The 142298-nt window shown below is 46.9% G+C and overlaps 4 protein-coding genes across 7 annotated transcripts in view; 3 read left to right on the forward strand and 1 right to left on the reverse strand.

Annotated features, from left to right (window-relative positions):
- Window positions 1-7613: 7613 nt before the first annotated feature.
- On the reverse strand, window positions 7614-12713 carry SNU13 (small nuclear ribonucleoprotein 13). The gene is made up of 3 exons (XM_077830840.1): window positions 12600-12713; window positions 9858-9978; window positions 7614-8625 (listed from the first exon to the last, which is right to left on the reverse strand). Exons 1-3 carry the CDS (start codon window positions 12600-12602, stop codon window positions 8363-8365), a joined length of 387 nt encoding a protein of 128 aa, XP_077686966.1. The 5' UTR covers window positions 12603-12713; the 3' UTR covers window positions 7614-8362.
- A 5323-nt stretch (window positions 12714-18036) lies between these two features.
- Window positions 18037-85354, forward strand: MEI1 (meiotic double-stranded break formation protein 1). Its single transcript, XM_077807596.1, has 30 exons — window positions 18037-18174; window positions 18722-18845; window positions 24742-24792; window positions 27784-27857; window positions 28513-28618; window positions 33375-33578; window positions 35314-35444; window positions 35984-36098; window positions 39830-39946; window positions 40795-40894; window positions 43922-44056; window positions 44404-44518; window positions 47684-47775; window positions 48954-49095; window positions 50522-50633; window positions 51299-51359; window positions 53367-53464; window positions 54279-54453; window positions 54557-54704; window positions 55209-55493; window positions 59186-59351; window positions 61218-61322; window positions 64208-64318; window positions 64938-65119; window positions 71532-71613; window positions 72584-72774; window positions 73225-73306; window positions 82229-82335; window positions 83070-83201; window positions 83631-85354. Exons 1-30 carry the CDS (start codon window positions 18037-18039, stop codon window positions 83976-83978), a joined length of 4029 nt encoding a protein of 1342 aa, XP_077663722.1. The 3' UTR covers window positions 83979-85354.
- Window positions 85355-88696: 3342 nt separating this feature from the next.
- On the forward strand, window positions 88697-107748 carry CCDC134 (coiled-coil domain containing 134). 3 transcript variants are annotated; one of them, XM_077830863.1, is made up of 8 exons: window positions 88769-88830; window positions 90304-90354; window positions 99285-99397; window positions 101523-101644; window positions 102094-102178; window positions 103806-103987; window positions 104230-104301; window positions 105347-107748. In XM_077830863.1, exons 3-8 carry the CDS (start codon window positions 99295-99297, stop codon window positions 105470-105472), a joined length of 690 nt encoding a protein of 229 aa, XP_077686989.1. In that variant the 5' UTR covers window positions 88769-88830; window positions 90304-90354; window positions 99285-99294; the 3' UTR covers window positions 105473-107748. The 3 variants fall into 3 exon arrangements, with proteins under 3 accessions (XP_077686979.1, XP_077686989.1, XP_077686998.1); XM_077830853.1 differs by lacking the exon at window positions 90304-90354 and having other exon boundaries at window positions 88697-88830; XM_077830872.1 differs by lacking the exons at window positions 88769-88830; window positions 90304-90354 and adding an exon at window positions 88989-89152.
- A 6900-nt stretch (window positions 107749-114648) lies between these two features.
- The window catches only part of SREBF2 (sterol regulatory element binding transcription factor 2), a 37747-nt gene continuing 10097 nt past the window's right edge, over window positions 114649-142298 (forward strand). Inside the window, exons 1-13 of one of the 2 annotated variants that reach the window (XM_077830885.1) lie at window positions 114649-114819; window positions 120182-120565; window positions 121657-121838; window positions 127009-127155; window positions 128098-128319; window positions 129681-129795; window positions 129994-130175; window positions 131061-131253; window positions 132385-132566; window positions 136071-136344; window positions 137884-138053; window positions 139570-139738; window positions 140356-140482. In XM_077830885.1, coding sequence (XP_077687011.1) covers window positions 114738-114819; window positions 120182-120565; window positions 121657-121838; window positions 127009-127155; window positions 128098-128319; window positions 129681-129795; window positions 129994-130175; window positions 131061-131253; window positions 132385-132566; window positions 136071-136344; window positions 137884-138053; window positions 139570-139738; window positions 140356-140482 — 2429 coding nt within the window. In that variant the 5' untranslated portion in view covers window positions 114649-114737. The remainder of the gene's footprint in view (window positions 114820-120181; window positions 120566-121656; window positions 121839-127008; window positions 127156-128097; window positions 128320-129680; window positions 129796-129993; window positions 130176-131060; window positions 131254-132384; window positions 132567-136070; window positions 136345-137883; window positions 138054-139569; window positions 139739-140355; window positions 140483-142298) is intronic. The other variant, XM_077830894.1, reaches the window with a different exon arrangement.

Below are 142298 nucleotides of genomic sequence, written 5' to 3' on the forward strand. Positions count from 1 at the left end.
AAAAAAATCTTTTCTCTTTTGAAAGCTAAATTGCCAAAGGAAAAAAAGGCTAAGGATAACTAGTTTCTTCTTAAACACTAAATATCAGGTCGTGTATTCTCTTTGAGGAGAGAAGAGGGATGACATCATCCCATTAGGCTAGTGGTTTTCAAACTTTTTTTCTGGGGACCCAGTTGAAGAAAATTGTTGGTGCCCCTGACCCAACGGAGCTGGGGATGAGGGGTGTGGGAGGGGCTCAGGGCTGGGGCAGAGGTTTGGGGTGTGGGAGTGAGGGTTGCAGGGTGGGGCTGGGAATGAGGGGTTCAGGGTGTGGGAGGGGGCTCTGGGCTGGGGTTGGGGTGCAGGAGGGGGTCAGGGCTCTGGGCTGGGGCTGAGGGGTTTGGGGTACAGGAGGAGCTCTGGATTTGGTGGGGGGCTCAGGGCTGGGGCTTGGTGTGCAGGAGAGTATCAAGGCTCTGGGCTGGGGATGAGGGGTTTGGGGTACAGGAGGGACTCTGGGTTTGGGGGGCTCAGGGGTGGGGGCTTTGGGGTGTAGGAAGAGCTCCAGGTTGGGGGGGTGGGCTCAGGGTTGGGGCACAGGCACAGACTTGTCTCCGGTGGCTCAGTGACGCAGCCGGCGTGCCCCGCAGACCGCGCTGTGCCCCGGAAACGGCCAGCAGCCGGTCCGCCTCCTAGGGGGAGGCGCACAAGTGGCTCAGCGTGACTCTTCCCTGCAGGCACTGCCCCTTCCTCCCCCCCAGTTCCTAGTGGCCCATGCAGGGCCTGTGGCAGAGCCAGGGGTTGAGCAGTGAGTATTCCCCGGCACATTGGAAAGTGGGCACCTGTAGCTCCAGCCCCGGAGTTGGCGCCTAGACAAGGAGCCGCATATTAACTTCTGAGGAGCCGCGTGTGGCTCTGGAGCCACAGGTTGGCCCCCCCTGTTCTAGTTTGTAGGTGCTGATTAGGTAAGTAACATCATAGCACTCAAGTGGACTTCATGGGCTATTTCACTTTTAGCCTTTCCTCAGTCCTGTTTTTTAACAGACCCTTTTCTTGTGTAAGAATTTAGCAAATAGGCAGTGAAAATTGGGTTAGTTTAATTGCCTCTGCTTGCATTGTTAACTAGCAAACTCTCCCTTCACTCAAGAATCCTTTATTCCTGGTGCTCTTGTGCAGTGTGTTAAAGGAGACAATTGTCTTGGCGTGTTGTGAATTGTCTAGGTCCTTTACGTAGTTGTGGTTTTGAATATGTTCAGCTATCATAGTTGAGATAAACTCCCTTATAAGGAAATGACAGTTCTACTGTAGTTAAGGTTGAGAGGTTTACTGTTTAAAAGAGAACTATTCAAAGGGCTCTAAAATCCCCCTGGTAACACAATTGCCTTGTAGTAGTGTGGGATAGGGTTAGTAGTCCAAATTTGGGATCATTTGAGCCTCAGATCCAGTATCCCTAAAAATCAGCCATTTACAAATGGCTTTTAATGTGTTCTTGTGTACAGCTGGGGCTCAGGCAAATCCCAAACAGCTGAGATCAATCTCACCTATGGCAAGCTTACAATTCCAGGGTGGTGCATCATCAGCTTGAGCCAAAGCAAATGAAACATGCATGCAGCTAGAGTAGGGCTTTGCTAACAGCTGTAGGGCTTGTATGCCATCTCTTGCCACAGTAACTGGGTGACTCAAGGTGACATGCTGTGGTCAGTGAATCTGACTATGCCCAGTGTAAATTTGAGCCCTACTCTTGGCAGTTTTCAGAGACGGTGGCCTTGTCTACACTTGCAAGTTGGAGAACATTAAATCAGCCCTGGGTGCCCTAACTCCTGAGGTGTCCTCACTGGCCAGGCAAGGTAGAGTGCCCAGACTCCATGGCTGGAGTGCCCCTGGTAATCCACCTTCACGAGAAGTATAGAGCTTTCTGCACCCGAGCTGGAGTGCCACAGTGCCAGTGTGGATGCCCTGGTCTATTAATGTGCTCTGATCGGCCTCCAAGAAATGTCCCACAATACCTGTTCTAGCCACTCTGGTCATCACTTTGAAGTCTACCACCCTGCCCTCAGGTGACCAATTGTCAGATCGCCCTTTAAATTCTCTGGGAATTTTGAAAGTCCCCTTCCTGTTTGCCCAGCAAGGCGTGGAGTGCTCTCAGTGCATCTTTCCCTGTGACCATGCCTCCATGCGCCAAGTGATCCCCAGTATGGAGCAATGGCGAGGTGCTGGATCTCATCAGTGTTTTGGGTGAGAAGCTGTCCATTCCCAACTACGCTCCAGCCTTAGGAATTACGATACCTACAGGCAGATATCAAGAGCCATGAGCAGGATCCAGTGCAGAGTTAAAGTGAAGGAGCTACAGAACGCCTACCACAAACCGCTGCTCCAGTGCTGCCCCCATGACCTGCTGGTTCTACAAAGAGCTGGATGAGATACTTGGGGGTGACCCCACCTCCACTCTAAACAGCACCATGGACACTTGAGAGGCCATGGCAGCCCAGAGTGCAACAAGGCAGGAAGAGGAAAGCGGGAGCGAGGGTGCTGAGGAGGAGGGGGGCCCCAGAGACAGCGGATGGCCCGAAATCCCTAGATGCATGGAGGCAGGAGCTATTTTCAAGCAAGGAGGAAGGTAGCCAGTCACAGCAGAGGGTGCTTGGGGAAGAACAAACAGCAGAGGTGCCTAGTAAGCGGCTTTTATTTTGAGAAGGGAGTTGTTGGGGCGAGGAGGGTTGCAGAAAGAAGGGTTAGGGCTGCATGCATGCCTTGATGCGGAATAGGGCGTTGATGTGCTCTCTCTCACATTGTGATAATCGGCCTCAGTGATCTCATCAAAGGTCTCATGCAGAAGCTAGGCAATCCGCCTGCGCAGGTTCCTTGGCAGAGCTACTGTGCTCCTTGTCCCAGTCAGGCTAACATGTCCGCACCACTTCGCAATGAGGGGGCAGGGGGGACTATTGCTGCACACAGGCATAAGGGCCAGAGTGGAAGCTGCATTGTTGCAGAAGACCCTCCCTTGCTTCCCAGGTCACCCTCAGCAGCAAGATATCTTCCAGGATGAACCCATCCTGTGGAAACTTTGGGGACAAGTGTTGAGTATAGGGGCCCCCTGTAACTTTTGGCTCTCCCCAAGGCATAGGACCCCAGAGGACAGTATGGCCTCAGAACAATCAGTCCCCCCCTGCCCCTCTGGTTACTCACCATTTTGGGGCTCTTGTGGGTTGTGTGCGCTCATCTTGGGACAGGCAGTTTGTACTATTGTGTGCACTGGGCTTGTCTTTAAGTTCATCAGAATCATTGCTCTGGCTAGTGTTAACAATGCTGCCTCTGTTAAATGTTGAATTTTGGCTTTATAGATGCACCCTTGAGATCCCAGCCATCCTTGTTATCAATGGCCAAAAGGCTGCACAAACTCAGGAAGTGGCCGTGAAGAAGCAAGGAGGACCTTCTGCATGAAGTCATGCAGCAGTCCCTTACTGAGACCAAAAGGAGGGTCTGCCTGGAGAATGTGGATCGCCAGCAACAAACCACAGCGTGGCTCCTAAGCATTATGGAGCGCTAAGCAGACTCAATGCAGGCACTCATAGCACTGCATAGGGAGCAGATTCACACCTCTTTCCCTTGCACCCCCATGTCACAGCCAACCCACTTTTCCCAACATCCAGTTTATCGCCAGCAGGTGCCTCCAACACCCTCACTACCCAGCCCTGCAACTATGACCCCTTCACTCAACCCCCATCACATGCATTTTAGCCAGCCTGAAGTGCAGCACTCATTGCACAGTACTCCAGGGAGAAAGGCTGAATATGAAAACAGGACATGCAAATCTTACAGTCCTGTTCCCTCCTCCCCCACAGCACAGATAGGTCATGCTATGTGTTTCTCTCCAGCAGTTGTTTCTTTTCAATACATCGATTTTTTGGTTTTGGAAACGTTCTTTATTGCATTAAGTAAAAGAGAGCATAGCCCAGAAAAGTAATAGGCACTGCTAGTCAGTGCATCGTAGTCAGATGCCTACTAGCAGTGGAACAACTGCACTTCACTCTCATGCAGGGCCCCAAACATTACTGGTGGCTTTCAGCACCAAATTACTTCTCAAGGCATCCCTAATCCTTATGTCCCCACAGTAGGCCCCTCTAATAGTCCTGGTCTCTGGCTGTTCAAATTCAGCCTCCAGGCATTGAACCTCAGTGATCCATGCCTAAGTGAAGCTTTCACTCTTCCCTTCACAAATGTTATGGAGGGTATAGCACGTGGCTATACCCATAGGGATGTTGTCATCAGCCAGGTCCGGCTTCCCGTACAGACAGTGCTAGCAGGCCTTTAAATGGCCAAAAGCACACACAGTCATTCTGCACCGACTCAGCCTGTTGTTGAACCGCTCTTTGCTGCTGTCAAGGCTCCCTGTGGAGGGTTTCATGAGCAATGGCATTAAAGGGAGGTGGGGTCTCCAAGGATCACAATGGCCATTTCAGCTTCCTTTATGGTGATCTTCTGGTCCAGGAAGAAAGTCTCAGCTTGCAGCTTCCTAAACAGGCATGTGTTCCAAAAGATGCGTGCGTCATGCACCTTTCCAGACCAGTCTGCGTTAAATGTCCATGAAATGCCCACAGTGATCCACAAGCACCTGGAGAACCATCGAAATACACCCCTTCCGATTTATGTACCCAGAGGCTAGGTGGTCTGGTGCCAGAATTGGAATATGCATGTCATTACCCCATCGCAGTTTAAGGAAACCCATTTGTGCAAAGCCATCTACAATGTCACGCACATTGCCCAGAGTCACGGTTCTTCTGAGCAGGATGCAATTAAGGGCCCTGCACACTTGCATCAACACAATTCCAATTGTAGATTTGCCCATGCCAAACTGGTTAGTGACCAATTGATAGCTGTTTGGAGTAGCCAGCTTCCAGATTGCAATCACCACGTGCTTCTCCACCAGCAGGGCAGCTCTCAATCTCGTGTCCTTGCGCTATGGGATGGGGGCGAGCTCAGCACCGTCCCATAAAAGTGGCTTTTCTCATCCGAAAGTTCTGCAGCCACTGCTCGTCATCCCAGACTTGCATGACGATGTGATCCCACCACTCAGTGCTTGTTTCCCAAGTCCAAAAGCAGTGTTCCATGCTGGTGAGCATGTTTGTGAATGCCACAAGCGATCTCGTGTCATATGCATTATGCATGTCAACATCAGCGGACTCCTCACTGTCACTTTGTAGCCTAAGGAGTAACTCGACTGCAATTTGCGACGTGCTGGCGAGACTCATCCACATATTCCTCAGCAGTTCAGGATCCATTCCCGCAGACCGAAAGGGAAGACAGAGCACGCAGTACAAAAACAGTTGAGAGATAGCACCAAATGTGGACAGAAGAATAGGGATTGCTGGGATGCGAAATAATGCCTCATAGGGCATGGGGACAGGACCCAGGATGCCCTGCGCCCCCACCCCACGAGCCTCAGTGCCAGAATGGGAAGAGACGCTCTGTGGTGTCCACGGGTGCCATGGTGCCCACTGGACACCCGCCGAAATGCCAAGAGGAGTTGCCGTTTCTTGGCAGCGATGCTTCTTCCCGCTGCTGCTTTTTGGTGGCGGCATTTCGGCTGCCGGGTATCTGGTGCCCACCACCGTCTTCTGGGAATAGCAATATACTATTCCCACCAAAAAGGTTGGGGAACCACTGCTCTGTGGGATAGCTGCCCATAATGTACTGCTCTGAATGGCATCACAGCTGTGTATTGTAGTGTAGACACTTCCTACAGTCACAGAAGGGTTTTTTTCCAGTAGTGTAGTAACACTTCCCTGATTAACTGTAGGTATCAATACTGCCACATCTACAGAGATGTTATCATCCAAGAGGACATTTGCTCTCTGAGGCCTGGTCAACATAGCTAAGGTGGTCAGGCTGTGAAAATCCACACCCCTGACCTACATTACTATGCCAGCCTAACAGTGTAAATGCAGCAATGTTGATGGGAGAATGCTTGATGGCAGGAGATAATGTTCCTACACTGCCAAAAACAAACCTGGTCAGCATAGTCTACTCTATAGGACTACTCTTGGATTCCTTGCTGACACTGGGCTCTCCCATCATAATGGCCATGACTAATGCTTTCTACCATCAAAGACCTGAACTTATGTATTCATGCCTTTGTCACCTCTCAGTTGGACTACAGCAAGGAGATATACCTAGGTATGATACCTGCAGCACCTTTCAGCAATACATGCAACTGTGAGCACACCACACCTGTCCTCTGCTCTCTACAGAATATCGAATCAAGGTCTTAGTCTTTATCTTCAAAGTACTCAAGGGCCCAGACCCAGGAGACTATCTAAAGTTTCAGGACAAAGTGTGATTGACAGCTTTGCTCCACTTGCACAGTGGAACTGTCGAACAGTACGAGTAAAGCTAATCTCTGGTGTAGACAGAACTTGTTCCAGAGGCTGTTGGAGACGGTGGAACCAACACTGCCCAGCAACCGTTACAAGCCACCACTTTCTTTTCCAAGTGTAAAGCATTTCTTTGATCTTGCTTTCTTCACTATAAACAAGGCAACAAACACCTTTCCAAAGACACTCCATTGCCTATGCTTCCCCTTGTGGGGAAGAGGGTAGGAGAACATGACAGTGTAGTCATGTTACTTAATATACTATTAGAAGGTGCCAAGAGATATGAGTATGGTATAAAAATCTATATAGCCTAGAAGACAGCCTGGTATACCTCTGACAGTCTCCAGAACTCACTGCTGAAACAGCATATACTTATCCCTCAAAAAACACGTGCATCTCTGTATCACAGCAAGAGCCCTTCCTAGCTGCTCCAACTGATCTTACCATTCAGTACAGCTACACCTAACAGTTAACACAACCAGAGTGCATCTAGATTAGCAGAACCCAGCCAATGGAAAATTTATTCATGTCCACTTATGGCACGCTCCCCCACTCCCCTACCAGTGGTAATGCCAGCTCCAGGATTGCAGTTAATATGGTGTCATAGGGGTGGCACCTATTTTAACTCTTGGACAAAAGAGAAGCAAGATTAACAATTTTTTTAAAAAAAAGCAAGTGCTGGTGTGGGTGGTAGGCAAATTGGCCACACTAGCTTAGACCTAAAAAACAGCATTCCAATGAGGAAAGGCCATGCCTCATTTCACCTTTAAAGTGAAAAGAATAATACTTTCTGTTTTCATGTTCAGTTCTAAAGTTAGGCCTTTGCTGACAGTAACAATACACCTTTGGGAAGAGTATGTGAATACTTACACTGTTCCTTGCTATCCTTATTTCCCTTGCACAACATGTGGGCCTTGATAAGCTACTTCCTACCAGGAGTAGCAAGCTTATTTTCTTCCCGTGTGTGTGTGGTTGGTTTAGTTGTTGTTGGGTTTTTTGGTGGTTTTTTTTTTGGGGGGGGGAGGGAGGAGGAGGAGGAGGGAGAACACCCTTGAGAACTAGCTTTTTGTAGATCACAGCAATGCTCCAGGCAGACATCACTACTAAACAAAATTATAGGGAGCAGCTCTAATATGCTGTATTATAATGCACAGCATTAGCCCTGGGGTGGTCTCCAATTCATTTTAACTAGTAAGAGGCAGTTAGCAGCACATTCCTATCCAAGACAGGCTGAGAGAAGTCATGTACATGAGTTGACAAACCTGGGAGTAAATGGATTTATTTAAAAAAAATACCGGTTAAAAAAAAACAAACACGAACAAGCAAGGTTAGAACTATCACCCATAGCATTGTAGTAGGATTTCTCCTCCCTCTACACCTCTCATAGCGGCCGCTTGTCCAGTTTCACCATGTCTGCTGACCTGATCTTGGCCTGTATCCTACATTACATATCTCCCACTGTCTTTATTTTCCCCCTCTCCCTTAAAGCAGCAATTTGCCTCTCCCTTAAAGCAGCAATTGCTGAACATACACCATTACACTGCAGATCCACCTTAATTTTCCTCATTGGACCATACCATCTACAACACACATTAAATGATTCATGTCTGTTACAAGTCAAACTTATCACAGAAGAATGTGTGGCAAAATGAAGGAAGCTAATCCATTATTGGGGGAGAAAGAGTATAGGTTAATCATGCCCTAGTGGGGCAATACGTTATTTTGCATATCACACAGGAGGAGTTACTCTCACTCTGTTGAGCAACAGGGTTTTGAGAACTAATATAGCAAGAATGTCTTCTGAAAAGCCAGCAAGGGAGAGAGGGAGGAGAAAAATCTAGACTGACTCACAGTGGAGAGTGGAAATATATAATAGGAACAAGCCACTGGAAAACAACTGGCATTTTGAAACAAGAGTTTGGTATCAAACTATTGTATTGTCTAACTATCATTAATTCCCTCCCCAACTGTTTTTTTAATTTTAGATTTCAGCTATTGGGTTTTAGGCAGATTTAGACCAACAGTCTCTCTATGGCTTGCTGGACAGATTGAATCTGAGGCTTCAGTTGTGACCCTTCCTTGATGGTAATTGAGCAGGCAATGACAGGCCGGGAGACACCACATGCCCGGCCCAGGGCCTGCTTGGAGCGCACAAAGACATAGGGCACGTTCTTGTCCTCGCACAAGAGAGGGAGGTGCAGGATGATCTCCAGGGGCTCAGCATCTGCAGCCATCACAATGAATTCTGCTATTCCTCTGTTCAGTGTTTTTGTAGCTGTAGAGAGAAAAGGAAGAGGATTAGGTGGAGGTCTTGCGGTGGAGCATATTAACACAAGAGAATGTTATGAAACACAGAAATCTATTTAGTAACAGTGAATCTATTATTGGTAGATGCCATGGTAATGCTATTAGGAGCCCTAGTCAAGGGCCAGGACCCCACTGAGCTGGGTGTTGTACAACCAGAACAGAGACAGTCCCGCCCCAAAGAGCTTGTGAAAAATCTCCTGAGGAAAGTGGTAGATTTGGTGTCATAAAAAAACAAACATGCAGATTGGACAAGGCTGTAAGGAACATATTCTAGGAATCAAACCTATTGTGTGACAGGGAGGGAGTGAAGGAAGGTGATGTAAGCAATTGTATAGATAAAACTGATCCAACAACTGTTTTCATTCTACGTTTTATAATTAGGACATAGGAGTCCTATTTGTCTGGATCCTTCCCCAAAGCCAATAGTGTCCAAACTTTTCTCCTGACGCATTGCCTTACCAGTAATGGAATATGTCTGCAGCCCCCTGGGCTAGGAGTACAGTCACAGCTGGGCTGGGGGCAGGTGGTCGAGCTGTGGCAAGGAGCAGGGCTGCGGCCAACATCCGGGAGGGGAGCTAGGGCTGGATGCCCTCTCCCCCCATGGGGGCTGGACTGGGCCCCACTACTCCCCTGGACATTCCTCCACACACCCAGTTTGGGACCACTGCCCTAAACACTATCCGTTCTTATGCAGCACATCAATGGGCACTACAGACAAATATTAAGGATGTAATCCTGACAAATTAGTCTCACCACCAACCAGCCATCTTCCATAACACTCTCCCCTGATACCCCTCCCCAAAACACACACAGGAACTGTTATACCAACAACCCTATTTTATGCAGTTAACAGGGAGGCAGGTGAGAGCTGCACAGTTTTGTTCCTGTTAGAATATTCTGTGGGGGGGGGGGGACGACGGACCCAAACATTTTCACAAGCCAGAAACTGTATAAAACAATGTGGATTTGGAAGGGTGAATTACCAAACATCCTAAACCCACAGTTGTAGACAGGGGAAGCCAACCATCATCTGTAACATCTAGTGTGGTAAACTAGATACTCTAGGAATTATCTGGGGGAAGTTCTCTTGCCTCAGAGGTCAGACTTAGATGATCACAGTGATCCCTTCTGGCCTCAATCTATGAAACACTTTCTTTACTTTCAGCCAACACAGCATGTTTTATAACAAACAGACCTCACCTTCATTGGCACCCTTGCGTAGCTGTTTGTAGTTGCAGGACTGTTGTACAAGGTCCAGCAGGGTTTTGGTGAGTTGTGCATCAGCCAGTGGGTAAGCTTTGGGGTTCACGTCTGCCTCAGTCTAGAAAAAGGCAAGAATTACAAGAAGCAGAGGAAAGCTTCACTTGGAACATTTACAGGCAGGTACTGAGTCAAACACATCCAAACTCTCTAGAACCACAGGTTCACATCCTGCCAGGATCAACTCAGTCCCTGATTCTTCTGAAAGACCTACACAAACTGTATCTGCAGATGAGACAGGAAACACTGAGGTCTCATCTGCTCTGCATGGACACTAAAGATTGCATGGCGTCCCAAAGTTACATACACACACAGGTTTGTTCTCAGTCCTAAACCAAAGTTCCCCTCTACATGCTGTTGTTTCACATATACCATACTAATTCCAGCCCAGACGTAGTTCAACAGTGAGCCCTTTGTAATTTCATGTGTGATGTTAATATAAAATGTTTATCTGCCAACATAGGGAGAGCAATTGCACATTTTTAGATCTGAACTTAAAAGAATAATCCTGTCAAGAGAGTCAGGCACCAGGTTTATTTTGCAAAGGCATGTTTTAAATATTAAGCAGGGAATGTTCTGAGAACAATTCAAAAGGAAATTTTCTACTTAACACTTCTCCCTTCTGCCCCCCCCCCCCCCCGCAAGTGTTGGAACAATTCTGTGCTAGCGCATAACAAACAGGAATTAAAAGCAGGAATTAAAATCAACCATGCTAGTTTGTGCCCATGATAAGTGAAAAACAAACAGCCAGCATCAATAGGGGAAGAGTTAGAATTCTTTTCTGTTTTAACTAAGGCTTTTCTAAAACCTTATGTTAACAATTAAACTGTTCTAGATCTGCACAAACAAGTGACAGGATTTTTGAGGCCCTTCTGTAACGGACATGCTTCTGCTCAGGGTCAGCTCTACTACATAGGTAGCCAGATAAATAGTAAATATTCAGATAGGGGATTATGGAACTGAAAGGAGATGACAGGTTTGTCTAGACAGAGACAGCTCTGCTTCTCCAGTTTGAAATGTTCTTGTGCCTAAGAAAGGCACAACAGGATACCTCCTAAAGGAGAGTGTGTGATCTAGTGGCTAGAACACGGAGTAAGAAAAGGAGGACTTGTGGCACCTTAGAGACTAACCAATTTATTTGAGCATAAGCATAACTGGACAGTCTCTACATAAAAGAATAAATGGATGCAAATCAGATGTCAAGAATTATAACATTCATAAACCAGTCGGAGAACACTTCAATCTCTCTGGTCACGCGATTACAGACATGAAAGTTGCTATATACAACAAAAAAACCTTCAAATCCAGACTCCAGCGAGAAACTGTTGAATTGGAATTCATTTGCAAATTGGATACAATTAACTTAGGCTTGAATAGAGACTGGGAGTGGCTAAGTCATTATGCAAGGTAACCTATTTCCCCTTGTTTTTTCCTAACCCCCTCAAAGACGTTCTTGTTAAACCCTGGATTTGTGCTGGAAATGGCCCACCTTGATTATCATACACATTGTAAGGAGCGTGGTCACTTTAGATAAGCTATTACCAGCAGGAGAGTGGGTTTGTGTGTGTGGGGGGTGGTGGTGGTGGTGGTGGTGAGAAAACCTGGATTTGTGCTGGAAATGGCCCAACTTGATTATCATACACATTGTAAGGAGAGTGATCACTTTAGATAAGCTATTACCAGCAGGAGAGTGGAGTGGGAGGAGGTATTTTTTCATGCTTTGTGTGTATATAAAAAGATCTTCTACACTTTCCACTGAATGCATCCGATGAAGTGAGCTGTAGCTCACGAAAGCTTATGCTCAAATAAATGTGTTAGTCTCTAAGGTGCCACAAGTCCTCCTTTTCTTTTTGCAAATACAGACTAACTCCGCTGTTACTCTGAAACCAGAACAGGGAGTGCAACTTGGGAGACCAGGGTCACGTGCTAAGGGAGGGCTGGGTGAGCTTTGGCAAGTCTGTCACCTCTCTCTCAGTTTCCCCTCTGTAAAGTGGTTTGAAATCTACAGATAAAAAGCACTATAAGAACTAAATATGGCTATTGCTACACGAACTTTCGCTGTAAGTTACCCCTTTAAATAACCCCGTCTTATTATGGTCAATTTACAGTCAATAAACGTAGACTCATGCTGTGAAATAAGCGGTCCCATCCCGTACTAGTCTCGTACAAGGCAGGGGAGGGGGAAGCATAACCTTCATGTGCTCCCACCCAGCCCCGTACCCCCCCCCCACACACACCCCGAGAGGTGGGGAGGCAGCATAGCATCCTGCTGGTCTTCGCAAGCTCCCACCCCACCCAGCGGAGGCGCAGGTAGGCAGCAAAGGGGATCAGGGGGAATCGGGACACAGCGCTCAGAGGAGGGCGAGCAGTTGCCCACACAAAAGCCACAGGACACGGCCGCAGTTGCTGGGACCGGCCAGCTGCCCTGTGCGCGGCAGCGGGAATCGTGGAGGGGCGCTGAGATATACGCCCCCCGCCCCGGCGGCCTCTTCCCCCGCCCACATGGCGGCGCCCGTGCTCCACGTGCCCCGGCCCAGGCAGGGCCCCCGGGAGCCCGGCCGCCGATCTCCCGCCCTGCGCACGCTGCTCGCAGAACGCGGAGTGTCCCAGCGTTCCGCCCGCCTCCCCCCACGTGCTCTGCCACCAGCCCACATGGGCCACCCCGGCCTGGGCGCCACTCACCATGGCTGCGCTGTAGGCAACCGAGCCCTTCCCTGTGCGGAGCGGAGCGGAGCGATCCTCTCGGCCCGAAAGCTTCACGGAGGAAAAAAAGCTAAACGGCTCTAAGTGCGTCGCGCCCGGAAATGAGGTTTAGCTGAGCCCGGCCGGGGCGGGGAGCCAGGAGAGACTCTCACCTTAAAGGGCCAGCGCTGCTCTTTTTAAAAACCGGCCGGGTCTAAGCTCCTGCATATACGTGGGTTGTGTTGTGCATTGCGTCCCCTGCGCGTGATCAGGTCCCAAGACAAAAGCAGCAATTCAGGAACCAGAGACCAGCTTTGCTTGCAGCTGAAAGGGATTTTTGGCGGAAACAATATTCAGTATCCTGCTCAGTCTGGGATTTCCACGTAGAGATTGTTATGCTGGAGCTTAGAGGCGGAGCTGAATTCTGATTTCAAATGCATTCTGAATAGAAAGATAAACCTACTCACACTATACAAGGCACATAAATTATTCAGGAAAAGAAAAGGAGGACTTGTGGCACCTTAGCGACTAACCAATTTATTTGAGCCTGAGCTTTCCTGAGCTACAGCTCACTTCATCGGATGCATAATGTGGAAAGTACAAAAGATCTTTTTATACACACAAACCATGAAAAAATGGGTGTTTACCACTACAAAAGGTTTTCTCTCCCCCCGCCCCACTCTCCTGCTGGTAATAGCTTATCTAAAGTGATCACTCTCCTTACAATGTGTATGATAATCAAGGTGGGCCATTTCCAGCACAAATCCAGGGTTTAACAAGAACGTGGGGGGGGGGGGGGTTAGGAAAAAACAAGGGGAAATAGGTTACCCTGCATAATGACTTAGCCACTTCCAGTCTCTATTCAAGCCTAAGTTAATAGTATCCACTTTGCAAATGAATTCCAATTCAACAGTCTCTTGCTGGAGTCTGGTTCTGAAGTTTTTCTGTTGTAATATTGCAACTTTCATGTCTGTAATCGCGTGACCAGAGAGATTGAAGTGTTCTCCGACTGGTTTATGAATGTTATACACAAAGATGGACTACAAGCCGTCAAGAACACTATCCCCGATAATGTCACGGCTAACCTGGTGGCTGAACTTTGTGATTTTGTCCTTACCCATAACTATTTTACATTTATGGACAATGTATACCTTCAAATCAGCGGCACTGCTATGGGTACCCGCATGGCCCCACAGTATGCCAACATTTTTATGGCTGACTTAGAACAACGCTTCCTCTGCTCTTGTCCCCTAATGCCCCTACTCTACTTGCGCTATATTGATGACATCTTCACCATCTGGATCCATGGAAAAGAAGCCCTTGAGGAATTCCACCATGATTTCAACAATTTCCATCCCACCATCAACCTCAGCCTGGTCCAGTCCACACAAGAGATCCACTTCCTGGACACCTCAGTGCTAATAAACGATGGTCACATAAACACCACCCTATACTAGAAACCTACTGACCGCTATTCCTATCTACATGCCTCCAGCTTTCACCCTGACCACACCACACGATCCGTTGTCTACAGCCACGCTCTGCAATACAACCGCATTTGCTCCAACCCCTCAGACAGAGACAAACACCTACAAGATCTCTATCAAGCATTCTTACAACTACAATACCCACCTGCGGAAGTGAAGAAACAGATTGACAGAGCCAGAAGAGTTCTCAGAAGTCACCTACTACAGGACAGGCCTGACAAAGAAAATAACAGAACGCCACTGGCCGTCACCTTCAACCCCCAACTAAAACCCCTCCAATGCATTATTAAGGATCTACAACCTATCCTGAAGGATGACCCAACACTCTCACAAATCTTGGGAGACAGGCCAGTCCTTGCTTACAGACAACCCCCCAACCTGAAGCAAATACTCACCAGCAACCACACACCACACAACAGAACCACTAACCCAGGAACCTATCCTTGCAACAAAGCCCGTTGCCAACTGTGCCCACATATCTATTCAGGGGACACCATCACAGGGCCTAATAACATCAGCCACACTATCATAGGCTCGTTCACCTGCACATCCACCAATGTGATATATGCCATCATGTGCCAGCAATGCCCTTCTGCCATGTACATTGGTCAAACTGGACAGTCTCTACGTAAAAGAATAAATGGACACAAATCAGACGTCAAGAATTATTCATAAACCAGTCGGAGAACACTTCAATCTCTCTGGTCATGCAATTACAGACATGAAAGTTGCAATATTACAACAAAAAAAACTTCAGAACCAGACTCCAGCGAGAAACTGTTGAATTGGAATTCATTTGCAAATTGGATACTATTAACTTAGGTTTGAATTGAGACTGGGAGTGGCTAAGTCTTTATGCAAAGTAACCTATTTCCCCTTGTTTTTTCCTACCCCCCCCCCCAAGACGTTCTTGTTAAACCCTGGATTTGTGCTGGAAATGGCCCACCTTGATTATCATACACATTTTAAGGAGAGTGATCACTTTAGATAAGCTATTACCAACAGGAGAGTGGGTTTGTGGGGGGGGGAGGGGAAAGGGGGGGGAGAAAAAAACCTGGATTTGTGCTGGAAATGGCCCACCTTGATTATCATACACATTGTAAGGAGAGTGATCACTTTAGATAAGCTATTACCATCAGGAGAGTGGGGTGGGGGGAGAGAAAACCTTTTGTAGTAGTAAACACCCATTTTTTCATGGTTTGTGTGTATAAAAAGATCTTCTGTACTGTCCACAGTATGCATCCGATGAAGTGAGCTATTGCTCACAAAAGCTTATGCTCAAATAAATTGGTTAGTCTCTAAGGTGCCACAAGTACTCCTTTTCTTTTTGCGAATACAGACTAACATGGCTGTTACTCTGAAATTATTCAGGGTACAGGAGGGGGCACGCGAGCTGATTTTCAGTGGCAGTCACGCCAATCGGGTCCTGGCCACTGGTCTGGGGGGCTCTGCATTTTAATTTAATTTTAAATGAAGCTTCTTAAACATTTTAAAAACCTTATTTACTTTACATACAACAATAGTTTAATTATATATTATAGACTTATAGAAAGAGACCTTCTAAAAACGTTATAATGTATTACTGACCCGTGAAACCTTAAATTAGAGTGAATAAATGAAGACTTGGCAAACCACTTCTGAAAGGTTGCCGACCCCTGGGGTACAGCTTGGAGTAACAGGGTGAGATTTTAACTGGGCATCAACATATTTTTCTAACAGTGCAATCTTTCAGATGACTGAATCCTCTCCCAAAGAAAGAGGTGGACGCTTTGTTGACAATATACTGAAGGATACAATTCCCTACTAGGCAGGGTATGCAGAATGAACAAGATGTGACTGAAAAGTATATGTCATTAGCATTTTAATTTCTGTTGCTCTAGACTCTAAGGACTTGCTTTTCAGAACAGCTGATAATTCACAATTCTAGTTGAAGGCTCTAAGAGCTGTTGCACTTTGGAAAACCAGGCCCTAAATTCTGTATCCGTTGATTGCCTATCTTGATCTTTACTTACTGACTTTCATCTATATTACCCTGGATTTCCACATGTAAAAAATTGAGACATAGAGATCACATTATATTTCCAGGATTATACAGGGGCATACAATTGTATTCCTTTTGCTGTAGCTCCACCTTTGTTCTCTTTTGTCTTTCCATATTTCATTCTTTTTTAGTCTTTGTTCCATCTTTCCTATTCAGAAAGGGATGCAAATGTTTAACTCATTTTTAAAATCTTCCTAGTTCCAAATGCAATAAAACCATCATGATAATTTTCTGGACTTGGAAAGACATAAGCAAATATTGTGCCTGATAATGTCATTCATCCTTGTTCCCTTCCCTACTCCAAACAAAACACATACACACTTAGTGTTGGATTATGAATTCCCAAGACATCCTTACTGATGCGAAACATGGGACTATGAACACCGGATCTGTTCTGCAGTTCTGGATGGATTAAAGGCATCTCTGTGCCCACTGAATGCTGCTGTAAGGGTAAGGTAAAGGTGCATGCTACTGGGTGGAAGCGCTAACCGTTCTACATTCTAAGTGAATCTATCCTGGGAGAAGCTGCTGTAATTATAGTTCCGGAAACTACCATCTCTTAGGTGTTCTACAATGCAGATACTGCACTGCTGCAGCAGTTCAGGCATCTCAAACACACACAGCTGATGAATTCTGACTTGAAGGGCCCATCTCTAGAGTAAGAAAAGAGATTTAGTCCCTATAGCTAATTTAGTCTTTGACTTCTCTGAGGCTGACAAGGGGCTGGTATTGGGAAGAACATTAGTACCAGCTGTAATTGTGGCTTTTGTGTTGCTGATCCCAGTAGGAACTGGACTGAGCCAAAAATTATTTCACATAGGTCACCAAATAACCATCAACTATAGGGCTTATGTGCAGCAGTATCCTCTGTCAAGGACTGATCACTCCTCCACATTCCAAGTACAAGAAGGAAAAAGCTGGCTTGGCTTTTATGTCACCCCACACGAAAGCTCATGCTCAAATAAATTGGTTAGTCTCTAAGGTGCCACAAGTACTCCTTTTCTTTTTGCGAAGACAGACTAACACGGCTGTTACTCTGAAACCACCCAAAACATAGGTTGCAATTAATAAAATGTAAGGTTCTGGGTTTTCTCCTTCGGCCTCGCTTATTTTGTCATCCCTCAATTTTCTCTTTCCTTTCTGCACATTATTTCTCCTTCCTCATTTGGAATCCCCTGTGTCTTTCCCCACACATTTCCCTGCTCTCTCATCTTTTCTGTCCCTCCCTCGCCAATCTCTCCCTCACTGTTTCTGGTCCTTCCACCTGGTTCTCTGCCCAGGGTTCTCATTTCCCCATGTTACCCCCCGCCCCCCCTCGGGACCTATGTCAGCTTTCCCTTCCTCACCTCTCACTCCCCCCCCGAGAGCGGGGTTTCTGCTCTAAGGCTACCCCCCCCCCCACTCCCCCATGCAGCGCTGCTCCACGAACTCTCTTCTTCTCCCAGCAGATCCCTTCTCCTTCTCCTCCCCTCTTGGCCCTCCCAGCTGCCCATGGTGCCATTTTTTTTCTTGTTAACGAAACTAAAATTTATTTAAAAAGAAAAGAGAGAGAGTGTTGGCTAAAAGATCAATATACACACATCGCTAGGCAGGCATCAGGCGCGCTGCATGGTCCGTGGCTCCCCTAGGGGGCGGGCTCAGGCCGGGGATGGAAAGAAAGGTGCGGAGGGTGAGGTGTGTGGCCCTTTAACGACAGAGGGAGCCCGAGAGGAATCAACAGCCTCCCTCGCCTGGGCCCCGCCCTCACCTCCAGGATGCACGTGCTCGGTACGCACGGGGCTTCTCCCCATGCATCAAAACGAAACCCCGCCCCTCCAGTTACGCATGCGCAGGACTTTCCCTGTCAGTTCTCCGCTTCCCCCCCCCAACCACGTGACGCCTGCTCGCGGCGAGGCCCAGGCGGCGCGCGATGGAAGCGGCCGCGGGGGCGGGGCTGCTAGTCTGCGAGCGGCTCCACGCGCGCCACGACTCGCGCTGGCTCCTGCAGCTGCCCCCGGCGCTTTGCCTGGCCTGCGTCATCGAGACGCTGGGGGACGGCGGCGCCTCGGTACGGAGCCCGGCCAGGCCCTCCCCGCGCCAGCGCGCCCCGCCCCGCCTGTCGGGGCTGGCCGCTGAGGGCGGAGGGGGCTCGGGTTCCACACCCGCCCCCAGCGCGTCCCCACACGTCTCCCCGAGCCGGTCCCGCCCCGCCCCTGCCCAGTCCGCCTCGGCGCCCCGCCCCCCGCCAGTCCCGCCCCGCCCTCTGCCCAGCCAGGCTTGGCTCCGTTCCCGCCGGTCCGGCCCGTGCCTGGCCCGGCCGGCTTCCCGACCCCAGCCGGTCCGGTCTCGCCCAGGGCCTTGCCTGGCCCGGCTCCTTCCCGCCCCCTGCCGGCCCATTCCTCCCAGGTCACTTTCATATGGGATGGCCTCTGTGACTTGAGTCCTGGTCTCTGATGTGGGAATAGGGCTAGTGCCCTGCTGCGTTTCTGGGCTCCAGCGTGGGTCTCTCGGGCACCTAGGCACGCTGGGCTTTCGTCCCCGTGTCTTCTTCAGCCCCTTTGCATGTCATGAGGGAGCTCTCCAGTGATACTTTTCATTCCATCTTTAACCTTCAGCTGGTGCGCAAGAAACACGTGCTGTCTTGCTTCCGGGATGTCCTGGCCTGGCATGCTGTGCCAGTCCTCCAGCTGCTAGCACAGGACGAAAGGGTGTGCGTTCATTTCATAGGAACCCTCTTTGGTAAGAGCACCCCCTTTATGTTAACTAATACCGCTAATGGGGGAAGGCAGTGCTGATCTTTACTTTTCTGGGATCCCTCTGCCTCAGTGTTCCCTGTTTCTATCTGCCCCATCTTGACTTTCAAAGCTCTGTGTCATGAATACTACACTCCCGGAGAAACACTATGCTTGCGCCAGTTCATACAGAACATGTGAGTTTTTTCTCATCCAGCTGGAGGCAGAACCAGCATGTCTGTGTGGATCATGCTCCTCTTCTTTTTTTGTCTCTTGCTACAAACAGAGAGCTTTTGGGGGGTTATGTCTCTTCCCAGAATGCACTGCTGTTCTTCCACAGCACTGTCAGAGGTATAGAATAGGTGGGACTGCAGCTTTGGGATGAAGTGGTAGAAAACCAAAGGTGTCTGGGTGGAAGGAACACATTGTGTGGTTTAATAGTACAATATCCAAAACATTAATCTACATGATACCTTTTCAACCCACATCTCGGAATTTGTAGAAATTCTCATTGAAGCTTTAGGGCCATTCACCTGCTCCTTTCCAACCAGCATCACAGTAGGGCAGGGATTAGGAGAGGTGTCTTTCCAAGAATGATCTTTGCTGGCCAGAGCATATGCACGATCAGTTTTTGTTTGCATCACAGCCCTTGTAGGAAGAGTTGCTATGGAATGTTGGCCCATTGAGCGAAGGAATAGTAAGGGAAGGGGAAGGTGGTGGGGTGCATAGAGGTCCCAAAAGCTGGTTGTTTCAGTGAACAAATATTGGATTCTCTGTTTCTGCCTTGTTACTCCCCAGATCTCCTTTACGCTTGAGATTTTTCTTGCTCTTTAAGGGAAAATACATCTCAAGATCCCTCCCTCTTGTTCTTCTATCCTGGCACATTGAATAATTTCAGTGGTGTTTTCTTATTTTGTGTGTATATATGATGCTGTTCATTGTTAGGAACACAGCTTTGTAGATTTTAATAATTTTATTCACAGAGGTTATACCGAGCACAGCCTGTGCATTTGGCCCAGTACAAACGTGAAGGGAGCAGAGAGGCCCTGAGGAGTTTACAGACAATTCAGACCTAGATACTATAGTTATAATGCTAAACACACATGGATCCAATAACTTAGGAGGCCAATGCGTGCTTTAAAGACAGGCAATAGCATAAAAAATACCTCTTCTCTATATTTTGGAAGGCTTCCTGTAGAGAGGTTTTTGGGGTAGGAACTGTCTTTTACTGTATGTTTGTACAGTGCCTGGCCCAATAGGGTCCTAACTGGGGCCTCTGGGTGTCACTGTAATACATATAATCAATAATAATAAGTATTAAAGTGGGATTGGAATGAGCTGATTTTGGTTTTTTTGGTACACTAGCTGTGGGAGGGAGGTCCAAGGGCAAGGGCAGCAGCATGGGGAAGGCAAAACGACCAGTGTGATGGTGTAATAATTGGCCCTACAAATGTACATAATTAAGAACTCAACTGTAAAAAGTATGTGAAAGTTCCTAAAATGTCAAAGTAACTTATCAAGAATAAATGTTAATGGGAAAAGATATGAAAGGGAGACAGAAAAACTGAATTAGTCTAAACAAAAAGGCTACGGACGTAACTCAAGGATGGTGTTTGTTTGTTTTTTAAAGTGTAAAACCAGTTGTCAAGGCTGAATCCCCACTCTGTCACTTTGAGTGCAGAAGGTGGGGGCCCGTAAGGATTTTAAAAATTAATACTTGCCACTCCAGGCTTGTATTAAACTCCCAAGGTTACAGCTTTTCTCTGCCTTGGCGTGGTAAATGCTGCCACCACCCAAATGCAAAAAAAAAAACCCTTGGACCCAGGAAGGAGCACTTGGGAATTCCTCCCTGTGGGATACCCTCAAGCCCTTTCACCCCATCCCCCCGGGGAACAGCTGAGAAAGAAAACAAAGGAAATTAGCTGTTGCTACCAGCTAATCAAACATCACTCACAAACCTCTTAGGACACCAAAAATCCCATCCTGTTCTTAAAAAAGGCAAAATTTATTAAAAACATAAAGAAAGGAAATACATTTGGAACTTAGGCTTTTTGCTAGATCTTAAAAGAAACAGTTACAAAAAATAAGCATCAATATAGCTCTCTTGAGGTTCAGCTTAAAGGTTACAAGCAAAACAAAAGCATCTAGGGTTAGATCCACAAGCCAAAATAAAGAAATAAAACTAATCGTGTCTATTTAAACATGCCCTGTCCAGTGATTTCTTCTAGGTGTGGAAGATGAATTCTTGCTTATAGCATTGCTGCTCCGTGTCTCGTTCTCTGGAGACAAAGGGAAAGTTTCTTTCCCAATTTTAAAATGTTCCAACTTCCCAATGGCTCTTTTGGTCAGGTGGCTGCTTTTTTTTTTTCTTTACCTGGGGGACTTTTTAACCCTTTACAGGTAAAGCAAGTAGAAAACAGCTACCAAGAGGGATTTTACAGCTAACTGGCTGGCTGGGTGTCCATCAAAGGGAGCTACTCCTCCCCCCCACTTCATTTATCACACCAGAAAAACAAAATTGATGTATCAAATTCTAGGCCCAATTGGTAGACAAAATAAAGTGACGTTCTCCTGGTGTTATCCAGACTGCTGATTTGCTAGATCACTCCAATCCTTTACTCTGGGAACCAGCTTTACCCTGCTGTGTTGTGAGAACCCCAACTCCTGGGCTGTTCACACACAACTTCTGATATGTAAGCTGCTCCTTGGATTGTGCAATCGAATGACACTAGCCAATATCTCTGGTCCCAGACACAACTCTAGGAACCGCTGTCTTGAAGTGTCCAGTTATGCCTGCTAGACGCTGCAAGCTTATAGGAGTTCAACCATTTAACAAAGAAATTGATATGTACCAGGCTTGTTATCCCAAAGGGAGTCTCTGACATGCTTCAAACCAAACACGCTGCTTCAGGTAGAATAAACAGATAGATTTATTAACTACAAAGATACATTTTAAGTGATTATAAGTCAAAGCACAACAAATCAGATTTGGTCAAATGAAATAAAAGTAAAATGCATTCTAAGCTGCTCTTAACACTTTCAATGCCCTTGCAAACTTAGATGCTTCTTACTGCAGGCTGGCTGGTTGCTCTTCAGCCAGGTTCTCCTCTTTGATCAGTGCTTCAGTTGCTTGGAGTGGTGTCTATAGATATAGGTGGAAGAGAGAGGAAGAGCATAGCAAACATCTCTCCCTTTTATCATGTTCTTTCTTCCCCCTTGGCTTTGCCCCCCTCCCTCCTTCAGAGTCAGGTGAGCATTACCTCATCACAGTCCCAAACCGACCAAAGGAAGGGGGGCGACTCACTCTAGAGTCCAACAGATCCTCTGTGGTTGTCTAGGCCAGTGTCCTTTGTTCCTGTGAGGCTGGGCTGGGTTTGTCCCATACATGCCCTGATGAGGTGTGAACTGCCCCTCTGCTTTTGGAGAGTTTTTGTCTGGGCATTTTTTAAGCCATGAGGACACATTTTCAGCCTCATAACTATATACATGAAATTACAACCTATAACATTACTATAACAATAATTACTTTGTCAAGTATCAGAGGGGTAGCCGTGTTAGTCTGGATCTGTAAAAGTGGCAAAGAGTCCTGTGGCACCTTATAGACTAACAGACGTATTGGAGCATAAGCTTTCGTGGGTGAATACCCAGTTCATCAGATGCATCCGACAAAGTGGGTATTCACCCACGAAATCTTATGCTCCAATACGTCTGTTAGTCTATAAGGTGCTACAGGACTCTTTGCCAATAATTACTATAACATCACGATAATGCTAAGTGCATCATGAGCCTTCCAAAGACACCCAACATAACAAATTTTGCATTAGATACCACACAATCATATTATAAGGATGAACGTGGGGGTGTAGGGTGTTTCCACGAGGTACAGAATGTCACACACTCCTTATGTGGTCCTTAAATTAAAAAACTTTGGAAGAAAAATTGGCTACTGAATGAAGCGTCACCATCATGGCTGCCACTCTGATGATCTACAGGGACCCCAGGCTTTCATCATCCATATCCTAAAAAATGTCCTGACCAAACCAGGCCAAAAAAAAGACCCAAATGACATTTCCACCTCTACTGGTTTCAACTAAATCCCAAACACCACCTAAAATAAAACAAAATCAAATGTTAACAACAGTAACACCAACAGCTCAAGCCTCTCTCAACCAATTTCTTCTCTTGTCACTAAAAGGACAGTTATTAACATTTAAAAACTGTCAAACAATAGGTTTCTTTCCTTCTAAAAGCTCGCTCCAGCTAATTCCCCACCCCCCCAAAAAGTTGTTTAAAATAAAAACCTTGTTTAATACTTTACCTTTCAAATCCTTTAACTGTTTTCCTTTCTTTGCTTTATCTTTAATTTAAAAGTTTTAAAAAAATGTAGTGGTATGTTTGCCATGGTACTAAGCAGGCTGAAGTCTCTGTATATCAAACTCCAGACCTGGTTTAATACTGTTTAATGTTGGACAGTGACTGGGTTATGTTAACACCTTTAGCCCCTTTATTTAATCTAAATCAATACTACATTGGAAAAGGATAAAAAAGGAGGGCATTTTGGGAGGAACATAGGCAGAAGAAAGGGAGGTTAAAAGTGAAGGAGGGAAGAGATGCAGGCTCGGGTATTGTGAAGGATCATGATGGTGGGCATGAATAGCCTGAATTTAATGTGGAAAGTGAAAGGAAGATAACTCTACAATATTCAGTAATAAAGGTAATTGATCCTATGATGTAGAGGGGGTGGGATGAGGCAGGAAATAAAACTGCTTTCTCCAGATCCAGTGTCTCAGTATTGTTCAGTTGGTCAGCTGTTTTATGTGGAGGGTTTTTGTCCTTTTGAAGCATCAGAAGCAAAAGGACAAAACTAGAACTAGAAATACTGTTGGTGGAACAGGCCCGGTATGGCAGAAGAAGGGATTGTGGTGGACCAGTGCTCTAATCTAATGTGGAAGGAGGTGGGATACTGGATTAGAAGTCTCATCTGATGCAGCAGGAGGTGGGATGATGACCAAATCTTATGTTCTGGTTGTGAAAATAAAAGATTATGATGAACAGTTCTGTAACAAAAAAAAGGAGTACTTGTGGCACCTTAGAGACTAACCAATTTATTTGAGCATAAGCTTTCGTGAGCTACAGCTCAAAGCTCGAAAGCTTATACTCAAATAAATTGGTTAGTCTCTAAGGTGCCACAAGTACTCCTTTTTTTTTTTGCGAATACAGACGAACACAGCTGCTACTCTGATTTCTGTAACAATAGATTCAGTTTACCTCTGGAATAGTCTCCATGGGAATGTGAATTTCTAATACTCATAGTGTTTAATTTTAGGCTAGATAATCTGTTTGGCAGTGTTCACTGCTGTAAGGGAACAGGAACAAAACTGTTCATGGCAGGAGTGAGTAGAACATAAGAGGCTGATCTGACAGACAGTCTGTAACTTCTGGGATTCTGGGTAGTGTGCTGTATGTTTCTAGAAACAGACTTTTGTGAGTTGGATTTAATAATACCAGCCGCAGACACTCAGATGCACTGGTGATGGGGATTGGGTATGTACCTAGGTGGGTGGAAACAATTATTTTAGCAAAAATAAAAAAAACTCTCACTATACCCCCTAAAAATAAAAACACAGCAAGCAAGTTAAAATATTACAAGTTAGGCTGTATGTTTCAGCCTCTTGTGAACTGGATACAGGGAGCACCTTGTATCCTGCTCCCATAGAGCAATGTCCTCTCATTCTTGACCAGAAAGATAGGTTGGTCACATGTGAAGCAGGGCTAATAAATGGGTAAAAAGCGAGAGTCCTGAACGGTCCTTTCAAAATCAGAGATTACAAGCCCCAACACTGATGATCTCATATGGACGATATATTACGTAATTGTGGTTTATATGTGAATTGATCTTTCAGGGATGTTGCATACAGCAGAAGACAGCAGTGCACTGGATCTACCCACTGAAGGTGAGAAGGAGGTTCTGGGTCTCACTGGCAGGTTGGGAAGAGGAATCTACTGTATCTGGTCTGATGCTGATATTGAGAGTCTCAGCAACTTCACAAATTGAAGAGAGCAGCTGTTCCCTCTCGTTGCTGGGGTGCTTTGCATGCACAGTGAGAGGGGAATAGTCTCCTAAGAGTTGTTTTTGGGGGAAGCACACCCACAGCTCATTTAATCTTTGGCATTTCTGCTGCCACTGGTGTCTTTCTCACAAAAATCTTAAAGAGCTGAACTGAGAAGTAACCAGCTCTCTTCAGGGAGGGTAACAATTTTCAGTCAGTAGGAATGTGGGCTGGACTTGACGTGGTGACACAGAGGTAAAGTGTCTGTGTCACATTACTTATCCTCTGAGATGTGCACACTCCCAAACCGTAAAACCGTTTAACTTATTGGTGCCTCATACCTGAAGGTTTTCATAGATTTTAAGGCCAGAAGGGACCGTTAGATCATCTAGTCTTCTGCATAACGAAGGCCTTAAAATTTTACCCTGTTACATCTGTATTGAGCCAGTAATTTGTGTTTGGCTAAAGCGCATCTTCCAGAAAGGCCCAGAGTCTTGATTTGAAACCATGAAGAGATGGAGAATCCACCAAGTTCCCTGGTAACTTATTCAAAGGGTTAACCACACTTCACTGTTAACATGTCACTGAATACTCTAACAATATAAACGGAAAAAAGTATGTTCCATAAAAGCATATAATGCCCAAAACAAACCACACAATGGAAGCAAGAAAAACCCACAACAACCCTTCATATAATGTCAAACAATATACAGTAACTTCTCGCTTAACGTTGTAGTTATGTTCCTGAAAAATGCTACTTTAAGCGAAACGATGGTAAGTGAATCCAATTTCCCCAAAAGAATTAATGTAAATGGGGGGGTTAGGTTCCAGGGAAATATTTTCGCCAGACAAAAGACTATATTTTATATATATACACACACACATATACACAGTATAAGTTTTAAACAAACAATTTAATAATGTACACAGCAATGACGATTGAGAAGCTTGGTTGAGGTGGTGAAGTCAGAGAGTAGAAGAGGGTGGCATATTTCCCAGGGAATGCATTACTGCTAAATGATGAGCTAGCACTTGGCTTAGCCCTCAAAGGTTAACACATTTTTGTTAATGTAGCCTCACATTCTACAAGTTAGCAGGAATGGAGGGAGGGGAGATAGCATGTCAGAGAGAGACAGAGACACATACTGTGTGTGAGAGAGAGACGCGCATTGCCCCTTTAAGTACGCTGGCCCCACTCTAAATACAGTACACTGCCTTTAAAGTAGATCAGCAAGTTGAGACAGCTGCTGCTGCCAGCAAGCTCCCTCCGTCCTGAGCCCTGTTGTGTGTCCCCCCCGCTCTGTGGAGATGGGGTAAAGGAGTGGGGGGGAGGAGGACACCCTGACATTAGCACCCCTCTCCCTCCCACCTGCACAGCAAGCAGGAGGCTCCCAGGAGCAGCTCCAAGGCAGAGGGCAGGAGCAGCACACGGCAGTGGGGGCAGGGACAGCTGAACTGCCCGGAAATTGGCAGCCTGCTGGGCGGCTGCTGCACAGGGAACTTAGGGGAGCTGATTGGGGGGCTTCTGGTCCCCCCTATTTCCAAGCCCCCACCAGCTAGCTCCAACGGGCTGCTCCTTCTGCAAGCAGTGAACAAAGCAGGCAGCTGCCAAACAGAGTTATAAGGGAGTCTTGCGCAACTTTAAACGAGCATGTTCTCTAATTGATCAGCAATGTAACAACGAAACAACATTAACCGGGACGACTTTTAAGTGAGGAGTTACTGCACCCTGACTCCATCCTCTGTGTATTACCCTCATAATAGCTTTCTTGTCTGTTTGGTTTTCTGCTGGAAAACTTTTACTCTTAAGTCAGACTGAATGTTCCTTATACCCATGTAAAGCCTGTGATCTAAACATGTCAGAAATTGTTTTGGTTCTTCATGTCAAGCAAGAGGTGACCAACGGGCACAGGAGGTTATACAGTTTTTTTTTTAACTGGGAAAGCAGTTGTCTTGCTTCATGCAACTCACCAGTTGTTTTGTTAGTAAAGCCAAAAATGATGTGCAAATGGTATCTAGTGAGCCTAGTTTCTTGTTGATTTCCATTATTCCACCTCCTCCTCGTCACTAGGGCAGATGGAATAAGGCTTCCTTGCAGTTACTGTGAGCCAAAAATAAGAGGTCTTAATTGGTGCTGAGGAGGTGGAAAGATACAATTGGGACACCCAGCTGAAGATATAGGACTTGATACGCAGAATAATCACAATTGGTGTAAATAACACCTAGCTGTTATCATCAGTAGACCTCAAAGCACTTTACAGAAGAGATCAGTATCGTCATCCTATATTTGGGGAAACTGAGGGAGAAAAGTGGTTTAGTAGCACTCACGCAGCAGCAGAGCTGGGACTCAAACACAGGTCTCCAGAGTCCTAATTCAGCCCCCTGTCCACTAGGTTATTACAGTCTGGTCTGTAACAAGACCACAGGTACTATTGAAGAGCCTGGTACTAGATGAGGGCCCCTCAAATTATATCTGGTCATCAACTGTGTTCTTATCTAATCTTGGAAAGGAAGTGTGGGAAACTTGCCCTGTGCACTACTTAGGTGTGTATTTGTGCTTGAAATAAGGGACTAATTCTTTTCCAGCCTGATATCTCTTCCTTAACTTGATATCGAAACGCTGAATTGGTGACTTGAAGTTAATTTCCTTGTAAACAGACGGCAGTCACTAATGCAGGGTTTATTATGACTTCACTGCAGAAAGATCAAGCTGGGGCAGGAGGGATATCACATAACAGCAAAGGGAATGCAGATGTTACCCTGCTTTATAAGCACCCATATATGCGTTAAACACATACTCCAGCTGCTCATTTGCCTGGTAAAGCTGTGTGGAAGATGTATTATGAGTAAACTCTGGTATGTGTTATTGTTACTGATCCTGTTTCTTCTGCTCAGTTCTGGTGCGACTTGTGGCGGATCTGAAATTGGAACAGTATGTACACTGTGTGTTGGATGAAAGCCAGAAAGAGGTCAGTAAAGATTATTTCCTTGCTCCCTTTGGTCCCCCAAATTTGAAAATATGGAAAGTTACACAGTATTGTGAATGGGCTCTTGTGGAATGTCCTAAATGCTGCCACTGCCTTCGTAACTTTGGCAATGTTGACATCTGCCCTGGAATTTTTGCCATCATATCCCCTCCACCGTGGCAACATAGCATCCTTTGTGGTTTCTCTTTTCCCTCCATTACTGCGGCAATAATATGGGCAGCTTTTTAGACCTGGAGCTGCTTGGCAGGCCTGCTCCCTTCGCTTGTGCTCTCTTCATTGCCAGGTTCATCACAAAATGTCAGGCTTCCCCAGAGCACAGACACTTGGGAGACAGCAGAGGTTGGGAGAGAGTTCGCCAGCTCCCCCATCCACCTCACATCAGCTTTGGGGGTGCAGCAGCAGGGCAAAAACCAGGAGGAGATTACAGCTGGGAGATTTGGTGGATGTGTTTAGGGACAATTGGCTGGACAAACACATATCTTCCGCTGATTTATCCTGAACAGTTAAGGGGGTTCCACTGGCTTAGAAGGTCCCATTCCAAGGGGTTCATTGCACCGTGAGGGGAGTTCACCATTTTGTGTGTGTTTCCCATTTTGGGCCACATCCTTATAGGTGGTTCGTTTTCTTCCCTCCCCAGTTATCTAAGGCAGCCACCATGAGAGGGAGCCTGCCTACGTTAAATCTCCTGGGCAAACTGGCAGATGCCATCCCGGGGTTAGCTGATATATTGGTGATTGAACACGGTGAGTCATGCTTCATTATATCGTGGTAGCATCTAGTGGCACTAACTGAAAGAGTGAGACAGACACTAAAACAAAGAGGAGTCCGGTGGCAGCTTAAAGACTAACAGATTTATTTGGGCATCCGCTTTCGTGGGTAAAAAAACCCACTTCTTCAGATGCATGGAGTGAAAATTACAGATACGGGCATATATATACTGGCACATGAAGAGAAGGGAGTTACCTTACAAGTGAAGAACCAGTGTTGACAAGGCAAATTCAGTCAGGGTGGATGTGGTCCACTCTCAATAATTGATGAGGAGGTGTCAATGCCAAAAGGGAAAATGGCTTTTGTAGTGAGCCAGCCACTTCCAGTGATCTTCCTGAAAACACCATCCTGGCCACCATGGATGTAGAAGCTCTTTATACCAATATTCCACACGAGGATGGATTACAAGCTGTCAAGAACAGTCTCCCTGATGAGGCCACAGCACACCTGGTGGCTGAGCTTTGTGACTTTGCCCTCACCCATAACCATTTCAGATTTGGGGACAACATATATCTTTAAGTCAGCGACACTGCTATGGATACCCGCATGCCAACATTTTTATGGCTAACTTAGAACAACGCTTCCTCAGCTCTCGTCCCCTAGCACCCCTCCTCTACTTGCACTACACTGATGACATCTTCATGATATGGACCCCCAGGAAGGAGGCCCTTGGAGAATTCCACCTGGATTTCAACAATTTCCACCCCACCATCAACCTCAGCCTGGACCACTCCACACAAGAGATCCACTTACTGGACACGAAAGTGCAAATAAGTGATGGTCACATAAATACCACCCTATACCAGAAATCTACTGACCACTATACTTACCAACATGCCTCCACCTTCCATCCAGGACACATCACACAATCCATTGTCTACAGTCAAGCCCTAAGATACAACCCGCATTTGCTCCTATCCCTCAGACAGAAAAAAACACCTACAAGAATCTTTATCAATTCTTAAAACTACAGTACCACCTGGGGAAGTGAGGAAACAGATTGACAGAACATGACGGTACCCAGAAGTCACCTACTAATGGACAGGCCCATCAGGGAAACCAACAGAACACCACTGGCCATCACGTACAGCCCCCAGCTAAAACCTCTCCAGCATGTCATCAACGATCTACAACCTATCCCTCACTCTCACAGTCTTTGGGAGACAGGCCAGTCCTCGTTTACAGACAGCCCCCCAACCTGAAGCAAATACTCACCAACAACTACACACCACACCACAGAAACACTAATCCAGGAACCAATCCCTGTAACAAACCCCTTTGCCTGTTCTGTCCCCATATCTACTCTAGCGACATCATCAGAGGACCCAACCACATCAGCCACACCATCAGGGGCTCATTCATCTGCACATCTACTAATGTCATATGTGCCTGCAATGCCCCTCTGCCATGTACATTGGCCAAACTGGACAGTCCCTATGTAAAAGAATAAATGGACACAAATCAGACATCAGGCATGGTAAGACACAAAAGCCAGTAGGAGAACACTTCCATCTCCCTGGACATTCAATAACAGATTTAAAAGTAGCTATACTTGAACAAAAAACTTCAGAAAACAGACTTCAAAGAGAAACTGCAGAACTAAAATTCATTTGCAAATTATCACCATTAATTTGGGCTTGAATAGGGACTGGGAGTGGCTGGTTCATTATAAAAGCAGCTTTGCGTCTCCTGGAATTGACATCTCCTCATCAATTATTGGGAGTGGACTACATCCACCCTGATTGAATTGGCCCTGTCAAAACTGGTTCTCCACTTGTGAGGTAACTCCCTTCTCTTCGTGTGTCAGTATATAATACCTGCCTCGTTGATAATGGGCTGTACGTGATGGCTAGTGGTGTTCTGTTATTTTCCTTGTTGGGCCTGTCCTATAGTAGGGTGATTTCTGGGTACCTGTCTCACTCTGTCAATCTTTTTCCTCATTTCCCCAGGTGGGTATTGTAGTTTTAAGAATGCTTGATAAAGATCTTGTAGGTGTTTGTCTCTGTCTGAGGGATTGGAGCAAATTTGGTTGTATCTTGGGGCTTGGCTGTAGACAATGGATCGTTTGGTGTGTCCTGGATGGAAGGTGGAGGCATGTAGGTAAGTATAGTGGTCAGTAGATTTCTGGTATAGGGTGGTGTTTATGTGACCATCACTTATTTGCACTTTCGTGTCCAGTAAGTGGATCTCTTGTGTGGAGTGGTCCAGGCTGAGGTTGATGGTGGGGTGGAAATTGTTGAAATCCAGGTGGAATTCTTCAAGGGCCTCCTTCCCGGGGGTCCATATGATGATGATGTCATCAGTGTAGCGCAAGTAGAGGAGGGGTGCTAGGGGACGAGAGCTGAGGAAGCGTTGTGCTAAGTCAGCCATAAAAATGTTGGCATACTGTGGAGCCATGCAGGTACCCATAGCAGTGCCACTGACTTGAAGGTATAAGTTGTCCCCAAATCTGAAATGGTTGTGGGTGAGGACAAAGTCACAAAGCTCAGCCACCAGGTGTGCTGTGGCCTCATCAGGGATACCATTCTTGACAGCTTGTAATCCATCCTCGTGTGGAATATTGGTGTAAAGAGCTTCTACATCCATGGTGGTCAGGATGGTGTTTTCAGGAAGATCACCAATGCATGGTAGTTTCCTCAGGAAGTCGGTGGTGTCTCAAAGATAGCTAGGAGTGCTGGTAGCGTAGAGTCTGAGGAGAGAGTCCAAATAGCCAGATAATCCTGCCTTAAGAGTGCCGATGCCTGAGATGATGGGGCATCCATGGTTTCCAGGTTTATGGATCTTGGGTAGCAGATAGAATACCCCTGATCGGGGCTCTGGGGGTGTGTCCGTGTAGATTTGTTCCCATGCCGTAGCAGGGAGTTTCTTGAGCAGATGGTGTAGTTTCTTTTGATACTCCTAAGTGGGATCAGAGGATAGTGGCCTGTAGACTGTGGTGTTGGAGGGTTGCCTGGCAGTCTCCTGTTCATAGTTCGACCTGTTCATTAAGACTACAGCACCTCCTTTGTCAGCCCCTTTGATTATAATGTCAGAGTTGTTTCTGAAGCTGTAGATGGCGTTGCGTTTTATACGGCTGAGGTTATGGGGCAAGTGATGCTCTTTGTTCACAATTTCAGCCTGTGCACATCTGCCTTGTCAGCACTGGTTCTTCACTTGTAAGGTAACTCCCTTCTCTTCATGTGCCTGTATATATATGCTTGTATCTGTAATTTTCACTCCATGCATCTGAAGAAGTGAGGTTTTTTACCCATGAAAGCTTATGCCCAAATAAATCTGTTAGTCTTTAAGGTGCCACCGGACTCCTCGTTGTTTTTGTGGATACAGACTAACACAGCTGCCCCTCTGATACAGTCAGTCACTTTCCCAAGGTCACAAAGCGAATCTGTGGCAGAACTAGATATTGGACCCCGATTTCTTGAGTCCCTGTCCAGTGCTTAGCCACAAGACTGCTCTACCTCTCCTGGCCAGTTCAGCCTGTTGAAGACCAGCTGTCAGGGTTCCTTCCCCACTCTAAGCTCTAGGGTACAGATGTGGGGACCTGCATGAAAACCTCCTAAGCTTACTTTTACCAGCTTAGGTTAAAACTTCCCCAGGGTACAAACTATTTTACCTTTTGCCCTTGGACTTTTGCTGCCACCACCAAACGTCTAACACCGATTACTGGGAACGAGTCCGTTTGGAAACATCTTTCCCCCCCCAAATCCTCCCAAATCTTACACCCCCTTTCCTGAGGAAGGTTTGATAAAAATCCTCACCAATTTGCATAGGTGACCACAGACCCAAACCCTTGGATCTTAAGAACAATGAAAAAGCAATCAGGTTCTTAAAAGAAGAATTTAAATAGAAGAAAAAGTAAAAAGAATCACCTCTGTAAAATCAGGATGGTAAATACCTTACAGGGTAATTAAATTCAAAACATAGAGAATCCATCTAGGCAAAACCTCAAGTTACAAAAAGACACAAAAACAGGAATATCCATTCCATTCAGCACATCTTATTTTCTCAGCCATTTAAACAAACAGAATCTAACGCATATCTAGCTAGATTACTTACTAAGTTCTAAGACTCCATTCCTGTTCTGTCCCCGGCAAAGGCATCACACAGACAGAGAGAGAGGCTTTGTTTCTCCCTCCCCCCAGCTTTTGAAAGTATCTTCTCTCCTCATTGGTCATTTTGGTCAGGTGCCAGCGAGGTTATCCTAGCTTCTTAACCCTTTACAGGTGAAAGGGTTTTTCCTCTGGCCAGGAGGGATTTTAAAGGTGTTTACCCTTCCCTTTATATTTATGTCACCAGCCTTAGTGGAATTTGGAGCTCTGTTTGCCTCTTGGGAGACATGCATGTGGTTGCACTTCCCCAGGTCTCCCTTCCCCAAGGTAGGAGTGTTGGTGTGAGCATGCTCAGCCCCTGAGTAGAGGAGTCGGGGGGCGTGTATTGTTATGTAGTTTAACTGTGAGCCCCTCAATTGTTACAGCATCACTCACTCCTCAGAGAATCACAGCAGTTGGCCCCACATCTCTAAATATAAGGTTTGATTAGGGAAATAGGGAAAGGTCAATTAACATGCCTTAGCTAATCTCAACCTAATCTCGACCTCTTTTCCTAGCCTGCATGGACAGGTCTGTAAAGTGTTTGTGGAAGCTTTTGCAGGGAATGTGCCTCTGCCGGATGACTTAGAAATGTCTGTTACCAGTGTTTTCTCTCAACAGCGGTCATTGTCGTTCACCACTCTAGGTAACTTAATGGAACACCTGCTGGCAGGCTTGATGTACCCCAACGAGGGTATAAAGGCTACTGTCTGCTATCTTTACGGCAAGCTGTATTCTTCCCCCATCAGTTCAGAAAGGCTGTCAGTGCACTTCACAGAGAGGCTGTGTGACCTCTTCCTGGCTACCCTAGGGAATGCACAAACAAAGGAACTGCAGGTTAACTGCATGGGTAAGACACCTCAGAGAAACAAAAGGTGGGGGGTTGTCTTTGTTAGTTTGGGAGTCCTAATGTGTGCTGGATTCTGAATTGTTCCTCAGAACTCTGAACTTGCAAACTCTCAGCTGGTTGGACTGTTCCGGAGGTGGTGAGCATACTTGTCCACAGCTGCTGATCCCTTCTGTTACTGCACAACAGTTGTTCATCCTAGCCCCATTGCCAAACCCTCCTGGTATAACCAGGGAAGCAACACACCCCGTCCCACCTTGTTGCTGGAACCCCAGTGGTACCTGCTGTAACTGTCTCTGAAGGCCTCCAGCTTGCACCATGGCTTGACCTATCCCAATTTGACTATGTCATCTTCCTGGAAATCAAGTAATCCCCTAAGGTTAAAGTGACTGAATCTAACCTCTACATACAATCAGATAGATTGGTTTTGTAAAGTAGCTGGATTGATTCTGAGAAATACAACTTGGAGATATGAAGTGTCTCGTAGTTGAGGCTGAAAAACTAAAATGAAAACTGGCTTTCTGTCACAGGTGCTGACTTTCCAATATGCTCACCTCTTGCCACGCGTGGCCCACCCCTGCCCTGCCTCTTTCCACCCCTCCCCTGAGCACACCGCATTCTCACTCCTCCCCCTTCCCACCGAGATCCTCCTGCACGCCACAAAACAGCTGATCACGGTGGGCGGGAGGCACAGGATTGAAGGGGGAGGCACTGATTGGTGGGGCCCACTGGCAGGTGGGAGGCGCTGGGGGAAGAAGGGGGCTGTTATGGGGGCTGCCAGTGGGTGCTTAGCATCCACCATTTTTTTCTCCATGGGTGCTCCAGCCCTGGAGTACCCACGGAGTCGGTGCCTATGTTTTCTCTACGCTTCTGGGTGATGCGGTCAGAACCATCGCTTTGCATAGAGCAGCAATGTCATGCAGTACACAGGATGGTTTCGTCTTCACTCACACACTCAAATGCACACCACACAGCAATCTCTCTCTTTACTGTAGAAGGGGAACAGTCGTCTGCTTGCTTTTCACATCCAGCAGTCAGCCATTTGTAACAGAGGACTCTTTTCAAAAGTTCACTCCAACAGCCATGCTACATCAGTTCTGAACTTACACTGGAGCGTCGCCTACAAAATCTCTTGTTTATGATTTGCATCAGTGCATGTAACGACGTACACTGTATGTTTATAATGTGCTGCTTGTGGCAGTATCTTTAAACTTGCAGCAGTTACAGAAATGGGATTATTAAATGGGAAGGTGTGAGAGCAGGTTGAGAGAATGGATAGCAAGAGGTGTGAATGGTTGGCACTAGTAAAGTACCTGAGGGAGAAACTGGTGGTTGGGTCCCTGGCTGCAAGCAGCAGAGAAGTGGTGGGATTTGAGCTGCGCTTTTTAAAAAGAGTTTGGAGGTGAGGAATCAGAAAGGCAGAAGGAGTGGATCAGGTTGAGCAGAGAGCTGGTGCAATGGCAATTAAAGGATCCACCGATAGAAGAGGGAATGGGGAATGGAGAGAATCAGAAATGGCAAAGAGGAGAATTGGGGATGGGGTGGGGTGTAAAGCATTGATGGACGGTGGAGCTCCATGGGGGCATGCCCAGAGAAGGCCCTGAATGTAAGCAGAAGGGTTTTGTCAAGAATACAGAAGTGGTTAAGGAGTCAGTGATATGTTTCAGAGCAGAATGTTGTGAAGCTCCCAATCCTCCCCACTCCCAGTTTGCTGCTTGTTCTTTCTCTCCCTTTGTAGGTTTGCTAAAGGAGTTGCTGAATTCCGACCATTTTGTATCAGTTATTATGAACAATTCAAGAAGAGGGGCAGATTCCGAGAATGCTGAGTTGCTGGAGAAAGAGAACCCACTGCCGCTCATGCTCAAAAAGGTAATTGCTGAAGGGGTTACCACATCTGTCAACATGCCTTGTACAAGGGGCCAGTCAAATTATCCGTTTCTGTGAGGCGAGTTATCAATAGGAGCAGTTATTTGCTGCACTGGTTCAAGTAGCCTCATATTATGTCCCCCATACTGATCAATGTCAGATGCAGCCTAGGAAGGTGGAAATCCCCCATAATGCACCAGTTGTTCAATAGTGCACAGGTAGTGAGTGGAATTTCTTCCTGATCCCAGCTATGTTTAGCCTGAAGCATGAGGATTGACATAGCTCTTGTAAGCATTCGCCTGGCTAGTGCGATTGCAGAGCTATTCTTAGTCATAGGCTTCTTTAATGTTTTTCTTAATCTTGCTAAGTTACTTGCCTTGGTATTATCTTGCCATAGCAAGTTACCCTAGGGAATTATATGTTGCTTAAAGAGATTTCTTTTTGCCTGTTTTAAATTGGTCTTTTTCAAGCTCCCTCTAGGAATTCTTTCCTAATCAAGTCTGTGGTTTTGATTTTTTTTCTTCATTTTTGTTTCCATACAGCTGTTGTTGTCCAGAGATGAGATGCTACAGGTGGCAAGTGTTCAATGTATGACTGCTGTGCTTGTGCATTCTCCCATCAAATATGCTCCTGCCTTCATTCATGCAGACATCCCAGGTGAAGAAATACAATAATACCTTGTAGTTCTACAGTGTCTTTCCCTCTGGGGGCACCTTAACAGTGTACAGTTTGTGCACATAGGTAATCAGCCTCAATCCGTGTAATGCATCCACCTCTGGGGTAGTCACAACAGCCATTCTGCATCAACAAAAGCCACCAACAGTATTTTGGGAAGCGAAGTGAAAAATAAGCTCCTAGTTGAAATTGTAGGGGGAGTTTTATGTAGGCAGAATGTAATGTTCTGAGTTGGAATTTGGGCAGGTCATCAAGTCTAAGACTCCTCTTGCAAAAAGTGCCGATGAGGATACTTATTAACCGTAATTGGTGTAAAAACTGCACTTCCAAATGCACGGCACGGCTAGGAGGCATTGGTGCAGTAGTGATTCAGAGCATAGACCATCCTTTACCAAATTACTAATTACTTCCTGCAGCATTTGAATTTTCCTTTGAAGTCTCCCATCTAAGAATTGACTAGGCCCAACCCTGCTTAGATTATGCATTCTCATGAGACCACAGCCCATGGCAGTATAACTGCAGAACCCAAACAAGCCAACTTCTGTTCTGAATTAACCCTATGTCGTCCCCTTGACTTCAGTGGTGTTGCACAGGATTCAGAGTAACAGCCGTGTTAGTCTGTATTCGCAAAAAGAAAAGGAGTGAGCTGTAGCTCACGAAAGCTCATGCTCAAATAAATTGGTTAGTCTCTAAGGTGCCACAAGTACTCCTTTTCTTGTTGCACAGGATGTTATTCAGCTCAGACTTTGGCCCAGGATGCCAACCCAGGGAGATGTTAAACTTTAATTTCCCGTCTGCAGAGAAATTAATCACTTTGGTTTTGTGCATCCCCTTCTTTGGATGTGTAAGAGTTTGAGAGGAGGGGTCACAGCTGCTGTGACAAAGCTGGCTTTATATCCCTTAAATCAGATCAAAGTCTATAGCCAGATTTCAGCTGCTTGCTAGCTCTGTACTGGAAGGATAGCAGCCCACCTGCCTTCAGGACCCTGCTGCTCTTTAGTCACTTTATTTTGAGGACAATTTCCTGGTGCAAGTGCTGGAGGAACCAACTAGGGGCGGAGCTCTTCTTGACCTGCTGCTCACAAACCGGGAAGAATTAGTAGGGGAAGCAAAAGTGGATGGGAACCTGGGAGGCAGTGACCATGAGATGGTCGAGTTCAGGATCCTGACACAAGGAAGAAAGGAAAGCAGCAGAATACGGACCCTGGACTTCAGAAAAGCAGACTTTGACTCCCTCAGGGAACTGATGGGCAGGATCCCCTGGGAGAATAACATGAGCGGGAAAGGAGTCCAGGAGAGCTGGCTGTATTTTAAAGAATCCTTATTGAGGTTACAGGGACAAACCTGTAGATGTGTAGAAAGAATAGTAAATATTGCAGGCGACCAGCTTGGCTTAACAGTGAAATCCTTGCTGATCTTAAACACAAAAAAGAGGCTTACAAGAAGTGGAATATTGGACAAATGACCAGGGATAAGTATATAAATATTGCTCGGGCATGTAGGAATGGAATCAGGAAGGCTAAATCACACCTGGAGTTGGAGCTAGCGAGGGATGTTAAGAGTAACAAGAAGGGTTTCTTCAGGTATGTTGGCAATAAGAAGAAAGCCAAGGAAAGTGTGGCCCCTTACTAAATGAGGGAGGCAACCTAGTGACAGAGGATGTGGAAAAAGCTAATGTACTCAATGCTTTCTTTGCCTCTGTCTTCACGAACAAGGTCAGCTCCCAGACTACTGCACTGGGCAGCACAGCATGGGGAGGAAGTGGCCAGCCCTCTGTGAAGGAAGAAGTGGTTCGGGACTATTTAGAAAAACTGGACGTACACAAGTCCATGGGGCCGGATGCGTTGCATCCGAGAGTGCTAAAGGAATTGGCGGATGTGATTACAGAGCCATTGGCCATTATCTTTGAAAACTCATGGCGATCAGGGGAAGTCCCAGAAGATTGGAAAAAGGCTAATGTAGTGCCCATCTTTAAAAAAGGGAAGCAGGATGATCCTGGGAACTACAGGCCGGTTAGCCTCACCTCAGTCCCCGGAAAAATCATGGAGCATGTCCTCAAGAAATCAATTCTGAAGCACTTAGATGAGAGGAAAGTGATCAGGAGCAGTCAGCATGGATTCACCAAGGGAAAGTCATGCCTGACTAATCTAATTGCCTTCTATGATGAGATAACTGGTTCTGTGGATGAAGGGAAAGCAATGGACGTGTTATTCCTCTACTTTAGCAAAGCTTTTGACATGGTCTCCCACAGTATTCTTGTCAGCAAGTTAAAGCAGTATGGGCTAGATGGATGCACTACAAGGTGGGTAGAAAATTGGCTAGATTGTCGGGCTCAACAGGTAGTGATCAATGGCTCCATGTCTAGTTGGCAGCCGGTATCTAGCGGAGTGCCCCAAGGGTCGGTCCTGGGGCCGGTTTTGTTCAATATCTTTATTAATGATCTGGAGGATGGTGTGGATTGCACCCTCAGCAAGTTTGCGGATGACACTAAACTGGGAGGAGTGGTAGATACGCTGGAGGGTAGGGATAGGATACAGAGGGCCCTAGACAAATTGGAGGATTGGGCCAAAAGAAATATGATGAGGTTCAACAAGGACAAGTGCAGAGTCCTGCACTTAGGACGGAAGAATCCAATGCACCGCTACAGATTAGGGACCGAATGGCTAGGCAGCAGTTCTGCAGAGAAGGACCTAGGGGTGACAGTGGACGAGAAGCTGGATATGAGTCAACAGTGTGCCCTTGTTGCCAAGAAGGCCAATGGCATTTTGGGGTGTATAAGTAGGGGCATTGCCAGCAGATTGAGGGATGTGATCGTTCCCCTCTATTCGACATTGGTGAGGCCTCATCTGGAGTACTGTGTCCAGTTTTGGGCCCCACACTACAAGAAGGATGTGGAAAAATTGGAGAGAGTCCAGCGAAGGGCAACAAAAATGATTAGAGAACTGGAACACATGAGTTATGAGGAGAGGCTGAGGGAACTGGGATTGTTTAGTCTACGGAAGAGAAGAATGAGGGGGGATTTGATAGCTGCTTTTAACTACCTGAAAGGTGGATCCAAAGAGGATGGATCTAGACTATTCTCAGTGATAGCAGATGACAGGACAAGGAGTAATGGTCTCAAGTTGCCGTGGGGGAGGTTTAGGTTGGATATTAGGAAAAATTTTTTCATTAGGAGGGTGGTGAAACACTGGAATGCGTTACCTAGGGAGGTGGTGGAATCCCCTTCCTTAGAAGTTTTTAAGGTCAGGCTTGACAAAGCCCTGGCTGGGATGATTTAGTTGGGATTGGTCCTGCTCTGGGCAGGGGGTTGGACTAGATGGCCTCCAGAGGTCCCTTCCAACTCTGTTATTCTATGATTCTATGATAATGTACCATCATTTTCCTCTGCGTTCTCCCTACCTCCTTTAAGAGTCCTATTCCACAGTAATCCTCATTTTGGCTGAGCAGAGCTGGAATCCCTTTTTCCTTCAGGACGCATCAGTGCTGCTGGACACCATCCAGAGGTGGTGGGTGGTTGTCTCCTCTTCCCTAGGGACTATTATTGAGTGTTACTGTTAAATTAGTATGGCAGTAGGGTGGAAAAAAGAAGACGTTGCTCCCAGTTAAAGCCCCTGTCGTTCTCCCTGGCCCCCTTTCCCTTACACTAGGGGCAGTTGTGCCATGCATGGCGGAGATGCTGTTTTACTACGATGGATTTTTTTGTTTGTTTGCAGAATTCCTGTTTGAGCGTCTCTCCTGCACCAGTGAAATTCTCCTCTGGTCGGTTTATTGCTGCCTGTTGCTCCTAACTGAGGAGCGGCTTTTCTTTTCCAAGTGTCACACAGTCTATGGTAGGTCCCAGTCTTTCCTAGCCTGTCAAAATTGCTAGAGTAATATCACATGGACACTGAAGATGGGGTTGGGATTTCAGAGCCTTTTACTGCAAAGTCACTGGTCCCAGTCAGGCCCCAAGTTGGTAGTAACTGAAGATTATTCCCATATGATGCTTGTCTGGAGACTTCCATGGCATAGGTTTATGGTGCCTGAGTCCAGTTCCTGATGGGCACATGTTCACATTACAGAAGCCACCAGCACTGTTGACATTAACTGATGTCTTGGTGGCAGTCTCTAGAAGAGGCCAAGGACATAGGAAGACAGAAGCTGAATTCACCATTAGGGTGTGTCTATATTTGAGCTGGGAACATGATTCTTGGCTTGTGTAGATGTACCCACCCTAGCTCTGCTTGAGTCAGCACCTAAAAATAGCACCGTGTCTGCACTGGCAGAGGTGGTGGCTTGGGGTAGCCAGCTGAGTGTGAACCCAGAGGATTAGGTGGGATTGTACTTGGGGTAGCAACCCCAAGCAGCCATCTGGGCCACCACAGCTACGCTACTGGTTTTAGGTGCTAGCTCAAGCAGAGCTAGTGCAGGTATGTCTGCGTGCACTGGGAATCATACCTTCCAGCTCAAATGTAGATGTGGCCTTTACAAGCGGAAGCTGATGCATGTTGGCAGAGAGCAGAGTGTATGGGGAACTTTTTGCTGCCATTGCCTATGTCCTGCCAAGGTCAGCAGATCCTCCAACCCCCGTCCTCCTTTGAAAACTCATCACCCACCCCCATCATAACTCTTCTTGGGCTTTTGGCGGGTGTGTTAAAATCTCCCTGATGACATCTTGTGAATGCATGCCCCTCTGCAGGCATCGAGTCTGTGGTGAGGAGCCTGAAAGGGATCCTGCAGCTGAATAATGTGGAGCTGCACAAGCAGGGACTCTTGCTGTTCACTGAAATACTGAAACGGTAAGGGACTCACTCACGCTCGCTCACACGTCACTGAGTTGGAGGACATTGCGAAGGCAAGGGAGAGCACCTGTTCACCAAAGAAGGGCCCGAGAGCAAGTTTCAGATAAAACTGACTCAGCCACATCTCATGCACCACCTACCAAAACAACTGCCCCTCAGTAGCTCCCGTCGCAGTGTCAGCAGCGGACTGAGTAAACAGTCCTCTCCGCCTTGGGCAGGACATTTCCAGGGTAGGACAGAGGCACGTTGGTGGGGAAGAGGAGGGGGAGCCAGGGGATTGGGTCAGTGTATGCGAGCAGCTCTGCACGGCCTGTGCTGCTCTACGGCTAAATGGAGAACACAGCCTCCAGGGCTTTCAGTCCGACACCTGTCACCTGGGTTAAATTTTACACAGAAAAGAAACATTAGGCTGAAATACAAATTTGTTTCCCATCACTCTTCTTTTCTGCAAAATAGGAGAATTCATGTAGTGTCTGTTTTTACCCCACCCCCCTTTATTTCTTTGCCTTTCCATCACCCCAGTATCTCATCCTTTTTCTTTTTCGCTCCGTTCCCCAAGCTGGATTTCTGCGGCGTGACATTACAGTCATTTCTGTAGCAATAAAAAATAATGTGATGCTATTGGCACAGGATGGTGGTGGCGGGAGCAGGGTCCATCAGAAGGAGAGAAACCAGGACATGGGAAGAGAAAAGCTCTTGCTCAAAGCACACATCTCTGCATTAATCGTTGCAAATGGAAGAGAGGATAATACTGCATCTTGCCAAGCTCATGGCATTTTTAGTATGTGTTCTTCTTTGCTGTGCTTTGAAGTACAGTGTTTCTTTCAGATGATCTGTTTTGTGCTGGGGAAAGGGATCCCATCAATGATCCTCTAATTTTTCCCCTTCTGCTTGCTCTCTAACTGAGGGTTGCTGCATTGCAGTAACACCTCCTCTCCCCACACCACCACAGTCACTGGCCAAAGGGGTGGCTGAATACAGGAATCCCTCCCTTAGGAATCCATTCGCTTTTTGAAAGGGTCAGGTGACTTACAGGAGAGTCAGCGCAGGAGGAGCAGCGGGCAGAGTTTGGGACCCAAACAGAGATGCTGCCATTTAGACCTTTCCTCCAATACAAGATTACATCATAAAGTACCCTACTGCAGTGATGTTTCTGCCCCCAGTAGGGAAGCGTTTCTCAAGGATTCGTGTTTCAAACAAGAAAGTAAAGTTAATTAACAAAATAAGAAAGTAAACAGAAGAAGGTGGGGTTCGATGCATGGAGACCATCCTTCCCAACAGCATTCTCCTTACCCTGTCTCCCAAGCAGCTGTTCCAGCTATTCTTTCAGTTCTTGCCTGAAGCACCCGTGCATGGGATAGGTGTGGGGTGCAGAGCTGGAGTTAATCCTTTCTTCACTGAGTGACCAAATACTGCTACTGTACTCAGTCACGCTTACTCCTGGCCTTTCCCCATTGGTAAAGGCCCCTGAGGGCTGAACGCTGTGGCACTGAAGGTTCTAATGTGTTCTGCAATGAGAAGGTCAAGTCACCAAAGCTCTCATTTTTCAAGAACCAGAACCTTTTCTGAGGCTTAAAAAGGGGATGTATCCAGTCAGTGTAGTTCTCCCCATGCCTTTGCGATCCAGCTGCTGGACCTGCTGGCCTGATGGCTAGAGGTGATATTTTTAAATTAAATATATTGGTCAATGTGGTGCTCTTTTCAAGATTACTTTTCAAGTTCATGGCATCATCCATGCTTCCTGGCCCCATTCGGCATTAGAAGTGCCACAATACTGCAAGAGAAGCTCTTTTCATGGCATTTCCAGCCTCTCTGGAAGCAGGGTATTTGTTTCCTTATTTAGAAATGTCTGTGTTCAGGTAGGCATTCAGGTACCAGAGTGTTGAGCATGGTGTGAAATCCTAGGGAGGTGAGTTCTTTCTCTTGTAGGGAGGCTGTTTGTCCTGAAGTTTTCAGACCAGTGTTTGCTGATCCAATCACATACTTAGGTTTTTCTCCAAATCTTCTGACATTTATTTGATGTGACGAAGTGGGAATGTTCTTGATGTTTTCTCTGAATACTGTGTGGGTGCCTCAGTTTCCCCTATGCAGTTCTTAAGTATCTAGGTGGTGGGATAAGGGTGTGTGATTGTTGCAGATACCTAGAGGGGCCGCACAGAGAATGGCTGACCCCCTGTCTCCTGGCAACTGATGGCCTGGGCCCCTCTCCTCTGCAAAGGTGCCAACTGAAGGTGTTGGAGAACAAAAAGATCAGGTGACCTCCTGGCACCGGAAAGAGACAAAGGCTGAAGGAGGAGTGGCGGGGGGGGGGGAAAGCTGGGGGAGACTGCTGAAGAGTGAGTCAGTTTGGCCTGGCTGGGGACGTGAAGTACAGATGTGGTTGTCTGGCTCACTGCCCCCCAAAATGGACCCAGCTGAGGGGTCCTGTTCCCTGTACCTACAAGCTCTGTTTTAGACCATGTTCCTGTCATCTAATAAACCTCTGTTTTACTGGCTGGCTAAGAGTCACGTCTGACTGCAAAGTTGGGGTGCAGGACCCTCTGGCTTCCCCAGGACCCCGCCTGGGCGGACTCGCTGTGGGAAGCGCACGGAGGGGCAGAGGATGCTGAATGCTCCAAGGTCAGACCCAGGAACATGGAAACCATGTGAGCTTCTTGCCCTGTAGACAGTCTGCTCACAGAAAGGAGACTTCACCAAAGTCCTGACTGGCTTCGTAGGGAGCAGTTCCAGAGCATCGCCCAGGAACTAATTTGCCTGTCATGAGTGGTGCTGGGATCCAGCCATAACAGACTCATAGACAGCATGAATGTTTTGCCTGGAGACTACATGAAATCCATGGAGAGTCACTATCTCAGTACAATGCTAGGACTTTGCTGTGTGACATCTGGTAGCATGGCCTGAAGCTGCAAGACTTAGCGTCTTTTGGGGAATAAACACCAAGATGGTCTTATTTTTCGATACTCTCTTTTCAAGCAGGGGTTGTCACAAAGCTTTACTCATTTGCTCCTTGTTTCCCCTTCTCAGGCAGCCAGTGGAAATCAAGTTATTCACAAATCTAGCCATGTGTAAAGATGCCATTGGTGTTCTTGTGGAGGCAGTAAAATGTCCGGTGCTGGAGGTAGCAGCAGAGGCTGTGAAAGCGGTGGCAGCTATTATGAGGTAAGCAGGAAGGGGTCTGATAGGCTTCTTTCAGGAGAGATGTATTTTGGATGTGACACATCTGTCTTATCCATATTGGCCTCTTCAGATCTACTCCTGTCTATCCAAATCCATCACAGTTGCCTTCAACCCAGTTACAGGCTGAAGGCTTTGATTCTGTATAATGTGGCTGCACCAAGTTTTGGCTGGAGCGAGTTGGTGAAGGTGTGCTATTGTCCATCAAGTCTTTCTTCATGCTGACCTTGCCACGACATGTGATCTTCTAGGGAGTTCTGTCTCCAATGGGGAAAGTTCAGAGGCTTCTTCCAACTCCCAGCTGCTGTCCTTCTTTCTCCCCGTCTCCACAGGAAGGACCACTTGAGCTGTCCCCCAGTGCAGTATGTAGAGTTGCAGAGACTGATTGAGACTATGCTGAAGCGGTGCGCTGACCTCTCACTGCCACCCATTAACAGGAGGTCTGCAGTAAGTCAGGGAGGACCACTGCTGCTCCTCAACAGGGGTGGCGGATGATGGCCTTTGTATATAGCTGGGCATATAGATGCCGCATAAACTCATACTTCCCCCTTTTTCCATGGGTGGTGGGTAGCCCTTAGGGATCCCTGCAGTTTCTCTTTATTCCTCCTCCTCTGGAAAGGTCTCAGTTCCTCTCTAGTTGAGGCAGGCTAGGTATGGGTCCCTTTGGAGGCCATTCTTGCTTCTGCCAGATCAATGGAAATGTGGGGAGGTTTGCTAAGAAGTGGTGCAAGGATTCCTTCCGTCAGGGCTGAGTTTACTCCCTCCATGTGGTGTCCTCAGCTCCAAGAGAGTTCAAGCTCCCCACCTTCAGGCTCCTTCACAGCGTGCTTCCTCTTTCATGTTTATAACTGGTGATGTTCCTCACTCTGACTTAAACTCAGGGGGTCACATTCCTTGGGCTGTGACCCCCCTCTCACCAAGAGAGCTACCAGCAATCATTTGGATTGCAAATCTGGTCCTCTTCTCATGAAGTGGAATTGGGCAAAGATCCAGAGGTGTATTTGAGCAGGAGGAGCAATTACAGGTGGCTGAACACAAGCACAAAGGTTAAGAACCCTTGTTTTAGATCTATATGCACATGGGTTTATGTCACAGGTGTGTCTGTAATGGAAGGAGCACCTGGCTGAAACGTAGGGTTGTGCAGGTAGGTGCTGAATTTTCTCTAAAAGAATTGTGCATGGTCTGAGTAATGTAGCATCTGTTGTTTTTGTCTTATCTGATGGGGGACTATGAAGTTGTTTCATGCTGCTTGGTTAGACCTTAGATGTCAGTCTATTTGCTTTTCATGAGCTATGAGCTCCATTAGCACTAGTGAATCTCTAATAGAGGGGGAACTGGGCTGTGGAAAAGAAACCAGGTGTTGACTTCTTTTGACTTAGGGAAAGCAGAAAATGCTTATTATAAGGTGGAAGTTGTTTCAGCATCAAATGGGAAAGGGGCTCATGGACATGCAGTTCTCAGACTGCTCAGGCATCAATCTGTAACTGTTCTTAAATGTTGTCCATTTGGAGGGAATTCAGAGAAGAACAACTCAGATGATTAAGGAGCTGGTGGGTTTGACTTATGAAGAAAGATTAAAAGAGCCATGTATGTCCTTGCTCACCAAATGACTAACACCCTGGTCCTACAATTAGGGAGATGCAGGCAGACTCCTGTGGTCCCTTGAAGCCACATTGAAGTCATGGGACTCTGTGGGAGCTGGGGTCTGCCCATTCAGTCAGCTGCAGGATTGGGGTCTAAGGAGGGATATAACAATCTACAAGTAACTTGCATGATGTAAACACTGAGGAGGAAGAGGAATTGTTCAGGGTTGTCCAAGAGGTCATAGAATCATAGAATATCAGGGTTGGAAGGGACCCCTGAAGGTCATCTAGTCCAACCCCCTGCTCGAAGCAGGACCAATTCCCAGTTAAATCATCCCAGCCAGGGCTTTGTCAAGCCTGACCTTAAAAACTTCCAAGGAAGGAGATTCCACCACCTCCCTAGGCAACGCATTCCAGTGTTTCACCACCCTCTTAGTGAAAAAGTTTTTCCTAATATCCAATCTAAACCTCCCCCACTGCAACTTGAGGCCATTACTCCTCGTTCTGTCATCTGCTACCATTGAGAACAGTCTAGAGCCATCCTCTTTGGAACCCCCTTTCAGGTAGTTGAAAGCAGCTATCAAATCCCCCCTCATTCTTCTCTTCTGCAGGCTAAACAATCCCAGCTCCCTCAGCCTCTCCTCATAAGTCATGTGTTCTAGACCCCTAATCATTTTTGTTGCCCTTCGCTGGACTTTCTCCAATTTATCCACATCCTTCTTGTAGTGTGGGGCCCAAAACTGGACACAGTACTCCAGATGAGGCCTCACCAATGTCGAATAGAGGGGGACGATCACGTCCCTCGATCTGCTCGCTATGCCCCTACTTATACATCCCAAAATGCCATTGGCCTTCTTGGCAACAAGGGCACACTGCTGACTCATATCCAGCTTCTTGTCCACTGTCACCCCTAGGTCCTTTTCCGCAGAACTGCTGCCTAGCCATTCGGTCCCTAGTCTGTAGCGGTGCATTGGATTCTTCCGTCCTAAGTGCAGGACCCTGCACTTATCCTTATTGAACCTCATCAGATTTCTTTTGGCCCAATCCTCCAATTTGTCTAGGTCCTTCTGTATCCTATCCCTCCCCTCTAGCGTATCTACCACTCCTCCCAGTTTAGTATCGTCCGCAAATTTGCTGAGAGTGCAATCCACACCATCCTCCAGATCATTTATGAAGATATTAAACAAAACCGGCCCCAGGACAGACCCCTGGGGCACTCCACTTGACACCGGCTGCCAACTAGACATGGAGCCATTGATCACTACCCGTTGAGCCCAACAATCTAGCCAGCTTTCTACCCACCCTATAGTGCATTCATCCAGCCCATACTTCCTTAACTTGCTGACAAGAATACTGTGGGAGACCGTGTCAAAAGCTTTGCTAAAGTCAAGAAACAATACATCCACTGCTTTCCCTTCATCCACAGAACCAGTAATCTCATGATAAAAGGCGATTAGATTAGTCAGGCATGACCTTCCCTTGGTGAATCCATGCTGGCTGTTCCTGATCACTTTCCTCTCATGCAAGTACTTCAAGATTGATTCTTTGAGGACCTGCTCCATGATTTTTCCAGGGACTGAGGTGAGGCTGACTGGCCTGTAGTTCCCAGGATCCTCCTTCTTCCCTTTTTTAAAGGTAATGAGATGAAACTGAATTAAGAGAAAATTAAAGCTGAATAGTCTGCCCAGAGCAGTGGTGGAAGCCTCATTACCTGAGCCATTTAAAACTGGACCAGACAGACCCTTGGCAATATATTGCATTGTGCAATGGGCAAGGTATTATCTAATAGACCTGTTCCATCTCTAATCTTGATGAGGGAAGTGCAGATGGGTAATAATATTGAACAGAAAGGAACCCATCTGTGGATGAAATGAGTTTAGCTACAGGTTTTTTCCCCTATCCCACCCCTGGTTGGTTAGATGGTTTTGGGGGAGAACGTTAATTTGTTTCACATATAAACACAAGCTCTTGAGGACATGTCCCTGCTTCTGTCCTTTAACGGAGTGATCTTCTCTCCTCAATCTCTCAGAGTCACCCGGGGCACAGCACTCAGAACAAAGCGGTTTTGCGACAGGGGCAGTTCCTGCTCAGCACTGTGGAAGGCTTCAGAAATGCTTGTAGGTGAGGAGATGAGGGGATTTCTGTTGGTTCTGGCTCTGTCTAATCCATTGGTGAGCGAGTTTCCCCCTCCCACACACACACCCTGTGCCCAGCTAACATTCCTTACAGTCTCTCTTCAGCATGAGGTGAAAGTACAGTATATGGTCTGTCAGCACAACTTGTGGAAGGGCTGCTCTTTGGTGAGTCTGCCAGTTGTTAGCCAGATGCTAGAGCAGACTGAACTACTTAGAGGAATCATTCTCTGTGCCCTTCAAGCCACTAGAGTGGATGTTCTCCCCATGCGTCTGCGATCCAGCTGCTGGACCTGCTGGCCAGAGGCTAGAGACGATTTTTTTAAATTAAATGTATTGGTCAATGTGGTGCTCTTGAAACTGGAGATTCAAGTTGTCTGTTTAGCCACATAACACGTAAACCACAGGAAGTTGCAAAGTATAGTCCCCCTCATGATGACTCTACCCAGATGTGGAGGGACTCACTTCTAAGAGTGAGAGAAGAATCTCCTGTGGCCTATTTAATCCTTGGTGGCTTCACTGACATTCCAAAAGAAGGAGGACCCAGTACCAGTTTTGATGGTTTTGTGACGCAAACCAGTCCCATTAGAAACTTGCCTAACACCCACCAGCTCATTCCCTGAACAGCTATTAGAAAATAACTTCTGGTCACTAACCAAATTTGGTGGCTAAACTTGAACTAGTGGAAGACTGTATTCCATTTTCAGTCCCCTCGTTTTAGTAGGTGCTGAAACAATGCCTTGGTACAGTGTTAGGGGGTGCTATGCTTATATAATACTGTTTTGTGGATGAGATGCAAAACTGGGTTCATGGCCACTCATGATCATTAAATACCCTACGGCATTTTTATAAGATTTGAGGCGTTAACCTTGGTGTTCAGGCCAAATTCCAAACTGGCTAAGTACATTTAACCAAACAATATTGTCTCCTTTCACTGCAGCAGGAATTTCATTTAATTCTTTCCCCTCTTGTGATACTATTGTGTAGTGTCACTGGCTTAAAATGGCTGTCAGGTTTGACTCGAGACAGCTCATTTCATTGCCTGATCCCTGTACATACAGTGTGTGATGTGCTCTGGGCTCCGTCAGGTTCTAGAGGTGTAACACACTGTAGGTTCTGCAGAAAGCAGGAGAGTGCATTCTCTGATGTCCATGTGTATGTTTTTAGGTTAGCTGTGGAATGTCAAAGCGACCCCTTGGCTCAGGAGAACGCTTTCACTGCTCCTGGCTCGGAGAGCGAGAATACTCTGGGCAGCTACTCTGAGTTTCTGCTGAGGATTTGCGACAGCCTTTGCATCCCCGTAGTCCTGGTAGGGTTAGTTCAGAACCCACACTGTCCCTCAGGCATAAGGGGCACCCAAGCAGTGGAGATGCTTATGGGAGATTGTTGAGAAGAATTTGTGTGGGAAAGAGGAGAATTAGGGATAAACCAGTGCATCAAGCTCATACAAGTGTAGTTGTGGCATATTCTGTCTCACGCTGAGCAATCCTCAAATTATTTGGCTTATGGGAAACGGAAGAGAGAAGTCTAGAGGGAGGGTGTACGAACTCAAAGCCCTGCCTGCACTCCATAGAGAGGACAGCAAATGTCTCCAGACCATGAAGTCTCTGAAATAGCATCCCACCTAAATTATATAATAAATGACAGGTTTTGCCACTGCTGGAGGTGATGTATGTATGAACCACTCTCCCTCTTCTCCTCTCTCAAGGCCTGCCACTAGCCTGGCAAGCAACAGAACTTGCAAGTTCCTTTTCATATAGGCTTATGCAGTATATTGATTAACCTGTGGAACTTGGAGCTACAGGGCATTATTGAAGCGCATAGCTCCAAAAGGCAAAGAATAAAGGTAAAAGAAGGAGCAGGTGCACATAGCTTTGTACTTTGTTTCTTACAAATCTATCACTACACCCCCTACAGACTTAGGGCAATAATGAGCAAAGCACTTTAGTGCTTATTTCCGTCTCTATTCAGCAAAGTGCTTAAGCACATGCTTAAGTCCTATTGATATCAAAGCACATGCTTAAGTGCTTTGGAGAATTGAGGCCTCAGTATCTGAACAGGAATACCATTTACTGTGATTCTGTGTAGAGTAAAAATGACAACATCAGTCTGATGCTTCAGGGCATAACAACTGCAACCAGGAAGATTTTTTCTCCTTGGTGTAGAGTCTTGCACAGTTAGGAACAATTGTTCAGAGGGGGAAGTTATTAAATCTGTCTCTGAAACACCTGGCATAGGCCACCGTCTGAGGCAGGATACTCGCTGTCAGCCGTCTTGTTGGAACAAGGGCTGTTTGACTTCAGTCGCATTTGCCTGGCTTTGTAACCATATGAGACTCACTGGAAGATCACTGATTCCTCCGGTGTGTGCTTGCATGTTTCTTATCACAAAGGCATGGGCGCTGACTCCATGGGTGCTCTGGGGCTGGAGCACCCATAGAAAAAAAATAGCAGGTGCTCAGCACCCACCAACCACAGCTGTTCGGCCGGCCCTGCTGATGAGCTGTTCAGTGACTGGCAGAGGTGCTCGGAGGAGGGGATGGAGTGTGGGTGGGAAGAGGCGGAGTGAGGGTGGGGCCTTAGGGGAAGAGGTAAAGCAAGGGTGGGGCACTGGAGAAGGGACGGAGTGGGGATGGTGCAAAGCAGGAGTGGAGCACCCATCTGGAATAATGAAAGTCAGTGCCTGTGCACAAAGGGATATGGCATTTGCTTGCTGACCATTTCCTCTCCCCACAGAAGCACTCAGAAAGGACTTCCAGCCCAGCTCTGATGGAGGTTTTCATATCCGCTCTCAGCACTCTGTTTGCTGTTGTGCCAAGCATGCATGAGAAATTCTCTAGGAAGCTGGGTATGCAGAATTCTGACATTGTATTCACTGTGCTTCTTTACACAGTGAATAACCTGATTAACCCAGGGAACTTGCTGCTGCTGGATATGATTGAAGAAAAGAGCTTAGCAAGATTTCACATAGAGCCATTTATTTGAGTAAGACTAGTATCTGCACTTACGTTAACTAGGATAAAACCCAGGATTAAAAACAAGATCTGCTGGGTGCTGGAAGGAGATTACCCCATAGCATAGCACTTCAATTAGGTCCGTTATGGGAGCTTTGTACTTTTCCTCTGAAGCCTCCAGAATTGGCTACTTTTGGAGTCAGGAGATCAGACAAAGTGTTTTATTTCCTCTATATTGTCTGTTTTCTTTACTGCCTTCTCGATCAGAGATGAAGAGGAATTCACTCTCACCCTGAGCTAGTACATCTGGCAGTGCTTAACTCTTCTGAGCCTGTAGACCCAGTGACCCACTCTTCTCTCCAAAATCTGGAAAAATAATTTGCCCATGGAACCTAAAAGAGAATGAGCCTGGCAGATGCATTCTGTTTGGGGTGACCTGTGTTGTTTGCCAGCTGTTGCTTTGAAAAGCCATGGATGGTTGTTTGTGACATGGGGTCCTGCCTGCGTTCTGTGCTCTCATGATGTGTTTATCTTCTCTCCTACTCTGCCTTCTCTCTAGCATCCTCTTCTTTCATTCGACTGGCACTGGAGCTGAAGGCCAAATTCTGCACTGGACAAAGGTACTGTCCTCTATATTGAAACCAAACCAAGAGTTTCCATTTGAGAAAAGAGGAAATGTCCTATTCTTGCAGCAGAATTAAATGTGAATGTATCTGAAATACCCTCTGCTCAGTTAGGCCAGCACCATTTTCCTTCATCAGTTGAAAGACCTAAATAGTAATTGGAAAGGAAAAATGAGGTTGATGGAGGTGGGATGGGAAACTGATCATGTAGTGGCAAAGTGAACTACAAACTTCTCCAGAACTGGTTTAAAAGATGCCCAGTAAGGAACATGCTATTCAGATTCAGTAGAATGGTGCTGCTGTGATGGAGTGATGACACTGGATGCCACGGAGAGGAGAAGTTACAGCAGGTTCCATCTCACTGGAGCTCTGGCATTCCAGGAACAGAACATACCATCTGTAGAAATACTGGTTCACTGATTAGACGGGATGGGGAGGGTAAGAACGCTAACAAAATACATTATGCTGGGTCATTTCAAGCAGAGCTTGAAAGCTTATGGATAGAGCCCTGCTTGCATAGGCGACACATAGGGGGATGTGTGGGGTCAAGTGCCCCCCTCCCCCCATATTTCTCTGTGGCCTGCTGGGGAGTGGGGAAGGAGAGGGGCTCCCTACTCTCACTGCATTTGCCCCCTGGAACGCTTAGCCCCTGTCCCTAGCAACTAGGCTCAGGTGTGGAGCGGAAGGGGCGGGATCAACCACTTCTCATACCAGCTGCTCCAGGTCGCTGCTCTGGCAGCGCAGCGGCTGCCTGAGAGAGAGCCTGGCTTGGGTGACTGTCCTCCCCGCTCCCTCTGCTCCCTGCCTGGGCCCAGCTGCCAGGGACAGGGGCCGAGTGAGCTGGAAACTTGCTGGGGAGGAGGAGGGACTCTGGCTCGCTCAGCCCCTGCTCCCAGCAGCCGGCTTGGATGGGGAGCAGAGGGGTGGGGCAGGGCAGGCCGCCACCCCAGCCAGACTCTCTCTCAGGCAGCTGCTGCGCAGCACAGAGTAGGCAACCCAGAGTGGCCAACTTCAGCCAGCATGAGAAGTGGCTCCCTCCTGCTCCCTGCCCAGGCCCAGCTGTCAGGGAGACCGGTTGAACGTTGAGGGGAAGTAGAGTGGAAGAAGGACAGAGCCCCCTACCTGTCCCCCCTGCCAGGTAATTCTAGTGGGGCGGGGAGAGCATGGCGGCCGCGGGCTGGGTGCAGGCAGTCGCTGGACAGAAGAGACACATGGGGCGGTCATGTGTCCTCCCCTTTAGATTGTGCCCTCTCCCCCAGTATCCGGAGGCACAAGTCGTCTGTGCCTGCACCGATACAAAATTTGTATCCATATCCGATCCGCAAGCATGGTCCACTGATATCTGTGGATATAAAGCGGATATCGCAGATTTGTAGGGTTCTACTTATGGAGCACTTGCTAATAGTCTGCAGCAAGCAGGCTAGTTGCGTGGTATTGGCTCTCCTTGTATCCAGCTGCTACATCTCATTACAAGAGTAGCTAAAAATACTTCTGCTATGATCCTAGTATCACTTGTCCATGTGAGCAGGTGTGAGAGTTAAAATGGGGATGTTTTGTGATTGCGATTGGGCAGGGAGGTGGTCTGCGACTGGGAATAGATGGGCAGGCGGCCCATGAGACACTGGGCTCTGTGATGGTCCTGTTCTATAGGGGTCTTCGTGAGAAGTTCTCACAGCCAGGGAGGGAAGTGCCTGGGATTGTGTTATTCTCACCCTTTTAGGTAATTTTTTTGCCACTCTTCAGTGTTAACCCCTGGAATGCCACTGCTCTGATAGCTCTTCACTGCAGTTTGCTATTCATCCCGAAATGTGTGAGGTTCCCCTGTGTCTCCTGGAGCCCCAAGCTCTGGGTGTCATGTCTTGACAGAGGAGATGTTGTGTGCAGTTAGTTGTTGCCCGTAGGTTGATGCTCTCCTGTCAAATAAACACAAGGAATCCTGAGCCTGGAGAGGATGCATCAGGCTAGATCTCCATTCTCATAATATCTTTTTGTTCTCCCTTCAAGTAACCCTGCTTTGAATCAAGCCTGTTCCAGCTTCCTCTACAGCATGTGCCTCAGCCTTCATTCAGCTGCAGAGAAGATGGAGGACTCTTCCCAGGAGGGTAAGTTTGATGAAGGAGACAATTTAATCTGGTTTAGATTGGGTGGACCCAGTCTGCCCCTGATTTAAAGGTTTTTCAGCTGGTTTAGCTTGTCTGACAGGGAGGCGAATGGGGCTTTTCTAAACATAGTTACTCCATACTCAAAACCAAGCCTTGAGCCATTTAAAAATCCATCCCTCTTTCAGCAATCTCTGGGGCTTGACTGCACGCAAAATTTACTGCCACAATACTGCTGGTATAATTATACCATGATGTGCATGTAGGTGTAGCCATGTCAGTGCCAGGATATTAGAGATACTGTGATAGTTATACTGATATAACTCTCAGTGGGGACCCCATTCTCCTGGAATAAGAGTGCTTTTTTCCAATTTAGTTGCACTGATGATTTCAAGCCCTAAGTGAAATGAGTGTGTCGGTCTCTCACTCCAGTTCTGGGTGGGTGCAGATTTCTACACCACAAAAACCACACAGTTGGCACTAATTAGTATCTCTGTTGATGGCCTCAGCAGAGAGCCAAGGACTGAATGGGCTGTGAAAGTAGAACTCCCTTCTCATCTTTAGATATGGTCTCACTAGGTAGGGTTGAGGCATGTACAGCAGATCTGCGCCAGAGAATCATGCTTTGCTATTGCTTGTGCTATAGCTGCTCTGGGGATAAACGAAGGACTTCAGTATTTCTCAGCCAGATCCCTCCCTGATTTTATATTCCTGACTTTGGGTCGGGTAACTATGCACCTCTCGCTCCAGACCTCTCTGCCTTTGCTCTGGTATTCCCGAGTCCTTCCTGCCCTTCTCATGCTGGTTTTGTTTCTAGAGCGAGAGATGTCTGAGCTCCTGCAGAGGAGTCTGCCCCAGTTAAACTGCAACGTGCCTGAAAGCCTCACCCTCCTGTCAGAAACCCCAGATCCCTTCTGTTTAGATGAAGCTCTTCGTAGCCACCAATATTGCCTCCTGCTCCTCTTGTACTGTGCCTATGCCCTGGAAGACAGGTGAGCCGAGTGGTGTGATTGAGGAGGGGGCAGTACTGTACACAGATACCAGAGGGTTCAGCCTGTCATCATTACTGTTCCCCCTCCCCATCCTTGTTTGCAGGTTTGTTCCAGAGGCAGAATTATTTTCAGCCATAAGAAATTTCCTTCTGTCAGTGCAGGACCAGGGAGACTATCCCCCTCCTTATGTCTTCAGAGCCGTTCTTTACCTTCTGGCAGTCTGTCAAGACAAAGGCGAAGCCTTAGACTTGGTAAAAGCTGATTTCATCACCACCACTTTTTACCTTCTCCCCTCCACCCCAGAAAAGTGACTGTGTGTGATGGTCAGTGAATAGACTCGGGGAGCTCACGCCATGTATACTCTCAGGTTATTTAACTGTGACAAACACTTCGGGATAAAGATTGTATTGAATAAAGTTGTGTACATGTGGGAAGGTGTTTGCATGATGGGTAGTCCTGGGAGTGCACGTGAATGCTGTTATAAATTCCATAGCTTCAGTCTCCTGAGAGCAGCAGCAGCCTCGGCAGTAGGCTTTCTAATGCTTCCATTTGGCTTTTGCTGGTTTAGAGCACTGAACAGAGCTTGCAAGAGTTTTTTAGACTTTGTGATTCAAAGGCTTTCACAAGACTGTATTTAATTGGTATTGATAGACTGCATAAACAGGGCACATAATTGCACTTCTCACAATGGGATCTCATTACATCAGCTTCATCTAATGGTTATATCTCTCTCTCCGTCTCTCCACTCTTGTCAGAGTCCACTGTGTGCCATAAGGAGGGTCCTGGAGAATACATCAGATCTGAGCTTGGTCTACATTCATCATCCTCTTCTGCTTAAATTTTTCCTGCATTACTCTGAGCTTGTGGGCAAATTCGGTCACCGGATCCTCCAGCTCTGGTTTTCCTGGGAAGACTACAGTCAGATTGAGTCTGAAGATGCTGTCTCTGGGCTCTCCTCTAGCTTGCCTGATTATCCAAACAGCTTTATCACTTTGCTTCACATCCTGAAGGAGAATTCCAGTGTTTTACTCATTTTGCTGGTATGTGACTTTCATAAGGACAGTTTGCCATCTGTGGCCCCAATTCAGGAGAGCACGTAAGCACATGGATAAGTGCTTTTTTGAATCTGGGCTTAAGCGAGCAGTCTCACATGTGCATATGCAGTCACAGACAGTGTCTGATTTGTAAAGAAAGAGGTGCTGGGGCTCAAGCAATAGAGATAATACTGTTCCTAGAACAAAATGGCACCATTCAGGCAAGGTCATGCAGCGTGGAGGAGGCCATTTTGCAGAACAACATGGTGTCCTCCGCACAGAGTGCCCTCTGCACACACCGTACGTGCAAGGCCATGCCTTGTGTACAAGTGTGGAATTACATGCTTTACTGTAAATGTCACAGCCCACCACTGACAGGAGAGGGGTCAGGGCTGTGCCCTGGCACAAATTAAGCTCTGGTCATAAACCAGACGTGCATACCTGACATGGAAAATGGGATTGTGGGCCTTTGGCTGTACCTGGGCAACCCGCCCAACCTGTCTGGAGGGCCTTCAGCAACCCAGATAGGTAGTGAAGCCCATCAGAAAGGTGCTGCTTAACTGGCACTTCTTTATACACAGTACAAAAAAATTCATTTCACACGTACTGTGAGCTCCTTGCACACAGCTGGTAATCTCTTCTGTGGTAGCTTTGCAAGAAGTTGCTCTGTTAATGTGGGGACTGTGATAGGCTAAGGATAGAATAGGATAGGAAAGAAAGGGAGAAATAAAGAGCTTCCAAAATGGCATGTAAAGACTGGAACTGAGGGAGTCTATTTATTAACTGGGAAATGTTTCTTTGTGCTATTCCCAGGATTCCCAGGACTGTAAATAGCACCCTGTGCTGCTCTTACAAAAACTGAAATCTGAAGCCTTTGGGATCAACGAGGCAAGGTTCTCCCAGCAGTTGGAATAATGAGCCAGATCCTCAGCTGATGTAAATCAGTGTAGCTCCACTGAAGTCAGTGACACAGTGTCATTATGAAAGTATCAAGCCCTTGGTGGCTGTAAAGGAGAGCTCTTTGATAAGACTAAGATAAGTTAGCTTTTCACATAGCAAATGTATTTAACATCTCTTCAGGCAAATCTGTATGGCCTGAATCTGTAGGGGAAGCATAACAATTGTGTTGTTATTTCTTCCCAAACCTGATAAGGATACTATATATCAGAATAGAGACCTATTTCATTACTAAAACGGCTAAGCTTTTAGATAAAGTAATAGCATGCTCTTGGATAAACAGCCTCCCAAAATAATTAAGAAACAAGGTAGGTTTTATTATGAATAGGCACATACAAGGCAGCATACACAGGGCTTGGGGTGTTGGTACATCTGGCCTGGTCAAAGAGGTTGCAAAGTATTTTTTTCTCTCCAGTTCCTGAAAGGGCCAACAGACAGAATGGACATTTCTTAGAGAAATCCTTCACCATTTGAGACTAGATTCCAGAATACGAAACAGTATTCAGGCAATTGACATTTCCAGAGAATCAGTGAAAGTGAAGGATGAGCTGACAAATCAATGTGAATTAAAAGGAGGGATGCCCCAGGATGACTTATCTACCCCATTATCTTTCACAATAATTTTGAAACCCTTCATTCAGCAAACTAAAATCAGGTTAAATATTACAGGTATAAACAGGTAAAAGAAAAACAAATTGCATCATTTGTGAATGATATTATGTTCCCATTTTCCCATTTTCTCTTTGCCATGCACTCCTACAGAAAGAAATTAATTTAGCTCTGTTTCAGGTTTTAAAGTAAACTACAGTAAATCACAGATATTGGCAATTCACCTCTCTGCAGGGGTACAGCATGATCAGTTTGAATTTAGATGAGCTAATCAAACAGTCCAGTGTCTTGGTATAAATATTCCATCAGTTATAAACCAAATTTATGAGAAAAATAACCACCATCTGTTAGGGCAAGTTAAAACTCTTGTAAAATGGAAGACTTGTCACAGGAAGACAAAAATGAATATCCTTCCCAAAATGTTTTATTTGCTTAGCTGTTCTTATTAAAATTCTGGATTAGATAGGACAGATGGTGCGTGGCTTCATTTGGGACCGTTAGCTCCTGAGTAAAAAAAAGAAAAAAATGTACACAGTGAAGACATTCTGCCAATTTTTGATTATATTCCTGACCTGTACAGATGAAGGCCACCCTGGAGTGAATTCAATACTAAATATAAGCAGTAGCTCGTAGGAACGGTGTTGTATTGTGTTAAGAACAAAGGACTTTTTGGGTCAGACCACTGGTCTATTTCTTGTGGTGATCAGTATCCTGTATCTCACAGGAAGATGCAAGAAACCCCATAATGGATGATGAAAAAACTTGCTCATAAGGGAAGTTTTTTCCTAACCCTGGGAAATAAGTGGTCAGCTCATGCATGTAAGCCTAAGGGTTTCTATCTCTTGGAAATATTTTATCCTGTTAATATAACTGTGGATGTTCTCATTATCCATATAGATATCTAATCCTTGCTTAATAGAATTCAAATCTTTATATCTCGTTGCAGTGAGTTCTACAGGGCAATTATACATAATTGCATGAAGGATTTCCTTTTATCACTCTTAAATGTGTTGTCTTTCTGCTTTACTGAATGTCCCCCTGTTCTTGTATTACAAACAAGGGTAAATAGGAGTGCTCAATTTACCTTCTCTGAAGCATTCATTACATTTATACTTCCATTATGTCTCCTCGTACTCCTCTCTGAACAGTCCCCATATTTTCAGTCTCTCTTCATATGGAAATCTCTCTATCCTTCAAAGTATTTTTGTGGCCTCTCTCTGAATCCTTTCTGTTTTGGCTATACTTTTTTGAGATGCCGCAGCCAGAGCTCAGTCTGTTATTCCAGGTGAGGGAATACTGCTGATTTATAGGATGGCATTATAATAGTCTCAGTATTTTCTACCCCAGTCTTCATAGGTCCCAATTCACCAAAGCACTTAAACATAAGCTTAACTTTAAGCACGTACTTAAGTCCTTTCCTGTTCAGCAAACACTGAAGCACATGCATAAAGTAAAGCACGTGCTTAAGTGCTGTGCTGAATCTTGTCCAGAGCTAGTGGAAATTTAGCTATGAGACTCCAGGAAGGACTATGCTGGGGGCGGGGATGGACTAGGTGATCGATACAAGTCTTTTCCATTTCTAATTTCAGTGATTCTAGGAATATTTGGTTTATGTGTCACACAGTTGATCACTTTTATCAGTTATAATGCTTCTATATGTGCTAGGCTTCTAGGTCAAGAACTTTAAAACAAAGTACCTAAAGTTAGGCTCATAAATCCATATTTAGGCACTTACCATAAGTGGCCTGATTTTTCAAAGCAGTAGTTCCCCATGAAAGTCGCGGGCTGCTCAACACTCTTGAAACTCAGTCCACTGATTTGGGTGCCTATCTTCAGGCACTTGTTTTTAAAATTCTTGGCCTTCAGCTTGTATTACTTCCTATGCCTATGCACTTGATAGCCACATATCAATATATTAATTCTAACAGCCCACTTACAGAAGGTGTTTGGCTATCAAAGAGGAGAGCCTACCTATGTTATACAATACACTCTGCTTAATGGCCATACTTAGTTTGAACATCCACATCACTAGGGTGTCTCCCAAGGAACCAATGTAGCATAATGATAGTGAACAACAATGACTTCTGCTTAATGAAGACCGAAAGGTAATGTCTGCACTTCTTCCCTTTCAGGACCTGGTCTGCCTGAGCACCACAGAAGTGGCTCACAAGGTTTTGATGACCTTGAGTATGTTTCTGAAAAGAAATGAGGATGTTGTTGTTTGTGACCTCCTTCGGAGTCAGTTTCTACAGATCCTGCAGCAGCTTCTAGTGGAGAGCAGCTCCACCACTTTACGAGGTGAATCCCACGTGTAATTAGGGACACACATGATAAAGTTTATGAAAGGACTGGATAGCTCAAGGGGCTAAATCTAGGATAAAAAGCCTTTGATTTCTGAGTTACTGGTTCTAATCTAGGCCTTGCCTACATAGGAAACCCTGCAAGTGGAGATATGGATTATACCAATTTCCCGAAATACACAGCATATACATTAGGGCTTGTACTGGCATAGCTATGCTAGTCAAAAAAATCACACCCCTACCTGACATAGCTTTGCTGGCATGAGATTTAAATGTAGACCAGGCCCTAATGACAGAGCTTGTCTACATGGGGACATTTAGCGGCAGTACTGTACCACTATAGTTACACTGATATAACTCCCCATGTGGACACACTTTTATTCCAGAATCCAAGTGCCTTTTCTGGTTTGCTTATGTCACTTTGAAAGTGGTCTGAATTAAATTTTAAAAAGGCATTCTGATTCTGGGGTAAAAGAATGTACCCACAGAAAGTTATATCAGTATAACTATAGCTGTAGAGTTCTGCCAGTATATGTCCCATGTAGACACACCCTCAGGTAGCTAGTGACTGAAAGTCATTCCTGTCTCTTTTCTGTTCAGCTCTCTATGCAGCATGAGTTGGTGGAGCTCAGTACAGTTCCTAGTGCATAGGTAACAACATGGGTGCAGATTATCCCACCTCTGCCTACTGTCAGGGTTCTTACACCTTCCTCTGAAGCATCTGGTGCTGGCCACTGTCAGAGACAGAGTACTAGGCAAGATAGATCTGAGGTCTGATCTACCATTGCAGTTCCTGTATTCCTAACATCACAGGCACTGCTTGTGTTGCGGTTTATGCTGGCTGTGGCCCATTTATTCATAGTCTCATCTGGGAAGCCAACGACTGAATGAGCCTCGGAGACTTGAATTCTTGCCTCCCACTGGAGGTGGCCCCTTTGACAAGGTCTGTGGCAGGTCAGGGGAAGGGGCAGTGTATCTGGAAAACTTGTATAAATAACCAGAGGGCTTTGGGCTCAAGTTCTCTGAACCCCAAGTGGATTTTAAAAAACAGTTAAACCTCCCCTCCCAAAAGGAAAATCCCCTGAGCAGCATTTGGAAAAGTTTTTCTAAGCCTATGGTAATTCATCCTGCATATATCACTCAGACACATGTACAAACACACACACATATGTAACTATTCACCTGTGTGCTGCCCAGCAGATAGAAGCTCAGGTAGAGGCAGGGGAGGAAAGATGGCTTTGTGGTTAAGATTGAGGACTGAAGCTCTGGAGACACAGCTTCAATTCCCTGCTCTGCCGCAGCCATCCTTTGTGATCCTGTGTAAGTTGTTCAGTCACCACGTGCCTCAGTTTCCCATCTGCAAAATGAAGATACTAATGCTCCCTTACATCCCAGGGGCGTTGTGAGGATCAATACATTAGAGTGTGAGGTGCCACATAATTACCTAAGATGGATAAACATTTGGGACAAGAAGCATCAGAATGGAAAGAAATGCTTTCCAGCTTCTCAGAGGGTTTTGGACCCTTTTGTAAAAATGTAGGTGAGAGAGTCTCTTAAATGGCTCACTAAGAAAGTGAAACCCAAGTTCTGTGCTGAAGGGGCTCTGGCCTCCTGGGAGAGGAAGTATTACCCCATATCCCATCCTTTTTGCTCTTCTCTAGCTAATCTAGAACAGTGTTGGTGGGACCCAGCTGTTGAAGGGAAGGAAGCTCAGCCCTGATCTAGAGTGAACAAGGGGTTTGGGATGGCAGAGATTGTGGCAGTTAGTTTACAACTCCTCCTCCCCCCAGCTCCAAAATGTGCAGTACCTATCAGACAGCAGGAGGATGGCATGCATTGACCAACTCTTCATATCCTTTCTTAGCTAGCAAGAACCTGCCTCTGTTGCTGAGCCTTCTCTTCCTGGTGCAGCTGAGGAATGAGGCTGAGAGAGAGCTGGACAGCACAGACTTCAAGCTGCTTCACCATGGTGAGCCTCTGCATCCATTGTTTTCCTGTTGGGATGTGATTCTGCATTCCCCAGGGTGCTCTAACCCAGCAGTTCTGTACTGAGTCCAAGGGCCTGGTTCTTATTGGAGCTCAGGTCCCATTACACTGCCGTGGCAGTAAGTTACATCACATTTACAGTCACTTAAAGGTCCTTTTCCACCATCAGAGTGTGGTGCAAAGCATCTGTACAATAAATGAGGCTCAAGCTGTGAGAGTGTTTCCTCTGCTTCCTGCCTTTAAAGCACCTTTGTTGCCTGAGACCTCACATCAAGGCCACAGTTTTTTCCCTTTGGGTGGGACTGGACTGGATGAGAATGGAGTCCATCACTGGTGCCCCTTAGGTGGCTGGAGTGGGTTGCTGATGTGCAATTCATTGCTTGCAGGCGTCCCGCACCAGTGGCTGAGCAGATGGTCTCTGCCTTACTCATAGTCCTGGGAATGAGGTTTGAACTGGGTTTCCAACATAGCAGTGGAGGATACGTCTAGCGTCCAGCAGCCAAAGGGAACCAGAGAATGAGGCTGGGTATTGTGCTTAGCTTTCACATGTAGCTGGAGGGAAATGCAATAGCCAGGGCTTTAGGCAGATGAAAATTACTCCAGACTCCTTCAGACAAGATTTTGAACCTCTGTTGCTCCTTTTTGCCTACGTAGTTATGTCACATCTCTCTTTCCCTTCTGAAACCCATCTGTGTACTTCTGTATTTGTCTCCATTCCTCAGGAGCAGAAAATCTCCCTCCTCCTTTCTCAGTTTATTCCAGTTCTCCCTCTGCAGAGAAGGCAGAGAAGGGGAAACTGCGTGTAGGAAAATGAAATCAGATGGGCCTTTTCATGGCAGGCCTCAAAGATGTGCTTTGGGCTGCTGGAACATACCCTTTCACCTCTCTGTGCATATGGGGACAGCAGATGGACGTGTCATGCAAACTTCTCAGTTATCATAGACATGAGAGATGGAAATGAGGTTACTAGATCATCTGCTCCCTCCTCTCCTATTTCCCACCATGGCCAATGCAGGGATATTCTTTACAGTGTTCTTCAGGTGCTATCCTTTCAATAGAATAGCGCCGCCCGGGGTGGGGTGCGGGGACGCTATTCCATTGAAAGATCCACACTTTGGTGCTTCCATTACTTTCCTTGTGACTATTCCACAGATTCTCATGTAGCAACTAACTCAGTGGTTCCCAAACTTCAACAACCTGCGAACCCCTTTCACTAAAATGTCAAGTCTCGTGAACCCCCTCCTAAAAATTAATATTTCCAAGGATTTTCTCCCTTACCTCAGCATAAATGATAAAAGCAGTGATCTTGGAAATATAAAATTTGTTTTTATGAGATGCTTATTACACACTATTCATTATTATTTATCATTACAGTATTTTTGTTACATGATGAAAACAGCAACACTCCTCCAAGATCTCACTTTTGTAGCTTGTATCACTTTTGATTAAACCTGTTATAAGACAAGGCTCCTATCAGAGGTGCCAGTAGAAAAAAACGGTGCTGGGGCGAAGCCCATATGCACCCCAGGGCCTGGGGGGGCACCGCTGGAAAAGTGGAGAGCCTGGGGGGGCTGCCAGGGAAAAAGGGGAGGGATCCGCCGGCGGGGCGTGCTGACGTGGGGGCGACACATGACCCTCGTCGTCCCCCCTGTACTGGTGCCTCTGGCTCCTATGTTTCATCAAGGAGTATCAGATGTGAAACAGCATGAAGGTATTTAAGAAGCCAACTCAAGAGTTCCTCCTACACAAGCAGTCAGGTCTTGAGCAGTCCAGGCAAACAGTGCACGTTACCACAAAGCTCAAACTTGTTCTTCATAATAATTTAAAAACAACACTAGCAGCCTATTTAATTTTAAAAACAGCAAAAATATCCACCTCCCTTTCTATTTAGTATAAGGAGTCTTGAAGTTTAAATCTCCTTGCTGTGATAGATATGCTTGCTTTGATCTAATTAGCTCTTGGAAGTGCTCAAGGCTCCGGGCTGCTGGCCCCGGGCTGCCCGGGGTCCATATGGACAGCTCTGTCTGCCCTTAGGGATTTTTTTCCCGAGAACCCCCTGTAACATTTCGTGAACCCCCAGGGGTTCACGAACCTCAGTTTGGGAACCACTGAGCTAACTAAAGAGGTCAGGGTTAGGAAGAAGCATCTCCTTTTAGACTGTCAGCTTTTCTGAGTAGGGCACTGTCTTTTTGTTATGTTTGTACTAACCTAGCATACTGGGGTTGGAGCCTCCAGGCTGTATTGCAACACAAATAATAAACGGGCAGGCAATTCATCATGGTGTTTCTTGCACTTTCCTCTAAAGTATCTGGTGCTGGCCTTTCTATGAGACGGAATACAGGACTGGATGGACCATGGTGCTGGTCTGATATGGCAGTTCTATGCTTAGCCTTTCAGTCCTTAACCTCCTCCCAGGCCTTCTTGCTAGACATCATCCCCAAATGTTTGATGTTATGAACAAACAATATACACATGTAACAATCAGTTTATCTCCCAGTCCATCACTGTTGGGTCCCTCATCCTCCCATGCTCTCTGCCCCAACCCTTTGTTTTGCTGTTGTTATCCGTTGCTGCAGTCTGTCTAGTATAGAACATAGTCTCTTTGTTGCAGGGCCTGTCAGTCTGTATGTGCTATGCACCATGCACACCTGGGGTGCTGCATTAATTTGTACTCTTTGTTTAGCCAAAGTATTCTGTTAGTTTTGTTAATTTTCCTCAATCCCTCCAGCCCATCCATCATTTTGTTGTTCTTATCTGAATTCTCTCCAGTTAAATGGCATCTTTCTTGTAGTGAGCTGCTCAGAATTGTCTTTATATCAGATATTTCTGAGGGTGCTGTGTACTGATATATAGCGTTCTGTCTCCTAGTCAGTGACCTTTGTGGGAAATGCAGACCAGGAGATGTTGAGCTGCTGCAGCCTTCCTTGAACTTCCTATATTGGAGCCTTCACCAGACAACAACATGTAGTCAACAGAGAGGTGAAGTGGAGTTGTGTCAAATGATGTGGGGTTGGATGATTTCACTGACTTAGTCTCATCGGGTTGTAGCTGGGCTAACAAAGGTAATAAGGGCAATCAATGACAACTGATCAACTCCATGTGGAAGTCAAGAAGGCGTTTTTTCCTTCTATTTACAGCATTATGCAGTTGGCCAGGTGCATTATGGGGTTGGGGTGTGGTTTTTATTTTTTGCTTCAGGGTTCAGGTATTGGCCACTGTGGAGCATGGGACTAGCTTTGTTTTACTTGTTCGTACAATAGCTAGCTAGCACAGTGGGGCCCTGATGCCTGACTGGGGCTTTCAGGCTCTACCCCCAATTAAATAATAATATAGAGAGAAAAATTAAGATGGCCACCGTACTAGATTATTTGAATGCTGTTTATTCTATTAGCTGTATCAGGGATCGCACCTGTGTGGCACAAGGTGGAATGCCAGACTAAACTGACCACTGGTCTGAGGAGCTGTGCCCTGTGGGTTTTTTTGGTTGCCTCTTGATTGTAGTGGCTTGCTTAAATCACTTGTGTCACATACATGCTGATTCCTTCTATGCCATTCCAGCAGACTCTTGAAGCCTGTTGTACCCTTTTCTCCTGCATAGTGGTGGCTGTGCTGCTCTCTAGTGTGCCTTTGCTGGAGTTGCTCCAGAAGGTTTTGGAACTCACCTGGATGTGGCCCTGTCGCTCTGGACCCGCTTTATCTTCATCAGAAGAGGCGCTTCTCTGCTCTGCTTGGCTGCTGACTGCTTCCCTCTTAGCTCATCAGCACCGTTTCAACTCTGAGGTTAGAACTGCTGTCAAGCCAGAACCCGAGCTGTGAGGGAACAGTCATCATCATGCTAAAATAAAATCCCTGTTCACAGGCAGAAATGATTCACATTGGCCTGGACTCTGCTGGCCCTTGCAGTTACTGCACTGTTCTGTTCAGGGGATTCCTAGTTCTGGTCTCGTGCTGTCCCAGCCTGGCAGGGGGCTAGGAATCCTATCCAGTGGCTAGCTAAGATGTAGACCATTTGAGGGCTCAGGAGAAGGGTGGTGATCCTGGGGAAAAATCTCCAAACTCCCCTTTCCTCTCAAAAAGCTAAACTCTCTGTGAGAGAGTGACACATTTTAAAGGTGCTTTTCAGGAGGCTAACAACCATTCTGTAAATTATAAACCATTTTGTTGGTGCTCTCTATTGGAATTACAGGTAACTGTGAATGGAGTATATTCTAACACCAATGCAAGGGGGTGACCTTCCCCTCTAAATATATATGCTGGTGCCTCATACCATTCCTTTGTGATAAAATGGAGTTAAAGCCTCAATGGCGTGAACTTAGGCTCTGATCCTGAAAACATTTACGCAAATGCTGAAATTGATTCGTGAGTAGTCCTACTGAAGTTAGCGGAGATACTCATAGGCCATGTCTACACTATGAAAGTACTCCGATTTTACAGAAGTCGATTTCTGGGAACATATTGTATAAAGTCGAGTGCGTGCGTCCACACTAAGCACATTAATTCGGCGGTGTGCGTCCACAGTACCGTGGCAAGCGTCGACATTCCAAGCGGTGCACTGTGGGTAGCTATCCCACAGTTCCCCCGGTCCCCGCTGCCCATTGGAATTCTGGGCTGAGCTCCCAATGCCTGATGGGGCCAACATTTTTTTGCGGGTGGTTATGGGTAAATGTCGTCAGTCCCTTCCTCCCTCCCTCCATGAAAGCAACGGCAGACAATAATTACGCATCCTTTTCCCTGGATTGCCCGAGCAGACGCCATAGCATAGCAAGCATGGAGCCCGTTCAGCTCACCGGAGCAGTTATGACCATTGTAAACACCTTGCACGTTATCGTGCAGTTTATGCAGAACCAGCACCTGAAAAACCAGGCGAGGAGGTGACAGCAGTGCGGTGATGAGGACGTGAACACAGATTTCTTTAAAACCGTAGTCCCCGGCAGTTTGGAGATCATGGTGTTACTGGGGCAGGCTCATGCTGTGGAACGCTGATTCTGGGCCCGGGAAACAAGCACAGAGTGGTGGGACCGCATAGTGTTGCAAGTTTGGGATGATTCCCAGTGGCTCCGAAACTTTTGCATGAGTAAGGGCACTTTCATGGAACTTTGTGACTTGCGTTCCCCTGCCCTGAAGCGCAAGAATACCAAGATGAGAGCAGCCCTCACAGTTCACAAGTGAGTGGCAATAGCCCTGTGGAAGCTTGCAACGCCAGACAACTACCGGTCAGTCGGTAATCAATTTGGAGTTGGCAAATCTACTGTGGGGGTTGCTGTGTTGCAAGTAGCCAACGCAATCATTGAGCTGCTGCTATCAAAGGTAGTGACTCTGGGAAATGTGCAGGTCATAGTGGATGGCTTTGCTGCAATGGGATTCCCTAACTGTGGTGGGGCTATAGACGGAACGCATATCCCTATCATGGGACCGGACCACCAGAGCAGACAGTACATAAACCGCAAGGGGTACTTTTCAATGGTGCTGCAAGCACTGGTGGATCACAAGGAATGTTTCACCAACATCAGCGTGGGATGGCCGGGAAAGGTTCATGACGCTCGCGTGTTCAGGAACTCTGGTCTGTTTAAATGGCTGCAGGATGGGATTTACTTCCAGACCAGAAAATAACTGTTGGGAACATTGAAATGCCTATAGTTATCCTTGGGGACCCAGCTTACCCCTTAATGCGATGGCTCATGAAGCCTTACACAGGCACCCTGGACAGTAGTAAGGAGTTGTTCAACTATAGGCTGAGCAAGTGCAGAATGGTGGTAGAGTGTGCATTTGGACATTTAAAGGTTGCTGGCGCAGTTTACTGACTCACTCAGACCTCAGTGAAACCAGTATTCCCACTGTTATTGCTGCTTGCTGTGTGCTCCACAATCTCTGTGAGAATAAGGGGGAGACATTTATGGCGGGGTGGGAAGTTGAGGCAAATTGCCTGGCCGCTGAATACGCGCAGCCAGACACCAGGGCAATTAGAAGAGCACAGCAGGAAGCGCTGTGCATCAGAGAAGCTTTGAAAACCAGTTTCATGACTGGCCAGGGTACTGTGTGACACTTCTGTTTGTTTCTCCTTGATGAAAACCCGCCCCCTTGGTTGCCTCTAAATTCTCTGTAGGCCACCCGCCCTCCCCTCTTCGATCACAGCTTGCTTGCAAAGGAAATAAAGTCACTATCGTTTAAAAAACTTATATTCTTTATTAATTGATTATAAAAATAGGGAGATAACTCACAAGGTAGTCTGGGTGGGGTGTGGGAGGAAGGTAGGAGGGAAGGAAAAGGCCACTTCAAAACTTGTTGAATGACAGCCTTCTGTTGCTTGGGCTGTCCACTGTGGTGGAGTGGTCGGGTGCCCGGAGCGCGCCCCCTCCCCCCGCCCCCAGCATTCTGGGGCATCTGGGTGAGGAGGCTATGGAACTTGGGGAGGAGGGAGGGCAGTTAAACAGAGGCTGCAGCAGCAGTCTCTGATCCTGCTGCCGTTCATGAACGTCCACCAGACGCCGGAGCATGCCCGTTTGATTCCGCAGTAGCCCCAGCATTGCATCATTCTTCCTCTGATCTTCCTGCCGCCACTTCTCCTCACGTTCATCGGCCGCTTTCCTGTACTCTGCTATTGTGTCCCTCCACACGTTCTGCTGAGCTCTGTCAGTGCCAGACGACTGCATGAGCTCAGAGAACATTTCATCGCACGTGCGTTTTTTTCACCACCTTATCTGAGATAGCCTTTGGGACGGAGGAGGGAGGCTTGAAACATTTGCAGCTGCTGGAGGAAAAAAAGGGAGTGAAGTATTTAAAAAGATACATTTTACAGAACAATGGCTATACTCTTTCACGGTGAGCAACACTATTCACATTACATAACACATGTGATTTTGGTACAAGGTCGCATTTTGCATCTTATATTGAGTGCTTGCGGCTTTGGTGTTAGAGATCACACACGCAGTGCCGGGCAACAGAATTCGGCTTGCAGGCGGCCATGGTAAGCCACAGTCTTTCGGCTTCTGCAACCTTCATAACAGCAGCACCCTCCTCTACCATACCAAGCAAAGCACGTTGAGTTGGCCATTTAGTGCTGCGGTTTTCCTGTTAACGTGCAGCAGCAGAAACCAAACTAATGCCCCCGCATCCAATTCTCTGGGATGATCGCTTTACCCTTCACCCCACTCTGTGGCTGGTATCAGGGAAGATCTCTGCTAGCCAAACGCGAACAGTTCAGCGCCAGCGTTCCCCCCTCCGCCCCCCCGCACCATGTGGCTAACTGCGGGGAGGATTTCTTTTCAGCCACAGGCAAACAGCCCAGTAGGAATGGCCACCTCTGAGTGTCACCTTAATTAAATTCCTCTATTTCAACCAGGTTACCATGAACAATATCACTCTCCTGAGGGTAACACAGAGAGATAAAGAACGGATGTTGCTTGAATGCCAGCAAATACTGGGACCATATGCTTCTGGGCTTTGTCATGCAATGATACTAGATTACTTGCTACTAGCATGGCGTGGTAAAGTGTCCTACCATGGAGGACGGAATAAGGCTGCTCTCCCCAGAAAACTTCTGCAAAGCCTTTTAGAGTACCTCCAGGAGAGCTTCATGGAGATGTCCCTAGAGGATTTCCGCTCCATCCCCAGACACGTTAACAGACTTTTCCAGTAGCTGTACTGACCACGAATGCATCCCAAGTCCTCAGGGCTACATAATCATTAAAAAACGCTTGCTTTTATAACGTGTTATATTTAAAAAAGTGCACTCACTAGAGGTCCCTTCTCCAGCTTGGTTGGGTTGGGAGGGTATTTCAGTCAGGATGATAAAAAGATCCTGGCTGTCGGGGAGAACGGTGTGCTGTGTGCACTCCTCAAGCTCGTCCTCCTCCTCCTCCTATTCCGCATCCGCAAAATCCTCAGCCTTGGCAAAGAGTACCCCATCATTGGAGTCCACGGACAGGGGTGGGGTAGTGGTGGCGGTCCCCCCAGAATTGCATGCAGCTCAGCGTAGAAGCAGCATGTCTGGGGCTCTGTCCCGGAGTGTCCGTTTCATTCTTTGGTTTTCTGGTAGGCTTGTCTGAGCTCCTTAAGTTTCAAGCGGCACTGTGTTGCGTCCCTGCTGTAGCCTCTGTCCCTTATGGCCTCAGAGATTTTTTGAAATGTTTTGGCATTTTGTCTTTTGGAACGTAGTTCTGATAGCACGGATTCCTCTCCCCATACAGCGATCAGATCCAGTACCTCCCATTCGGTCCATGCTGGAGCTCTTTTTCAATTCTGGGACTGCATGGTCACCTGGGCTGATGAGCTCGCCTGGCCAAACAGGAAATGAGATTCAAAAGTTCCTGGGGCTTTTCCTGTACACCTGGCCAGTGCATCCAAGTTCACAGTGCTGTCCAGAGCGGTCACAATGGTGCACTGTGGGATAGCTCCCAGAGGTCAATACCTTCGAATTGCATCAACACTAACCCTAATTCGAAATGGCGGTGTCTATTTCAGCGCTAATCCCCTCATTGGGGAGGAGTACAGAAATCGGTTTTAAGAGCCCTTTATGTCAAAAAAAATTGCTTCATTGTGTGGATGGGTGCAGGGTCAATTCGATTTAACGCTGCTAAATCCGACATAAACTCGTCACGTAGACCAGGCCATAGTCAGTGAAGTTACCCAAGTGTGTAAACTTGTGCAGGATTGGGGACTAAGTCTACATGGCCAGGAAAGGGTGCACAGGTTTTGGGCCCCTTGATGGGTGTGTAGCCCCTTGTAATCCCTTGCAGCACTGGACTTTTCCATAGAAGGATCGATGTGTTTCTAACCTGTCCATCGGATATATCTGTAACCTGCAAAAGGCTCAGCTTCTCAGGGCTTACAAACCTAACATCATGAGATACCAGGTGAGGAATAGAGACCCTGAGACAAATCAGTCACAGTTTGTCATCTCACTTACACTTTCTCCTCCGGAACACACTCTTCAAGACTGTGATGTTGTGAAGGTTCCAGGGCTTGTTTTATCCTAGTGGCCAATGCTGTGCTGTGTCTTTTGGGAGACCCAGGTTTGGTTTTCCCAGCCCATATTGATCACTGGGATGTGAGCATTTACTGTCTTGTAAGCCTATCTCTTAAATTCCACAGCACTTGATTGGCATGACAGCTTACACGGGTACTGCCGCAGAGAGCTCTCCAGTATCAGTCAGAGGTAATTAAAGTACCCATGGATGCAGGATAGGTGGTGGGCACTTAGGAATGGCTCGGGGATCAGGCTGAGCAGTGAGACACTTCAGTGGTATTTCTCTGGAAGTCCCCTCAGTTTCTGAAGAATTTAAGCTTTCCTTAAAATGGGGGGGAGGGGTAGAGCCACTGTTGTTCTCTGGCTGCTTTCCGCTGTTCCGTCGCTGCTCATGCAGTACTGCTGGAGTCACGCAAAGCAGCCAGATCTGGCCCAGAGCTTTTTGCCTTTATGGTTGTGAATGAGAGCTGATGCCATGCTGTCTCCCTGAGCCTGCAGAAAAGTGTGAACTGCCCTCTGAGGGGTGTTAATGAGTTCAGTTTATCTGCCAGCAACAGGTTTGGTCAGTATCTCTTTTACTGCTGATCATTTTAGTAGAAACAACTAACTGTTTGGGGAAGGCAGGCAGAGTGCAGGATAACAAGTGGAGCTTGGGCCCCAGTCATTCCTTACCCAGTCTGACCCCAGAAATCTTGTCATCTTTACCTAGTCACATATTTCCAAATGGTCATTTATGGACATTGGCAAAAGAAAGGCAGAGGACAGCAGGGAAAGAAGTGATTGCAGTCTATAGGTATCTTTGTGGGGAACAAATATTTTGATAATGGACTCTTCAGTCTATCAGGGAATGGTCTTCTATGATCCAGTGGCTGGAAGTTGAAGCTAGACAAATTGAGACTGGAAATAAGGCATACATTTTTAACCATGAGTGTATTTAACCATTGGAACCACTTACCAAGGGCTGTGGTGGATTCTCCACTGGTGATTTTTAAATCAAGACTGGCTGTTTTTCTAAAAGATCTGCTGTAGGAATTATTTTGGGGAAGTTCTATGGCCTGCGTTATGCAGGAGGTCAGGCTAGATGAACAAAATGGTCCCTTCTGGCCTTGGAATCTATGAGAATTAAGAGCAATTAAGGGGACAGTCTTCCACCTGATAACCTGTTGACTCAACACCAGAGGTAGGCTTTTATTCATTCTTCTTTCCCCTGGTGTTTCATTCTCCTAGGTTCACCAGATGATCTCTCTGGATGTAGAACAGGTCCTGAATGCAGTCATCCTCAGAAGGAAGAAGCCTGCGCTGCTCTTAGGTATGCAGAGGCTGTCTAGGGTCATGTTTCTGTTGCCTGGGAACAATAACTGGCACTTGCTTAGTTCCAAGGCTGTTTAAAGTAGATAGAGAGAATGTTGGGAGGGAAGTTGAGACTATTGGAAGGCAAAAAGAACAGAAATAAGAGTGACTGACATACTGGAGGTGAACATGCAGGTGGGAGCCTGGCACCTTTGGTGCATTTATCTTTGTCCACATGGGCGGTGGGTATCATAGGCTGGGGGAGGCTGTGCCTCCGCAGACAGCCAGTCATGGCCCCAGCCACACTCCACCCCCAGACCCCCTCCTCCTGCTTCCCGCCTTGCAGCTCCCCCTGTGCCGCCCGCCCTCCCGGCACTCCGGGGCTGGGGGGACCGGGGCTGCGCTGACCACCCTCCTGGCTCTCCAGGCCTGAGGGCACTAGCTTGGGGCAGGGGCTGACGGCTGTGGTGGGAGGGGCTCTGGGCTCTTGCGGGGGATGGGGCTGCAGAAGGGGCGGGGCCTCAGGTCGAAGGGGCAGGGCTGGGGACTAGCCTCCCCCAGCCGACAGTTCACGTGCCGCCCATGTTTGTCCACTACAGATTTGGGGTACTTGGGGCAAAGGTAAAAGGAGTTTGGTGATGTTCATCCCTGGTGGATATTTTTTCATTTCTTAAAACCACCATAGAGTTAGGTAACAGGGCTTGAAACTGAGCAAGAGTTGGAATAACAACCGAGGTGGTGCTGCAGGGCAGGATGTGTGGGGACTTAATTTAGTGGCATTCATGTCTGCAGATGCTAGCCAGTGCAATCTCTCTTTAGTGGGTCCTGAAAATAAATCCATCCAACTTTTCCTTCTCTCCTCTGCCAGGCTTTGCTCTGGGCATTCATGTGCAGGGTTGGGTTCCTTGGTGCGGAATGGTTTTGGTTTCATGGGGTTGGGGTGGGGGAGGGAAATGTTGTGCTGTAATAACAAGCAGTTGTGTGTGCAGTCAGTATCCTTCAGTTCCTGCGAGCCATCCTCAGACAGAACTTCTCTTCCGCCCTGCTGGTGCTCATAGTCCAGCCCACAGCTCAAAGCAGGATAGAGCCATCATCGTCAGAGGACGATGCCTCCCTGTATCCACTGGCCACTTGGCAGGTGCTCTCGCTTGTCGTCAGTCTGCAGAACCTTCTGGTCCAGGTACATTTACAGACATAACTAAACACAGATTAGTCTGAGGAAAAACACCTCAAATAACATGGCCCAAGGGAATTTCTCCCCTTCTTCACCCCTTACAGAATGATAGAAATTTGATCTGTAAGGAAGCATTAGACCACATTCTCCCACCACAGCCAGTGCAGGGCTGTTATATACGGTATATCCTTTAGGCCTTTGCCCAGACCAGCATGCTTTCACCATTTCCCTTGGGACACTGTTCCTCTGTCTTACAATTTCTGAAGCAAGTTCTGGCCTCATATGACTTTATGGTGTAACTGAGAGCAGAGCTGGCTTTGTAAGTGCATTGTACATTGCATACCCTGAGGACGATGAAAAGTGTAATTTGCCTATGCTACACCTTTTGCACCTCCTGTCCCTTGAATTTTCCTCTCTCAACAACCATCACCTTTGTTCTTTTCTCTGTGTTTTCAGAAAGACCTATTGCTGTCTCAGAGTGTTGTTGCCTGCCTGGAGGTCTTGATGGAGTACCTGCATAGGAAGAACCTGTGCATCGGTAAACCTGCCCAGTCCTTGTTCATTTGGGCCTCAGTCCTACTGAGCATGCTGGCCCTGATCCAACAAACACATGTCTGACGTCAAGCCTGTGGCTATAGTCCCATTGAAGTCAAAGGAACTACCTGTGTGCCTAAAATTAATCACGTGCTTCAGTGCATTGTTGGATTGAGGCCAGAATACCCAGGCCCCTACAGAATCAAGCCCTTGCTGTGGTCACGGACCCATCCCATGGTTGGTTTTCAGAAGAACAAAAATCATGTTCCCCATCCTCATGTCTGCTATGATTGAAAAGACTAAATAGCTTGGGAATGGGATTCAGAACCTTTCACCTTCAGGGCATTTGTTCCAGTCCTTGAGGCCAGAACAGTTAAGTGACTGAGGGGCCCAAGAGTGGATATGGAGCCTTTTACCTGTAGGTTGCCAGTTGCACTTTGGTCCCAGGTTAGGGGCACAGGGAAATGGGATAATGGTGGTATTCCCAGAGACCAAGAGTTCAACACAGAATTTGAACTCAAGAACCCCATGTCACAGTGCGCTCTGCTGGCATACAGAAGGTTTTTTTTTACAGCTGAGCCAGTGGAATAGAAGGTTTCCCTTAGTTTCAGCCTTCTGATACAGGGCAGTGGGCTCTGTCTTCAGTCTTGAAACAGAAAAGTTCCCTGCTCCATGACCCATTCGAATCAGTCACAAAGGGTATATCCACCCAGCAAGGAGGAGCTCAAGGCAGCAAATCTCAGACCTTGGTGTAACACACTGCTGGGGACACCCAGAGCTGTGAGTCACTGTGTTACCTCTCTGCCTCAACAAAAGTGAGCTTTGCTGGAGGTTAGATTATGTCAGCTCCCTGCCCCACCAATCTGTCTTCCTGACCAGCAAACTCCTCAAGGCTCTCCCAGCCCAAACCTTGCCTAGCAGATAACGATCAGTGAACTCCAGCCACCCAGCTCCTCAAAGTGATGTTTCTCTGCAGTGCACAGCACCTATCTGTGCATTCACTGAGGATATTAAGTTTGCTTCTCTGTTAAATGGTCAGTACATTACATCTTAATTTAACTGAGGTAAAAACATCTTCTCTTCAACCACAGCACTGAATGGGCTTATAGTAAAGGTAAAACTAGTTTATTAAACAAAAGTTATGGTTAAGTGATATCAAGTAAAAGGGATAAAGGTAGAAATGGTTACAAGCAAATACAAGTGAAAACAGGCATCTAAAAGACTAAAACTTAATCTAGCAAGACACAGTCTTTGTTCAAGATAATCTCTTTCCCCCACAGTTGTCTTTCCAGCTTTTTCTGGCAGGATCCATTGCAATGATCAAATTGCTTGGTTCCTTTTTTTCCTAAGGTGAAGGATATGGAATCCTCTCTGTTCTCTGTAGCCCCAAGGGGACTGTGTTTGTCTTACAAGTCAGGAAGGCCTCTTGGCGGTTCAGTCTCCTGTCTTTCTGTGGGATGCAGGAGCCATCATAATTCTCTGTTTCTTGAGTTCAGGATCAGGATAACCCCCATTGGTTTAACTTGATAGCTTTGTTTATTGCTAATATCTAAATTGAGGTAAACCCACATTCCTTTGTCTAGGACAGACCTATTTATTACCTTTCCCTAGGGTAGGCTGTCTGGTCTCAATCATGTTAGAGAGAATTCATAACTTCACATATAACATTAATGCATGCGTTTTACAGTGATATTAATAACCAGCATGTTACTAGCTTTCATATGATGCCTTACACAATATCTTTTGGATAAATATCATGATGACAGTGTTGGGTGTAGTGAGTTGGCTGGGTCTGGTGAGAGACCATGTACTCTATGTCAGTGGGCATTAAGGGCTGTTAGGGTCTCCCCTGAATCTAAAGACTCCGACTTGCGGGGCTTGCACCACAGCACTAAAAATAGACACTAGGCTTCAGGCTGGAGCTCAGGATCTGAAGCCCACTGCCGTCCCTAGGTTTCAGAGCCCAAGTTCAACTTCAAAGCAGGCTACACAACTATTTTTAGAGCACTAACCCATGTCTGGGAGGCTTGCTTAGATCCATTCATAGATTCCAAAGGCAAAAGGGACCTTTATGATCATCTAATCTGACCTCCTGTGTAACCCAGGCCACGGAATTATTTTGGGGATGTTCTTAGAGCAGATATTTTTGAAAAATACCAATCTTGATTTACAAATTATCAATGATGGAGAATTGACCATGACCCTTGCTAAATTGTTCCAATGGTTAATTACCCTCACTGTTAAAAATTTACACCTAATTTCCAGTCTGAATTTGTCTAGCTTCAGCTTCTAGCCATTGGATCATATTACACATTTCTCTGCTAGATTGAAGAGCCCATTATTAACTATTTGTTCCCCCATGTAGATAGTTGCAGACTATGATCACGTCACCCCTTAATCTTCTCTTTGTTAAGCTAAACAGATTGAACTTCTTGAGTCTGTCACCAGAAGGTATGTCTTCTAATCCTTTAATCATTCTCTTGTCTTTTCTCTGCACTTTCTCCAATTTATCAACATCCTTCTTGAATCGTGGGCACCAGAACTGGACATAGTATTCCAGCAGCAGTTGCAGCAGTGCCAAATAGAGAAAAAATAACCTCTCTACTCCAACTCAAGATTCACCTGTTTAAGCATCCAAGAATCACATTGGCCCTTTTGGCCACAGTACTGGAAACTGACATTCAGGTGATTAACCACCACAACCCCCAAATCTTTTTCAGAGTCACTGCTTCTCAGGATAGAGACCCCCATCATGTCGATGTAGCCTACATTTTTTGTTCCTAGATGTATACATTTACATTTAGCCATATTAAAATGGTTTGCTTGCATCCAGTTTACCAAGCAATCCAGATCACTCTGAATCAGTGACCTGTCCTCTTCATTATTTATCACTTCCCCAGTTTTTATGTCATCTGCAAACTTTATCAGTGATGAGTTTATATTTTCTTCCAGGTCATTGATAAAAATATTAAATAGCCTAGGGCCAAGAAACCATCCCTACAGAACCCTGCTGGAAACACATCTACTTGATGATGATTCCCCATTTACAGTTACATTTTGAGACCTGTCAGCCTGTGACGGGGTCTGCTTACCCTGCACTAGCCCAGACAGGGTTAGGCCCATATTATTGACAGAGGAAGTCCCACCTCCCTGGCAGGACTGGGCATGCTCCAAATGCTCTAGCAGTATAAAGGGAGGAAGCCTAGCTCATTCTGGGCTGGAGGCTGCAGGGGAAGGATCTGTCTGGGAAGCTCCTGCGGAGGGCCAGTCATGGCACCTGACTATGCTGGGAATCAGAGCCTCCTTGGGCCCTCCTGAACCCCGGCGACTGGAGGAGCTGCCGGAGGTGACAGGCCCAGCTAACCACAGGACGTGACCCAGGGAGGGTGACGGAGTGGTACCTCCCACCCGGGAAATCTCAGCATGTTTCGGTAGGACCCCCCTGCTAAGTCAGTGACAAGTTGCTACACCACTGTTAGGGCCCTGGGTTGGGGCCCAGTGGAGTCTGGTGGGCCCGGGACTCCCTACCGGGGCCGTCACACCCCTTGGTGGGCACCCCACCTCCATAGACTCTGGCCGCTAGGCCACACTGCCCTGCACCTAAGGGCTGCGCTATAGAATGTGGCTGCTAGGCCATGCTGCCCTACACTAGGGGCGTAGACCATCGCACAGCCCATTTATAATCTATTTAATGTGTGTTATATTCATTTTATATTGTTCTAGTTTTTTAATCAAAATGCTGTGTGGTACCAAATCAAATGCCTTTAAGAAGTCTAAGAATAATATGTCAACGCTATGATCTTTATCAACCAAACTTAGAACCTCATCAGAAAAAGAAAAAGGTTGATTTGCATTAATTACATTACCCTCCCTTAATCCTTTATTAATCAAGTCCCATATCAGCTGTTCCATTATCTTGCCTGAGATCAATATGGCTTACTGGCATACGATTATCCTGGTTATTCTGTTTACCCTTCTAGTCTTCTGGAACTTCCCCATACTCCAAGACTTACTGAAAATCAATATTAATGGTCCAGCGAACTTCTCAGCCAGCTCTTTTAAAACTTTTGGATGCTGGTTATCTGAAGCTGGTGTTTTAAAAATGTCCAACTTTAGTAGTTTCTGTTTAACATGCTCCTGAGATACTAGTGGAATGGATTGTTATTATCTAATGAGACTATTTCATCTGTTTTTTGCCCCAAATATTAGAATAGAATAGAAATAGAACAGATACATTTATTGAAGACCTCACCTTTTCTTCATTATTATTGACAATTCCACCAGTTTTATCTAGTAATAGACCAATAAGAACATAAGAATGGCCATACTGGGTCAGCCAAAGATCCAACCAGCCCAGTATCCCGTCTGCCGACAGTGGTCAATGCCAGGTGCCCCAGAGGAGTGAACCTAACAGGTAATGATCAAGTGATCTCTCTCCTGCCAACCATCTCCACCCTCTGACAAACAGAGGCTAGGGACACCATTCCTTACCCATCCTGGCTAATAGCCATGAATGGACTTAACCTCCATGGATTTATCCAGTTCTCTTTTAAACCCTGTTATAGTCCTAGCCTTCACAACCTCCTCAGGCAAGGAGTTCCACAGGTTGACTCTGCGCTGGGTGAAGAAGAACTTCCTTTTATTTGTTTTAAACCTGCTGCCCATTAATTTTATTTGGTGGCCCCTAGTTCTTATATTATGGGAACAAGTAAATAAGTTCTCCTTATTCACTTTCTCCACACCACTCATGATTTTATATGCCTCTATCATATCCCCCTGAGTCTCCTCTTTTCCAAGCTGAAAAGTCCTAGCCTCTTTAATCTCCCCTCATATGGGACCCGTTCCAAACTCCTAATTTTTTTAGTTTCCCTTTTCTGAACCTTTTCCAATGCCAGTATATCTTTTTTGAGATGAGGGGACCACATCTGTATGCAGTATTCAAGATGTGGGTGTACCATGGATTTATATAAGGGCAATAAGATACTCTCCGTCTAATTCTCTATCCTTTTTTAATGATTCCTAACATCCCGTTTGCTTTTTTGACTGCCGCTGCACACTGCGTGGACATCTTCAGAGAACTATCCACGATGACTCCAAGATCTTTCTCCTGATTAGTTGTAGCTAAATTAGCCCCCATCATATTGTATGTATAGTTGAGGTTATTTTTTCCAGTGTGCATTACTTTACATTTATCCACATTAAATTTCATTTGCCATTTTGTGGCCCAATCACTTAATCTTGTGAGATCTTTTTGAAGTTCTTCATAGTCTGCTTTGGTCTTAACTATCTTGAGCAGTTTAGTATCGTTTGCAAACTTTGCCACCTCACTGTTTACACCTTCTTCCAGATCATTTATGAATAAGTTGAATAGGATTGGTCCTGAGACTGACCCTTGGGGAACACCACTAGTTACCCCTCTCCATTCTGAAAATTTACCATTTATTCCTACCGTTTGTTCCCTGTCTTTTAACCAGTTCTCAAGCCATGAAAGGATCTTCCCTCTTATCCCATGACAACTTAATTTACGTAAGAGCCTTTGGTGAGGGACCTCGTCAAAGGCTTTCTGGAAATCTAAGTACACAATGTCCACTTGATCCCCCTTGTCCACATGTTTGTTTGACCCCTTCGGAGAACTCTAATAGATTAGTAAGACATGATCTCCCTTTACAGAAACCATGTTGACTTTTGCCCAACAATTTATGTTCTTCTATGTGTCTGACAATTTTATTCTTTACTATTGTTTCAACTAATTTGCCCGGTACTGACGTTAGACTTACCGGTCTGTAATTGCCGGGATCACCTCTAGAGCCCTTTTTAAATATTGGTGTTACATTGGCTGTCTTCCAGTCATTGGGTACAGTAGCTGATTTAAAGGACAGATTACAAACCATAGTTAATAGTTCCACAATTTCACATTTGAGTTCTTTCAGAACTCTTGGGTGAATGCCATCTGGTCCTGGTGTCTTGTTACTGTTAAGTTTCTCAATTAATTCCAAAACCTCCTCTAGTGACACTTCAATCTGTGACAGTTCCTCAGATTTGTCACCTACGAAAGACGGCTCAGGTTTGGGAATCTCCCTAACCTCCTCAGCCATGAAGACTGAAGCAAAGAATTCATTTAGTTTCTTTGGGATGACTTTATTGTCTTTAAGTGTTCCTTTTGAATCTCAATCGTCCAGGGGCCCCACTGGTTATTTAGCAGGCTTCATGCTTCTGATGTAGTTAATACCATTGTCAGGATTCTTTTTGTTCCTAATATAGTTAAAAAAACTCCTTCTTATTGACCTTCTCTCTGGTGGCTACAAATTTCTCCTTGTGTCCCTTTGTTTCCCTTATCAATTTTCTGCAGTTCCTAACTTCTGACTTATATTCATTGCTATCAAGTTCCCCCTTTTTCCATTTGTTATATATATATATATATATATATATATATATATATATATATATATATATATATTATTATTCTTTTTTATAGCTGCTTTCAACTTCCCCTCTAAACCAGGTTCATTTTTAATCAGTACTGGCTTCTTCCTCGATTGTGGCTTTTTGGTGATCTATAGTAAGGTGTTCTTAAATGATTCCCAATTATCATTCACATTTTTCGTTTTAAATTCTTCCTCCCAGTTGGTTTGGCTCATAAGTGCTTTGTGAAATTTGCCCTATTAAAGCACCAAGTATATATATTACTGGTCTGGACTTAATTCTGCTTTCCCATTATAAATGCAATTAATTAATTAAGCTACCATTAGTTTTTAGTTCTGTGATTTAGTTCTGTTTCTGTGGGCTGTGTAAACATACCCAGAGAGAGAACACCAAAGAATGAATGAGCACTAAACAAAAGGGCCATTGTTGGCAGGGAGGAAACTCGTAAATGAAAATGTGATGTTACAGATGAATGCTACTCAGTAGTCCAAGTGTGTCTCTGATAAAAGTCCCAGTAGAACAGAAAGAGAGAGCAGATTAGTAGGAGGTTCCACTGATTCAATATTAAACAGATCACATGCTATTTCAGCATTTCAACAACAGTCTAGTATCACAAACTGTGGAGTTTGGAGTATTCTCGATTGGAATTCTAAGAAAGGGGAAAACAGCATGGATCTGTTTTTATGGCTGTAGTGCCCAGAGCCCCAGGTTAGGATTGGGGTCCCATTGTGCCGGGTGCTATAGAAATACACAGGAAGATATGCTCCCTACCTGTGTAAGAGCTTACAACGTAAGAAGGTGAATGACCTACAAATGGTGGGGAGACAACCAAAGGGGTACAGCTTTTCTGAGGCCCTGAGCTTGTTTACACACCCAGTTGCACCAGTTTGATTTAAGGTATGATTTTAAACTGATTTAGCTAAAACAGTTAGCTATGTGGATACAGAAGGCTATGTGGATGCTCCTTTTGGTCTGAACCAGGCTTATTTAGCTTAAATAGATTAGGAAGATGCTTAAGCAAAACTGAAATGGGAGTGTCCACAGGGGTTTTAGTCAATTTAACTAAACTAGTTTTATTAAACCATTACAAACTTTTGTGTGGACAGGGTCTACTCCTGGGGGAATTCTGCACCAAAAAAAAAAAATTCTGCACACAATATTTGAAAATTCTGCAAAAATCTGCATATTTTGTTTGTCAAAATAACACAATATAATCACGCCAGTTACAATTATTTTGGTAATTTATTTCAAAATATCTGTCCGCAGGTGTGTCTGCAACAATGCAGACCCAAAAAAAAAAAAGATTCTGGTAAATTTTTTTTTTTTTTGACAAATCAGTTCCTTACGGGGCATATTAATACAGCACGTTGTGTAATTCATTTAAATTACAATACAGAACTGTATTTCCTGCACCTGTCAGAAGCAGTGCAAAGGCTTGGGGAAGTCAGGGGTAATGGAGGAACTGAGGAAGAGGGAAGGAGCCTAGGAGTGAACCTGGAGGCTGTTGAGTGTGGGTGAAAGGTTTTTCTTTTGGGGGGTGGGAATTGTTAGGGTGTTGGGAAGCCTCCTCCATGCAGACCCTGGCTGACGCCAAGCCTCTCCCATTCAGTCAGGCACGTCTGCCCCTGTCCCCACACCCCTCATCCCCATGGGTCTCTGCAGCCCACACTCCTGAGCCCATGCTCCATTCTGTCTTGCCCACTAGCCATTCTGAATCCCAGTCTGTGACCCCCCCCCCAACAGCCCTGTGTGCCTTGCTCTGTCCAAACCTAGTTCTGCGGGCAGGGTGCTGTGATGAACTCTACGGGAATTCTGCAGAATTGGGCATAGGATTTTGTATTTCCCCCCATAAAATACATTTTGCCTAAGTGCTGCAGTTCTGCCTTGTGCCCACCAGAGGCCGCTGTGGTGCTAGTACAGCTGGCATGGACACAGCTGTCTGTTCTGATGCCACAGCACCCTCGCGTGGGCAAAAGGCAGAACTGCAGCACTTCTTAGGCAAAATGTTTTTTATGCGAGAAAGTACAAAATTATGCAAGACAGATTAATTCTGTGCATCCCTTGTCGTTCTGGGCTAGGGATAGCCCGCTACTCTGTCTGAAAAGTGCCCCTGGAGATCAGTTTAACTATCACTTTTACAAATGCCAGACATGGGGAGAAGGCAACTGGGTTTACTGTCTCAGATGATTGGCTCATCTGATACTGCAGCCCCCACACCCAGTACTTCATTGTGGTGTCTGAATTAGCTATGAGCTCAAGTCATGGGGTGAGGCCCCAAACCAGAAAGCAGTGGTTGAAGATACTAAGCCTTTGGCCTCCTAGCTGATAAACCCTCCCCTGATGAAGGGATATAAAACAAATACCACTTTTGTCTCCAGTGGCTTGGTGTCTCGCGGAAGAACAGAAGGATTTGGATTTGGTATGAAGGAGTGCTCTTAGCTAAGAGCACCCTGCCACTGCAGTTTTTAAAACCACCTGTGATGAGTTTCTCTTGCTCCTCCAGCGCTCCATGTCGTCTCACAGCCCTGGAATCGATTCCTGCTCTTCACACTACTGGATGGTGGCGAGAACTCCTTCCTTCGTCCAGAAATTCTCAGGCTGATGACTTTGGTGAGCAGGGGAGGAATAGACAGTTCTGTGAATTGATTGTGTATTAGTGCAATGCAGGTGTGTAAGTTATTGGACAGTACATCATAAGTTTACCTCCCAACTCACACACTTCCATTGCTTTCAGTCTGTACCTGTATTCTTGGCCCATAATTGGACAACAAACTAATATTCTTGAAGTGCAGAAGGGAAGTCACCTATACATTTTGACCTTTAAGTGGATATACCCTGTTCTTCCTCTGTGTAACATTCCCATCATATGTGGGGGCGGGGAGACAAAAGAGGAACAGGGAATATGTGGTTTTCTTTGCTTTACTGCATTGTTGAAGCACTGATCTCACATGTCAAATATATGTGAAGATATTGTTGAAAGAAAGATGATGGCAGCTAATGATCTAAGACGCTGTCCTTCCCTAGCTGAGCTCTTGCCTGCACAGATGTTTCAACAGATTTAGTTAAACCAGTGCAAACTCCTGTGTGGATATTCTTATTTCCATTTAGGAATGGCTTATTTTGGTTTGGCTTCAACTGATTCTTAATTAACTAATGCTAAACTGAATTAAGCCTGATTTAAACCATAAGTAGAGTGGTTGCACAGCCTTTTGCATTGGTTTAACTAAATTGATTTGAAATCTCCCCTTTGGTTAAGTGCAGTTTCCTTGTGTAGCTGTAGATGAGTCACTGCTGGAATCCGTATGACTTCTGTTATTAAATGTCCCTTTTTCCTCTTCTTCAAGTTTGTGAGATATCGGAGCAGCGGTATTATTTCTCAAAGTGAAATTAGCCAGATACTCCAAGAGGCAGCAAAAGCCAAGTTAGCAGAGCTTCCTGGTGCCACATCCCAGGCTCTACGCCTCTTTCTACTTCAGGTAAGAGTGCTGGCAAGGCCCAGGAGGAAAAGAGAAATGGGGGAATGTGGGAAGAGGTTATGAGAAGGGGATCCTGCAAACAATCTCTTCTGTTTTTGCTATGAGACTTCGGAAACGCTTCGGGTTCTGTGAGGTAGAAGGTAATGGGATGGGGAGGATCCTGCAGATGATCAGCTTGGCTGTTTGTATCTGGTGCAGTCAGGGAGGAACTGTGGAACGGGAAAGCAAAACATTTCAAGCAGTGCCCAGATTGTATTGTTTATGTTGCTATGAGTCCCTCTGCCTATTGAATCTCACCCTTTGTAATAAGAAGAGCATCTATCTTTGCCATGGATGAGGGAATGGGGGAAGTAAGGGATGGAGATGTGAAGGAACAAACCAGTTAGTTGCCCTTTGGTCTGGAAATCATCCCTTTCCTTTGGTATTCAGCTTCAGAGTGGGAGTTGTGAGATGGAGCCAGCCCAAGAAGGGACCATTCAGACCTTGCTGGAGAGCCTCCCAGCCAGGACCAGGACCCATCTAAGCGCACAGGACATGGTGTATCCTTTTGCAAGACACACATCCTTGGTAAATGACATTGCTAAGCAAGGCGCAGCAGTTCGGCGAGGGGTGATATTTAATCTGTTGCTCCATGCCATCATCCAGCTAAGATTGAATGAGGGTAAGAATGTATTCAGTACATCTCCACTTGTTGCAGATGCCAAAACCCTCATGCTAAGAACTGGCCAGGGGCATTTTGTGGTGAAAAAAATCCTAATTGTGCAGAAAAGGGATTAATGATACCTAGCTCCTCGCTACCTGTGCTGGGAACAGTGTCTTGATGGGACGATGCTTGTCTATCTGACAGAGACAGCTTGAGGAGTGAGCACAGGACTGGGAGCCAGGAATATCTGATCATGGCCCCGTCACTGACTCCTCCCTAGGACGAGTGATTCATTTAACTTCTCTGTCTGCCTCAGTTTTTCCATCTGTTAACCTGTGCTGCTACTCATTTTTCCTTCCTCACAGGGGTGACATGAAGCTAACTGGACGCTTGTAAAGCACTTTGAAAACAACCACCGTTATGCAAGGACTAGGTATTATTGTTAGCCCTTGTTAAAAGGGCAGGCATGTCTTGTGGCATTGTCAAGCATCTCCCCCACTCAGCCTGAGCTAGAAGCAGAGTTGATGGGCACTGCTAGCAATTGCAACTAGCTCTTCTCAACCAGAAGGGTCAATTAGCCCAAAATTGCCTTTGTTGGGGGTTGGGAAATAAATGAGGGAGCCTAGAGTATATGCCTAATTAAGTGGCTACTTCTCTCTCAAATTAGCTGCTTTAGCCTGCCTGGCTTCTTCACGCTGCATTATCTCCGCCAGCTAATGCCCCAGATACTGTCTCTGTTCTGTCCAAAGTGCTGCTGAAGCTAATGCTGTTGCGAGCCGCCTGTAGTGCAGTGTCTGTGAAGCATCTCTGTTGCATTTGACAATCGCATGGGAGTCGCCCCTTAAGGGTCCATCTTCTAAGTAAAACCCTGTCTGGTTAGTGATCAGCCCCCACTGGGAGGCTGGCACCACCTTCAGGATTCCTGCTAGAGTGGTTCCACCATTATCCCATGTTGGGTGCTGAGGTTTGCTCCAGAATAAAAGTTCTCAACCTGCACACATTGATCCCATTCCACATGAGAGTCCCTGCAATTGTCTTTTTTGCAGGTAGAGGGGGTAGCGCCCTGAGCCATCTCCCTTATTCCTTGCCTCTGGGCTGTTGCAACTGGTCTTCCGATGCTAGGGGGCCCAAAGATCCTTGCACTGTTTTTTACAAAGTATTTGGGATGCATCTGAATAGGAATGCGAGGGTCACTGTATGGAAGAGCAACAATCCTCTAGTTGAAAGCCAGGTTTTTAAGTTTAACATTGTCTGGAAAGCTGTTCCCCTCCCCACAGCCAGAATCCAGGTTTAGGGAAAGGACAGGTGTAGTAGTTTCTCGGCAACATTTGTTGAGCACTGCCCAAACAGGAAATTACAACAGCGAGTTGGGTTTTCCTGGCTTGTCCTTCCCTTTAGTTTTCCATTCATGCCATCAACATCAGATGCCTGGGAGGAGTGGCGGTGTCTCTCTTGCACATTGCAGACTGAAACAAGAGGAGGGAGCACATGGAGCAGAGAAATAAGAAATGGACGGAGAAAGACCATTCCTGCCCTTTTTCCCAGACAGTGGCTTAGAGAGGAACAAAAACAGAAATGGTTGGTAGCTGGTTTTCAAAAGTTATGTGTTTACTGTTGTTGAAAAGCAATCACAAAATAAAATCTTGCATTCCCTCTTTTTTCCATTCATTTGTTAGAGATGGCTTGGTTGAAACCTGCCCTTCAGGTCAGACTTGCATTCATGGGGAGCACACCACAGCACTTCCCAGGTGGTATGTGTGGGGGAAGGCAATGTCTCAGCCTGTAGCAGCAGTTAAAATAGATTGAAACAGAAGGGGGAGCTCTCACCACACTAACCAGCAAGGAGGATGAGCGCTGCTTACCTCAGCCAGAGCATGGCAGCTTCTCTCTGCTTATAGTAGAGAGGGGGGACCTGGGCCATAAAAAGACACAGGCAACCCCTTTACATTAACCCTGGCTCCACAGCCTCCTCTCAGAGCCCCTTGCTTCCACCTGACAGACTTGTAGATGCAATGAAATCAATTCCCTACTTGTCTATAAAAGAGTCACTTCTTCTCCAAAGCTGTGGTAGCATCTGAATGTGTCATGGATCATAACTCATATCATCACAAGCCTCCAGCTACTACTGCTGACCACAGCCAAAGCTTTTATGTTAATTGCTTCTTCCTGAAAAAACTCTGTTGGCTTACCATCCCTTTTCTTTCCCATTCAAATGCCCTCTTCTCATCCTCAAACACCATCACAACTGTCGGTGAGGGAAAGGTCCCAGGCAGGTGTTGGGCAACCGGATGTAAGGAGGAAGAGGGTGTTTCCCAGGGCTGTTGCTGCAGCCAACCAAAGCCTTTAGGAAGGAGGAGAGAGCAAGCAGTGTTGTTGCCTGCTAGGGCCCCTGGTGTGCTGTCAACTGGCCATAGCTCATGTCCCCCAGAGCCATGCAGTGCGCAGCCCTGCCCCTTTCCTCGTTAGTATAGTGGTGAGTATCCCCGCCGGTCACGTGGGAGACCGGGGTTCGATTCCCCGATGGGGAGAGTCCTTTTGAATGGGGAGAAAGAGATGCATTGCCCGTCCAGCACATTCCTCATCTCCTTCGATGGCGACTTCCCTTCACACACCCCCGCAGTGTGGATTTTCATCTCCAGAGAGATAATTAGTCTGCAAGGCCACCACGGCCCTAGTGAAAGCCTCCACATCGCCTTTCGCCACTGGGCCCAGCTTCAAGACCTGCATGTCAGGGCACACTTCAGAGTCACAAAGGGAAATACTCTGGCCAAGGGCATGAGGACAATCGCCAACCTAACGTAGTGGCAACTGGTCAAGGGGCGAGGAAGAGAGAAAAGCGGACAGGCAGCAGGCTGGCCTCCTGTCTTTTTTTTTCTTTTGTTACGATTTTAACTGTGACAGTAATGGGGAGACTTGAGAAATAGCTGTGGCCGTAGGTGAGGTCGGCGGCCGCCCCGAGAGCGCAGAAGGGAGCAGTTCCCACTCAGCTGCTGTGTCACCCAGCGGCTGGCTGTGATCGTATAGTGGTCAGTAGTCTGCACTGTGGCCGCAGCAAGCTGCCTTTGAATCCGAATCATGCCTTTGCTTTTTGGTGGGGGATCTCCTGACGCACACCCAGTGGCTTAGCCTGATTGCATCCATTTGTAAAGAGAGCCAGCAGCTGGTGCCTAGTTTCCGCTTGGTAGAGGAACGTCAATGAGATAAATCCATCAGAAAAAGAGTAACGGGGATGAGTAACAGGAAGTTTTCCTGGGCACCAGTGTCCGGAAGCAGCATATTCCATCCTGGAAAGGGATGAGTTTGGAATGTCTGGCCACTGTGCGTTGAAGGGAAGGTTGTTCGGGCCTGGGAAGCTACGGCCCTCAAGAGGGGCTTCTAAAGCCAAAGGGAGCTTGGGTGAGTTTGTGAGGGCGTGACTTTGAAGAGCGTGTGAATTATGGAAGTGGAAGGGTAGAAAGAAAGGGTTGTGTGAGGAAGAAGGTGCTGAGCAGCCCGTTGGCGAGGGGAACAGATCTAAATAACATGGTGTTACAAGTGCCTATAGCTGCCTATCCACAGTGAGACTCCCAACGTTGCTAACAGTAGGACCAATGCAACGGTGGGAAATACAGACAGTTGCCCCATGGTGGATGGTGTTTTTTTGAGGTCTCCCATCTAAGTACTGGCCCTGCTTAGCCGATGGATCACAGCACTTGGTGCTATGGCTGCAGGCATTCACACTTTAAGGACTTACTCCTGCAAATGTTTATGCAGGTGAGGTGACCCAACTTTATGCATATGAGCAGTCTTATTGACCTCAGTGGGAAGACTGGAATGAGCAAAGGCACATATGCAAGCCCTGGCCTGAGTTAGACTTTTGCCTGTGCATATTTAACACTTTAAATCTACACATTTTATTTTGAAGGCTTTCTTTTCATTTTCATCATTTATTTTTGATCCATTTTCACTCCATGTTCTGTATGGTTCAAAGACATTTTGTTTTTAAAAAATCCTCATAGTCATCACTTTACATGTCCAGGGTCTTTCAGCCTGAAGGATCCAAAAGATTTTACTGTTTGAATATACAAAAAAAGAAAAGGAGGACTTGCGGCACCTTAGAGACTAACCAATTTATTTGAGCATAAGCTTTCGTGAGCTACATGCATCCGATGAAGTGAGCTGTAGCCCATGAAAGCTTATGCTCAAATAAATTGTTTAGTCTCTAAGGTGCCGCAAGTCCTCCTTTTCTTTTTGCGAATACAGACTAACGCGGCTACTACTCTGAAACCTTTGAATATACAGCAAATACTCCTCTGCCCCAGAAATGCAGCCTTTGCTGCGCTGGCATCCTGTCGCACGTTTGTGTTGGTGAGATTACCGTGTATGTGTGTGCTAGGGTGAGCAGACAACAAGTATGAAAAATCGGGAGGGGAGGGTAATCGGGTCCTACCCAGTGCTTAATTTGTGCTGGGGCAGCCCTGGCACCTCTAGGCTTTGCAGCTCAGGGCCCAAGCACCTCTGGGTTTGCCCAGTCAGGTATGAAAGTAAAAAACTTGCTTGAGCCCCAGCCCCGCTTTCATTACACATGAAGCACCGATCCTGTATACGCCAAAGCCCCTATAATCCGGATGATCCTTTTCAAAGCGGGAGATCTGGCCCGTCTCTGGGTGTGCGCGACGCCCAAGCGCGGCCCGGCTCCAGCGGCCGGCGTGGCCCCCAGGCTGAAGCCCAGGCGGCGGCTGGGCTCACGTTCTGCTCGGCGCAAGCGGTGCAGTGACAGCGGGGGCCGGCGCAGCCCGCGGGGCCCGCACCGACCCGGCTCGCGGGGCCGGCGGCGGCGGCGGGCTCAGGAAGTGACATCGCCGAGCGGTGCATGCTGGACCCTTCTCCGCACAGCCCGCCCCCGGGGGCAGAAGAAGAAGCGCGGCGGCGGCGGCGGCGGCATGGCAGCCCGGTGCCAGTGAGCGGCGGCGGCCCCGCAGGCTGGAGCCTCCCCGGCGGCGGCAGGTGCGATCGCGGCGGAGCCCGGTCCCGGGGGAGCGCGGGGCTGAGCGCTGCCCGCACGTGCCGGGCGCGGGGCCGGCTGCTCAGCACCGGCCGGGGCGGGGCGAGAGGCCGGCGCGGCACCGCGGCCAGCCCCGCAGGGTGCAGCGGCACCAGCCCCGGGGGGGCTCGTTGCGCTCTCGTGGGCGGGGGCGGGGAGACGGGAACGTGGCTTTCCGCCGTCGCCCGCTCTCCTGCGCCAGCCCCGCCGCGCTTCTCCGACAGAAATCGCCTGCTTCACAAGCCACCTGTTCCTTCCAGGGGGCACCCACCGCAAGTTCCCGTGGTGGGTCATCCCTGGCTTGTGCTTCATGGCTAGGCACGGGGGGGGTTAAAGGAGAGGAGGGGGTGGATGGCTGGCGAGTGGTGGTAGCCGAACTCAGGCTGGCCACAAGGCAATACCCCCCCCCCCACTCAACTAGATAATGCAAGAGGAAGTGTGGTGTGCAGGGAACTATTTTGGGATCAAGCTATTAAAATGTAAGCAAATAACTGGGCTAGATGGTCTTCTCTATGTCGCTTAGAGCATCTTTCATTGAAGTATCTCAGAGTGCTTCATAAGCCAGCCTCACAGTACCCAGTGTGGCAGCTATGTTGTTATACCCATTTTACAGCTAGGTAAACTGCAGCACAGGTAAGTTGAGTGCCCCCTTGCCTCTTTCTCCCCCTCCCCCCCAAGGTCCTGCAGGCCATGAGTCATAGGCAGAGCTAGGCATAGACCTAGTGCTTAATTTTGGAATGAAAGAGGTTTCTGACTCAAGCAATTAGGTGCCAAGGCTCAAGAAATTTTTTTTACTTTCATAACTGACAGGGCAAACCCAGAGGTGCCAGGTCTATGAACTGCCAAGCCTAGAGGCACTGGAGCTCAGCCCTGGCGCAAATTAAGCACTGCCTAGATCCCCATTGTTCTTCAGTTCCTTGCTCACAATACTTAACTGAGCAGTCTGGCCCGTACCTGGTACAGTTTTGTTTCTGCCTAAGAGAGTAATTTTCTGACTAGATGTTAGTCTGATATGTTTTGTACAAAAAATGGTGTCCTATTTATAACTGTGGAAAAGATTGTGATATTGGATCAGCCCAATGACCTTGCTGATCTATTATCCTGTGTCTCTGATAGTGGCCAAATCTAGATGTTTCAGAGGAGGGCTTAAACTCTCCATAATGCCTCTGACTTTGCATTATTACAAAGGAGGAAGCTTGTTTCTGACCTCATACACCCGCCTCTGAAGGTCTGCTTCTGGGCATCTCTCAGGAGTAGAGTAGCGAAAGAAAAAGACTTGAGGGACCAAAGGCCACCGGATCTCCTCCCCCCCGCCCCCCCATCCCCCAACTCCAACAGATGATCTCTGCTGAATACTCCATAGAAAGGTAGAATTCACATGGGTTGTTTGTGATGCTTTAATTCATGTCTGTAAATCACTTTGATCTTTCCTGCAGTTACTCTTCGATGTATCCCAATAGATAATCCCTCTGACGTGCTTAGGAGAGGTAATTTTCTTTCCCCTTTTTCCAGTGTTGGAAGCATGTCACTTTTATAAAAGGCTCTGTTGCTGTCAAACACTGAAATTTTCTGTACTTGAATCTCTCCTTCACACCCACACAGGGCACCTATCCTCATATCATCTATGTGCTGGACAACAATTACAGGGAGTATGCGCATTCCCTAAAGGCACTCTCTCCTATATCACATCATGGTCTCATTCCCCTCCTCCCCCTCTGCTCTTATGCTCTTGTTCTATTCAATAAAAAGCAGTCCTTAAAAAGGACAGAGATACCTTTCAAGATGGGAGGGAGAAAGGGAGGGATAGCTCAGTGGTTTGAGCATTGGCCTGCTAAACCCAGGGTTGTGAGTTCAATCATTGAGGGGGACATTTAGGGATCTGGGGCAAACATTGGGAATTGGCCCTGCTTTGAGCAGGGGGTTGGACTAAATGACCTCCTGAGGTCCCTTCCAACCCTGATATTCTATGATTTTTCACAGCCTGCATTGTGACAGAATTATGTCCTACTTGTGTGATGCTTGCTGTTCTGTAATTGATGTGTGGATGACAATCAGAGGGTTGGGTTTTTCAGAAAGCTGCTGGGGCAATGAGAGCTAATCCAATTTCCACACTATTACCACCCTGTGTGATAAAGACTGGATCCCGCAGTGCTTAAACGGAAGCTCTATGGTTCAATCGTACCACACATGAGCCTTTTAAGGTGCTGCTGATTTCCCTCAAGTGAACACAAGCCACTAAAATTAAATATGCTGGGGTCGGATCCGTAGCTGGTGTAAATCATTGTGGCTCCAGTGACTTCAATAGGAGTGATGCCAATTAACACCATGTGATGATCTGCTCCAGAATATTTAATCTATCTAATCTGCATTTTTAAGGGATCACTGAGGTAATTGTATTTAAATATTTCATACCTGCATTACTAATAATCATAGAATATCAGGGTTGGAAGGGACCTCAGGAGATCATCTAGTCCAACCCCCTGCTCTCTTATGCTGTTCAGATGTAAAGAAGTGGGAATATCTTGTTGTTTCCACCACTGATGCTGTTTGTTTTTTACATTTCGTTCAGCTCGGACGAGGCACCTAAATGGATCCATTTAGCTAAAGAGGCTTGTGGTTAAAGCAGAGGGCTAGCCAGAGACTTCTGACGATTCCAGACACTGCTTTGCCACAGACTCTCTGTAGACCTGGGGCGAGTGACTTAATTTCTCTGCCCAGTTCTCTGTGTGTGTGTGTGTGCGTGTTTTAAATTCAAATGGAGATAATGATACATCTCTACCTCCTGGGGTTGTTGTGAGAATAAATCCCTAACTGCTTGTGAGGAGCTCAGATACCAAGGTGACAAGAAGTCTGGAAGATGTAGGTAGATTACAGACTTTTTTCTCATGCACTAGCCAGATGCTCTAGATTTTGAGTTACTGCAGGAGAATATTTAAAGTTTACTGCCCTCCCCCCCCCCCCCCCCCCAATTGAATTGGAAAATGGTAACCATTCACAAAGCCAGACTATTCATACTGGCTTTTTAAACACAATCTAATTTGGGAGATTCAAGCGTCCAGTTCAGACAAATGGATTTTCTGCTGGACAGAGCTGGCAGAGAATATTCATGGCAACTGCTTCCCATCTGCCACATCACAGGCCTTTGCTTCCCAACCTTCTCTCTGCCTGAGGCTGCGGCAACAGCTCTGCTTCAGCAAAGATTGTTTCAGTGGGAGGTGGGGAATGTGTATTTCAAATTTCTCCCCCTCATCTGATCCCTAAGATGGTGAAGACTGAGGCAGGGATTCCAGCTTCCAAGGGGAGTTTTTTTCCCTAGACAAAACACAAAGGAGCATCACCTGAAAATTTCCACCCCAAGCCCTGTAAACCAGTGGCCTGGTCTGGGTGGGAAACGTGTCCACAGAATTCTAACCGTCTTGAAACGCAGGTCAGCTAATGTGATTTTAAAGCCCCTTGGAACTGCAGGGTGAATCATGCTACAGGTGGCCTAAACCATTTTCAGAGCCTGCTGAAGATAGTGGCTCAGTACAAATGGTCCAGATCACCTGGAGCCTGGTCTACAATACAGCTCCATAGATTCCAAGGCCAGAAGGGACCATGGTTATCATCTAGTCTGACCTCATGTATAAGACAGGCCATAAAAATTCTCCAAAACAATTTCTAGAGCAGATTTTTTAGAAAAGCATAAAATCTTGATTTAAGATGACCAGTGGTGAAGAATCCATCACAACCCTTGTGTAATGGGGTCAGCACCTACCTCTCATGAGCACCCCCTCTGGTTGGCTGTATCCACATTTTTTAAACCAATCCCAGCTCTGGGTAGGCCATACCCCCAGGGCTACCTCCCTGGAAGTAATGGTTTTGCCTTCTTAGTCTGTTTTGTCCCTAGTCTTCAGCTGGGCCTCCTGAGAGTTCAGTCCCCTTCTGGTGGTTTACTGATATCCAATTGTAGGCCCCCAGTGGTCTGTGGAGGGGGAGGGGGTGGGCAGCCTTCACCCATGCCTTACCCTTAGCTCAGAGCATTTCTAAGCTCAGGACCAGTAGCCAGCCAGGAGCTCTTCCTTGCTTCCCTGGACCCTACTAGCACTGGCTGTCCATTGTGCTGTAGTTCCCTCAGCCATCCACACTCCTCCAACTCTAGCCAGGAACTACTCTGTCTGTGGCTGCTCTGTAGCTCCTTTTTATAGGACCCTCCTGGGCCCTGATTGGCTGCTTCCCCTGCAGGCACTCTAGCCTGCTTCGAGGACCTGGGATGAGTGTGGCAAGACCATGAGGCCTCCAGCCTGGTCTACCCCGTCACATCTTGGTAGATTGTTCCAATGGTTAATTACTCTCACTGTTAAAAATTTACAGCTTATTTACAGCCTGAATTTGTCTCACTTCAGCTTCCAGCCATTGGATTGTGTTATACTTTTCTCTGTTAGACAGAAGAGCCTGTTATTAAATATTTTTTCCCCATGTAGGTACTTATAGATGGCACTTAAGTCATCCCTTAACCTTCTCTTTCTTAAGATAAATAGATTGAGTCTATCTGTGAGTGAGTCTATCACTATATAAGATGTTTTCTAATCCTTTAACAATTCTTGTAGCTCTTCTCAGAACCCTCTCCAATTTATCAACATCCTTCTTGAATTGTGAACACCAAAACTGTACACAGTATTCTACTCCAAATCGAGATTCCCGTTTATGCATCCTGGGATCGCATTACCTCTTTTGGCCACGGCATCATACTGGGAGGTGATACCCAGTTGATTATCCACCATGATCCCCAAAACTTTTTCAGAGTCACTGCTTCCCAGGATAAAGTCCCCCATCATGTAGCTATAGCCTACATTCTTTGTTTCTAGATGTGTACATTTACATTTAGCCATATAAAAATGCTTATTGTTTGCTTGTGGCCAGTTTACCAAGCAATCCAGATTGCTCTGTATCAGTGACCTGTCCTCTTCATTATTCACCACTCCCTCGATTTTTGTGTTATCTGCAAATTTGTCAGTGATGATTTTATGTTTTCTTGCAGGTCACTTATACAAATGTTAAATAGCATAGAGCCAAGAACTGATCTCTGCAAAACCCTACTAGAAACACACCTTCTCATTGATGATTCCCCATTTACAGTTATATTTTGAGACTCATTAATTATCCAGATTTTAATCCATTGAATGTTTGCCATGTTAATTTTATATTGTTCTAGTTTTTCTTTAGAATGCCACACGGTATCAAGTCAAAAACTTTATAAAAGTCTAAGTATATTATATCAACACTATTTGAACCTTTATCAACCAAACTTGTAATCTCATCAAAAAATATATCAAGTTTGTTTGACAGGACATATTTTCCATAAACCTGTGTTGATTGTCATTAATAATATTGCCCTCCTTTAATTCTTTGAGTCCTGAATCAGCTGCTCCACTATCTTGCCTGGATCGATGTCAGAAAGACAAACCTATAATTACTTGGGTCATCCTGTTTACCCTTTTAAAATATTGGCACATTAGCTTTCTTTCAGTCTTCTGAAACTTCCCCAGTATTCCAAGCCTTATTGGAAAAATCAACATTAACAGTCCAGTGAGGTCCTCAGCCAGCTCTTTTAAAACTGTTGGATGCAAGTTATCCAGACCTGCTGATATAAAAAAGTTTAACTTTAATAACTGCTGTTTAACATCCTCCTGAGATACTAGTGGAAAGGAAAGAGTGTTATCACCATGGTGAGATTATATCATCTGCTTTTTTTCCCCAAATACAGAACAGAAATATTTATTGAAGACTTCTGCCTTTTCTGTAGTGTTATTGATAATTCTACCAGTTCTATCTAGGAATGGACTAATAGCATTATTAGGATTCTTTTTGTTCCTAATATACTTTAAAAACTCCTTATTGTACTGAACTCTACATAGAGTTCTCCTTGCTTCCCTTATCAATTTTCTACAATTCTTAGCTTTTGATTTATATTAATTACTATTCAACTTCCTTTTTCTTCCATTTGTGATCTCTTATTTTTTAAATTTTTTATAGCTGCCTTTGCTTCCCCTCTAAACTAGGTCGATTTTTAAACTAATACGGCCTTCTTCCTCAGTTGTGGCTTTTTGGGCATCTAGTAAAGTATACTTAAACAATTCCCAATTATCATTCATATTTTTCTGATTTAAATTCTTCCTCTCAGCTGATTTGGCTCATGACAAAGTTTTCAGCTTTGTGAAACTGGCCACTTTTAACACGGATTTAGTGAGCCAATTTTAGAACCTGTTAGAATTGTGGGGGGGTGGTAAATTCCCCAGCATAGAACAGACATGTGTGCATATGTCACTCAGACAGATTTAATGGGGTTTATTAGGCTGGAAACGCAAAGACTTAAGCCATCAAACTTATGGGACTGGTGTTCTTTAAACAACAGTCTTTACGTAGTAGGGTTAAAGGTCAGAAGTCCATTGGGAATGTTCAGGAGCAAGAAGGCCTGCTGGCAATGGCAGCACTGCTCACACTCTTGTTAAGGGCAGTGAGCAGCTCTAGCTTTCGTCAGCTTCTCTGCAGGCTGGTCCCTGCTATGAAATGTAGCCATGTCTCAGTGCAGCTGCTGGCAGGCTTGTTAGCCGACCTGGGGCTGAGGGCATGTAGACAAGTTCAGCCCCGGATCCGTGAATGTCATAGCCGACAGCCATGTTCAGGCACAGCTATGTTGTGCACTGGAGACCTGCCCAAATGCTCTGACTCTTCTGAGGCTCTCATGTCATTTTGTTTCTCTGGGCAGGCGAAATTAGAGTCTCTGGTACAGGATCAGCAGGACTTCAACCTACTCAAGCAAGTAACCTCTCCCGTTGGCAGTGCCGCTCCCTAGTCCTGGCCGATTCACACTTATCTGACCCACTAGGGTCTGGTCTGGGTGGATCTGGGCTCTTGTAGTCTCATCTTCGCAGGAGAATTGAACCTGAGCAGGTGGGATCACAGCAGTGCGAACTGTAACTGCATAATGTGTCCCCACTAGCCTCCTATTTCACTGGACCAGTGTGATGAGGCTGGGCAATTCGGCCTCTGGCTCCCTGCTTCTCTCCCCCGCGTTGTTTCTCCCCTCAGCTGATGAGTTGCTCCCAGTCCCCATCAACTCCTCTGTTACCTATGTCTGCATCTGCTTACATCTCTCCCCGGCAGTGCTGTTGGTTCAGCACAGATGGCTCTCCCCTGCCCCATAGGGGGCTGCTGCACACTCTCTCCTTCCCTGTCCTCCCTTCAGCCAGTCAGTGCCTCTTCGGACTCTGCCCCACGTAAAAGGAGTCTGTGGTTTTGGAGACCCTTGTGAGGAAACAGTCACCACAGGCTTTGCCCAAGACTTCTCAGCAGCAGGAGGAGGAGGGCGCAGCAGAGCCACGTTGGACAGCAGAACAGAGTAGTTCCAGGCAGGAATTCTTCCCATCCCCTTTCCAGAGAGCTGCTGGCAGCCTGGTCGTTCCCTGTACTGTCTGGGCCGGGAGCTCCCAATGGACTGACTAGCTGACTCCAGCTGCCACAGACCTTTTCCCCCCAGATCTCTCTGACATCTCAGCCGTGGTCAGTCTGCTCCTTATGGTTGTAGCATCACATGGGACCAGACAAGGATGTTGGCTAAGGACACATACAGAGTTGCACACAAACGGGTGTCTGGATCCCAATGACAGCTGATGATCTTTCAATCCACAGGCTGTTCCTTTTCCTCCGATCCAAAACCTTTAAGGAGAATCAGAGACTGAGCAGCTGCCTCTGGCTTGGTGGAAGTTGCGTCTACTTATCCCAGCTCTGCTTTGGCCCTTGCTCTCATTTGCAGGAGGCTCTGCAAACGCTCTGTTTGAGCCCATAGCTCAGTGGTTTGAGCATTGGCCTGCTAAACCCAGGGTTGTGAGTTCAATCCTTGAGGGGGCCATTTAGGGATATGGGGCAAAAATTGGGGATTGGTCCTGCTTTGAGCAGGGGGTTGGACTAGATGACCTCCTGAGGTCCCTTCCAACCCTGACATTCTATCATCTCCATTGTAAATTTTTCACAAGGACTAGCCTCTTTGTTGAGCGTTGCGCAGTATTGTGCCTAAAGCAGTACATCTACTTTTCACTGAGACCAAAACATATCTCCTTGCAGCCTTTGATCAGCTCCTAAATTGGAGAGGGCCCAGGACATTCTCAGGATTTGTGGAGAAAGCACCTTACGTTTTATAATACTGGATGTGATCACATTGATACTTTAACTCCTGCAAGTGCTGCCCTTGGCCATAGAGGTCTCGGAAATATAGCAAAAAGCCTGTATTTGATTGCAGCCTTCAGTTTGTCGGCTCTGTAACTCTCCCTCATGCAGCACTCAGCGTCTCTAAACCTGGTAGTCTGGCGTGGTGGGACTCCGACTCCTAAGGGAGAGAGGTTTACCTAATGATTCATGTTCTGGGATTTGCAGCTACCAGTGCAGATCCCCCGTCTCAGTTGGATAAATTACCTATTCGGAAAGAATTGACTTGCAGTGTTTGTTACATTGCAATAAAAAGTAATGTTCCTACCCGTGTTCTTTTCCCTTGGGTAAGCAGAATACACTCTTGAGAGTGCTCTCAATCCCAGCACCTGAATAACCAGGGACTGTTTTTCTTTGTATGCCTTAGCTATCCTGATATGTGCCAAGAAATCTGTGCCTGGAGAGAAGGCTCTTGCTGACTTATATGTGGACCTCTCTGACCCTCCTTGATGTCTCTCTCATTCACCACCTGAGGGACTACTGTAAATCTGGCACTCCAGGCAGGACCTGATATGGTGGCGTTCTCTTTTCTTGTTCAAGGACTGGATCCCCCAGGCAGAACAAGTTCTGTTACGCAGCTCCTACAGTGCCTGTCTTTACTTATCACATACACTAGTGCAGTGGTTCTCAACCAGGGTCTGTGGCCCCCTGCTCATCCGCAAGTTGTTTTCAGAGGGGCTGCAGGGGCCATGGCTGAAGCCTGGAGTCCTGTTGCCCCCTGTAGGGCTAAACCCGGGAGCCGTGGGGAGGAAGCCCGGAGCCATGAGCCCCAGCATCCCCCACAGGGCTGAAGCCAGGAGCTGCAGGTCTTAAACTGAGCCCCAGCACCCCCTGAAGGGCTAAAGCCACAAGTCCCGGCGCCCCCCACGGGGCTGAAGCCAGGAGCCATGGCACTCCCTGTAGGGCTGAAGCCGGAAGACCATGGGCAGAGTTGCAAGGGGGGGGTGTCTTGGGGGGCATCACCCCCCACTCCAAACTTATTCAGAGTGCGGCAGTCCTGAGGATGTCCCCCCCGTCCCCTACACACACACATCTCCTCTCCTACAGTCCCTCTACTCTCTGTCCCCTGGCCAGGTTGGAGGCTTGAGTTGGGTAGTGCGGGGCAGCTGCTGCTTTGGCTGGTGCCACGGAGCGGGAAGCTGCAGCATTCCCCATCTCTTGCTGCTGCTGGTCACCTGAGTTGTGGCTGCTCCTCAGCTCCCAGCCCCCTTTGACTTCTTGGGCTGCTGGTAAGACCTGCCTGGGTGGGGGTCCTGGCTCCAGGGCCAGCAGAGCCCTCGGGGAGCAGCAACTGCAACAAAGTGTGCCCGCCCCAGCACACAGCTCCAGCTACTCCTCTCCCTGCACCCTCGGCTACATGCCTCGCTGCACACAGCTCCTAGCTACCCCCTGCCTGCACACAGCTCTGAGCTGTACTGCTCTCTGAGCTACCCCCCGCCTGCGCACAGCTCCTAGCTACCCCTCTCCCTGCACCCTCAGCAGTTTTCAAACTTTTTGAGCTGAGTCCCCCCTGCTTTGAATTATAATTGTTGGTTGTGCTTCCCTACCCCCCAGCCCTGTTCAGGCGATGAAGTGGGGAGGATCCTAACAGGACTGCATAGATAATACCCCCAAGGAGCTAATGCCAAGGCAGGAACGGGAGTGAGCCTGCAGTGAAATATAGAACTGTTTGGGCTGGAAGTTCGGAAGAAGTTTGTAAGAGAGTGATTTTAGGCAGTAGCATAGAATATGGTTGCTAAAGGCAAGTTTGAAGAGTAGGTTAAACTGAGTTCAGACTTCAGTGGGAATAACCGGATTTGCTGAAGGGGGTCAGAGCCTGGTCCCATCTAGTCTGATATCCCTGTCTCTTGTGCTGGGCAGTCTTAGGCTCCTGATGGATCTTGGCCACCATCCTGCTTCTGCCAGTGACTATTGGATGAAATATAAGAGGAAGTGGCAGCCCTGCCTCCCCCTATTAATGCACCTGTTGTGCAGTGGGGAGACGACAGGGAAATGGATAGAAGACTGTTTGGAAAGGAGCCTCTTCAACGAGAACCCCTGGCGTCTGTCCTGGGGATGCTCTTTGACCCCAGATGTCAAAGGGTTGTGTGGCATGTGGCGCTGGGATGTGTGGGGCGGTTTGTACATCTTATCCAGCTCATGAAGTCTTTGTTGTTGTTTTGTTCTGATCCAGGACTTCAAACATGGATCTGTTCCGGGTCTGCACCTTTGTCTTCACGCTGATGTTGTCCAGGGGCAGCTCTTCAGACCCAGAGAAACAGAGCATAGACTCTGGGTTGGAAATCTGTATCCTTCTCTCCAGGCCTGCACTTGGGCTGTGAGTGAGGGCGGGCCGGGGAAGAACTGCAAGAGCAGTTGACAGGTATTAGAAGGATTAAACACTGAAGAGGGAGAGGAGTTATTGAGGGGGCCTCAGGGTTATAATTACGGACAATGACGTAAAAGTGAACTAAGGAAAATGCAGACTGAATATTGGGAACTGTTTCCTCACAGTGAGATCTAACACACTGGGGAACAGTCCCCAGGGGCAATGATGGGAACGCCATTAACTGAGTCAGGTAGAGCTGGACTGAGAAAAAAGGAATTGCAAAGACCAATCCTGTGTTAGCCAGGCGATAGGTGAAGAACTACATGACCTTCTGGCTCCTTTCTGACTCTGTTTTCTCTGATTATGTGATAGCATCAGAACTGCCGAGCTGGCACATCTTTGCTCTTCTGTAGGGAGGATTTATCTAGGCTCCGTAGTTTGCTTATATAAGACCCATTTCACTTCATTCTTTTATCTTTGGTGAGCATAGAGGCAGATTCTCAGCTTGGCATGGAGTAGGTACAGATTGTATTCTAGGCAAGGGTTTGAGCCACAGTGTGGTGACCTGTCCTGTGCCCCCAGGAAGAAAAGCAGAGTGACCTGTAATACGCTTTCTCTCCCTGCTTCCAAATTCCTCAGTGAGATTCTTGCAGGAATCGTCAGGGTTTGTCCTGTCTTAGTCCATATGCATTCTCCAAAAATAATCCAAAATCTCCCAAATGTCTGGGATCAAAGCCAAAAAGTTCTATTCCTTCCAGGTCGTAGAGATCAGCCGGGTACCAATCAGCATGCACCACGCAGTCGTGATCGATGGCTTCTTCAGCTGGGAAAGTGACTGAACTTTTCAGCCAGATCATGCATTGGTGTAGCTTGGTGCTGCTCCATTGACTTCCCTGGAGCTATGCCAGCATACACCAGCTGAGGAGCTGGACTTTACTTCTCTCTTCGTAACTTGGGGGAATCACACTGGAGTGTGACAATCTGGAGTGCTGTCCTTTAAGTGAACCCTCAAGGAACCAGTAAAAATAGTTGCCTAGTTGAAGTGACTTTTAGCTTAAAACTTTAATCAAGTTACACTAAGAATGCATGGGGCTATCTCACCGTGATTGCCTGACACTCCTGCTATTGGCGAGGGGCTGCTTTGTACATGGTTTCACTCAGCCTGGTCTATGTCTCTTCTGTGTTTATCATTCTTACTGGGCATCAGCAGCTGACATGAATCCTTCCTATCTGTGCCAGCCTCCCCTGGTGAAGGGTTAATCAGATTGGCATTGCAGGATGCTCAAAACCTCCCAGTGTATTACAGGAGAGGTTGGGAATTGACATGAGTTCAGAGTGGCTGTTCCCAGACTGCCAGTGTGGGTTGTAAATGTTAAGCTCGATATAAGTGCTTAGTATTTATTAAATGCCCCAAGGGGGCTGTTGGCAGATGTCTGTGTTGCAGGGTTGTTAAAAGCCTGCTCCTGTTTCCCATCTCTGAACCGCTGGAGCGGATAGACTCAGTCACTTACACCCTGCACTCAGACACCAGGGAGGCCCCATAACTGATTGGTTGTACTGGCCTGGGTGGTCTCTCTTCTGGAGCACTGCATGGGTCAGTGCATCTCAGCTGGAAACGTTTGAGTTTGGAGTTGTGGGAGGGGAAAAACTGTTACAAGCCCGTAAAATGAGATCGTGGGGCCGAGCCCAGCTCTGGGAAAGAGGGAGGTGGCCTGTCTGTGGAGACTTCAGGGTGAGGGGTTTCTAAGGGTATAGCTACACTACCTTTGGGAGCGAACCTCCCATCCCAGGTCCACAAACGTGTGCTGGCAGGGCTCATGCTAGTGAGCTAAACATAGCTGCGTAGATGCTAGGGTGATGTTGCAGCTCAGGCTCTCGAGCCTAGGGGGGCGGGGAGGTTCTGCCCAGCTATTTTGAGGACAATAACGCGAGCCCTGCCAACACAAGTGTGTGCGCCCGGGCTGGGAGGCTCGATCCCAGCCAGATGCAGTGTAGACATAACCTCAGAGGCCCCAATGTTGGACGCTGCAGTGCCATCAGGAGGCAGGACCTGGTCCAGCAGTGAAGTCTGGGCAGTGGGCATGATCCTTGACAGAGCTGCAGATAAGAAGCTATTTGAGGTGAAGCGCAAGGACCAGATGAACGCACTGAAGAACCTGATTGAGCTCAATGATGTGAACCAACAATATAAAATCATCGACATCATGCTCAAGGGACTCTTCAAAGTGAGCGTCACCCACTAACTCCCGCCCCCATCCCTCCTCCAGAGCTTTGGGTGCTGCTGGGTGCTCTTTGGGAGCCCTCCCACCAATGGCGGAGCAGGGAAGGCTCACAGTACAACTTACCTTTATCCCATGTTCCTGAGGGTGTGTCCCAGCCCAGAGCACCACCATGGGAACATGACAATGGGGGGAGGAGAAGAAGGGGGTTGATAAGAGTGAGCAGTGGGGTTGGGAACTGGACCCAAGGTCACTATGGGCATAAGAGCGCGGGGCTATGGTTTAAAACAGGGTGGGAGAGTTGGGGCAGACTGCAACACCGAGCTGCTGCAGCAGCAAAAAGGAGGAGGGGGTGTGAGACGAGGCTGGAGCTGGCAGGATGCCTGGGGCAGGCAGGAGAAAGATGAGATCTGGGAAGCAGATGAATTCACTGAGTTCATTTTCTGAATGTTCAGGTGCTGGAGGACTCCCGGGCGGTCCTTATAGCCGCGGATGTGCCTCCAGATGGGCCCTTCCCTCAGGATGAGAAGCTAAAGGATGGTAGGACTTCCTCTCTTTTTAGTCCCAGTTTCCGCTTCCAATGCTCTTTCATACTTCTCTCTCCCTCTCATTTGCCATTTCAAATGGGCTCAGTGCAGGGGTAATGAGGGAAATTCGATGGCCTGTGTTGTGCAGGAGGTTTGACTAGATGATCTAATGGTCCCTGCTGGCCTTAAAAATCTATGAAACCATTACCGCCTCCCTGGTCAGTCCACGTTCGGAACCCTTTCTCATCGACTTGGCTCTTTGTCCTGCTTCCTGCATTGTTGTTGCCAGCATCTAGAAGACCCTAGGATGGGACTGGAGCCAGGGAACTCTGCCAGTGATCTGTGAAGCAGAACAGAATCTGGGTGTTTCTTCTGCATGGCTGATGAAAAGTAAGCACTTGGGGTTCTGTCCAGTGTGCTGAAAAGGGAGGACACTGGAGACCAAAACAATTGATTGGACCACCTCGTCTGGTATCCTGTCTTCAATGCTGAATGCTTCAGAGGGAGGTGTAAAACCTCCCATAATGCAACTCTTTGTGCAATGCTATACAGAACGTGGAGGAAGAAATTTCTTCCTGACCCCAGCCAATGATTAGTTTATGACCTGAAGCATGAGCACTGAGAGCCCTTACATTGTAGAGGAACACAAGAACCTCTGTCAATTACCCTCTCTTTAAGGAGTTGCTGGCCAGTAATGGTTTCAGAAGAGAAAATCACTCCACAGATGGAGGCTAGGGAGAGTTGTATTTTACCCTGTCCCCAGCCTATGGGCCAGTATCTGTGATGGCTGGAGGGTTGACTTATGCGGGAAACAAAGACCATCAGACAACTCCCACCCAGAGAGAGATGCACAGATTGGTATCTGAGGGATGAATTCAGCCCTGTGGGATGACTAAATTGTCTAAGAATTTGGCTAAATGATGGCAAAGGGAGTGGGGGGACTATGCAAACCTTCTATAGTACCTGTAGGCTGTAAATAGCAAGCAAGAGAGAAAATGAACCAACGGGGTTTATAACTCTGACTTAAAAGCAAGAAATTAACCAAGGGAAAAGTTGGGCTGAGTATAAAAACCCATTTGCTAACACCTAGGTCTATTATACAGGAGAGCACTCTCCCAAGGGGAACAAGTGCTGGAGGCCACGTCACTTGAGTTATTTAAAACTAGACTAGACGAGGCCCCTGGAGTTGGTAGCGTAAGGAATAATCCTGCATTGGCCAGGTCTGAGGAGGGCAGAGAAGATCTTGCCTGTTGGGGCTCTTCCATCCCTCGTCTCTGTCAGTAGGAAAGTGCGCAGTCTTGTGCTGTGCTTATTAGCACCCTGCTGAGCCAGACCCAGCCGGGGTGCCCACTCGTTGGGACGTCTGCTGACTGGAGCAGACGTAGACCATTAGAAACCTCCAGTCACCCAGGCTTGCTGTGTTTGAGGGCACATCCTGCATGTCACCACTTAAACTGGGACTGCCATGGAATCTTTCTGGCAACTTGAGAGGAGGGCTTTCCCCCTGGCCTGGCCACGCAAGTAGGGGCCACGCTGAGAGTTTCTTGGCTGGAAGGCGATCTCTGCTGGCTTACATGCAGTGGGAAGTGGGCAGTGAAGCAAGCCCCTTTGCTGACTGTCCCTGTGACTCTGCTCCCTAGCCTATTCCCACGTGGTGGAGAACACGGCTTTCTTTGGAGACGTGGTTCTGCGCTTCCCCAAAATCGTCCACCATTACTTTGACCGCAACTCCAACTGGAACAACCTGGTCCGCTGGGGCATCAGCTTCTGCAACCAGACGGGCGTGTTCGATCAGGGACCTCACTCCCAAGTGCTCGGACTGGTATGGCTCTGCGCTTAATCATCTTGACTCCTGGCATGGCCAGCCCCCCTGGAGCTAGGGGACAGGCCAAATGGAGGGGGAGATGACTGCGGTTATTGGACTGGAGAAATGGGGAGAGAAGTGAGTCGAGAGGGGGAGAGATGGGGTTGGGGGAGAGGGAGGAATAAGAGAGGTAGGGCAAGGCATGGAGCAGTAGGGTGAGAGATGCTGCTCTCTAGTACTGACTTTCTTTTGATCCACAGATGGCTCAGGAGCTGGGAATTAGTGAGAAGTCTCCGGATTACCGGAATCCCTTTAAAACCGACCATTCCGAGGTAAGATAGCAAAGCTACGAGTCAGTCCCTGTGCACGTTTCCTCCTCCACCTTTATCCCGTGCTGAAGGCAGCTGGTTTGGGAATGGAAAGGCCAAATGTTTGGGGCTGTTGATGCCTGGGGTGGGGGAGGATTCTAAGCTTACGCCAAGCCATTTGTGTTGTCCATGATGGTGGCACCATTTGATGAGCAGTCTGATCCTGCCCTTCCCTTCTCCTCCCTCCCAACCCATGGAGCAGTGCCAGCAACTCCTCCATACAGGCTCTCAGTGCTCCAGCTCCAGAGAGTGAATTCCTTTTGCTGCTGAATGCGTGAGATGGACGGCAGTATGAGAAAGGCAGGTCCATGCACTCTGCCGTTTGCCCTCAAAGGGCTGCGTTCGGGCCTGTCTGTCCTGTCAGACACAGCTCTTCCCGGAGCCTGGTGCTGTGTCCAGTTTGACTGCTGAGTCCTGGTCTTTCAACACCGTCCCTCCGTGGAAAACTCTCCATAGCATTTGGCAGAGAATGATCTCGTGGCAGTAAGGCAAGGAGCCATCCCTGCTGCCTACAGGCCCTGCTGCCCTCACAAACCCACCTCTCTCCCTTCTCTCTGATGGTCCACATTTGGCTCCACCATAGCCTCAGAGTTGGGGGCCCCTTCCGCGGTCAGCGTGGCTAGGAGAGTTGGGACGCTGATCTTATGGGAGTGCATTGGGCAAATCGCTTAATCTCTCTATTCCTGAATGTCCCTATTGGTAAGATGGGGGCAGTTGTACCTGCCTCACAGAATGAATTGGGCCTGATTTGCCTCTTGCTTAGCGTCTGATCTAAAGCCCGTGGGAGTCATCAGGAGTCTGTCCATGGGCTTTGGATCACCTGCTTTCTCCACTGACATCAGTAAGGCTACAACTGGCAGAAGGGAGTGGAGACTCTCCCCTCTTTACGGATTAAAAGGCTTAATGAATTAATACTGTAAGGCTTCCCGAGACCGCTGAGGCACTGGGATTGCTTTTCCTGTCTCCACCTGTGCAGCCTGAGGAGCTGAGCTCCTCCTTGCGCTTTCAGTTTTTCCCCAGTGCAGACACGTTCCAGAAGGCCCTGCGAGAGGAGGAGAAACGGAGAAAGAAAGAAGAGAAACGGAAGGAGATCCGCAAGGGGCCCCGCATCTCGCGCTCGCAGTCGGAGTTATAGTGCTGCCTTGTTGCTGAGACCCCTGCTGGCGGGAGATGCCGCGGCTGGAAGCAGAGTGTCCTACTCCCTCAGCAGCCTCAGGAGAAGGCCGGGCGGGTCACCTTTAATTTGTTTAATGGTTTTTGTTTTCCTTTTTTCTGTGGTGTATCGGACAAGGACTGGATTGAATCCTGAGAAGGGACTGGACGCAGATCCTGGATACAACCCCCCGTGGGAAAGCTCTCCATAGCTATTGGCATACGGAGGGTCCAGCAGAGAACATCCATTGGGTGCATGCACTGTAGGGCTTTCCTGATACTAACAACGAGACTGCATGGAGGCAGGGAGGGATTAGAGTGGTACCCATCCCCCTGGAACCACAATGCAGGATACAGGGCATAGTTATACTGGGCAGGACTATGTTTCGAGCTGCATAGTTGTACTGGTCAGAGGGAAAGCATGGTAGGGTGTGTGGTTAGAGCAGATACCCACAGGCCTTGGGAACCTTCAGTTACTGGAGAAATACAATGTATCATGTATTAAACATGCTCCCTTCCCCCTGGAAATGGGGGGTAGGCGGTGTAACTTAGCGGCTCCAAAGGGGATGGTGCTTTTATATGGTTCAGTTAGCCAGCTAGTCCCTCCCCTGCCACTTATACCAAATCCTGCATTGTTGGAACCTCCATCCACAAATCAGATCTCTCCTTTCTAGATGGCTGTTTTATTAAAGAAACACAATTTAAAAACATCTAAACAGACCATTGGCTGATCTGGATTGGAGAGAGCCAACCGGGTGAACCCCCACTTATGTAGTGGGAGGCAGCCCACATTTTCAGGGCTGCAGGAGGAAAGGGTTTTTTGGGGAGAAGGGGGCTGCTGTGCATGCCAGGACAGACTGAGCAGGCTCCAGAGAGTCTAACGTCACCGTAAGGCCTCCCAGCAAAGGTTCTGGAGTAAAGACTCAGCTTGAACTGCCAAAAAAAAAAAAGACTCCTTATGCCGGTGACTTGCATGAGCTGAACTTGTGGTTTCTGGTCTCGGCTCAGTTCCTGGCAAACAGGTGCCCACATGACAACCACCATGGCTACTGTCACTCAGTGGGAGCCTCGACAAAAAGACCAAGGATTGAATAAGCTATGGAGGCAGAACTCCTCTTCCCCACCTTCCCCCTAGAGAATCTCACTTGCTCTGGATTAGAGGCACGTTGCTGGGGGGATGTGAAGCCCATGCTGTGACTACCTTTACTGTAGTTGTTTTGGGGCTAAAGAGGGGACCTCAGACTCCGTGGGTGCCAGTTGGGCACTTTCAGTCTCACTAAATTCACATTTAGTGCTTTGGGTTGTGGATTTTTTTAATGACCTTTATTTTGCTGTGTTAAAATGAAAAGCTACCCACCTACTAGATCACCGTGGCAGGATGATCTTCCACTACATAAACAGTAGGAAGAAAGAGAGGTGATGATCATGTGTTCTGTCCAAAATGGATTCTTTCCATTGGACCAAGCAACCGATTGTAGATTTAATCGTCCAGTCAGAGTTATTGCGAGTGCACTATTACTGACCTGCTGCCTTACTGGCTCAGAGTAACAAGCCTTCTCTTTTGCATGTGCAGCTATTCCATAAAGACATGTTCTTGTAAGTGTACTAGAAATAAGCGTGGTTTCTGACTGATGTTCATTTTAACTGTCATCAGTAAGGTAAAGGTTAGTGATCCAGGCTTGGGCTCAGTGCAACTAACGTTCTAGTCCAGATCCAGAGCTGGTTGCCAGTTAAATGAATTTGATAGATCTCATCCAAGTCCCCAGTGGATGTTTGCACGGAAGCCAAATTGTGTGGAGGCTTTGTATCAAGTGGTACTCACTGCACAGGGGCTCACAACTGGAACTGCGGGGGATGCTGCAGGTCGGGATTGACGGCTGTTGGCAGAGCTGTGCATGCAAAGCTTGTGCAGCATTCGCCTGGCTCCAGCTGGCGCTATCAGCCCCTCGCTGTCTTGAATACGAGAACTGAAATTTACTCTCTCAAGATTTGTTTTTGATGTATTTTCGGTCACTGATCAAATCACACACCCCTAGCTCGTTCTTGCTGAGGGATTATCCTTCTGTGGGGAATAAGGGACTCTATCAGGGGACGCTGTAGTCTGACTTGCTGCCTTCAGGCTATTTTACATGGCCAGAGATGGGAAATGTTGTTCATGTTTAAATGAAGAGCCAGTTACATGTGTTTTGTTCCTTGGACATGCATTGAAAGAGGAAGCCTTTTTTTTTTCTTGAATAAATCAGAATTTTTAAAATCAAACCATTGTACCTTGTTAGTGTTTCAGTGGGAGCTGTTTTGAACCAGGGCATGCCTGGGGGTGTCTCTGGGGTGGGAATGGGTACTGGGGCTGTTGAGAACCTCGTATATTTTAGAGGCTGGATTGGTGCTGAGATACAATTGGAAGAGTTCCCTTGATCCTATCTGGTTACCTGCTAAATTAGTTACTGTAGCACTTTAAAGATGAATCTTCCTCTAAAATATACTGTGTGTCTATATTCCAAAAATCCTGTCCCACAACCACCAACTGCCACCTTCAGACTGACACAAATACCCCTGGGCTGTCTCCATACGCAGTACTATAGCTTTAAGCTTTTTAATGGTACTCTTTCCCCATACTCCACCAACCTTCCTTGGCATCTAGGGCCAGATTTTCAAAGGTATTTAGGGGCCTAGTGGGATTTTCAAAATGCCCAAGCAGGCTAGTCACCTAACTCCCATTGGTTTCAGTGGAAGTCAGGGGCCTAACCTGCTTAGGTGCTTTTGAAAATCCCATTAGTGTCTACTGCCTGCATCTTTAAGCACTAAATACATTCTAAAATCTGGCCTCTTGCGGCTGCCGTGCTGGATCAGACTAGTGGTCTATCCCCTATGGCTATCCCATCTCCTGTTCTGCACCATCAGACCTCTCGTGGGGAAGACATGCAACCCACAGGGCCTGCACTTACCCTTGCTCCTTGCTGGCTCCTCATGCAGTGGGGGAGAGATTTGTTGCTTGCATCTCTCCTTGTTCTCTTCTCCCTCGTATGTATACCTTTGCTCCCTCTCCCAAAGAAAGGATGGGGCTCCAGGAACCAACATTCAGGTATTATTTTGTCCTGCAGTAGCATCCAGGAGCCTGAGTTGGGGACTAGGACCCCATTGTGCTAGGCGTTGTACAAACAGAAGAAAAAAAGATGGTCCCTACCCCAAAGAGCTTACAGTCTAAGTATAAGACAAGAGACGATGGGTAGAGAGAGAGGGAGGGGAATACCAGGAAACAAGACAATATTGATCAGCATGACAGGAAGTGTTCTCAGCTCACCACCAGCCTGTTGGCAAGTTTTTTGTAGGCATCACAGCAAAAGAGTTTCCAAGAGGGAGCTGGAGGTGGACAGTGAGGTGACCTTGCAGATGTTTATGGGGCTCTCGTTCCACGTACAGTACAGGTGAGAGCAAGGAGGTGATTGAAAATGAAACACGTGGACAATGAAGGCCGGAAGAATGGAAGCAGAAGCTGACATCTCATAGTGAATGAGAGACAATAGCGAGGGTGGGGATAGGCTATAAAGGTATCTGATGATGGTGCCCAGCTGCTGTAGCAACTTGGGTTATGATTGCCTCTGAGCCCACAGGTGAAATAAGACTATGCCTGATCACCACTAGCCTGATTTGTCAGAGGTGCTGAATACCCACAACTGGCACGGATTCAATGGAATCTACAGGAGCTCAGCACCTCTGAAATCCAGGTCCCCAATGGTGGGGACCAAGGCAAATAAAGCAGCTGTTGGAAGTGGTGCTCTCCTTCCCACGCCTGGTACTGACCTTATGTCCCAGCATGGTGCTTTGGTTGTGCTGCTGGAGGCACCATCTTTTGACTGGATAATGAAATGGAGACCTGAGTGTGTGGGGTCACTGAAGATCTGATGACACTCTTGCAAAAGCAGGGATACAAATCCCTGGTCAAATTTCAGTTTGGGCTAATTTACCTTTGCCTCTCAAGCCACTCCTGGCATCTGAGCGGGATACAGGTGGCCAGATCCTTCAGAGCCTGGGTGCAAGGGGGATAGGGGAAGACTCTCCTATGTGAGGTGGGCCACTGCTTGCAGCCCCCTCCAAAATCTGTACTGCGGCAAAGATGCACGATTTGATACAACAGACAGCTTCATGTGTGCCAGTCCTCTGAATAACAGCTCTTCCAACAGCCAAGCATATGGCCAGCTAGTTCTGTTCCTTGCTTCTACTACTGTCATAGTTTGGAGATGGAAGGGGACAGGAAGGCCTGACAGAGTATTTGCTTACCAAGAAGGTATACAGGCTACAAAGCAATGAGCAGGACCAACAGTCGGCAGCGATGGCACAGCCCTCCGTTCTTGAATCTCGGCTGTTCAGTTGTGATCCTCTTCTCCTGGTGCCGTGTTGATAGAAAACTTGGAAGCGCTGGGGAGGCGCAAGCCCATTCCAGTTCTCTGTATCTGACTTTCCACCAACATGCGTTTGCTCAGAGGATGCCACGAGCACCACTCCACAAATTCCCTCATTGGAATCCAATCTCTTATGGGTTGGTAACTGGTTAAAAGATAGGAAACAAAGGGTAGGAATAAACGGTCAGTTTTCAGAATGGAGAGAGGTAAATAGTGGTGTCCTCCTGGGGTCTGTACTGGGACCAGTCCTATTCACCATATTCATAAATGATCTGGAAAAAGGGGTAAACAGTGAGGTGACAAAATTTGTAGATGATACAAAAGTACCCAAGATAGTTAAGTCCCAGGCAGACGGCGAAGAGCTACAAAAGGATCTCACAAAACTGGGTGACTCAGCAACAAAATGGCAGATGAAATTCAGTGTTGATAAATGCAAAGTAATGCACATTGGAAAACATAATCCCAACTATACATATCAAATGATGGGGTCTAAATTAGTTACCACCACTCAAGAAAGATCATGGAGTCATTGTGGAAACATCCACTCAATGTGCAGCGACAGTCAAAAAAGCAAACAGAATGTTGGGAATCATTAAGGGATAGAAAATAAGACTGAAAATATCGTATTGCCTCTTTATAAATCCATGGTATGGCCACATCTTGAATACTGCGTGAGATGTGGTCACCCCATCTCAAAAAAGATATATTGGAATTGGAAGAGGTTCAGAAAAGTGCAACAAAAATTATTAGTGGTATGAAGCATCTGCCATATGAGGAGAGATTAATAAGACTGGGACTTTTCAGCTTGGAAAAGAGAAGACTAAGGGGGGATATGATAGAGGTCTATAAAATTATGACTGGTGTGGAGAAAGTAAATAAGGAAGTGTTATTTACTCCTTCTTATAACACGAGAACTAGGGGGTCACCAAATGAAATTAATAGGCAGCAGGTTTAAAACAAAAGGAAGTATTTTTTTTCACACAACGCACAGTCAACCTGTGGCACTCCATGCCAGAGGATGTTGTGAAGGTCAAGACTATAACAGGGTTCAAAAAAGAACTAGATAAATTCATGAAGCATAGGTTCATCAATGGCTATAAGGCAGGATGGGCAGGAATGGTGTCCCTAGCCTCTCTTTGCCAGGAGCTGGTAATGGGCGACAGGGGATGGATCACTTGATGATTACCTGTTCATTCCCTCTGGGGCACCTGGCATTGGCCACTGCCGGAAGACAGGATACTGGGCTAGATGGACCTTTGGTTTGACCCAGTATGGCTGTTCTTATGTTCTTTTTGCCTCCTGGGACACGATGCAGAGGAGTTGGGAAGACAGATGAGAAGGAGCAGTTGCAAGTGACTGAATATAGGATCACCTTTTGAAAAACATTCAGTCCCTTTGTCTTAGAGGGTCTCATTTTTGCATAGCTACTCATGTTACAGATTGGTTGCTTCACTCTGCAAAGGAAGAGGTTTGCCTGGTAAGATTTCTGTCTCCTGGCTCTGGTCAAACATGGTCCATCTGCAGTGCTGAGAATCCATGGGTAGGAATTCATTTTGGAAATGTCTCCATTCACGCGTCTTGTGCTAACAGCTGGTTTTGCAGGGTTAAATTTCAGCTGTGTCATATACAGGGAATGGGGTGGCTATGCCACCTGGTGGTATCACCTCACATCTTATACTAAGCGGAGTTGGGTCTGGTTTGGAAAGTAGTTGGATGGGAGACTTCTCAGGAAAATCCACGGTGTTGCAGGAAGTACTATTTGTAATTGATGGTGGTCATCCTTTAGAGTCTATACTAAACCAGTGCCCCAGAATAGTGCTAGAAGAGCAGTGTTGCGGTTGTCTTTCAGATGGCACACAAACAGAGAGGCTCTAAGTTCTAATGAGCATCAGAACTCTAAACAGACCCCATGGCACTTTCCATAAAAGTAGGGGTGGTAGCCCCAATGGTCTGGCTAAATTTTAATTGGGAAGTTACATTCTGCTGATCAAAACTCTCCCGACAATTTCAATTGGATGCTATTGTCTTCACTCCTTGTCCTGCATTGTTGTGTAAAGCTGCTATTAAATGCCTGCTCTATTTCACTATTAATTATTGTTACTATTTTCTTCATATAGTGCTATAAGCTTATGCAGCACTTTATTTCTAGATCAATGTTTTCTACCCACAGAACTGACTCTCAAACTATGACCAACACAACGCACAGGCAACGATTCAGGATGGGGAGAGTGTGGTGATTATTAATGAGGAAGAGGGAGGAGAGATGCCTGACGATGACGACAGGGATATAGTAGGAAAGAAGGATATAGAACTGTGGGGGGAGAAGGAGGGAATACAGAAAAAGGAACAGTAAACTGAAAGGACTGGGAAGAATTTAGATGGTGGGTGGGGAGTTGCTAAGGGAAAGTGAGAGCAGAGGTGTAGGTGGGGAATTACATAAGGCCTTGCATATTAACATGAGCTTGAATTGGATTGAGGCAGGAAGCCACAAGAAAAAGAAGGCATCACTATGGAGCAGAAGGAGACAAAGATGACATTACTAGTGGTATTTTGGACACACTGAAGAGGAGAAGGTTAGAACAATAAGGGCAAGAACTGACCATGATTTTAATGGTGGGAACAGAAAGGAAAAGGAGGATTCTGGTGATAATTAAGAGGAAGAAGCGACAGGACTTAGCGAGAGCCTAAGTGGTGGGTGTGTTCCTGGGAACATGAGGGAAAAGGCAGATTAGAAAAGATCAGAGGCAGTGAACTGAATGTGGTTAGACTCCATAGAAAAAGGGGTCTTAGCAAAGAAGACGATCCAGCATGAAAGCGCTGAATTAGATAGAAGAGGAGCTGAGACAGAAGGGAGAGCTAGGGAGGAGAGCCAGGAGAATGGAGTGATTCATAATACAAAGGCTGCAGTGAGGTAAAGGAGCCTGGAAAGAGGTTTTTAACTATATAGAGAATGTGTGTATTTCAGGACCTATGGGAGGCCCGTGTGGAATGCATCATGACCAGGTGAGGCACAGGCAGCTGCATGACGCTGGTTTAACCTTAACTGGGTAGAGGGCCTAATGTTGTTCTTCTTCTACTCTAGTGAAACCCCAATGTACTATTGCCAGCCCCAGACATTCAAGATCATGAGTCAGGTCCCAAAAAATTACAGAGATTGGCTTTAAAATCACGAGAATTAAAAAAATAATAATTAAAATTGACTTCTGGTTTCTGAGCCTTTAGGAGCACTCAGGCACAGGCGCCAGCTTCCTCATTTCCCCCAGTGGTTGCTAGATCTTTGCTCTGCCCCAGGCCCCGCCCGACTCCACCTCTAACCCCAAGGCCCCACCCCTGCCTCCCCCACCTTTTCCTGCCCCCGCTCCATCCCCTCCCCTCCAGCACCTCCTGCACCCCACTGTTCGGGAGGCAGGGGAGGAGCTGATTGGCCGCCGGTGGGTGCTGAGCACCCACTATTTTTCCCCATAGGTTCTTCAGCCCGAGTACCCATGGAGTCAGCATCTATGCACTCAAGTCACATTTGCAATATTTTCTCTGCTACCAGGAGGGCTAGAAACTTACCCTTTTTATATGAAAGCTGAAATTCTCACAATCACTTGCCTCCAGGATCTGTGGCAGTAAGTAAAACACCAAATATTACAAGATTCATAACAAAAATCGAGTAAATGGGCAACAAGACGACCTCTGACTGCACTGGAATTATTCTTCGTTTCGGGTAGTTTTCACTGCAGCATTATCTTGGGTGATTGGCACCCGAATTAGCCTAGCCTGGGCAAGAGCAGCCATGCTGAAAAACCATATCCAAGCTATTGTGTCTTTACTGGTGCTGCACTGTGGTACCTCTTGCCAGGAGGGCATGTTACTGGGCCAAAATTACCCTGTTGGCATTATATTGCGGGCCTGACTTGAGATTTTTGAATGCTTCAGATTGACAGTACATCTGTGCCTCTCGCCTGCCTTGCCATTCCCCCGTCCCTCGCCCACCCCTTCACCTTCCCCATCCCTCGCCCTCACCACACCCACTGTTCCCCCTCCCTCACCACACCCGCTGCCCACCCCCCTCGTCACCACACCCGCTGCCCACCTCCCCCTCCCTGTCACCACACCCCCAGCCCCCCCACCGTCACCACACCCACTGTTCCCCCTCCCTCACCACACCCGCTGCCCACCCCCCTCGTCACCACACCTGCTGCCCACCTCCCCCTCCCTGTCACCACACCCCCAGCCCCCCCACCGTCACCACACCCACTGTTCCCCCTCCCTCACCACACCCGCTGCCCACCTCCCCCTCCCTGTCACCACACCCACTGTTCCCCCTCCCTCACCACACCCACTGCCCACCTCCCCCCCGTCACCACACCCCCAGCCTCCCCACCGTCACCAAACCCACTGTTCCCCCTCCCTCACCACACCCACTGCCCACCCCCCTCGTCACCACACCCGCTGCCCTCCTGTCCCTCCCCCTCATCACACCCGCTGCCCTCCAGGACACTTCACCCTTGTCCCAGATTCGTCCTGTCTCTTTAAATCCTACTTCGGACTAATAACTAATCAGCGTTCTGTCCCCGCCCCCTCATGAATATTCCACCTGGGAAGGAGGCAGGGCTCGGCCCCGTATGCTAATCGCAGCTGCTGATCGCTGACGTGCAATCACACCACGAGCCGCCTCGCCCGCTGATTGGCCGGAGGAGACCTGGTCTCATTGACAACAAACCGAGGAAGCGCGCGGCCCTGGCGCCTGGCACGCAGGTGGGGGCGGGGCTGGCCCAAGATGGAGGCGGCAGCGGCGGGTGCTGGGAACCTGGGCTGAGGCGGTGCCCGGGCGGGGGCGGGCTCGTGCGCGGAGCCGGGATGGAGACCCGCGAGCTGGGTATGGAAGCCATGGAGACCCTGACGGAGCTGGGGGACGAGCTCACGCTGGGAGACATCGACGGTGAGAGCGGGGAGTCTGCAGGGCAGGGAGCCCGGGCTGTGCCCGCCCCTCTCGGGAGGGGGGTGTCTGGAGGTGGTGCGCACACTGCATAAATCACCTGTGGAACTCCTTGCCAGGGGATGTTGTGGAGGCCAAAAGTGTAAGAGGGTTAAAAGGAAGAACTAGATAAGTTCATGAAGGATAGGTCCATCAAGGGCTATTAGGCAGGGATGTAACCCCATGCATTGGGGGACCCTAAACCTCTGATTGCCAGAAGCTGGGACTGGATAACAGGGGTTGATCACTCCATAATTGCCTTGTTCTCTGTGTCTCTTGGTGCTCTGGTACCGGCCACTGTCAGAAGACCGGCTACTGGGCTAGATGGATCATTGGTCTGACCCAGCATGCTATCTCTTATGTTCTTATGTGGTAGGTGTATGGGGGGGCACTGACATATGCCCAGGCTCTGCCCACCTCACTGGGGGGTACACCAAGGGGCACTACCATGTGTATGGAGAGAGGTACTGATGTGTAACTGGGCTGTGGTTGCTTCTGGTGGTGGCCTCAGCATGTGTGATTTCAAGTTTTGCCCACTCGTTTCTAAGGTATGTAGTGGGTGTATGGCCAGCTTGTGCCCCCCCCCCGCCCTTTCTCTGATGGGGAGAGTGATGTGTGTGGCAGCTTAAGCCTGTGTCTTTCTCCACAGAGTAGCTGGCAGGGGAATGAAATGTGTGGGGTTCACTAACGCACATGTGGCCATTCTGTGGCCGTCCACTCTGGGATGTGTAGCATAGGTGTGACGTACATGTGGCAAGCCTGTGATCACCTGCACAGTATCTAGCGGGGCAAAATCATTCAGTAGACTTGCAAGGTGTGTGGTAAAACTTGCTCCTTTAGATATGTCACGTCCTCTTATCATATGTATATGATGTACATTGTGAGGCCACCCCTGCAGTCCTGGATACATGTGCCTGCCTAGACAACATTTATGTACCCGCCTAGGAGTGTCTGCCTGTTATAGATATGAGTCATGTGTGGTGAAACTGTCCCCATCCCACCCCCAGGCAGGCATGCAATGTGTGTGTCCTATTCATTGGTCTTCCCATGATGTGCCTGCAGCATCCTGTGTGCCTCCATGTGAAACAGTGCTGACATGAAGAAAAGGAGGACTTGTGGCACCTTAGAGACTAACAAATTTATTTGAACATAAGCTTTCGTGAGCTACAGCTCAGCTAGCATGGTAGCTGCACCCTAGAAACCTGCTTTCTGTTAGTGTCAGGGGACTTCCTTAGGGGATAGAGGTGTGCCTGCTTGCTTTCTTCCTGTATCCCTACTGACTACCTTGTTGTGTTATGGGTGTGTAGAATGTCTCTCAGAGCAGCATGTATACCAGTCTGTCAGTTTAAGACACTTATTTAAGAGTTTACAATGTGGAACTCTGTATCTAAAAATGCTTCTACTTTGATGTGTGGGAGCAGTCCTGTCACTTGATGAACAATCTTGTTTAACTTGTACCCGCTGTTCTTTTTAATGTTTTTCAAGGGATTGACTCACTGTGGGTGGTGCTTAGATACCCGGGTGGTGAGTGTGGTATAGGAACCTATATGGAACATATTAGAATAGTGCCCTTTCGTTCTGGGACAGGTGCTCTGTCCCAGGTCTAGTAGGTCCTGTCCCTTTTTTCTAGTTCTTGTTTTTAGCTTCTTGCCAGTACTACCCAGCAGTAATAGGGATTACAAATATCTTTCTTAGAATCAAAGAAATTAGAGATGGAAGAGCCCAATTAAATCACATCTTTTCTCCCAGCACCACCCTTGCTGAAGTCAAGGCTTGGCTGTTTCCAACAGCATATTCCCCAGGGCTTTTTCAAAGTCAGTTTCAAATGACTCAAGTGATTTGGCTTCCACTAGTTGCTATGAGAGGTTATTCTACAGATCATGTACCTTACTGTTAGAAAAGTTTTCCCTTTGTTCAGTTTCATCTTGTTTCTCCTTGTTACATCTCTTTGGATCACTCTAAACATTTCTACCTCTTCCTTACTGTTTATACTCTTCATGTTTTTAGAGAACTCAGATGGTGGGGCAGTGCTGGAGAGGATGGGAATCTACTTTCCAGCAACCTGGGGCAACCAAAAACTTCAACAAACGAGCTACTTACTTACTGCTTGACAGACAGCTCTTGTTGATTCCCCAGGGGCTGAAAATGAAAACTGACCTGCAAAAGACAGTGGAGATTTGCCAACCTGGCCTGATATTGGGCTAACTGCCTTTCCTTGCTTTGCTCACCAGTTGTGCCCTTGGGTGCATGGGGCTGAGGCAGTGGGTGTCTAATGGGTGCAACACAGGATTGAGTCAGATGTCCTTGAGTAATAACTGCAACTAATTTGCAGTGTAGCCTTGGGCAAATCAATTGTTGTTTCTCTCTGCTTCCCAGTTTGTAAAATGAGGGTCATATTCTTATCTTACAAGATTGTGGTAAGGCTTAATTACAGTAATTAATGGTTATGATGTACACTGAAGATTGAGTTACTCCATGTGAGTATAAATAATATATGCTCTCCCTGAGGAGCTGCATGGGATGCTACTTACAGCTTGGACACTGAGGCAAGAGGCAAATTCTAATCAGTCTGCAGTCAGTGTTCTGGTTGCACTCATGTTTATGTTCAGTTCAAAGCAAAGGAGAAGCTTATCAGGGAGGGAAGGGAAGCCCAGGAGCCTTTCTTCCTTCAACAAATTGTAGTTCTGTGTGCCTAGCCACTGATTTCCACCAGCTCAGTGGTTTGACTTTCTTTAAAACTTGGCAGCAAAGGTGATGTTTAATGTTAATTTTTTGTATTTAATAGAAATGATTTGAATAGATTATTTAAAATTAAATTTGAAATTGACTGATATATTTTTAAAAATAAACCTGTATTTATTTAAATAAAAAACAAAATTCTGGTCACCATCCAAGGAGGAGAGAGAAACATAATTCAAGTGTTGGACTAGTTCTTTGCATTTGTTTAACTGGTAAAGAGCTCAGCTTCTTTACTGATGTGATTGTGGTATTAAATCATAGGTGGACTCAATGTCACAACATTTTGTTGACATTTTTTTGGTACAGGGTTGCCTAGAACTGTGTTCTGTAGTAACTTGTCTTGTTCCTCTTTAGTGGTTCACTCCTTTCAAACACTTAAGGGCATATATAATCTTTGCAAAATAAGAGGTTCATCATTTAATTGCTAGCTGTTGGCAGCCTTCCATATTCCTGAAATCTTATTTTCTGGCTTATGCGGTTTGCGTGGTTATTTTGCAGGTTTCCTCTCTCCTTCTTTGCTTTGGCAATTAGGTTTTAGGAGGGAGCGTTGTCATCTGGCTGTGTGTTTCTTACAATTCTTTGTATTTTATTCTCCTTATTGTACTACTACTAGCAAAGCTATATAGTTTTTGGAAAATGTTTTTGTTCCATATGCAGCCAAATTTCCTGAAATTCATCCTTTGCGGTTTTTTTGTTTTTGACTTTTTGGTCAAATTCACTTTAGGCAGCACTTGGTTACTGATAAAAGTGGGATTTGACTTGTGATGAAGCAATATATTTGTAAACAAAAAATTCCTAAGATTCCAAGTCAGTAACTTCAGAAATTGTGAATAAATGCTCTTTAATACAAAACAGTTGAAAATCAGCTCCTAAATAGGAACTACCATGCCGGAACAAAACCTTGTCCAATTTAGACCTGTTTCCTGCCTCCAATAATAGCCGCTGATGGATTTTTCAGAGGAAACTGAAAAGCCTTGTTGTGTAAGACTACAGTGATAAGCATGGTGGGTATTTTATTCCTGACCCCAGCTGGTGATCAGTTTGACAGCTTATGAGGATAAATATCTTTTGTCATTTTATCCACGTTAGCACCAATGTAGATGTTATCCTTATTTACAAATGTTTAATTTTCTTGACATTTTCCTACATCCTTCAATAGTATTTTGTGACAGGTTCATTGTACGCTACATAAAAACGTATGTCCTTCATTCATTTGGCCAAAACCACAGTTAGTTTGATAAGTCTTTTGCCCCATCTGGTAGCTGTTTCCTTCAGATAGCTGATGTGCAGATGAAAAGTAAATTATTGGGCCTCTTGTAGCCGAAGTAACATCAACTTATTCTTGATGTATAACTAGGCTGGGGGAATCCGTTTGGGTCTCCCAGACTTGACAGTTTTTTTTCTTTAAAATAGATTATCCTCACTCTTGGGTATTTATCCCATCAATTTACTGATATGCCCATTGGGTAGAAGTGAGACAGATTAATATGGTAAAAGGCATAGAGGATGCAAAGGTGCTGGATAATATTTACTTTTCTGCCATGGAGGCTGTGAAAATTAATTAGTTAATATGTATGTGGCATTTTGGAGGAGTGAAGTCCTATATAAATGCGGAGTATTAAGAGCTCTTCTGCTGTGTCTGTACAAACTGAGCCAACATCTTATGAAGAGCTCTCTTTTCCCCTACACCCCTACCTAGCCACCAAGGCAGCCTTATGGACTTGTTGCACTCTGCAGGATAAAATGTAAGGATCTCTAGGTTAGATCCTTTTAGGGAGCAGCGATGCTTTCATTTCTAATGTCTTTTTCTTTGTTTCCATTGTTAATGGATCAATGCTTGCATTAGATTTAATGATTGCTGTAGAACTCTAGCCTGGTTAGAAGGGACATGTATTGCAGGAGATCATGAGGCATGTTTATTTTTAAAATAAACACCTTTAAAAAAAAAAATCTAAGAACTAAATGTGGGCATTGCTTCCTCTCACCAAAGCCCTGTAGGATGATGGTTCCGCTATGTTTTTGTCTTTCCCTTAGGTTTAAACTTTAACTTAAGCCGAATTCTTGTTCAAATTTCCCCACTTCTGAGGTGCTTATTTATTCCCTTATGCTCCCCTAAAAGCTTGGTGGGAGAGTAACTGTTGGGTGGCGCTCTGCAATTGTTTTGTTCCTATATCACATCTGATTGCCTCAGAAGGCTGCTGTGTTAAAATGTGGGTTTTTGTAATGTCTGCGCTCATTTTGGAGATGGCTTTATTAATTCTTATTGGCGTGGGAGTTGCGGAACAGGCTGCAGTCAGACTCCGCATGGGTAGGTGCTGTTGCAGACTCTTCTTATGCAGCTCTTCTGCGTCTCACTCCTGACTGTAGCAACCTCCTCCCCACCACTGTTCTAGATGTGACCCCTTGCTGTCTGCAAATACTACTGTGTGTTTGTGTCATGTAGCCTCTCTTATTGCAGTCCTGGATCACCCTGAACCTCTGTCCCCTCCCTCCCACACTCACATAAGCTTCTGAACCTGACCTAATGATGGTGGAGGAATGGAGCAGTATGAGGATAGCACTTAAAATGTTTTCTTATTCTTTTCAGAGATGCTGCAGTTTGTCAGCAACCAGGTCGGGGAGTTTCCGGATCTGTTTTCAGAGCAGTTATGTGGCACCTTCCAGAGCAGTGGTGAAGGTAGCGCTGGTGGAACCTTGAACCATCCACTGCAGAGCTCATACAGCCAGGCACAGCTGCAGTCCTTCCCATCCACCGCTGCCTCTCCCCAGCTCCAGCCTGTGCAAGTCAAAGTGCCCCAGGCAGCAGCACCTGCCCCTCAGCGATCTGCACCCCTCCTTCAGCCTCGTCCCCAGCTCCAGCCCCAGCTCCAACAGCAGACTGTGATGATTACTCCAACTTTCAGCTCTGCTCCCCAGACCAGGTTCATTCAGCAACCGCTAATATACCAGAATGCAGCCACGAGTTTTCAAGGTAGTGCCTGGGGGCTCAAAACACTGTATTTTTTATTTTGTAGTCATGAAAAAGAGCTACCTTTCAAAGAAAACTTAGGCATGATGGCTCTAGAGGATGCTGTTTGCCCAGTAATTCTAATTTATGACCTGGTCTTTGGGAAATCACTTGTATTGCATGAAGAGTTTCAATCTAAATGAAGTGTACTTTCACTCAGATTCAATGGGCAAGACAGGAAAACTCTAGTGTCTGGGTTTCTAACTCTTTTCATATGATCTACTTGTGACGCAGCTCCACTTGCTCACCTCAAACGTGGCCCCACAATCCTTTGCATTGGCTTCTTAGGGGGCTTTGTAGATGCTGCTTTAGGAATTATGTCATAGTTTACTTTTGTACTGCTCCTAGCTGTGGGAGCAAAGGGTAAACCCAGGACCTGAACTCTCATTCTCTCCCGTATGTCTTCCCTCTGTGACTGTATCCAGGGCAATAAAATAAGGGACTAAGGCGTATGGTATGAGAGTTCAGGTACTCAGAGTAATGCTTTTGGTGAGTAGGGGCACTTCCCAGAAGGTTTAATTGGAACACATCTGACCTTAGTGCCTGGGAGCCCTAATCATGGACCAGGACCCCCCTGAGCTAGGTGCTGGACAAACACAGAACAAAAAGCTCCTGCCCCGAGGGGCTAAAATAAAAATAATAATGAGCTGTCATTAAGGTCAGTCATCATAGTTCTCTATTGTATAGGCATTGGATTCTGTTTTCAGGTGCTAAGAGCTTATGCAAGGATAAGTCACGTGGAGTACTAATGGCAGCATTGTAGGGAAGGCCGGGCCAGAGACTCTGTTATAACTAAAGCGTTCAGCAGACAAAAGGGTGCCCAACCTCTTCCTCCCATGCTCTTGCCATTCAGCTGCTCCCAACTGGTCCTCAGTGCATCCCAGGTTCTGTTGTGCTAGGTCCAGTGCCATTAAGGGAATTGTGTGATAGTTCACAAGGTAATGGAGGTGCTATGAGTTACCCACTAAGCCGTTTACAGACTTCTTGGGTGTCACAGCCTTCAGACTGAGAGCCTCTCTGCTGTGCTATCCCTCACATCTTTTTCTCCTTTTCAGTGCTTCAGCCTCAAGTTCAGAGCCTGGTGACGTCCTCCCAAGTTCAGCCAGTGACCATCCAGCAGCAGGTGCAGACTGTGCAGGCTCAGAGGGTGTTCACGCAGGCTGCCAATGGCACCATCCAAACGCTAACCCCTGCCACAGTCCAGACAGTAGCTGCTCCTCAGGTCCAGCAAGTTCCAGTAAGTAAAAATATGGAATACACAAAGAAGGGAGTGTCTAGTGCCCTCAGCAAATGCAGTGTGGAGGGCACAATTTGCAGAACTTCAGGGATCCCCAGGATCCATGGAGGAGGATAGTGCAGGAGCAGGCTTGGTTGCTTGACTGATCCAAGGATGGGGTGTGGCGCATGGGGCTAGCTGAGGCTTAGTTGCTTGATTGGTGCTGGGCTTACTCTGGGATCCTGAGTTGTTGGGTGTGGAAAGTGATTCTAACAAATCTTTCTGTTTCAAAAAAAACCAAAAAAACATCTTGCTTTATTTAACCCAGACAAAGGAGCTCCGTATTGTGAACATACCACTTGGAATATCTGTCCTGTCACATAGCACGATTAGATGTAGCACTGGGCAAACTTCACAAGGTTCTGTTTGACTAAACATCTAAAAGTCTGGCTGCATAGTTATGTTATCCTGTGTGTCTAAGTTGCTTTGGTCAGCCAAACCAGACTGGAAATCTCATGCTAGCAGTCTTTTATGGTAGATTTCTAATTCTTCCTACTTCTGGTTAGGCTGCCAATAACACATCTGCTTCTTCTATTCTTGTTAAAATTTCACCGATGCAGCTATTAGAGCCTTTTCCACTGTGGACTTCTGCTATATGGAACATCTTCCTGTATTTCTCTGCTGCTTCATCTCCTATCAAATCTTTTGAAAATATACCCACAAAAGTAAAGGGATCTGTTTTCTCCCTTTGCTATTATGTGAAGTGCTTCACTGTAGGGTATACACTCTGTATGAAAGAGATTACTGAGGTTAAGCAAAACTGTATCATGCCACTTCTTGTCCCACCCAGGATCAGGAATGGTGAAACAGCTGCAAAAATGGAAAAGCAAAGAAGAATATTTAGGATGAAGGGTAATCACCCTTTACTGTTGGCTTCAATTTGAGTGAAGTTTGGGTTAACTGGTTATTTCAGCCAAATGAGGTTGTCATAAATATAAAGGGAAGGGTAAACACCTTTAAAATCCCTCCTGGCCAGAGGAAAAATCCTTTCACCTGTAAAGGGTTAAGAAGCTAGGATAACCTCGTTGGCACCTGACCAAAATGACCAATGAGGAGACAAGATACTTTCAAAATACTGGGAGGAGGGAGAAAAACAAAGGGTCTGTGTCTGTCTGTGTGATGCTTTTGCTGGGGACAGAACAGGAATGGAGTCTTAGAATTTAGTAAGTAATCTAGCTAGATATGCGTTAGATTGATTTCTTTAAATGGCTGAGAAATTAAGCTGTGCTGAATAGAATGGATATTCCTGTCTGTCTTTTTGTAACTTAAGGTTTTGCCTAAAGGGATTCTTTATGTTTTGAATTTAATTACCCTGTAAGGTATTTACCATCCTGATTTTCAGAGGTGATTCTTTTTTACTTTTTACTTCTATTAAAATCCTTTTCAGAAACTGAATGCTTTTTCATTGTTCTTAAGATTCAAGGGTTTGGGTTTGTGGTCACCTATGCAAATTGGTGAGGATTTTTACCAAACCTTCCCCAGGAAGTGGGCTGCAAGGGTTGGGAAGATTTTTGGGGGAAAGATGTTTCCAAACAACGCTTTCCTAATAAATAAACCCAGATAAATGTTTGGTGGTGGCAGTGGAAGTCCAAGAGCAAAGGATAAAATAGTTTTTACCTTAGGGAAGTTTTTACCAGCTTAGGTTAAAGTAAGCTTAGGAGGTTTTCATGCAGGTCCCCACATCTGTACCCTAGAGTTCAGAGTGGGGAAGGAACCTTGACAGAGGTAAAACTTGATTGTAATCCTCAGGCGATAGGTGAGAATAATGGAATCCTAGAAGAGACCTCGAGAGGTCATTGAGTCTAGCACCCTGCAGGACCAAGTACACCTAGACCATCCCAGAGAGGTGTTTGTATAACCTGTTCTTAAAAATCTCCAATGATGGGGATTCCACAGCCTCCCTTGGAAGCCTATTACAAAGCTTCATTACTAAGAAAAACTTTTTAACTATAAGGGTATCTAATGTAAATCTCCCTTGCTGCAGATTAAGCCCATTACTTCTTGTCCTACTTTCAGAGGACATGGAGAACAATTGACCACCATCCTCTTTATAACAGCCCTTAACCTATTTGAAGGCTGTTATCAGGATCTCCTCAGTCATCTTTTCTCAAGACTAAACGTGCCCAGTTTTTGAACCTTTCCTCGTAGGTCAAGTTTTCTAAGACTCTTATCATTTTTGTTGCTCTCCTCTGGACTTTGTCCACATCTTTCTTAAAGTATGGCACCCAGAGCTGGATGCAGTACTCCAGCTGAGACCTCACCACTGCCAAATAGAGCAGAACAGTTACCAAATGCTATTAGACTTTTTCACAATTGCACCACATTGTTGACTCCTCTTCCATTTGTCATCCATTATACCGTCCAGATCCTTGTCAGAACTACGATCACTCAGCTAGTTATTCCCTATTCTGAAGTTGTGCGTTTGATTTTTCTTTCCTCAGTGTAGTAATTTGCATTTGTCTTTATTGAATTTCATCTTGTTGATTTCAAAACAATTCTCTAATTTGTCAAGGTTGTTTTGAATTCTAATCCTGTATGCCAAAAGCGCTTGCAGCCACTCCCAGCTTGGTGTCGTCTGCAGATGTTATAAGTGTACTTTCTACACCATTAAACAAGTCATTAATGAAAATATTGAGTTGTATTGGACTCAGGACTGACCCCTGTGGGACCACACTAGGTACACCTCTTTATTTTGACACCAAATGGTTGATAACTACTCTCTGAGTACAGTCTTGCAACCAATTGTGCACCCACATTAGAGTAATTTTGCCTAGTTTGCTCATGAGAATGTAACGTTGGACTGTGTCAAATGCCTTACTAAAATCAAGCTATTCCACATCTACAGCTTTCCCCCATCTCTTAGTCCAGTAACCCTGTCAAAGAAGGAAATCAGGTTGGTTTGGCATGTTCTTGACAAATGGCATGGTTCTTCACAAATTCCATGCTGGGTATATGTATAACCCATTATCCTTTAGATCAGAGGTGGGCAAACTACAGCCCACGGGCCACATCCGCCCTGCGGGACCATCCTACCTGGCCCCTGAGCTCCTGGCCCTGGAGGCTCACCCCTCCCCCTCCCTTGCAGCCTCAGCTCACTGTGCCAGTGGTGTAATGTTCTGGGCAGCGGGGCTGTGAGCTCCTGGGGCAGCGTAGCTGCAGAGCCCGGCCTGACCCGGTGCTCTGTGCTGCGCGGCTGCCTATCCTGGTGCAGCTGCGCCACCAGCCGCTGGTGCTCCAGGCAGCGCGGTAAGGAGGCGGGGCGGGGTTTGGATAGAGGGCAGGGGAGTTCAGGGGATAGTCAGGAGCTGGGGGTGTGGATAGGGGTTGGGGCAGTCAGAGGGTGGGGAATGGGGGCAGGGGTCCCGGGGGGGCAGTCAGGAAAGAGAGGGGGTTGGATGGGGCAGCCGGGGGGCAGTCAGGGGCTGGGGGTCCGGGGGCAGTCAGGGGACAAAGTGGGGGGTTGGATGGGGCAGGGGTTCCTGGGGGCTTGCCATGTATCAGTTAGGCTGACTGATCTATAATTCCCCAAGACCTCTTAGTTCCTCTTTTTAAAGATAGGTACTGTTTGCCCTTCTCCAGTCCACTGGGATCTCACTCATGCTCCAAGAATTCTTGGAGCATATGACTGGCAACTGTTCAGAAATTGATTCAACTAGTTCCTTAAGGACCTTAGAGTGAATTTCATCAGGCCCTGCTGACTTGAATATATCTAACTTATCTAAATATTCTTGAACCTGTTCTTTCCCTATTTTGGCTTGCATTCCTTCCCCCTTGTTGTCAGTATTATGTTGAGTATCTGATCACCATTAACTTTTTAGTGAAGACTGGAGCAAAATAAGCATTAATCTTCTCAGCTTTCTTGATGTCCCCACTTATTAGCTCTCCTTCCCTGCTAAGAAGAGGACCTACATTTTCCTTTGTCTGTCTCTTGCTCCTACTGTGTCTGAAGAACCTCTTCTTACTGCCTTTTATGTTCCTTGCTAGTGGAATTCATTCTGTGCCTTGACTGTTCTGATTTTGTCTCTATGTGCCTGTACTTTCTTTGTTGTACTCTTCCCTAGCAATTTGTCCGTGTTTCCATCTTTTTTTTTTTTCAGGATTCCTTTTTGATTTTTCAGGTAATTAAAGAGGTCCTGATGGGCTGTATTGGCCTCTCTCACTATTCTTCCTATCTTTTCTTTGCATTGGGATAGTTTTCAGTTGTGACTTTAACATTCTCTCCTTGAGAAACTGCCATATCACTTGAACTCCTTTAGATTGTCTTCCCATGGGACCTTACCTACCAGTTCTGAGTTTGTTAAAATCTGCTTCTTTCAAGTCTATTGTCCTATGGTCATTCCTTCCTTTCCTTAGACTCATGAATCTCTCATTTCATGATCACTTTTCACCCAAATTACCTTCCACCTTTAACTCCACAATGAAACCCTCCCTGTTGATGAGAATCAAATCTAAAATGGCTGCCCCTCTTATGTCCTCCACTTTCTGAAATAAAAAGTTATCTCTAGTACGTTCCAGGAACTTACTAGAGATTTTGTGTGTTGCTGTATTACTTTAGCTACTCAGACATTTGTTGGAAAAGACCTCCACTACTATCAGGCTTGTGTTTTGGATATTTGTTTCTTCACCACCACCACCACATCCTCCTGACTTGGTGGTCTGTAATACCACCAGATCTGATGTGTTCAAGCCAGGTGGCTGCCAGAGGCTGTCTAGCCCTGTTAGGTACTGAGTGCTCCCCCCAGTAAAATCGGGTATGTTCTCAGGGGAGCCAGTTATAGGTGCAACCACTCAGAGAGGAGACTTACCCCACCCTTTTACTTTTGCATGTTAATTTCCCCATAGAAATTGACATGACTTGAAAACCAGTGGCCGTCTTGTTCCTCCCTTTCCCATCTTCCAGGTTTGCGTACAGGTTGTCTCATTGTGGAGTTTGTGTTGACTTCTGACGTTTGGAGAAAGTCCTGGTGATGTGGGGTGAGGGAAATAGGGTTTACAGACCCCGGGCTTTTGCTACCTACCAACTCTTCATGCAGTCGGATAGGTCTGTTATGTGACAGGTTTGTGGTTACTGGAGATGGAGATGTATTTCCTGATGCTCACCTGCTGTGTTCCCATATTCTGTAACCCCTAGGTCCTGGTCCAGCCTCAGATCATAAAGACAGATTCTCTTGTCTTGACAACTTTGAAGGCAGATGGCAATCCAGTTATGGCTGCAGTTCATAATCCGGCCCTCACTACACTGACCACCCCTATTCAGACAACGGCACTGCAGGTACCGGTATGAATCTTTCCTCTAAGTTGTTGCCTCTCTCTTTTGTTAAGTGTTTGTTAGTGCTCTCCATGAGTGACAATGGGAGGGAGTTGGAGTGTTACCCTGGTCATGCCCAAGATGAGGAATAGCCTCTCTTCCACCAAGGCTACATATGCATTTTGTGCATTTTTGGCAGTGTCTGCTGATCAGAGAGCAAAGACCAAGGGTAGACTCCTGTTTACCTTTTTCCTGCGTTAGCTGGAGAGGAACATGACCAAATAATCTACTGCCATTTTAAAGCTCAGTGGAACAGGAAAGCACTCATAATTACAAGGTAGCAAACTTAAAATAGCTCAAAGAAACCTTAATGAACACTCTGAAACTTGCTACTACTGGATATTGTTGAGGCAAATGGCATGGTAAATTTCAAAAACAGATGTCTCTGTGAACAGCATCCTCAGTGACACTTAACTGTAATAGCGATTGCAGGAACTGTCAGGCATGCTTCATGGAACAGAAGCCTTGGGCCATACTTGTTAGCTGGTGGAATTGTGTGTTTTTTCTCTTCTCCCACAAAGGGATTCTCAAAGAGCTTTATTTCTCATTGTATGAAGGTAGCTTTGGAGATCCATTGGTTAGTACAAAGGATTCTGGGATCCAGCAGGATCCTGGGTTTGTTTTTCACATCTTCAAATGAAAGTCACTCAACACTGGTGAAAAGTCTTAGGTCAGCAATCCTGGAGAATGAAGTACTTTCTCTCCATACAAATATTGGCATGGCCGATGGCATTGCTCTACTAATGTGTCTTATCCTCGACTTGGGGAGGGGGGTGTATTTCCTTGGTCTTTGTAACCCTTTTATTTCCTGGTTCCACACTTCATTTTTCAGACTCGTTTTTCTAATGTGGCACATATATCGTGTGTAACTTGGCTGTTCCTAGTAATGCTGTTTGTTCGCTGCCTTTTTAGACCTTGGTTGGCAGCAATGGGACCATTTTGACCACGATGCCCATGATGATGGGACAGGAAAAGATGCCCATCAAACAGGTGCCTGGTGGGGTCAAGCAGCTGGAACCGCCCAAAGAAGGAGAGAGGAGGACGACCCATAACATAATTGAGAAGCGCTACCGGTCATCTATAAATGACAAGATCATTGAGCTGAAGGACCTGGTCATGGGAACAGATGCCAAGGTAAAGAGATGAAAGCTGCTGTTATTAAGCTTGTGTGGTCTGCAGCCCCCTCACCTACAGATGTTAGATAAGAAGAATCCTGCTTGACTGCTTCGCTGGTGAGACCTTAGCTGGTGCAAGCTATTAGTAATAGTTGGTTTTAATAATATTAATTTTACTGGGATAGTAGACTGTCAAGGAAAACCCATGAATAAGAATACTACTGGCTCAGTGTTCCATGATGTTGCTGGAAACTGAGGTAACAAAACACATAACCTAACCTGTCTTGGAGGTTAAGGATCCCCTGGGCCCTTTGTAAGAGTTAGCTGTGTTAAATAACTCTCTGGCCAAATTCCAACCTGGCTAACTACATTGTTACACCTTTCCCCAGTAGTTTCAATAGGTTATTCTTTGCTTCCTTTCTTAATGTACTGTGCTATTAAGTAGCTTCCTGGAAGTGGCTGCGTTTCCCTGATGGGTAGATGAATCCTATAAACTGTCTCAAAAGAGCTTTGGAATGAAATTTGTAGCAATATAAAACAATTTTTTTACATGGAACTGGGCAATTTGATTCCTTGTTGCTTTGGTTTGTGAGAACTACTATTGGTTCAAATGCAAAATGTGCACTGTGAAAGGCTTTGCCACCATTCAAGACCTGAGTTCATGGTCATGCCCTTTCATGTGCACTATTTGCTGACATCACTCTTGCAGATCAGGGAGCTGCAATTCTTAACGTTGCTTCTGGTGTTAGTGAGGTCATCAGCTATTGCCTGGGGAAATGGGAAACTTGAGTTTTGAAAATCCAGGTGATACACTGTGCTTCCATAGCTGTTTGTGTCTGAGCAGCTCCATGTGCTTTACAAGCTAAACCTAGCAGTGTCCCCTAAGGGGTAAGATATTTTCACTCTGCAGATGAAGGTGGGTTAGGAAGTCTGAGGCATGTAGAAGTTATGGGACTGGCTCAGGATCTCCTAGTGAGCCAATGGAAGAGTGAGAAATGGTCCTAGCGTTAACCCATAAGAGCATGCTCCTCCTGAAAAGAGCCCCTTTACTTTCTAGCTATGCACTTGTATCTTTTGTGGTTAAGGCTGGACTTGAATTCTGTTACTCTGGGGTTCTTAAACTGTTTTTAATGTTTGTTTCCAATAAATGTTAGTTCACCCATATGGTTCCCAGACACAGTAACTCCTGCTCTAGTTAGCAAGCCATTCTGCATCTTTCGAAGTGTAATCTTTCCTGACCTCAGCGCTGACATTTTCAGTGGCTGTGTTGGTGTTACTGGATGGTCATTTTTCGACTCTCTCTGTATATCATATGGCGAAGAGGGTGGCACTGCTTAGGGCTCTTATAAACTGCTTTCTGTACGTGTTGCTTCCATGCAGATGCACAAATCTGGAGTACTGAGGAAGGCCATTGATTACATTAAATACCTACAGCAGGTCAACCATAAGCTGAGACAGGAGAACATGGTTCTGAAGCTGGCTAACCAGAAAAACAGTAAGTTGTCAGTCAGGCAGGAGCGGGCCAGGAAGCAGGAGCATGTGCTTCCTCCTGCCCATTTGCACCAATGATGAAAGATTGCATGTGAAATCAGATCAGTGTTGGCCCCTATCTCTGTGGCCAGCTGAGCAGAGTGGGCATGGCACAAGGCGTGGTCGAGAGGTGTGTAGTAAGTGGAATCTCTGATCTTTGCAGAGCTGCTGAAGGGCATTGACCTGAGCAGTCTCGTGGACAACGATGTGGACCTGAAGATGGATGACTTCAACCAAAATGTTCTCTTGATGTCTCCCCCGGCCTCTGACTCGGGGTCTCAGGAGGGCTTCTCCCCCTATTCCATTGACTCTGAGCCGGGAAGCCCGCTCCTGGATGATGCAAAGGTAATGGTAGTTAACAGGAGAGCAAGGCAGCTAGCCTCTCCAAGGGTACGTCATGGCCAGGACTTTAGATCCTTGAGAGTCTCAACAGTGCCAGCTGCTTGTCATTCAGGAGCAGCGCTGACAGAGCTCTGAAGGATAAGGCTGCAGGGAATGGAGAGGATCTGTAGGACAAGAGATGGTGTGGTAGGAAAAGCAGATTGTTGTAAAGGGTGCAAGATACTCTCTCTGGATAAGACATGACTCTCGTCTAAAAGGACTCTACTTCAGGGGGAGAGCCATATGTTCGCTCTTGTTTGTTTGTATTACAATGGCACATACAGGCTCCAACCAAGCCAGGCTGCATCATGCTAAGCTCTGTGCAGATATATATGTAGTAAAAGACCCTGCCTCAAAGAGCTTTTAGTCTTGAAGACAAGACACATGACATAGATGAAATAGGAGATGAAGGAAGGGAGGATGGGTTAATAGTAACAGCATGTATTTACACAAACTAGCTTTGTGCCTAACTTCTACAGGCAATAAGCCCATGAGTAGTTGCAATATTAACTCACCACCTGCCTAGGTATTATCAGATAAAAGGATTTTGTAGGCATCACAACCAAGATGAGTCTTATGCAGGATCTGCAGGAGGGCAAGGTGGCTGCATGTGGCTTTGATGGAAGCTTAGTGCTGGCCTAAAATAAGGAATCAAAGAAACTGAAATGATGGGGGCCCCTCTTACTGAGCCAGGAAAGGCTGCCCCAGAGTTCTTGGTGACATTAGTCAAATATGTTGAAACTCATGTTCTCCCCCACATGTACGCACGCACACACACTTGCTGTTTTACAGTGTGTTTAAAGTTATTTCTCTTCTTGCTCTTTCTCTCCATCCCTGCCCTTTGTAAAGGTTAAAGACGAACCCGACTCTCCCCCTGTGGCTCTTGGCATGGTGGATCGCTCTCGAATACTTCTCTGTGCTCTCACATTCCTCTGTCTCTCCTTCAACCCTCTGACATCCCTCCTGGAGGGCCGAGGGATGCCCGAATCAGACAGCCCTATACACCATGGCTCTGGAAGGAATGTGCTGGCCTTCGAGTCAGGTAACCATTTGAAAACAGAACAGGAGGACTTGTGGCACCTTAGAGACTAACAGATTTATTTGAGCATAAGCTTTTGTGAGCTACAGCTCACTTCACTGGATGCATTTTCCACTGAATGCATCCGATGAAGTTAGCTGTAGCTCACGAAAGCTTATGCTCAAATAAATTTGTTAGTCTCTAAGGTGCCACAAGTCCTCCTGTTCTTTTTGCGGATACAGACTAACACGGCTGCGACTCTGAAACCTGTCATTTGAAAACAGACTTTCAGAGTGCATCAAGCCTCCTTTGTTTACCAAGTATTGTAGCAGTGAGCTAGAACCCTGGCAAAGTGGGAGGTCAGAAACCTGAATAGACTAGTGAGTGCTTTGGCATGATTAGTACTTACTAGAGAAAAACTAGGAGTGGTAAAATCAAACAGTCCAGTGGGCTACCAGAAAGTACCTATCTGTAGTCCATCACCACAAGCTACACTGGTTGGACAGATGTCATGGAGTTTTGAACTAGGTCACTTTTTTCTATTTCCATAAGGGTGAACTCTCTCTATCTCTAGTCATTTTTCATAATTTACAAATCAAGTCATTTGTGAAAATCAGTGCAGAAATCATGGCTCCTGCCACAATATTAACTTGGCTGTGCTTCCCAGACTGTTTGGTTTATGGTGTGTTTAACAGCCTACACAGATGTGTTAAATTACACTTTTAACAAGGACCAGGAACCCTATAGGGACGTCTGCAGTTCCCTGACTATGCAGCCTTCTTGTTGCACTAGCTTACCTTTGTGCATTTAATTAATATCATACTGTATCCCTTTCAGGCATCAAGCATCCTGGGATGCCCAGTGCTTCACTAGAGCCACTTGCGCAGTCCTCCCCTCAAGAGGAAGTTTAGTTTTTTTTAAATTAACTTTGTGAAATGAGATTTTTTTTAATGTTGCAAGCATCTGAGTCAGTGTTCAGATGGAGAGAAATCAATAACTACAGTCAGTTGAAGAAAATCAAATCTTCCCAAGATTCAGGACATGTGAAACGAAGTCACAGTGGTATGTTGATAGGGCTGGACAGGTTTGTCACCTGTTGCCTGCTGAACTTTTGCTATCCAGGCTGACTTCTCTGTATTTCTCTTTTTCTGCCAGGTGCTGGCGGCTGGTTTGGCTGGATGATGCCCACTTTGCTGTTGTGGCTGGTGAATGGTGTAATTGTCCTGAGTGTGTTTATAAAGCTCCTTGTGCATGGGGAGCCGGTGACGCGGCTGCACTCCCGCTCGTCTGTAATGTTCTGGCGGCATCGCAAGCAGGCTGACCTGGATTTGGCAAGGGTAAAGCAACCCCTCACTATACAGAGCAAATCCTGCCCTTCCCCCAGTAAACCCTTTGGAGGTGCCGATGGCTGGCACTTGGGAGAATGCTAGCACTTCTAGGGTTAACCTTCCTGTGCAGTTTGAAGTGGAAAACATGGAGAGAATTGGTGCCAGATAAAGGACACCAGTCTGCGTGAAACCTCAAACTACTAAATGTGTATAGCACAGACAGCAGCGCTGTAAGCCTCCGATCTACAGCCCCTGTATCTCTGCCTCACTCCTGCCTTGCAGGGCAGCCTCTGGGGGAGTGAGGGGAGTTCAGTCTTCATTCCTGCTCGTACTTGGCCAGCAAAGGGTCAGCTGCGCTGCTTGGGGATTTTTAGCGTAGGCGCTTGTCTCATTAAGAACTAGACTGAATCCACCAACTTGCTGCCCACAGGCCACTGAACAGCTTTCCTGTGGTTGCACCCTCGTTGCGAAAGGCTCCCTATTTTATGACCATCACAGTTCCCCTGCCCTCCAGCCCCCCAGGAGAGCTTTCTGTACTGCTCTCTGGCACTGAAGCAATGTGCAGTTTTTGATAGTGGGGGCCCAGTGCTTCCACCTGTTTTGCCACAACTGAACCCTGCCTCTCCCCCAAGCTTCTCTGTTTCTCACAGTTGCTTTTTCAGCCTTCAGCATGTCCAGGTATTCGATCTGTGGGCTCAGATCTGTGGGCTCAGATCGTCAGCTGGTGTCAATCAGCATTGAAGTTGGTGGAGATATGCTGATTGATCCCAGCTGGTGCTAACATTGAGTACTTAGTCTGTTCAATTCGTAATGGACAGGAGTCCTCAAAAAGCCTAGGCCTTGGCTACACTACAAAGTTTTGTCAGCAAAAGCTGCCTTTTGCCGACAAAACGGGAGGGGTACATACTACAAAGCTACTTTTGGCAGCAAAACTATTCTGTTTTGCCAACAAAATAAAACCACCTCGACGAGAGGCACAAAGGCTATTGCCGCAAAGTTAAAGTGACAAAGCATCAGTGTAGACACTGCTGTTTGTTTTGTCGACATCCACCAGTATCTCACAATGCAACCGTGACCGCGCTGCTCACTGTTTTGATCTCTGCTGCCCTGCAGGCTTGCGCCCCTCCCCTGTCAAAGCTCTGGGAAGTATCTGTCATGCTCAGCTGTCAAAGATCAAATCAATAACGTGGAATGCTGCTTTTCTGATGTGCAGCAGGAACACAGTGGCCTGCTTGTGCTGCTTTGACATTCCTCAGCACAGAGAGCTCCCAGAGCTGCTCAGGATGCCGCTCCCTGCGGGGATCACAGAACCATAAGCAGGCAAGCAGAACGGGCTGCTTCAGGAGAAACTGCTGTGCCGAGTAGAGTAGAGCTGGGGGTTGATGGGGGGGGCGGCGGCGGGTGAGGGTGTCCCCCTCCCCCTTCCTCAGGATAGGTCGGTCAGCCTGCTGTCTCCCCTGCCCCAGACACACCACTCTTCTCTCCCTCCCCCCCCAAATACCTCAGTTGGAAAAGCAGCTGACAATCTACTAGGATCTCCCTGAACCATGGGATTGAGAAACCTGCATCATGTGAGGCTGTACCTGCCCCATGAGGCATTGCAAACCCTTCCCAAAGCATGCTGTCGCCAGTTGCACAGTGGGATAGCTACCCACAGTGCACTGCTCTGTGTCGATGCTAGAACTGCTAGTGTGGACGCACTCTGCTGACATAAGGAGCTAGTGTGGACATGCAGCAGCAATTTTAATTAAAGTGGCATAACTTTTGCTGACAAAATTTGGTGTAGACAAGTCCCTACACTGAATCATAGAATATCAGGGTCGGAAGGGACCTCAGGAGGTCATCTAGTCCAACCCCCTGCTCAAAGCAGGATCAATCCCCAACTAAATCATCCCAGCCAGGGCTTTGTCAAGCCTGACCTTAAAAACTTCTAAGGAAGGAGATTCCACCACCTCCCTAGGGAACCCATTCCACTGCTTCACCACCCTCCTAGTGAAAAAGGTTTTCCTAATATCCAACCTAAACCTCCCCCACTGCAACTTGAGACCATTACTCCTTATTCTGTCATCTGCTACCACTGAGAACAATCTACATCCATCCTCTTTGGAACCCGCTTTCAGGTAGTTGAAAGCAGCTATCAAATCCCCCCTCATTCTTCTCTTCTGCAGACTAAACAATCCCAGTTCCCTCAGCCTCTCCTCATAACTCATTTGTTCCAGTCCCCTAATCATTTTTGTTGCCCTCTGCTGGACTCTTTCTAATTTTTCCACATCCTTTTTGTAGTGTGGGGCCCAAAACTGGACACGGTACTCCAGATGAGGCCTCACTAATGTCGAATAGAGGGGAACGTTCACGTCCCTCGATCTGCTGGCAATGCCCCTACTTATACAGCCAAAAATACCATTGCCCTTCTTGGCAACAAGGGCACACTGTTGACTCATATCCAGCTTCTCGTCCGCTGTAACCCCTAGGTCCTTTTCTGCAGAACTGCTGCCGAGCCATTCGGTCCCTAGTCTGTAGCGGTGCATGGGATTTTTCCGTCCTAAGTACAGGACTCTGAACTTGTCCTTGTTGAACCTCATCGGATTTCTTTTGGCCCAATCCTCTAATTTGTCTAGGGCCCTCTGTATCCTATCCCTACCCTCCAGCGTATCTACCTCTCCTCCCAGTTTAGTGTCATCTGCAAACTTGCTGAGGGTGCAATCCACACCATCCTCCAGATCATTTATGAAGATATTGAACGAAACCGCCCCCAGGACCGACCCTTGGGGCACTCCACTTGATACTGGCTGCTAACTAGACATGAGCCATTGATGACTACCCGTTGAGGCCGACAATCTAGCCAACTTTCTATCCACCTTATAGTGCATCCATTCAGCCCATACTTCTTTAACTTGCTGGCAAGAATACTTTGGGAGACTGTGTCAAAAGCTTTGCTAAAGTCAAGGAACAACACGTTCACCGCTTTCCCCTCATCCACAGCCAGTTATCTCGTCTTAGAAGGCAATTAGATTAGTCAGCATGACTTAGCCTTGGTGAATCCATGCTGACTGTTCCTGATCACTTTCCTCTCCTCTAAGTGCTTCAGAATTGATTCCTTGAGGACCTGCTCCATGATTTTTCCAGGGACTGAGGTGAGGCTGACTGGCCTGTAGTTCCCAGGATCCTCCTTCTTCCCTTTTTTAAAGATGGGCACTACATTAGCCTTTTTCCAGTTGTCCGGGACTTCCCCCGATCGCCATGAGTTTTCACTGGCACTCAACTGAGAGTTGTCAGATTACATGGGCCATGGAGACTTAACTCTCCTGGTTCCTGGAGGTGGAGCTTCAGGGCTTGGGAGGGGAAGGGGGTGAAAATGGGTGTGGAGGTGCATGGAAGAAGTTTGCACTGCCTCTGCTTAGACTGTACGTGTTCTGGGGGCAAATAGAGCCCTCTGGTCTCAAGGACTGTCAGTGCAGCCCCGTTCACCAGCTTAAATGATCTCTGTTTAACCATTCACCATTGCGTTTGCAGGGGGATTTTGCAGCAGCTGCATCAAATCTGCAGATCTGCCTGTCAGTTCTGGGCCGAGCGCTGCCTGCGTCCCGCTTGGACTTGGCCTGCAGCTTGTCCTGGAACGTGATCCGCTACAGTCTGCAGAAGCTGGGGCTGGTTCGCTGGCTACTGAAGAGGACGTCACGGCAACAGCGAGCAAGAGAGGCTGCTGCTGGCTTTGAGGATGAGGCCAAGACCAGTGCTCGGGATGCAGCTCTGGCATATCACAAGCTCCATCAGCTCCACATCACAGGTAAGGGCAGAGGTTGAAGTGGGACTGTCTTCCCCTGACAGAGTGAGGGTGCTCGTAGCTACCCTTCTCATGGGGTCCTTGGAAGGGCTCCTTGTCCTGCTCTTCCCAAATCTGCTACTAGCTCAAAGGACAAGTTACACACAGACTGACTTGAAATGTCACAAGGGAACAATGCCATTCAGAAGAACAGCTCAGTAAGCGTCACCTTTCCTGGGGCAATAGTGTCACCTCTGGGGTGCTGTGATCTGTAAGGCACCTCCAGGGCTTTAGTTGGCATGATGGAACACTCTTATAAGGGCCTGTCTACACCACAAAATGGAAGTGTGTCGAACTGGGTGGGGGGTTAACCACGTAGTAACCCGATAGCCCTACTCAGTTGTAATTGTACCATGGATGGGCTCCAGAATGCCCCGTGGCACATTTTGCAAGGGTAAGCTCTTAGCAGGTGCCCTGGGCATATTCCAGATTGGTTATGCCAGCCTAAAATTAATGTTTTTTTCAATAAAACCTTGGGTTTCTCTGACTCTCCTCCACTGAACTGCCGGGTGGCATTGCTGGATGCTGTCACACAGCTGATGTAGTCCACCTGGCAGGTTTCCGTGGTAAGTGATCCATGTACATTGGGCTTGAAAAATCAGCTTGTCCCTGGGGAGCAAGAGGCTTTCCCAGGTGGCTGCCATTAACTGCTATAGAATCCAAGCTTTCATTGAAATTATAAACATTGTTTCTAGCCCTTACGGCTGTGGAGATAATCTTCCAGACATGAACAGCAGGGACGGATGCCGTGGCGTCTGCTGAAAGACGGCTTGGAGCCATTTTGCTGCTGCTCGGAGCTTTCCCATGCAGCAGCAGATTGAGAACGGACCTGAGACTTGTCAGTGTTCACTGCTGCTAGCGGGGACCGTGAGGGTCAAATTCACTCATGTCATTTAAGCAGGGGAAGTGGAAGCTGGTACCAGGCTAATCACTGGAAGAACCACCTAAAATCAGAGATTGGGGGGGAGGAGTAGATTAGCAGAGACCACCACCAACACTCTCAGGCTTGCATCAGCCAATAGGTGTGGTACGCTTCTGAAGCTCTGTTTACATGTATGTACGCACTGACGAGCTTTTGGGGATCGTTATGTGATGAGTGGAGCTTTCACCACTTCGTTTGGTAGAATAGTTCACGGTCTAACAAACCACTGATGCATCCTGATGTGTAGCCTAAGCTGCCCTTTGCCAATTTTATCCCCTTAATGCTAGTTAGGCCACCTTGGACCACCCTGAGCAATTCTCCACCCTTCTTGATCATGCTGTTCAAATAGCTGTACAGTTCTGGGCCCCGAAGGAAGCTGGCTAGTCCAGTGATGACGTGTGCAGCATACACAGAGCACTGGGTCATGATGCCTATGGCACTATAGACTTTTTCCGCCAAGATGGTCCAGTTCATGTACGGTGCAGACTTTGAGATGCATGGTAATTGTATTAGTTGCACTCGGATCGGTTTTGCATGGTGACTGTATAGGAGAGGTGAATTCGTCTCTCTTGCCGGCACAGGTAAACTTCCATCCAGCTCGGCCTACTCAGGTTTGCACATGGCCCTGTGCGCTGTGAATCTGGCTGAGTGTGCGGAGGAGAAGATCCCACCCAGCATGATGGCAGAAATCCACCTGACTGCTGCTGTCGGCCTGAAAACCCGCTGCGGAGGCAAGCTGGGCTTCCTGGCGGTGAGTGAGTCCCGCTGTTCTCCCCACAGGGCCTCCCAGCAGAGCTCTGAGCAGAGGAGGCCTGCGTATCTCCAGTCAGTCGCTGTTTAGCCAAAGGGGGCATAGTTAGGTGTTGGTGGTTGTGATGCTTTGGGGTTCAACCCAGACCAGTGAGGGGTTGTCACCACCTGCCTTGCTGCTCTGGGTGCCTTCAATGCTATGCTGCTATGGCTCACAGCCCTGAAACAACAGCCAGCCTACAAGCATGCAGGTCACACCCTGTCTTCTACCACCCGGTTACTTTTTGCAGAGTGACCCCAACACTCTCCCAGTCCCGAATTTCCCCAAAACGGTCTCCCTGTGACAATCTACTGGGGTTCCCAGAACTGAGAGTTACTATGTTCCCCTCTCAGCCTCAGCAAGTGAGAGCTTTGCTACAGCTAAGCTGTGAGACAGCTCCCTGATGCACCAGCTTGTCTGCCTTGCCAGCAGACTCTTCAGGACTCTGCCAGTCCAAACCTTGCCTTGCAGATAACCGTGAACCCCAACTCCTGAGTTCCCCAGAGGCATCTCCCCCTTTACTGAACACACTCAGAAGTTCAGTTCGTTGCTCCTTTAGCGAGACAATACACTGCAGCTCATGAGTTTAACTGGGGTTTGACAAACACTCTTATTTCAGTCAGTGCACTGGAAAGGGTTAGAGTGAAAGTAAATTGAAGTTTATTTACCAAAAGGACACATGTTTAAGTGTTACCGAGTATACAGCACAAAGAGAGAGAGGGTTACAAGCAAACAAAAGTAAAAATACGCTTCTAAGACTAAAACTTAAATGCAGCAAGTTATGATCCTTACCTAAGCAGGTTTCTCACCTAAACTCAATTCCCAAAGACTTCAACCCCTTTGCTTGAAGGATCCAATGTTCTGTGTTTTCAAGACCTTTGATTCCCAAGGGATGGATAACTCAAATGCCTTTTTGCGGCCCCACCCCCCCAATGTTCATGGTCTCTGTTATCAAAAGCCGGTAAGGCTTCCTGCTGTTCTTCCCTTCCTGCGCACTTCCCATCCCCCTGCTGATTTGTATGTCAATGGGGCTTCCATTGTTTTGATTCCACACTACTTAAATTACACTGGAGACAGGTATTTAACCTATTTCTCTGTTTGTTTGGTCATGGACTTCAAAGCATAATATCAGCGAGTATCCATAATTCTTCATAGTGTTAATATACACATTGCATAATGATATTAATCACCAGTGTGACCTGCTTTCATAAAATGTTACTGTATGCTTTTATAGTACAGTAATACTGTATACAGTCAGCTGATTCAATTGCTTGTTCGTTGGAGTTTAGACCCTTCTATTTTCCCCATGGTATGTCTGACCCTGATTCTCACAGTGGTGCCCAACAATTCGACTTAATTGGAATTACTTTGAGCTGGCCTGTAATGAACCTTGCCCCTGCTTACTGTCACTGAGTCATATGCATGATGTTTGCATGTGTGTCTCCCTCTTCTTGGCACCATTCTCCTTTCTTCCCAGGGTTATTTCTTAAATAAGGCCCAGAGCCTGTGTAGCTCAGAGCGGAGCGCCATTCCCGACTCCCTGCGCTGGCTGTGTCACCCACTGGGACAGAGGTTTTTTGTGGAACGGAGCTGGACTGTGAAATCTGCTACAAAGGAGAGTCTATACTGTGCCCCGAGGAACCCAGGTAAGCACCACTGTGTCTGACACCCTCTAATGCATGACCTTCCAACCTCTTGCACAGGGATTCTTTTCTACACTCCAATATCTGGGACAGCTTGCAGTACCTGATCCCAGAAGATTCTCTAATTCCTGCAAAATCCCGCCCCCCCCCCCCCCACACACACGCGAAGTTTAATCCCTTCGTTTCCTGTTGTGTGCTGTTTCTACACATAGTCCCGCCTCTATCCTCCAATCACATAACAGAGCAGCATTCCCTCAAGGTGTGGGGCTGAGTGACTAAGAGGGGTAAAACCATGGTCTTTTCTCTTTAGAACAGTATCCTACCCATTCTTTTGCACGGGTGAAGTGGCATTTCTGATTGGGATCTGTGGGCTGGCTGTGCAGAGCTAGATCACTAATAATGAACAAATCAACGGAGGTATGGAGGGTTACTTTGAATATGTCAAAAGTTTTTGGTATCTTTTAGTTCCCTGCACCAGTCCCTCAAGAACATCCCTCTTGCTGGCTCCTGCTGTTTCTGTCTTGGAGTCTGCTTCCCTCCTCCAGCTGGTCTTATTGTGTCTGGAGATGCTTGGGTTTGTGAATAAGAGAAGAGCAAGACTCTTGTTCTCTTCTTTCCAGCTGATCCCATAGCCCAGGTTCACCAGGCATTCTGTGAGAATCTGTTGGAGAGAGCTGTGGATTCCCTTGTGAAGCCTCAGGCCAGGAAAGGGGCTGTGGGACAGGAGGAGGAGGAGCCGGAGCCCTGGTAAGTTTCAATGCATAGATTATTACTGTCTAGATAAGGGGGACCCAATACTCTGAGGCATCAAGGGCTGCATTCATAATTTACTAGGAGCTCTGAGGCCAATGACTAACTTACATCTTTTCAATCAAACTGATAGGGGCCACTGTGATCATCAGCGGGGTTTGAACTCAGGACCTGCCCAGCTTTCCCCCACCACAGCTAAGATTTCTCCTTCAAATTCAAGTGTAACCATTTTGGGCCCAGGCACTTGGTGGGGGGGAGACCTGGTGACATACACTGGCTCCATGCCTAACATTTGCTTGTCAGTATCTTGATAGCTAAATACAAAATGTTAGCTTGCATTTACCAGCAGTGTAAACCAAACCAAGATATATAGATGTGTGAGGGGCAGAGCAGGCTTCGGCTGCAGTCTTTGTTGGTCTCTGTCTCCATATCTGAGTGAAATGGAGGGAAAGGAAAGAACTGCTTTTTATACTCCAAGCCATGTCTAGTTTGGGACTGAACTATGGTCATGCCTTGTCCTAGACCAGTCCTAATTGTCTCTCATAAATCTCTGAAGTTGTGTAGTGATCTGCCCCCCACAAAAGAGGAGTGAGAGCCAAAAGGACACTGCACTTCTCCCCTCCCCACCCCCCGATCAGTTAGGAAAAAGTATAGTTTTTATTATAGTGCAGGTTTAGTTACATTTTTGTTTGTACATCTAAGTACTGGTATAGTCCCAGTGGGTGACAAACAACTTGATCCAGCTCATTGAAATCGATGTATGACAAGCCACTGCTATTGTTAATGTGGTGGAAAGGTTGCAAGGTGTTCTACACTGTGCGTGGATTGCTGTGAGAAGGTAGCCCTAGGTCTCTAATTGGCAGGGATATCTTTAACACTAATAAATTTTCCATGGACAGCATCCCAAAATCCTCTGACAGACACAAAGGAACTGGATAAGTACAACATGTGCTGTTGTCTTTGGTCAAGGTTGAGAACATTTGATAGCTTTTGTGACTTGCTGAAATGTAGTTCAGATTGTCTTGGAAGCTACGCATGGAAAGGAGCCTATAAAGGACTCGTGATATTGTCACACCTAATGTCAGCAGGTGTCAGATACTGGAGAGAAGGTTGGCAGCTTCCAGACAGCATCTGTAAAATTTAAAGTGCTAATTAAAATGTTAGAGCGAATGTTCGCTTTCCCATAAACGTCACTTGTTACACACACTAATTCTCCTCTGTTCGTTCCAACTAGTCCTTCCCATAATAAATAGCCTGTTTTACAGTTTGTGTTTTCCCACCTATCAACAGACTAAAAGAGCAGGTAGAACATGTTTGTTGTGACCTTGGGGCTGGTACCGAGTGTACTCCTGGCCCTGATTATGCTGACAGTGAAGCACTAGCTAACGCTGCCCCCTGGGGACTGAGGATCCATCTACACTGCGGCTGGGAGGGTGCATCTCAGCATGGGTAGACAGACACAAGGTAGCTTCACTTGAGCTAGTGCACTAAAAAGAAGTGTGGCGGATGCAGAGCCGGTGAACACTCAGGTTAGCCACCTGAATCCAAGCCCGTGCAACCCTTGGGTCTGAGCTCGGGTGGCTAGCCTCAGTCTCCCCTGGAGCTGCGATGTCCACACTGCTCGAGCTAGCATGAGTCTGTTTACCCGTGTGGGGAGGCACTTGCCCAGTTGCAGTGTAGACATACCCAGCAGGGCTTCCTCTTGACCCAGTCATATTCTTCCAGGCCTGGGAAGGTTGCTTGTAGTAAAGCAGCGCTACTCAGAGCTTGAACTCTTGTACCTGTCCCCTAACTCACTAACCTAGTGGGTCGG

This window comes from Eretmochelys imbricata, chromosome 1, assembly GCF_965152235.1.
Source record: "Eretmochelys imbricata isolate rEreImb1 chromosome 1, rEreImb1.hap1, whole genome shotgun sequence".
Taxonomy (NCBI): Eukaryota; Metazoa; Chordata; order Testudines; family Cheloniidae; genus Eretmochelys; species Eretmochelys imbricata.

What these genes read in the sequence shown, in the direction of transcription:
- CCDC134 (XM_077830853.1), top strand. Translation starts at nt 88,697, where the DNA reads ATGCTGGACCCTTCTCCGCACAGCCCGCCCCCGGGGGCAGAAGAAGAA. An exon ending in AGACTCTGGGTTGGAAATCT is followed by an intron (nt 99,398 to 101,522) that starts GTATCCTTCTCT and finishes ACAGAGCTGCAG; the next exon opens with ATAAGAAGCTATTTGAGGTG. An exon ending in GGATGAGAAGCTAAAGGATG is followed by an intron (nt 102,179 to 103,805) that starts GTAGGACTTCCT and finishes TCTGCTCCCTAG; the next exon opens with CCTATTCCCACGTGGTGGAG.
- SNU13 (XM_077830840.1), bottom strand. An exon ending in ACGCAAGGGTGCCAATGAAG is followed by an intron (nt 8,626 to 9,857) that starts GTGAGGTCTGTT and finishes TTCTCTCTACAG; the next exon opens with CTACAAAAACACTGAACAGA.
- MEI1 (XM_077807596.1), top strand. Translation starts at nt 18,037, where the DNA reads ATGGAAGCGGCCGCGGGGGCGGGGCTGCTAGTCTGCGAGCGGCTCCAC. An exon ending in TTTCATAGGAACCCTCTTTG is followed by an intron (nt 18,846 to 24,741) that starts GTAAGAGCACCC and finishes TTGATCTTTCAG; the next exon opens with GGATGTTGCATACAGCAGAA. An exon ending in CCATTAACAGGAGGTCTGCA is followed by an intron (nt 44,519 to 47,683) that starts GTAAGTCAGGGA and finishes TCAATCTCTCAG; the next exon opens with AGTCACCCGGGGCACAGCAC.